We start from the raw sequence: 144,179 nt of genomic DNA, 5'->3' as shown, positions 1-144,179 counted from the left end.
TCATTGCTAGATGACAAGAGCTAAATAAGTAATAAAAATCTAACTAACATCACAACCAATTAGCAAGTAAGGAAAGTCAAACATAATATACGAGATTCTTTATTTTCCAACATGGTTTCAGAGCTAAGGTGCAAGAAGGATATTGAAGATCACATCCTAGTTAGCACATGGCAAGGGTTATGAAGAAGGGTTTCAAGTTTCTTGGAAATCTTGCTATATCCATAAAAGGTTGCATATTAAAGATCATCTCCAATCTAACAAAAAAAGTGTGGATGGAAGTCTATTCTCTAGTTTATCTGGCACTTTCAAGGACAAGAATGTATGGGTTATTGATAGTGGTGCTTCTAGACATATGATAGGAGAATGCAGTCAAATCCAAACTTTGTCAAAAGGAACCTCCTCTTATTCGATCGAACTTGGAGACAAGAAGAGTTATCCGGTGAAAGGGATTGAATCTACTTCGTTGGAGATTGATTATGGTGGAAGAACTCACCTCCACAACATTTTATATGTTCCAGGTTTGAAGAAGAACTTATTTTCTATTTCTTGTCTAGAGGATAAGGGTGATAGAATTTCTTTTGTTCATGGCAAGGTTTTGGTTTGGGGTAAGGACTCTAGTATTAATATTGCTAGGGTAATTGGGAATTGTGAGGGGACATTATATAGACTTTTTACAACTCTATCTCAAGCCCTACTTCACTTAGATGTGAATCCTTCCGAACCATGTCATAGAAGGTATGGACACCTTCATTATAGGATTTTTCCATCTCTAAATCAAATGGTTGATGGAATCCCTAAATTGAACATGAAGGGACCTATAAGGGTTGTTCTCTAGGCAAGAACATGAGGAAGCCATTTGCAAGAAGTGAAACCATATCTAAGGAAGTTTTAGATCTCATACTCTCACATATGTGGTCCTATGGCAATGAATCTCTTAGTGGGCATCAATATTATGTAACCTTCATTAATGATTTCTAAAGGAAAACATGGTTATACCGCCTCAAGAACAAATATGAGGTATCCAAGAAGTTTCAAGAATTCAAGAATTCAAGAATGAAGTGGAGAATCTGACTAAAAGAAATATCAAGACTCTAAGGTTTGACAATGGTGGACAATATACCTCCAAAGAACTAATAATGTTTTGCAAGGAAGCGGGGATTAAGAGGGAGCTAATTATTCCTTATAATCTTGAACAGAATGGTGTGGTTGAAAGGAAAAATAAAACAATTGAAAAATGTGTAAAACCCATGCTTCATGATCAAGATTTCTCTCAATTCCTATGGGGAGAAGCATGAGTAACTGATGTTTACTTGCAGAACCAAAGTCCTCACAAGATTCTCAACAACATGACTTTGGAAGAAACATTTATAGGAAAGAAGTCGAGTGTGGATCATCTTCGGATATTTGGATGTCCTGTTTATATACATATACCAAAGGACAAAAGAAGGAAGGACAATCTAAAGGGAATCTTTGTTGGATATAGTGCTTCATCAAAAGCTTACAAAATCTATATTATGGAGGGTCGTCGAATAAAAGTAAGTAGCAATGTCATATTTGATGAAAGTAGAGCTTAAATAAGTCAAAAGATGTTCCAATCGATTCTGATGAAGAAAAGATACCTATCTTTGAGGATATCTCGAGGGCAATGATGTTCAAGATACAACATCAAATCAAGGAGATGTTGAAGGTCCTAGTGAGTCTATACAGCAATTGTTCTTGAAAATCGAAAGAGGCTTACTTGGTTGATAACTACTCTACTAGAAGCATAAGGACACACAACAAAGGGGACCTTCAGAGAAAGTAAATGACCAAAATGTATTTTGGATATGCAGCATATATAATGAATTTCATTGAAGTTGAACCTTCCTCCTATGAAGATGCAGTTAAACATCAAAAGTGGAGGAATGTGATGCAGGAAGAATATCAATCAATTATGAATAATGATGTCTAGAAAATTGTTCCTAGACCAAGTGACAAATCTATAGTCATTTTAAATGGATATACAATAGAAAGCATGTTTTGGATGGGAGAATTGATAAGTACAAACCCATATCTGTAGCTAAAGGCTTCTCACAAAAAGAAGGTATTGATTATGAAGAAACATTTTCTCCTATAGCTAGATATACAATAATTAGATCGCTTGTCTCTTTGGTTGCGACTATGGGATGGAACATCCATCCAATAGATGTCAAGGCAACTTTTCTGAATGGGACTATTGATGAAGAGGCCTACATTGAGCAGCCTCAAGGATTTGAAATAAATTAGAAGAAGACTCATGTCTGTAGACTGAAGAAAGTTGTATATGGCTTAAAGCAAGCACCTAGAGCTTGGTATACAAGAATGGATGACTTGGTTTTGCTAAGGGTTTTGCAGATCCTAACCTATACATCAGAGTGGTCCAGAGTGAACCAGTCATCATATTATTTTATGTGGATGATCTACTTGTTACAGGTTTAGAGCATCATATTCAGGAATGCAAGAAGTATTTAGCAACCGACTTTGTTATGAAGGATCTTAGGATTATGCATTATTACTTGGGACTATAAGTTTGGTAGAATCCAAGTGAAATACATCTTAGTCAAGGAAAATATGTGATCAAGATTCTTTAGAAATTTGGCATGATGGATAGCAAGCCTATGATGACTCGTATGATTACCAATCTAAAGAAGTTAAGGAGTTCATATTCTAGTTCGATATATCCTACTTGCTATAGAAAGTTGATTGGGTCCTTGATGTATCTGGTAAACACTATACCTGACATTTGTTTTGCAGTAAATGTCCTTAGTTAGTTTTAAATGGAGCCAAAGCATGACCAGTGAATAGCAGTGAAACACATTCTAAGATATTTGCGTGGAACCATACATCATTGCCTCCAGTATAATGGTAATGAGATCCAACTCGTGGAATATACAGATTTTGATTGGGGTGGAAATGAGACAGATGGAAAAAGAAGAATAAATAAATGCTTCAGCTTAGGATCATCCATGGTCTCGTTAATGCGCAGAAAGTACGATAAGTTGCTTTGAGTAGTGTTGAAGTTGAGTATGTTGTTGTAAGTGAAGTTTGTCGAGAATTTTTTTGGCTCAGAAGGTTATTATCATATTTATTTGAAAGACCACTTAGCCCTACACACATACATTATGAAAATAAAAGTTGCATAAGCTTGATAGAAGACTCAGTATTTCATGCTAAGACGAAGCATATAAATAATAAGTATCACTACATCAGAATCCTCGTATGAGATGGGGTCATTGAGCTGCATTATCTACCTACAAATGAACAGCTAGCAGATATTCTAATTAAAGAGTTACCAAACAAGAAGCTTGAGTATTTGAGAGATAAGCTCGGTTTGGTAGACATATATTCCCTAATTGAGAGGGAGTGATGTTAGATAGCTCTTATATTTATGTGTCATGCACTAGACCAAGACTAATAGTCGTAAGTCTTAGTGAAGGCCATAAGGAAAGAATGAAGTTCGGAGGATTGGATAAGCATCTAAGATTGGATTTTCTTATGAATTGTATAATCCAAGAAAGAAGTTGAAGACTGATACTCTTTGAGCATGAGGTGGGGCATCCAAGATAAGAGTAGTCGAAGAGGACCAATATTCTTTGAGGATTCAGAATTGGAAATCCAAGATAAGAATAGTCCTAAAAGGACATACCTGGTGAACATTCGAATGGGGTATGTGCCTTAGAGGTAGTGTGGCAGCTCACATAAAGCCTCCCAACATAATGCTCTCGATTGAAGATGAGTTTGTCTAGTTAAGGCCTTCAATGACAGTGTTGGTTATGATATAGATGCTTGAGAGATGGCTTGTCAATCCAACTCTTCTTATGAGAATGCTTCAATATTGAGATTCCTTGTACTTCATGATGGTATTATGAATCCTCCCTAGTTAAGAGGGAGTACTAAAAATTGTAACTAGGTTCGATCTTCATAATGACCTTTTGTAAACATGACATTATATATTTTGTATAAAGAAAGAAAGAAAAAAATTGTGTTATTCAAAGCATGAGTTTCATGCTCAAGTTTGTTAAAGAATCTAGGGCAAGAAGGATTAATGTGTTTCTTCTAGACTTGATAACAATTTGTGAAGTGCTCTTTCGCTTTATCTTAGCTTGATCTTCTTCTTATAATTAGTGTGTGTGTGTGTTAGCTTCATCAAACTGCTACCAAAACAAAGAGACAAGAACACAATATGTTTGGCTTTCTGCCAGGGCCAAAACCTCTCCCTCTTGGAGAGGAAAACCCGCACAAAATTCTTCTTATGGAGATTCAATTGACGAACACCAAGACCATGACCCTTGACCTACTAGTCCACTCCAAGATCAAGACACCAATCCTCACTTCAATTTTGCACCAGAGGTAATCATTACTGCATCACTTCATTACTGTTGCAACATCTTTGTTGTTCCTTCACCAAAGTCTTCATCAAATAGATCTTCCATGTTGAGATATGTATTCGAGAACTGTCCTTGAATCCACCGAGATCATGATTTTCTTCTTGTAGCCTTTACCGAGTCATGACCATGTTAGGTTCATGACTGCACCTTGACTGAGAGTGTAGCTATGTATGTACAGATGTCTTCCTTATCCGCAACTGTGAGAGTATGTGAAAGTGTACAATAGTCATCCTTATCTGAAACTATGAGGGTATGTGAGAGCATACAACAGTCATCCTTACCTGAAATTGTGAGGGTATGTGAGAGTATATTGCAATCATCCTTATCCGAAACAATGAGGGTATATGAGAGTATACATCAGTCATCTATATCTGAAAAGCTAGAGGGATCCTTCCCTAACTAAAACATTGTCATGAACCTTTTCCGATACATCTGTAACCTTAACCTTGATCGATATTTCAGAGAGGAGTGCAAGGATCTTCTTATCCAAAAATGTGAGGGTGAGGGCTCCTATATATAGTGGTTTATCCCTATATTTGAGCCGACATATCCAACAAAAGTGTTGTGTCTCCTTTGTTAGCCGACTTGTCATTCATATTTATCTTGAGGCCAACATGGCTTCCTTTATTCATCATTTTTCTAGCAGACATCTTCGTGCTTGTCTTTGGAGGATTGTGCTGGTCTTAGAGGGCCTTTTAGACTAGTATATATATTTACACATATGCTCAAGAAGAGCTCTTTACATGTCTTTGACTCTTTGAATTTCCTAGACTTATGGAATGAGCAAGAAACGCATTCATATAATTTGCAAAAAATAATATTTCTTTTTCTTGACAAGTACAAAGGTTAAAGTTACATTTGTAAATACCAAACCTAGTTACACTTTCTTCAACGCTCCCTCTTAACTAGGGAGGTATTCATAATGGTACTTGGTTATTCTCAATTTGAAGAATTTCTCATAAGAAGAATCGGATTGGTAATCCCATCTGTATAGCATCATATCAATCAGCATTGTTTTAGTGCAAGGCCTTGACTAACAGCTCCATCTCTCTATGAGACCATGAGCTACAATGTTGGCAAGACGAATGATTTATAGACAGCTTCATCATTGTTTCTCAAGGTACATACTCACCCGGGTGTTCACTGAGTATGACCTTCTAGGACTATTCTTATCTTGGGTTCCCATCCCTCAAAGAATATCGGTCCTCTTGCCTACTCTTGTCTTGGATGCCCTACACATCCTCAAAGAGTATCGGATGCCAAATGATTACCCAATCCTCCCATTCTTTCTTCCCACGTGAAGACAAGAATGTTGTGTTTATCATATGTCTACATTTCCATTCATGGCCTTCATCTAGACTTACGGTTGTTATTCCTGGTCTAGTGCATGACATATGACATGGAAAAACACACTGGTCACTCCTTTGTAATCAGGGGTGATCTTAATTCAAACTCCCTCTTGATTAGGGACCTATCAGAGCTCCCTCTTAGCTAGGGACTCTTCTATACATCAGCAGCTTCTTCTTTGTGGGTTCTCCAGCTGCTTGATTGATAATTTTAGGTATGTTCCATGCTAGAGAAATTTATTTAAATTTTCACAGTTAGCAATCACATCAACATTAAAGTAAATTGTAGATAGAACATAAATATAAATCGCAGAAGACAAGCTAAGACAAGAGGACACAAGATGTGGCGCTAGCCAGGGACAAACCCCACAATGTGGGGAAACCAATGTTGTTAAAAGCGCGATCGGGATTTAATCGGCGCCGGAAAAAAAGTGGAAAAAAGCGTTTGGCACAAAAATATTCATTTTTTTTCATTTTTTTTCAATTTTTTTAATATCTAAACCATCTACAACATAAAATAAATACATTGACACATAAATATGATAAAAAAACTAATATATAAGATGTTTAATATCATTTCTAGCGCTAAAATCACACATAACATTGAATCATGTCCTGAATAGTAAGTCTTGAGTCCCAACTCAGCCTCAAAATATCAACAAAAAATATGATAATGTATCTCATCATGTCATAATGTCATATACAATAAAATGAAAGTCTAATCCTATTGATTTCCTCTGCCCCTCTTGCGAGAAAATGGCACAACTTTCTCTTTCCCTCTAGATGTAGAAGCTGGTGCCTGTGCTGGTGGAAATGGCAGTGGAGTCTGACGTGCTCTAGAAGCTGAAGAACTAGTAGTAGCAGCTACAGGAGGCTGAGGTGGACGGAGACCACGTCCTCTACTGGTGGTAGTGGTAGCCCGGGTAGGCGGTGTCACCTCCTCCTCCTGCTCCTCCTCCTCCACCTGCTCCTGCTCCTGCTCCTCTTGCTCCTCCTCCTCCCCCTCCTCCTCCCCCTCATCCTGCACTAACCAATCATCAGTGGGATCCATGAGAGGCCTCTCGGTCTCAACCCTCCATTCAGCAGTGGTGTCAATCCCATCCAATGAGATGGCTTCCGTATCAGGTGTCTTCTCTAGTTGTCTCACCCACAATCGAAGATTGTAGTAGACATAGACCATGTCATTAAGTCTATGGGACTCCAACCTGTACAAAGTTCATGAAATAATAATTAATAATTAATATTATAAAAAAAAATATTGTTTAAAACTTTAATGAATTCAAAAATTTATTTGGAAATTTGCAATATTTTAAATGTTTAAGTGTTAACCTATTGCGCTTCTTGTTGTGTATTTTTTCAAATACACTCCAATTGTGCTCACATCCCGAGGAGCTGCATGTTTGGCTGAGGATGCGTACGGCAAGCTTTTGCAAAAGGGGTACTCTGACACCATACATCTTCCACCATGCGTCTACAACAAAATTACAAATAAAATTTTAAATAAACATAAGAAAAAAATGGAATTTGAAGAGACAATGAAATTTGAAACAAAGTTACAAAGTACAAACTAAAAAATACCTGGCATTTTAATCGTCCTATCAGTGACAGCCATCTCAAAGCCAAATGTGCCACTTGACATCTTATATGTCTCAATTTGTCTAGAGATCTCTATACGTTCTTCTGGAGATCTCACCATCTTCTGGACACGGGTTAATAATCCTTCCACGACCTCAACATCAAAATCAAACCCACATGCATAAGAAAATGCAGGGTTCAGGAAAAGCCCAGCAGCATGAATGGGATGATGGAGTGTGTTGTTCCATCGCTCATCAATGACTTCCCATAGAAGGAGTTGTCTTTGAAACCCATCATCTCCCTTATCATCATAGTAGGACCGAATGGCTTCTTTGGCCCTGTCCATGGCTTCATACAAATAGCCCATTGTGGGCTTCTCACCATCAACCAACCGAAGAACCTTTACCAAAGGTTCAGTAACAGCGCACACCTCCTGCACTCCCGCCCAGAAGTCTTCCTGGTATGAAACTAGTTTGCACACGGCCTCTCCTTCTGGTTTGCGGCTCATTGACGAAGCACGCCACTCCTCTGAAAGAAACATTCTCTTCAAATCCCACATAGAATTCAAGAGGGATTGAAGAGATATGAAACTCATCGCAAACCGTGTAATGGCGGGGCGCACCAACTCTTTGTTGTTGGTGCATTTTCTCATCAAGCTAAGCACAGATGTGTGATTGTAAATAAATTTTGTGATGCTTTTTTATGAGTCAACAATCTCTTTGACAAAGGGAATTTTCCCTATGTCCTCTAACATCAAATCAATACAATGGGCAGCACAAGGTGTCCAAAATAAAGTAGGATGCCTGTCCATAAGCATTCTACCAGCAGCAACATAATTTGCAGCATTGTCCATTATGACTTGGACAACATTTTCTGCACCCACCTCCAAAATAAACACATCCAGCAAATCACATAAAGTTCTTGCATCTTTGATTTGATGAGTTGCATCAATAGATTTGATAAACATAGTCCCCTTGGGACAACTAACCAAGAAGTTTATAAGGGTTCTCCCCTTTTGGTCAGTCCAAACATCTGACATAACAGTGCATCATGTTTGTGCCCATGATGCCCTAAAATCCTCCAATCTTTGGGTGCAGTCACGCTTTTCATCTTGAAGAAGCCGGCCTCTGAAATCATGAAGAGAAGGGATTTTGTACCCCGGGCCAACACTGGCAATAGCATCAACAATAGGTTGGAAAAATGGATTATTCCTTATAATGCTGAAAGGAATATCACTCCAGAGGAGAAATTTTGTCATCAACCTGTCAGCTTGTTCTTTTTCAGTTCTTTTTAGCATTGAACCGATAGTTGGTTGTGAACCAGGTGTGGTTCGAGGAACAAAATATGATGATGCAGCTACCGGATTGACTGACGCTGCAGTAGAACCAGTGCCACTTGGCCCACTTCCTTCAGCTCACCTTTTTAGTTGCCTTTTGAGTTCTTCTTTGGCCTCTCTAGTGTGCTCTAATTCTCCCAATGCTCTCATGGCTCTTTGGATAATTTCAGCAGTTGTATTTAGACAGGGCCCCACATCATGTCCAGGGATTTGTGCAAGGTGGAACTTCAACCTGTACACCCCCCCGAATATCTCCTTTCCACACAACTTGCAATACAAGTTTTGTCTATCATTCGGAGTTTTAGGTTCACCATATTCCCAGAAAGGATCCAATTTCCTTGGCATGTTTGTTTTTGAATTTTGAATTTGCAAACCTATGGAAAAATAAGGATTAGGAAATAGGAATTTAGGATTACATAATACAAATTACAATTTAGCATTTACAAAATTACAAGTTAATTATTTCCAAAATCCCAATTTCCAAACCCAAGTTACCCAACCAAATGCCAATGGCAAATGGCAAAAAACAATGAAAATTCAAAAAAAATAAACAATGTTTAAAAAAAATGAGAAAATAAAAATAAAAAATTGGTTCTCATAGTCATAACAAATTACCCATCCCAAATCAATGAAAAATTACAAAAAATTCTTTAAAAACAATGAAAAACAAAGTTTTTATAGAAGCAAAACAAAAAAAAATTAATCTACATACCTTTTTTATGGACAAATTGGTGATCTTGTCTTGGATTTCTCCTAAAACCACTTGGATTCGCTCCCAAATTCGACAGAAACCCTTCAGCTCCTCTCCCTCACCTCTTCTCCTCCTCCTCCGCGCGCAGACAGCACAATGACATAAAAAAAATCGTTTTTTGCCTATTAAAAGCCCGCTACCTCGACCATCTGCGATTTTTTCCATAAAAATCGCGATTTTTTCCAAAAAAATCGGTATAAAAAAAAAGCCGCGATTTTTTGGTACAAAAATCGCGATTTAAGCGGGTAGGGGAAAAAATCGCGATTTTCTGATAAAATCGTGATTTTATCGCGATTTTAACAACACTGGGGGAAACCCTTGATCAAGTCTTCTTTTATGTTCTTCAAAGTTCAACAGAGAAAGTGAGAGAGATAATACATTTACAACAGAAGTCAACACTTTGACTTATCTAGATCTGAGCATAGATCGTTTCCTATAATGATGAGATCAGTTGAAGACATTCTGCTTCAACTGATTCTCCAAGGTGATGGCTTCACCTATCGTAGTGTTACCTCTCATTCATCATCTTCATGTTGCTCATCATGCTGCATCTTCCATGGTCTTATTCATCATCAAGATGCCCATGCTCATGATTTCATTCATCATCATGTTGCCCATGCTCATATCATTATGTTGTGCAACACCCAAATATCATTGAGTTGTTCTCAACTTCATGGATCTGCACACATCAGATGTATACTCAATGACTATTATGCTGCTCTCATCATACAGCATCACATTGCTACCCCAAATCAACAAGTATGCTGAGAATGACAGATCTGGTCTTCTCATTGTAATATACTTCTATGTCAATTTAGTACTATTGTAATGTTTCATAGATCTTCTTTGCCACAGGAATACATTGTCATTGATCCCATTCATGGAGATGAATACCACCAAGGAGGTCTATGTTCATCACCAAAGCTTTGGGTAGTCTGAGGTATTGTTGTCTACTACAAGGATAGCATTGTTGAGACCAACGTGATTTATGTGTCCTCATATGAAGATTGTCTTGATTCATCTATACGAGATAGATATGAAATGCCCAGATCACATACATCCCTTTTCTGCTTTCTTCATACAAGAATACCACCTTCAGATCTTAGATATGAGGTTTTTAACTTACTGCATCATACAGGGTTTCATTCACTACTCCATGTTGTGACTGCACCTAAAACGCAAACCAGGTGCAGACAAACCTTACTACGGCTTGCCCTAACATGGGAAGATCTCAGAGGTATTTGCAAGTTCTGTCCCTTCTTGCTTGCGGATCTTTGCACCCATATTCACATGAAATTACAAGGATGAAACCTGAGTTTTGTTCCTCTCTTTATAGCGTATACATGTGCCCATATTTCAGAGAGGAATGCGAAGTTTTGTGTCTGGTTTTGACAGCGAGAACAGGTCTCCTAGCTGTGCTTAGATGTCTCCATTGACTGCGTTGTAGGAGTCTCCATTGACTGCATTGAAGGAGTCTTCATTGACTGCGTTGAAGGAGTCTTCATTAACTGCGTAGATTAGGGCCTGTGTACCTATGTATAGGACTTCTGGACAGCGTATTAGGTCTCTGTCTATTGCATGTATCATCCTCATATGCTTGTGGTTTCCTGTGATTATGGCATCACCCTTGGGCCAGCGTATCTTTAGTTCTCTCCATCTCCAAAAACCCAAGACGTGGAGAGGAGATCACCTCAAGAATACATGTCTAAAATGGCTTCAAGTGCTCACCAATTTATACTAAAACGTGGATGATGAATAGACACATCTATTGGGCTTCTGAGCCTACTCAAGTTGTTGGCCGACTTGACAATTTGATTTATAACATAAATAAATTCATAACTTCATAAATACTTATCGGAATAGGATGATCTTTAGATCAATCCTACACCTCTCGATGAGAGGGATCCAATAAAAATATCAGATGCCATAAATAAGATGACCTACATGGAGTTTGGCCCTAGTTGCCAATTTTAACACTCCCTCTCAACTAGGGAGAACTCCATCCGCTGATCCATATGTCCAATTGTACTATCTCTACCATCAGTGCCCTGCACTGCTCTGCTCAGCTCTGCTTAGCTCTTGCTGGCTCTGCTTAGCTCTGCTCTACTCTGCTCAGCTCTGTTGGCTCTGCTCTGCTCAGCTCTTGTGGCTCTGCTCAGCTCTTACTGGCTCTGCTCAGCCCTGCTCAGCTCTGTTGGCTTTGCTCTGCTCTGCTTAGCTCTGCTGGACTATGAAGAAGAAGAATTGATCGAGAATGTCTCATACCATTCTCCACTGACCCGAATTCAGTCTCAGAGTGTGTACCACTGGTCCCAGACCAGTGTCAACCGACCCAAAGTCAGCATCATAGTGGGTACCACTCCTACTACTAGTCCCAGACCAGTGTCAACCGACCCAAAGTCAGCATCATAGTGGGTACCACTCCTACTACTAGTCCCAGACCAATATTATCAGTCTCAGAGAGTGTACCATTGGTCCCAGACCAGTCTCAACCAACTCGAAGCCAGCGTCATAGTATGTACCACTCTCACTGGTCCCATACTAGTCCTCCACTAACCCAAAGTCAGTCTCAGAGTATGTATCATTGGTCCTAGACCAGTCTCAACCGACCCGAAGTCAGCATCATAGTAGGTACAACTCCTACAACTGGTCCCCTACCAGTATCATTGATCCCAGATCAATGAAGGTCATCCTAGCATAGGGAGTACGGTAGATACATCGATGCATCCATCGATACTACTATGGTCCCTATCCTCATTTCCCTTCTCATTGATCTAATGAGAGGTACTTCCCATGAGTCCCAGACTGCATGGGTAGGATGCCTTGATAGGAGAACTAATCAATCATGTCCTCACAGGAGAAATAATCATCCTGCTACACAATCGTCATGGACAACACATCATCTAGACCTCACAGGAGAACTAATCATCCTGCTACACAGGAGAGCGAATCATCCTGTCCCACAAGAGAGCGAATCATATTTTCCCACAAGAGAGCGAATCATCTTGTTCACAAGAGAGCGAATCATCTTGTCCACAGGAGAGTGAATCATCCTGTCCCACAAGAGAGCGAATCATCTTGTCCCAGTGCGCACCACCATGGGAGGGTGAGTCACCTTGTGGTCGTATGTTGCTCCAGTAAGAACCACAAGCCCCCAAAGCTCCCAGAGCTCAATGTATGCAACATGTAGGACCCTTTTACAAGGATCTCTCGACGACTCCAAGTCGTACGGGAAAATCACAAATTTGATCTTTCCCCTGGGCTCTGACCTGGACATCATCTCAGTGTAGTGACCTGGACATCATCTCAGTGCGATGGAGCCTCCTTGCTCATCCACTTACCATATCACAGATAAGGTAATATCTTATGTCTATCTACTGGAGCAATCATTGAATATGGGATTCCTCAATAATCGAATCCCACCTCTGGTTGTCATAGAGAATCACAATGGTATTCATCATCTGCACTCACTGAAGAGTTTCCACAACCAGGCAACTTCATACGAGGTCATACTCGTAGTTATGTATCCGGTCTCGGTGGTACTTATAACAACCGACTTTTACTTCCTGCTCATCCATGATATCAAAGCAGAATCCAAAAAGAACCAACACTGGAAAGTGCTCTACTGATCCTCCACACTGCCTTCCCAGTCAGCATTCGAATAATCATGCAGTTTTCATATTTCCGACAGTGTATCTCAATCCATGAGAGATTGTACCCCGAAGATATCTCAGAATATTCTTGATACCAATCCAGTGAGGCTCAACCAAATATGAGCTCACCATGCTAACTGCAAAACATATGTCCGGAATCCAACTCCCTCTTACTTCTGCAAATGAGAGGGTCTGCACCTGTCAGAAATAGATCGTCTGCATAAGGTGCCGGTATGAGAGGTCTATCATCCACAACCTTCAGGTAATGGTTTGGATTGGTTTCACTCCTAGTGAATCTCAGCTTCATCAAACAGCTATCAATCCTCTTACGCCCGAGGTGTTTTGCTTCAAGCCATAGAGGGCTTTCTTCCACCTGTATACATGAGATTCTTGTTCATGAATCTCAAACTCCACAAGTTGTTCCAAACCTGTCGACCTGCTACATGAGGGGAATGCTCCCCTTGTAAGATTTTCCTTTGATACATCTCAGACATGTACCTTCATGCTCTTTTTGAATTCAAGCATCTCGATCACCATCTGACTCACAGACCTCCAGTGTTGAGTCAATGGACATGGTCCCCAGTGGACTTGATACAACCCTGAACTCTAAAACATCTCTGAAAAATCTATTTTCAAACACGTACCTTTCCATCAATGAGTGCCACCCTGAAACATTTGACTTCCATTTCCGATATGGACACCAAGTTCTTCTTGCGATTAGGTACATAAAAGAGATTATGAGGTTCCTTGCTTTCTTCATTGATGACTTGTATTACTTATCATTCCTCTAATCATTGAAAATGTCCCTGGAATGATTATTATCTTCATCAAGAGATGTGTCCTTGTCCTTCGGACACTCCTTCGCATGATGGCTGAACTTATTGCAACCAAAGCATCTCCCTTTCCTTCCACCCTTTGATCCGAACTTCCCAATGAAGTGATCTTTAAGTAGGCCATCAGAAACTCCCGTTGCGCCATTTTGATAATATTCTCTACTTCAACTTCACACTAGGTGAATTAGAAAAGGGATGAGGAACCCATTGATCCTTTTGTCCTGTCCCAACTGTCTTCGGTGATTGCTCTTTCATTCTTGCTTGGGCATTGTCTTCACCTCAGCTCCGATACCATGTTAATTTAGGTATGTTCTATGCTAGAGCAATTTATTTAAATTTTCACAGTTAGCAATCACATCAGCATTAAAGTAAACTGCAGATAGAACATAAATATAAATTGCAGAAGACAAGCCAAGACAAGAGGACACAAGATGTGGCGCTAGCCAGGGAAAAACCCCACAATGTGGGGAAACCCTTGATCAATTCTTCTTTTATGTTCTTTAAAGTTCAGCAGAGAAAGTAAGAGAGATAGTACATTTACAAAAAAAGTAAACACTTTGACTTATCTAGATCTAAGCATAGACCATTTCCTATAATGATGAGATCAGTTGAAGACATTCTGCTTCAACTAATTCTCCAAGGTGACAGCTTCACCTATCGTAGTGTTGCCTCTCGTTCATCATCTTCATGCTGCTCATCATGCTGCATCTTCCATGATCTTATTCATCATCAAGCTGCCCATGCTCATGATCTCATTCATCATCATGTTGCCCATGCTCATATCATAATGTTGTGTTGCACCCAAATATCACTGAGTTGTTCTCAACATCATGGATTTGCACACATCAGATGTATACTCAATGACTGTTATGCTACTCTCATCATACAGCATCACATTGCTACCCCAAATCCACAAGTATGCTGAGAATGACAGATCTAGTCTTCTCTTTGTAATATACTTCTATGTCGATTTAGTACTGTTGTAGGGTTTCATAGATCTTCTTTGCCATAGGAATACGTTGTCATTGATCCCATTCATGGAGATGAATACCACCAAGGAGGTCTGTGTTCATCACCGAAGCTTTGTGTAGTCTGAGGTACTGTTGTCTGCTACAGGGATAGCATTCTTGAGACCAATGTGATTTCTGTGTCCTCATATGAAGATTGTCTTGATTTATCTATCTGAGAAAGATATGAAATGCCCAGATCACATACATCCCTTTTTTGCTTTCTTCATATAGGAATACCACCTTCAGATCTTAGATATGAGTTTTTTAACTTAATGCATCACACAGGGTTTCATTCGCTGCTCCATGTTGTGACTGCACCTAAAACCCAAACCAGGTGCAGTCATACCTTACTGCGGCTTGCCCTAACATGGGAAGATCTTAGAGGTATTTGCAAGTTCTGTCCCTTCTTGCTTGCGGATCTTTGCACCCATATTCACATGAAATTACAAGGATAAAACCCGAGTTTTGTTCCTCTCTTTATAGCGTATACATGTGCCCATATTTCAGAGAGGAATGTGCAGTTCTGTGTCTGGTTTTGACAGCGAGAACAGGTTTCCTCGCTGTGCTTAGATGTCTCCAATGACTGTGTTGTAGGAGTCTCCATTGACTGCGTTGAAGGAGTCTTCATTGACTGCGTTGAAGCAGTCTTCATTAACTGCGTAGATTAGGGCCCGTGTACCTGTGTATAGGACTTTTGGACAGCATATTAGGTCTCTGTTTGTTGCATGTATCATCCTCATATGCGTGTGGCTTCCTGTAGTTAGGGCATCACCCTTGGGCCAACGTATCTTTAGTTTTCTCCTTCTCCAAAAACCCAAGACGTGGAGAGGAGATCACCTCAAGAATGCATGTCTAAAATGGCTTCAAGTCCTCACCAATTTATACTAAAATGTGGATGATGAATAGACACGTCTATTGGGCTTCTGAGCCTACTCAAGTTGCTGGCCGACTTGACAATTTGATTTATAACATAAATAAATTCATAACTTCATAAATATTTATCGGAATCGGATGATCTTTAGATCAATCCTACACCTCTCAATGAGAGGAATCCAATAAAAATATCAGCCGCGATAAATAAGATGACCCACATGGAGTTTGGCCCTAGTTGCCAATTTTAACATTGATCAACTTCTCTCCTTGATGTCATGAAATTTAGTTGAGTTTATTTCTTGTAGGGAAACAACCATCGATCACTTTCCTTCTTATTTCGTCATGTCATTCCTTTCTTCATGGAAAGTGGCCTTCTTGGAATACATCTGGAACTTTATTCATATGGCTACTTCTTTTATCTCCCTGCTTCTTTCAGGAATTTCTATCCATCGCATGAATGTTAGTTGTACTTGTACTTACAACTTTTGTGTCAGTAGCCCTGCATGAATTCATCCTTATATTATTCAAGAAATAAAAACATTAAATCAAATTGTAACTTTCGAGATGGCTCTTAATCATGACATCTTCTTGTAGGTATCAACATTTTGCATACATGTTGACACATCTCCTAAAGATATCTATTGTCAAGGGTCTTCATCTTTTTCATATTTTTCATCAGATTCTTCATATCTTTCCAAGAGATTTTCTAGTCAAATCTTCTTAGTCTTTTGGATGTTGATTTCCTTCATCATGGTTACATATCGATCTCTTCCTCACATATTCCATTCCTAGGATATCTCAATCAAAGTTTCTTACTTGTAGTCAACCACCCCATACTTCATATGAGGACATATTATGTTGATTTCATCTAGTGTGACTTATGCCTTTCTGCATCTTCTCAGAGGAGGAGATCCCTTTCTCTTGATCATGCTTTTTAGGATAGAAGTGATGATCTATATTCCCTGCAACCATACGACATGACATTATAGAATTGCATACATATCTCATTTTACCTTTAGGTCATCTAGGCTTCTTTTAGCAGCTTCCTTGATTGAAGATACCTTCAATCCCTTGATCTGCTTCATCACATTATTATTTCATGGATACCATAAGTTGGAGTTCATGTTGAAACACTTGCTTCCACTCTAGATTAGTGAACCCTACAATGAGGATTCTGTCAGAGAATTTTTTAGGATCTTGTATATCCCCAATTGGTAGATGTTTCCTTTTTGACTTGATGTGTGATGAGGCTTAGGTGACTCCTTTCTTTTTCTTCAATGTCCACTGAGATTCCCAAGAGCTATATATCCTACATGTTTGTCTTCCATGGATTTTGTCCTTCATGATTCCCATGGTGATGTCATGATCTCTTGTTTCTAATTCTTCCATGATGCCATGATGCAACTTATTATCATTGTCATATCTTAGAACATAAGATTTGGGAGCTTATGATAGGACCCATTTGGGAGGGATACTATCTTATTCATAAGATAGATTTGATACTCCTCTTTCCTTGGCCCTTTTCTTTAACTTCCTCCATCTTTCAGTGATATGAGCTTCCAAAAATTTTCTATAGCTTTGAATCTTTACTATACTTATTTCGCCTTTGCCTGAGGACCAACCTTGTTTTTCCTTTCTGCACATGGTTGAATTCTTTTATCCTTTAATACTTTTGTCTGTGACTTGCCTTTCTCTATCTAGCATAGATGCCATAAATTGTTAGATGAGGTAACCTTCTTGTTCACCGACATTAGTTACCTTGCTTATCAATGATGACTACCGTCATATCATCTTTCCTAGATCTCTCAATTGAGATCTCATGAAGATATTCCTTCAATTTATACTACCTTCAATCAGGTCTAAGTGATATGATCTCCATTAGACATCAATGATTTCACTTTTCTATGAGGATTATAACAGTCCTCCTTATTCTATGCAAGGACTTTCGATTATCTAATCGATTTATAAATCCCCTTGAAATCATGAAATCATTTAACAAAATCTGATTATAAAATTGAAAGATACTTACTTGGTGTGTGAAGAGGAGATCTTCACCTTGATGCTTCTTTTGCTTGAGCTTCCCATCATTAGTATCCTTTCAGCACTACTTCCTGGGAGGTCTTCTAGTACCATGACATCAGTGGTCTTGACATCACCGAGACTGCTTCACGACCTTCCCAATTCATTTTGAGGTATTTTTGACTTCAACATATTGTTGATATGTTAGTGATACTACGATCTGATCCAAGCACGATGCTATTGAGATCATAAATAGAATTCAGGATTGTGATAGGTATATTGGTATGGCACTGCATAGTGGTGTTTGTGCATGTGTAAAGAGGCAATGTACTGAGAGCCCAAACTTGTCAATGAATAACATAACTGAACTGTGGGTGGCATTGTATAGATAGACACTCTCATCACTGAAACTATCTTGATGTAATAACTATACTGAGACAGTGAAGTAATCATGGATTGTAAGAGGTACTCTTTGGATTACTTCTGATATATATATATATATATACACCTAAGACTATCTTTTATGGCATGGACAAATTTCAGTGATCAAGAAGTGATGCTCACTCACATACTTCATCAAACTAGGCAAGTGGATGACTGTAATTATGACTGTTGTTGACCTGCTTGTTGTATACTTTCTCCTTTAATTCTTTCAACCTATTTTGAAATCCTTGAAGACAGATCCTTGCGTGTCTCTTTTGTTGCCCTTCATCCGACTTTAGCACATAGCTTTGATACCATGTTGAAGAATCTAGGGCAAGAGGGATTAATGTGTTTCTTCTAGACTTGGTAACAATTAGTGAAGTGATATTTCGCTTTATCTTAGCTTGATCTTCTTCTTATTATTAGTGTGTGTGTTAACGCTTCATCAAACTGCTACCAAAGCAAAGAGACAAGAACACAAGATGTTTGGATTTTTTCCAGGGCCAAAACCTCTCCCTCTTGGAGAGGAAAACCTGCACAAAATTCTTCTTATGGAGATTCAATTGATGAACACCAAGACCATGACCCTTGACCTACTAGGCCACTCCAAGATCAAGACACCAATCCTCACTTCATTGTTGCACCAGAGGTCATCACTACTGCATCACTTCATTACTGTTGCAACATCTTTGTTGTCCCTTCACCGAAGTCTTCATCAAATAGATCTTCCATGTTGAGATATGTATTGGAGAACTTTCCCTTGATCCACCGAGATCATGATTGTCTTCTTGTAGCCTTTACCGAGATCATGACCATGTTAGGGTCATGACTACACCTTGACTGAGAGTGTAGCTATGTATGTACAGCAATCTTCCTTATCTGCAACTGTGAGGGTATGTAAGAGTATATAGCAGTAATCCTTATCTGAAATTGTGAGGGTATGTGAGAGTATACATCAATCATCCTCATCCAAAACAGCGAGGGTATATGAAATTATACAGTAGTCATCCTTATCCGAAAATCCAGAGGGATCCTTCCCTAACCAAAACATTGTCCTGCACCTTTTCCGAGACATCTGTAACCTTAACCTTGACCAAGATTTCAGAGAGGAGTATGGGGATCTTCTTATCCAAAAATTCGAGTGCGCAAGCTCCTATATATGGTGGTTTATCCATGTATTTGAGCCGACATGTCCAATAAAAGTGTTGTGTCTCCTTTGTGAGCCGACTTGTCATTTATATTTATCTTGAGGCCGACATGGCTTTCTTTCTTCATCATTTTGTTGGCAAACATCTTCGTGCCTGTATTTGGAGGATTGTGCTTGTCTTGGAGGGCCTTTTAGACCAGTATATATATTTACACATATGCTCAAGAAGAGCTCTTTACATGTCTTTGACTCTTTGACTTTCCTAGACTTATGGAATGAACAAGAAACTCATTCTTATAATTTACAAAAAATAATATTTATTTTTCTTGACAAGTACAAAGATCAAAGTTGCATTTGTAAATATCAAACCTAGTTACACTTTCTTCAACAAATTTTAGGTCAAAAACATGTTTTTCATGCTTCTAGGTCTTCCTAGGTATTTCTAGGAAAAAAAAGAATTTATGTGATGTATTATAGTCCCATTTGAACTCATTATAGCAAAGAAAAATATTTATTTTGAGTCAAGAAAAGCCATTTATTCCTCCAAGACCAAGTCGGCCCCAGTCAAGGTGAAGTCGACCTAAAGGAGGGTTATTTGACCCCTCAAGAAGGTTATAAATAGAAGGAGCTTGACTCATTTGTAGCACCAACCAATCACAAGTTCAATCTGCAATAGCGAAGGAGGAGAAAGAGCTAGAAGGATGAAGAAAGGAAGGGGAAGTCAAAGTCTCTTGGGTTTATCTCTTTCTATCTACACGTGTGAAGTTGCTAGGGTTTTCTGTGTAGCTACCAATTGCAGGAGGTCGAAATTGTAGGGCCAAAATTCTGAAGTGACGCTGAAGGGCCAAAATTCTAGAGTGACGTTGCAGAAGGTCGAATTTTTGAAGCTACCTTGATGAGATCTTGTTGGGGGTTTGAATTGGTGCTTGGGAGGATTTTGGGCTTTGGTCTTTGGGTCTTGGAAGTCTCATTGTAAGAATATTCTATAAGAATATAAGCCTTCTTTCTAGGTTTTTCCCTATCATGGAGCCTATATCTTGTGTACTTTGTCTCTTTGTGATCTTCATTGTTTTGGTAATTGCTTGATGAACAAGAACTAAAGAAGTAATAAAATACCAACTAACATCACAAGTAATTATCAAGGAAATTCAAACATAATATACAAGATTCTTGATTTTCCAACATAAACCAATGCCTTTAACTAGACAACTTCAAGCATCTCACTCCCAAGATTTACAAAATAGAGAGGCTAGGGTGCTTTCTCATCTCTCGAGAAACGAAGTCTCCTCAAGTAGAGAAGGACTTCCAATACTTCTCATTTGAAGCAAGGGGAGCAATCCTAACTACTTAAATCCACCATTAGTCTCGCAAGCACCATCCTCATTACAACATTCTTAAAGAGCCTTGACAATTCCTACCAATTCCTACAAGTTTCACTTCACCATTATAATATACACATGAAATAGTTAATAAATGCAACCATTGCAAACAAGGCCAACCTCTTAATTCATGAACATATAGCACATGATGGTCACAAATATCATATGTGAAGGCTTCAATTGCATACAAAATTCATTCATGAAAGGGGCACTAAAAAGCATTCAAGCATATTAAACACTACACTAAATTCACTTCTTGTACATATTCAATAATACATTACAACAGCTTTTAGTGTGATGTTTCGTAGATTCACGATGAACTAGCATGGCAATCAACGTGAAACATTGAACAACATTAACATTTCATTTTCAAAGAAGGACTACACCTATATGTTTCACTTAGGCTTGTCAAAAACTGAAGAAGGGACAGCCAACCTCCACCAAAACATAGGCAAAGCTAAGCTACAGGTTTCTTGCAGTTGCCCATCCCTAAACCAAATCCAATGTTTAAAGGGTGTTTCACAAAGGGAAATTCAACAACATTCAAATATGGGTACAGAGCATGAAGGCCATTCTCGTTCACTTGCAAGAAACAAGGATGCTACATCTCAAGCACTAAGTCTAGGTTGATCACACAACAAAGATATGGCCATTGAAGGCACGCAACACAAAAGGAAATATATTCACCACTTCATATAATCCCTCTTTAGTTCTTTACATGCACAAATAACCAAATTGTTGAATTCCTCCCAGTCTACCTTACTAAGCCTAAGGGCCTCCTCACTGGTTTCCTTAGCTTAACACAATTCAAGCATGGACTCTGCAGTGCCATTTTCAAATGTACATTTATGAGTTTCCTACACACAACAAGTTCAGGGTTCGCCTATGGTGCACGCTCTTCTCTTCTTGTCCCAAATTACCACTATGGAACGACCCCGTCCCAAGTGTTTCCTCGTATATGAGAGCTTTGGGGTCCATCCTCAAGTTGCAAAGTCAAATGAGACTTTTCCATATGGTACATAGCTCATGCTTGGGCAGCCTAGTACCTCCTTCCCATTCCTCTCATAATTGCTTGGTAGTAGATAGATCAACTAGAATATCAAGGGTCAAAATCATCAATTTCAAGAAAGATAAGAAGCTTCCCAATCCCCCTTACAAGCTTCCCCAAGCAAGCTACCCTTTCAAACTTTGGGATCTATATAAGTTGGTCCTCATCTTTAGTTTTAGCAATTTATAATATAATTAATAAAATAATCATATCAAATGGGTCTAGCATGATATCCATGTTGGCCCTCCAACATTATCATCCTTTACTTACATTTACAAAAATTTGGGGATTAGAAAAAGGGATACTACAACAACAACCATTAGTAAAAGTGGTTGATATACTTCAATCAACATCATTAATTTTAAAACGGTAAAATGACAAGGTTAGCTGATATCAACAACATTTACTCATGGTTAAGCTACGATACTAAATTGTTATGTGTGAATACTAACTACATCAAAACTATTGTGTTAAATTTAATTCTTCATAATTTCATCCCAATACATATTTTATCTCTTCATACTTTCATCCCAATATATTTTTTTGTCATTTAGGTAAGAGGACTTCAATTTTCATTTGACATAGAGAAATTATTAAGTTTATTAAAAGGATGATCTTTTCAAAAGATTTGGGCGGGGGGGGAGGCAGGGGGTTGGAATTAAATCGTTCTCTTTTAATCTTTATCATGTGCAAAAAAATGATTTTCTCAATGATGACTAAAAAAAAAATCCTTTACCATAAATAGTTGTTTCTCTTTGCTTTTGTTGCTACCTTTAAATAAATCGTTTACCACTCTCTTTTGACTTTATGGCCACATTTATTTTCTTTAAGTCACAAGGAATCTATCAATACTTCAATGTTTTTAGATACATTGATCCTATTGTCTTTCTTATGTTTTCCTTTCCCATTATATTAACAACTTTCCAAGGTAGTATAATAAATTTTCACTGATGGAAACAAACTTATTCCAATGTATAGTAATGTATTATTTTTATTTGTAGAGTTTTCTTATTATTCCTTGCCCTTCAGGTTATAGGAATTATATAGCCAATTTCATTTTTCTTATTAATTTCTGCATTAGCTCATTAACATTCTATGTTATGATGTTTTTTCATATCTCATTCTTCAATAATAGCATAGTACGCTTCCTATGTCACTTCCTAGGTCAAGTAGATCATTATTTGCCCTTTCCACATACCATTGCCATGCTTCAAGCTTTTGCATGTCCCTTCCATATGCCCTACTTTCCATCTCATCCTATATTCCTATGGCTTGGACAACAGAATCCACCTATGTATCTACCATTTAGAGAATTGAATCAATTGTTGCAACTTGCTTAGAATGTTCGAAGAACAAACTCAATGATGTTAGAAAAAGACTTAGAGCATACAGGTAACAATATTGTTATTTCTTGTAAAGCTATGCAAAAGACTAAACTATTTGTTTGAAATATGTTTGTTTGACTAGATTGCTTACTCCATTTACACTAGACCCTCCCATTGATAGTTGGACATAACTAGAAATCTAGTGGCTTGTTGTTACTATTGAATATAGCTGGAATATGCATGATTCTTGGGGCTAGACCTTTTGACCAATAGCTTTTGAGATATTTAATTTATCTAAAGAATTCACCTTTAAACATTAAAGTGTTTTTATGAACCCACTATTCCAATAAAAGTTTACACCCAAATTTTTAAACTTGGATAATAGAATATTTTCCAAATTTGATTTTATGAACAATTGTACATTGAATTCACTAACTGCAAAATGCAACAAAAATAGAAATCATTTACACAATAAATTTGACACAATGATTTACCTTGGAAACCCCAATGGGAAAACCAACTAACAACTATTTTTTATATTTCATACCATAGAGAAAATCAACCTAGAAATTACTAAAGCAATTTATGAACCTATACTTGGCCCAAAAATCTAAGAAATTCAACCACAAAAATCTTCCTTGAATTGTGTGTCAAAACAGCTCTACACAACACAGAGTTTGGGCTTGTACGGCCTTTCTTTAAGAATATGTTGAATGTATGGAATTTGAATGGTACAGATTCGTAGGGTAAAATACAAGAAGTTGTTGTTGTCTCACTACTTGAAAATTGCTTCTCTATTGCTTGGAACTTCATGCCTAAATTTGTGTATGGGCTTCCTTCAAATGTGTGCCCTAGCTCGCCCTCCTTGTTGCCCCTATAATTTTATCCTACTACAATATTTTTTCCTCTTCCCCTACGCCACAAACCTTCATGTATTCATCCAATGTGTCTCTTCCTCTCCTTAGATTTTCTTTTATAATTTTCTAATGACTAAAACCATATCTCCAAAGTGATTAACGGTCAAGATCTAATCTTGATCACATGAGATCAACAATTGTGACTTAATCTCTCATTAACACAACTTAAGTCACATTTAATCATTATAAAGTAAAAGTCACTTTAGCTTTATATAATAAAGTTGATATCTAGAGACTACATTTTCAGCAACTTCAACATGTTAAACACAAAGCCAATGTAGAAGTACATGTTTGACCTACAAATTTCAACACTCCCTCTTAGTGATGAAGGTACTTCTAGAAGAAACTCCTCCACCTAGATCTGTCTCTAATCCAACCACATCATTCGATATTGTAGCTACTCCCTTTGAACTAAAAGAATTCCCTGCTACATGCTTTGGAATCTTCACTACAGACTTGTTTCTCCAACCATAATCTTTGGAGTCTTAACTTACTACTGAGCATCCATCAATGTTAGCTCATATAAATTGATTCTAACAAATTTGGACGAGGCTTCCTGCTCATCTTCCAGATTAAAAAACTGAGTGCCCCGTCTCAACTCAATCTTTAAAGCCTCCTATGCATTCTCTATCACTAACACTAATCCTTGGTCCAAGATCCCCTTGGATTGACCTCTAGGATAGCCCTGCAAGCTATATAACTTACCCTTCCTGATATCAAGCCTTACTGTTGTGTCTTGGGTAGCTCTGTTTGAATGTATGAATACTTGTCCTTTCTAGAAAACAGCGTCATACCCTTCGTCCTTCGACATTGGGATTGAAAGCAATTTCATCTTCAACTCTGTGGCATTAACACCTTTTCCACCTCCAGAGATCCTCCTTATTCTAGCTAGAATAACATTGTTTTGACCCCTTTCACTACACGTATGGTATTCATACCAACTTTCACACGCATGTTTGAATCTGTCTCTAAAACACAAAGGAACACTTCCCTCATTCTTGTCATATGGTGACATGCTCCACTATACATAAAACATAAATCACTGTCCACAAATTGAGCACTTCTAGCACTAGTGCCAGAAAGACAGACAACCACCAATGAGAACTCTTCTTCAAATTTTGTTGAAAACCCATCAATCTATGTTGATGCTACTTGTGTTTCCCGTTTTCCTTTCTTCTTGTTTGGACACTAGTTCACCTAATGTCCTGGCTAGTGATATGCAAAGTACTTGACTTTGCTATGTCCTTTTTGCATCATGAGGGGATCCTTCCACTCCCTCGTTCAGTTTGGTATTCCCCCTTCCCATTCTTCCATGGCCTAAAAGAGAAACATTCTCTTCATCCCCTTCACCTTTTCCCTAGCTACCACATAAAGCATCCTCACAAGTATCCTCTTGGGTGGAGTCATCCCACAACCTATCCCAAGCTAGGTTACAAGTTTTGAGTCCTACATTGTCTCCCCTACTACAGCAAGCTCATCTCATACTTTGAGATATCCAAGTGTGATAAGAAGAAATTTTCTTTGTTTTAGATACCTTCGTGCTCATGAGTTTCTACGCACCACTCTCTAGTTCTAGTTGTCACTTTGGTACAACTTGGTCAACACCTCCCACATTTCTCTAATGGTTTTCCTTCTAGACACATGATGAACAATGTGACCCTTCACTTCATCCAGGATAATCCTCTTGGCTTTCACGTCCTTCGTATGGATAGCCAGAAGTGTCCCATCGATAGAAGTGTGAGTTTGATCTACAAACTCCCAAATCTCATTCTCCTCTAACACCAACACAATTCTCTCCTTCCAGATACTGTAGTTAGACAACCCATCCAAACAATCTTCAAACTTGAGATTGGTGGCCATCTCTGTACAACTGATCAAACCTTGCCAAAAACAACTTTTCTTTGATAAAGAAGAAAATTTCTCTCGTAGCAATCCACACCTATAAACCCTTGTGTCAAAAAACTTGGTTTCCCTTTCAACGAAGAAGCTTGACCTATAATCTCCCATGGATATTCCACTCGACAGTTTGTCACAATAGATCTTATAATATTATATTTAAAATATGAAATTCTAAACTATTAGAGTTTTATTAGATTTCTAGATCTATAGATTTATTGTTAATAATGCATGCATGTGAATGAAATTTATGCAACAAAAAAGTGAATGGAAAAATAAAAAATCTCACACATTACCCTTTCGGGAGAAAAACCCAGCTGGAAGGTGACGTTGCTCCACTCTCTTTCTCTGAATGGAAATATGGCTACAAGTACAAAGAAGTATGTTTTGTGGCTCATGGGTTGCTACAATGCACAAATCCTCTTTGTGTGATCTACCTCCTATCCCTCTTGGCTATTTTTGCTCAACTATGGAACAAATGCACTCGAAAGAATGGAATATCTTTTCCTCTTAGTGGCCCGATTATAACACAGCTTGATAGCCTATTAGTGGTTAGATTTGACTACCACAACTCTTAACCAAAGTTACAATATTGACTCTTCTCGAGTCTTCTACATCATAATAAACTGGCTAACCCCTTTGCCATGAAGAATGGGGAATGACATGGCATTCTTTCAAATTATGGTGGTAAAAACAAGAAAGTCAACTTTTGAGTGGCATAACATTCGCTTACGAACGATGATTGATGTGATTCTTGCATCGTTGGAAAGGTCTATTTGTATAATAGCACGAGAATGTGTGGCGCTAAAGCGAATAAGTTTTACCCCCAAAAAACATTGTTTGATGCCTCAAACGCTCCCAAAAGGTTTTAGACCTTGTTTTCCAAACTGGGTCCCACCGGTAAAAATGGTCCCGTGAGCTAATTCCTCCACTTTTTCCACTCCAAAAGCATCGAGATGGATGACAAACAGTATAATGATCCAATCTAATTCAAAGCTCTGTTACCATGTTAGGTTTTTTTTTTCTTCTTTTTAACCCAAAATTGATATACTATTTCAATAAAAATTTATACCCAGATGTTTAACCTCAAAAAATAAATATTTTCCATATCTAATTTTATGAACAGCGATACACTAACGTCACTACCTTTAAAATGCAGCAGAACTAGAAATCCCTTGCACAAAAAATTAACAAGTAATTTACCCTTGAAACCCCAATGTGCAAACCAGCAAACAAGTGATTCTTTAATTTCATCCAACGGAGAAAATAAATCTAGAAATTATAATAGCAATTTATGAACCAGTCCTTGGCCCAAAAATCTAAGAAATTCACCCACAAAACTCTACCTCGAACTATGAGCTAAAACAGCTCTGCACAACACGGGTTTTGAGGCCTGTATAGCCTATCCATACAGTTGTACAAACTGTACACAATTCCTACAGTACGATACACCAAGTTGTTGTCCCACTGCCTGAAAACTGCTGCTCTATTGCCTAGAACTTCAGACCAAATTCTATCTATGGGTTTCCTTGAAATGTGTGCCCTATCTCGCCCTCCTCACTGCCCCTATAATTTTCTCATGCTGTAATTTGTTTCCCTCTTCCTCTTCAGCTCAAATGCTCACTTGTTCATACAATGTGTGTATCTTCCTAGATCTGCTTTTATAACTTTCCAATGACTAAAACCCTATCTCCAAGGTGATTGACAATCAAGATCCAATCTTGATCACTTGAGATCAACCGTTGTGACTTAATCTCATTGACATGACTTAAATCACTTTTTAATCGTTATAAAGTAAAATTTAGTTAAACTTTATAAAATAAAGTTAATATCTGGAGAGTACCTTTTCAGACACTTCTACATGCTAGACACAAAGCCAATGTAGAACTACTTGTCTGAGCTACAACTTTCAACATATTAGTGTATATGGCTATTTTTTTAGCATACATGCATATACCACAGCTTTGGAGATATCTGATAAATACAAAGAATTCACTCTTTAAAGTGCATATCGCTAAGATTGTAAGGAAAATGCTCAACCATCTATGGAATCAAGTTATCTCTTAAATACATCCACAAAAAAATGGATTCACATCTACAAAAAATAAATAAAATTGAGAAAACAAGCCATACGAGCCTTGGAAATCACTATACTTGTGCACTCCCTTTGCCATCATCTGTTGGAAAATTTTCTGAACAACAAAAAGACACTGAACTTACAAGGGTCGCTAGGTTTACAGAGTGTCAAGTCAGCGAACCTTGTAATTGGCTTAACAAGGTGGTGATCTCTCTCTTTTGCTTCGTTTCGATGACTGAGTTACATAACCCACCCAAGCATTGATAAGAGATTCTATTTCGCAGTTCACGAATCTACAACACTAATTAATCTCTAGCTAAGTTGCAGGAAACGCTAGAGAAGGGTCCGTTTTCGGCCGAAAACAAGGAAACTCGTACCATACGGCCTGGAAACGTGTTTCTAGTCGTACTGGCCTGATTCTCGAGGAAGAAACGTGGCCAGTACAGCCGGAAACGCATTTCGAGGCCGTACGACGGAGTTTCCTCTTCTAATTTAACTTTTTCTTGTATTTTTTTTATTTTTTCGCTTCTAATTTTTTATTGAGCAACTAAAATATCTTCTGGATGCCTCTCAAGTTACAAAAAAGGAGGATTTTTTTAAGTGGGGCAACCTAATGTTCAAGCCTATGGCCCTAGTGTTGATATGCGGTTCATGGTAATATTAAATTCTTAAAGTAAAAGGATGAAAATGAAAAATAAAGGAGAATGTCACTTTTACTTAAATTTTTAACATTACCATGAAATGACTCAGGATGTTTGAGAATGGTTTCGCCCTCATTGGATTTCATACGGAGAAAGTAGAATTTTAGATCTCACTCAAAATCTAGCAGACTTATCTGTTTTTCAGGATTTCAGGATTGGGGGGATTGAAATGTTTCCATTGGATTTTGTCATGTACTAGGGTATGGAACTTGTATTTAATCAAAAGAACCGTGCCCTATATGCATGGGAGACTCCCAATAATCAAGAGCACGTAGGATACTAGGGTATGGAACTTGTATTTAATCAAGATCACTAAGGTCGTTCGACTATGTAGGAGGAGACTCCCAATCAAGCACGAGACAAGAAATTCAAAATTTCTCGTCGCTGATTTTGGATATTGCTATTTTCATTATCTGATCATTCATGAGTAAATGTGATGTAAATTTAGAGACTTATAGTTTATGCATTGACAATTGTCAATTCAGTCATAATATAATGAATTAGAATGTATCATATATGCTTTATGATTGCACATCTTTCTTAAATGTCTTTATATATATATATATATATATATATATATATATATATATATATATATATATATATATATATATATATATATATTGTGTTTCCCCGTTTCCAAAATTTGGGGGGGTCATGTTTCGTACCCGTGCCCGTTTCAGAAATTCGTACCCGTTTTCCCGTTTCGTGCAACATAGTCTAGTTATAGCCAATCACCTAGTTGAAATCAAATGTGTTCTTGAACACATCGTGGCGACAGAGAAAGCAAACATACCTCGATATGTATATTGTAAATGCAATATGGAACCTGCATTCATAAATTGCATCAGGTTTCAGTGTAAACTCCTTCAAAACTAAGCTTTATAATATATATTGTTCCTTTCTACATATATATAATGAGATTACTATATAAAGGAGTTGGAATCAAATGAGAGGATGAGAAAGGGCTAGAAGGCACTGAAAATATAAAAAAACAGGACTCAAAACACAAATTATGAACTAAATGTTGAACGCGAGCTCAAAAAAAAATGATTGTTGAATGACAGATTGTTAATTTTGATATGTTCTATGCTTAAGAGCAATTTACTTCAATTTCTTATTAGCACAATATCAATTTCCAGTTTAGCAATCACATCAACATGATATTAAAATGCAGATAGAACATAAACATAAATTGTAGAAGACAAGCCAAGACAAGAGGACACAAGATGTGGGACCAGCCAGGGACAAACCCCAATGTGGGAAAAACCTTGATCAATTCTTCTTATAATCTTCAATAGTTCAGCAAAGAGAGATATAGTACAAATATACAAATCTGATATTTTATTACAACGACAGCAAACCCGAACCAGCAAAATCAAAATTGATCAAACAGATCAAATTTGACCTCCCATCAAGCTTGGTCAAAGCTCAATCAACTTGGCCTCCAACAGCAAGAAGTATCAGCCCAAAACACTCTGAAAATCTCAGTCAAACATTGGTCAACTGCATTCAAGCATGTGGCCAGCCCTAGCACATTCAACAGTGGTCAACGCAGGGTCAAAGTGGCTATCCAGAACTGCGGCCTGCCAAGGAGAGGCAACATAACCCAATCCACACTCAAAGAAGAGTCAATGTTGTCCAAATAGCCAACCTGCAGCTTCGGTCAACACAACCCTAAATAGAAAACAGTCTCCTTCCTTTCGCGCGTGTGAGAGAAGTTGCTCTAAATATGTGTACCCAAACAAGAGAGGAGAGAGAAGGATGTGAGGATGAGATGGTGAAATAATGCCTTGAGGTCTCCTTCTTTTATATACAACGTTGAGGTTAAGTTGGAGGTGAAAATGATTGTTTTGCTTGTTGGCCAACCTTGACAAAATTGTCAACAATATAAATAAATTCATATGTCCATATATACATGTATTCATATCTTAGAAGAACATTAATTCATATCATATCACCAAGAACATCAATGCTCATATGAGTTGATGATACATAGAAGCATTTTCCAATTCAGGTCCAGCAACACTACCTCATAACTTCTTAAAGTTAAGCTCCATTGGGGTAGTCACGGGTTTACAGTCCACCATCCCAAATCTTTCCAATATCTTCACAACATATTTTCCTTGAGATAGGAAGAATTCTCCTGGGTTTTGCCAAAACTCCAACCCTAGGAATTAGTGCATCAATGCTAGGTCCTTCATCTCAAATTCGGAAGCCAACTCCCTCTTACATTTGTGAATGAGAGGGTTTGCACCATTCAGAAAGAGGTCATCCACATAAAGCACCAGTATGAGAGGTCTATCATCTTCAACTTTAAAGTAAAGGTTCAGATCAGTTTCACTCCTAGTGAATCCCAGCTTCATCAGATGGCTATCAATCCTCTCATACCAAGCCCGGGGTGCTTGCTTCAACCCATAGAGAGATTTCTCCAACCTGCATACATGAGATTCCTGATCATGAATCTCAAACCCCTCGAGTTGTTCCACATAGACTTCCTCTTTAATCGAACCATGCAAGAAAGCAGTCTTGACATCCATCTGATGTAGGTTCCATCCTTGCGAAGCAACAAGGGCTATGATCGAGCGGATGGTGGTGTATCGAGCAACAGGTGCAAATATCTTATCATAATCTACACCTTCCTTTTGAGAGAAGCCTTGAGCAACAAAGCGACCCTTGTACTTTTCTGTACTCCCATCAGCGCCATGCTTGACTTTGTAAATCCATTTAGAGGTGACAACCAATTTGTCCTGGGGTCTAGGGACTACATCCCAGACACCATTCTTCATAATGGACTCGTATTCTTCATTCATAGCGTCCTTCCATACTTGATGCTTCATGGCTTCTTCGAATGATGTAGGCTCATTTTGAATGATAGTGCTCACAATGGTTAAGTATCCCTGATACCTAGTCGTCTTCTTGCCTTCACAAAAGGTCCCTCTTCATGCAATATGTCTCTCGGCATCTTCGAGAGTCTCCCTAAGCCATGAGGGCCTCCTCTTGGAGAAGTAGAGCTCTTAAGGAGGAGGATCAATAAGATCCATAGGTCCATCAACATCCGACATCGTTTCATCTTCCTTTTCATCCTGCTTTCTGGTGTCAGCTTCTTTATCCTTCCTTGGTATAGGAAGGTTGTCAACCTTGCTAAGAGCCATATCTTCGTCAAAGGTGACATCATGACTTATCTCAACTTCCCTTTGACCAGCCACATAAATTCTATAGCCCTTAGAATTTTCGCAATATCCCACAAAGATTCCTTTCTTTCCAAATGCAGCCAATTTGTTTTTTCTCTTTTGGCACATGAAAGTATACAGGACTTCCAAAAATTCTAAAATGAGAGACATCGGGTTTCTTACCAGTGAACATTTCTTCAGGAGTCTTGGAGTCCAATGCTTGATGAGGGCAAAGGTTTTGAACATATATGGTGGTATTCGCAGCTTCGGCTCATAGAAACTTCGGAAGCCTTTGATCATGGAGCATGGCATGAACAACTTCCATAATCGTACGATTCGTCCTTTCAGCCACACCATTCTGCTCAGGAGTGTATGGCGTTGTGGTCTCCCTCTTAATGCCATCTTCTCTGCAATAGTCATGGAATTCATTGGATTCATACTTGGTCCCATTATCAATCCTCAATATCTTGATTCTCTTCTCGGATTGATTCTCGATCATGGCTTTGAAGTGACGGAACTAGGTGAACACTTCATCCTTCTTTTTCAAGAAGTAGATCCAAGTCTTGTGAGAATAATCATCCGTAAAAGTGAGATAATATAAGTATTCTCCCAAAGAGTTTACGGGCATCATACCAGATATGTCGGAGTGGATCAACTGCAATATATCGGTGGTCTTGCTATTACTTGAGGGGAATGGTCCCCTTGTAAGTTTTCCCTTGGCACATTCCAGACATATACCTTCATGCTCTACTTTGAACTCGAGCATACCTATCACCATCTGCCTCACATCGGGAAGAGCCTTATAATGAAGATGGGCAAACCTTCGATGCCATAGTTCAGATTGTAGAGATGTGTCACAAGACATGGCTCCCGATGGACTTCCTCCAACTTGATACAAAGTGTCAACCCGGAACCCGAGAGTAAAAGTGTCTTTAAAATTCCTTTTCCAAACACGTACCTTTCCATCGATGAATGCCACCTTGTAACCTTTGCCTTCCATTGCCGAAATGGACACTAGGTTCTTCTTGAGATCAGGTACATATAAAACTTCTTGTAAATGAATCATGTTACCCTTATTTAATTAAAAGGTGACATTCCCTATGCCCTTTACAAGATAGGTAGCATTGTCTCCAAGAATAATCTCCAAGTTTGTCTCTTTCTCTATCAGATTAGAAAGTGCTTCCTTATACTCGGTGAAGTGCCTTGAGGCACCACTATCAATTAGCTAATTCCCCAAAGTGTCTGGAGGAGAGGTAGTGGAGAGGGCCAATATAAGATAGTATTCCTTTTGCTTATTGTTAACAACATTTGATTCTTCATACCTGGAGTTCCTTGCTTTCTTGGAGGGTTGACCTTTTCCTTGATGTCCCACGTTCCTTTTTTCTTTGCCATTGAACCTGCCATTCCTTTGACTGTGGTTGTTGAAGTTGCCCCTGGAGTGATTGTGATCATCATCATGTGATGTGTCCTTTCTATTTGGACACTCCCTCGCATAGTGGCCAAACTTATTGCAAACAAATCACCTTCCCTTCCTTCCACCCTTTGATCCGATCTTTCCAATGAAATGACCTTTAGACCCTGCATTATTTCTCCTTTTGGCATGAGCGGAGAAAGCAGTGGGGTTGCCTCTATTTGAAGGCATTTCTTGCTCCACCGTTCTTGTCTCTTCTTGAACGCATCTCGACATCAATTCTTCAAATCTTGGAATTCAATCGTTGTTGAGAATAGTGGTTCTACATATATACCACTTGGGTGGGAGTCCTCCAAGGGTAGTGATAGTAAGTACCCGGTCAGGAATGACCTCTCTAATCGAAAGTAGATTATTCTTGATCTCAATGATCCTTAAGAAGTAGGATTGAATATCCTCATCCTTGCCCTTCTTAATATCTTTCAACTTGTTGTTGAGGAACAAATATTGATTTGCATCACTAACCTTGAACATGCTTACCAATCTGTTGTAGATATCCTTGGAGGTGTTCAAATCGAAGATGTAGGCCACCAAACGTTTATCAATGGGTCTCTCATAATCTTATTTGCTTTAACTTCAGCCTTGGTGTACTTGTTCTTTGTAGCATCCAGTGCATTTGATGGAGGCTCAGGGATTTTACCCTTCACATAATCCAACACTACTTGTTCTTCCAATGTCAGATCAAGAGACATCTTCCATCCGTTATAGTCAGACTTTTCACGGAGCTTGTCTTCAACCAGGAAGTGGATTGAGAAACCCATTGAGCCTTTTGTCCTTTCCAACTTTCTTCGATGATTGCTCTTTCACTCTTGCTTGGGTTTTTTCTTCACCTCAACTCTGATACCATGTTAATTTTGGTATGTTCTATGCTTAAGAGCAATTTACTTCAATTTCTTATTAGCCCAATATCAATTTCCAGTTTAGCAATCACATCAGCATAATAGTAAAATGCAGATAGAACATAAACATAAACAGTAGAAGACAAGCCAAGACAAGAGGACACAAGATGTGGCACCAGCTAGGAACAAACCCTAATGTGGGGAATCCCTTGATCAATTCTTCTTATAATCTTCAATAGTTCAGCACAGAGAGGGAAATAGTACAAATATACAAATATGATATTTTATGAAAGCAACAGCGAACCATAACTAGCAAAGTCAAAACTAGTCAAACAGGTCAGATTTGACCTCCCATCAAGCTTGGTCAAATCTCAGTCAACTCAGCCTCCAACAGCAAGAAGTACTAGCCCAAAACAGTCTGAAAATCTCAGTCAAACATTGATCAACTACAATCAAGCCTACGACCAGCCCTAGCACAATCAACATTGGTTAACGCATGGTCAAAGAAGGGTCAAAGTGGTTGTCTAGAACTGCGGCCTACCTATCAATGCTGGTCAATGTTGGTCAACATTGTCCAAATAGCCTTCCTGCAACTTCGGTCAAACTCGGTCAACACAACCCTAAACAGAAAACAGTCTCCTTCCTTTCGCATGTGTGAGAGACACTGCTCCAGATATGCATACCCAAACAAGAGAGGAGAAAGAAGGATGTGAGGATGAGATGGTGAAATAATGCCTTGAGGTCTCCTTTTATATGCAACGTTGAGTTTAAGTTGGAGATGAAAATGATTGTTTTGCTTGCTCGCCAACCTTGACAAAATTGTCAATAATATAAATAAATTCATATCTCCATATATACATGTCGGAATCGGAGGATCTTTAGATCAATCCTACACCTCTTGGAGAGAGGAATCCAAGAAAAATATCAGCTGTCATAAATAAGGTGACCCATATGGAGTTTGGCCCTAGTTGCCAATTTTAACACAAATAGATTGGAAAGTATGAAACACATACAATATTTGCTCCAGTGAAAAAAGAAAAGAAAAAAACACATGTAGAATTGAGCAAGGCTCTCACCCATGTGTCAGTCAAATCACATTGAGAAATGAGTAGTTTCACTTACTTGCCCATGATGGAGAGTAAAAGTCGCTGACTTGCCCCTGGTGAAACATAGAGAACCAACCTTGCTTATCAATCGAGGATGCCCCCACACTTCATAATGACATAATGATGTAGAAGTTAGACATAATTATTGAAGAAGAACTTTACCGCAACACCAACAAACAAAATGGATCACCATTCCATCCCAATAGCAGAAACAATAACCACAAGAACAGTGAGGCTAGTCAAATGTGGACTTGAATGTGGAGTAATAGCAATAACAACTTTCTATTTAACATAACAACTAAAACCCAATTTCAATACTTTGAAAAAATCTACAGATTGGAAACTAAATTGTTTGGACCTTATTTAAGTCCCTAAAGAAAATGATCAGAAACTAAAAAATTAGGATGAATTTATCTATATATAAATCTATAAAACCACTTTTAAAATTCAAGGTATGGCTCATTGGGAAGTTCAATAGTCCTCTTGATTGCAAAGACTTTGGCATGTAAAAAAGGCAATATAGCACAATTCAAAGCACTGATGAGGCAAACGATACCTTACTCATATTTGTCCTTGTTATTCTTTCATAAGGATTTTAATGAAAAGTGAAAAAGAAGATGCCATGCTCTACTTGCAATGAGTAGCATATTAGTAATCAACATAGATCTATATTAAGCCCAGATCTATCAATTGTCAAGAGGGATCAAATCTCTTGAAGTACAATAAAATGTTTTAACCATAAGAAAAAATTAATTGTTTTATATGATATTTTACTCAACATGGCGATTGAAATATTTTATCTATGATACGTATTGTCTACATTAAAATGCTTTTTTGTTATTAGTATAATTTTAAATACACATCCCCTCATATTATAAGAGGTAAAAAGCATATATCCATGGGATAGTCTCTCTCTATTAGTGCATATAATTTTTTTAAATGTTAGAAGTCGTCTCTCTATATATATGATATTGAAATAATTTACCAATCATGTACATTGAAATATTTTATTTATACTCCAGTTACCTGTGTAAAAAATAAAAAATTAAGAACAATGGTATTAAACTAATACCAATTAACTAAATCCTGAAGACAAAACAAATGCAGGTATACAAGAATAATTGTTCCGCTGACTAACCAGCTTACTATTACTTTGAGGTCGAAGCATTCCCAGAGGAAATCTTATAGTGTACCTCCTATACTCTAGAATAGCTAACAAACATATGGTAACTATAGAATCTAGATCATAGGCTAATTAAATAAATAGATATAGGCACATAATCTAAACAAATTTTATTTATGAGTAATCGGCCCCTATTGACAAATATGAAATATGTATAAATGGACACTGTATCACCATCACTTCTCAATTATGTCAAATACATTTGATACCTTTAAGTAAGAATCTGTGTCTGGTATACTTCACTTATAACCCTGATGCTGCCAGAGTGCATGGGCAAGTTAGAGGGAATAGCATACCAGGAGAAGTGTGTAATAACCACTTCACTGATGATTCTTTCCTCTCAATCGCCTGAGTCTGTTCAATCTGCCTTGGGTTGTGTGGATACGTTTTGTACTGCAGCAGGCATGGTCATTAGTAATCAGAAGTCTGATTTCTGGTTGATCAGAATAGATATTGCGCCCACTTGGTTCAAGTGCCCTTGCCAGTGGGTTCATGATTGGCAGATTCTCCGGTATTTGGGTGCTCCCTTTAGTACCAACATTTCTTTAACCAACTTGTGGGAATGCTGTATTAAAATACTTCAAGGCAAGCTTCAATGTTGGTATGTTCAGAATTTGCCACTTGAAGGTAGTCTTTCTGTGGTCAGCAAAATTCTTCGGGCAAGCCACATATATTATGTCTACTGTTGGTTGCATTCATTACACAATCTGCCAAACTGAGAAAACTGTTAACAAATTTATTGTGGTCCAAGTTTGGGGATGAAAGAGGTCTCTTGATATGTCTACTGTTGGTTGCATTCATTACACAATCTGCCAAACTGAGAAAACTGTTAACAAATTTATTGTGGTCCAAGTTTGGGGATGAAAGAGGTCTCTTGATAGGTCTAGGTCCATCATGGTTTTCCATGATGTTCAGGCAAAATGGAGGATTGGGCCTGATCGTCACTGGTCAATAGGGTACAATCTCGTCTGCTAAGTGGGTAGTTTGATGCCTTTTCAGTGTCGAACTGTGGAAGCAGCTCCCCAGATTGAAAATTGTTCACAACGAACATATCATAAGAATGAAGGGGCCATTTCAGCTCTGTGGATTGCTCAGTCTATCATTCTTAAGAGAATCTGGGAAGCTTGGAGGAGGGTTGCACTTTGTCTTTCATGTAAAGGGCCTGGGAATTTGATTTGACTATTGGTTCTAGAGGGTTCAGGATATTACTCTTTCTTGTATTCAGAGGCTACTGCTTAAACGATTCACTAAAAATGGGTTTTTGGGTAGAGGGACCTTTGGGATCAGTCCAAGAGAAAGTGGAGGTCTTGGACATTGATCTCTCAAGAAAAGGGATTTCTCAGATCAGATTATGTTGCAAAATAAGAATCGCAAAGCCTCATGCCCACACAAGACACTTCTACACTGAACTGGCTGGTCTGGATCTATAAGCCTTCACAAGGCTCTTCATGTGTCCCATCCATTCACAGAGATACTCAACAGGTGGCGGAATACAGGAATTGCAAAGCCTTGTACCTGCAAAAGACACACATGAATTGAATAGCAAAAGGGATTGGATTTGTTGCTATAGAAGGCTGGTTTGGATCTTTAAGGCATGCCAGCTTTATCAGACTCTCCCTGTGTCACATCCATTCAAAGAGATACTCAGCAGGTGGGATACAAGATGCAAAACCTTATTTCTGAAGAAGACACTTAATGGCAGTACCCCCAGCCCCATCTGAAAGGATTGGCTTTGGTGCTATACCAAGCCAGTTTGGATATTTAAGGCATGTCAACTTTACCAGGCTCTTCATTTGTCACATCCATTCACAGAGATACTCAACAGAAAGTGGGATACTGAGGACAAAATGGAAGCGGATAGTGCACCTTAACACAATTTGGAAGCACAATGTTTCAGTGGATGGTCTTTCCATGGCCAGTAGTTTATCAGGAATTACCCTCTAAGACCAGGCTTGTGAAGTCTGGCTTCATGGATGCACAATTTCTGCACTGTCGGATCACTGAGATCATTCAACATATTTTTAATTTTTGTGGTAGTGCAGACGTTCAAAAGATCTGATTTGGACCTCCTGGAAGCATATTTTCTACAAACATTTTCTGTGGAGGGATGCACTGCATGGGATTGTGATGCAGTTGCTCCACCTCACTTTCAAGGTGTCTGGCACTGCATCAGAATAGTCTGCCTACACTCCATCTGATAGATGCACCGCAGGGGATTGTGATGCAATTGCTCCAGGTCACTTTCAAGGTGTCTGGCACTGCATCAGAATAGATTTCCTACACCCATCTGAAGGATGCACTGCAATGCAGCTTCCAATGGGGCTCAATTTTCTTTACCAGGCTCTGCATTTGTCACATCTATTCACAGAGATACTCAACACAAAGTGGGATATTGAGGACAAAATGGAAGTGGATAGTGCACCTTAACACAATTTGGAAGCACAATCTTTCAGTGGATGGTCTTTCCATGGCCAGTGGTTTATCAGGAATTACCCTCTAAGACCAGGCTTGTGAAGTCTGGCTTCATGGATGCACAATTTCTGCACTGTCGGATCACTGAGATCATTCAACATATTTTTTATTTTTTTGGAAGTGCAGACATTCAAAAGATCTGATTTGGAACTCCTGGAAGCATATTTTCTACAAACATTTTCTGTGGAGGGATGCACTGCAGGGGATTGTGATGCAGTTGCTCCACCTCACTTTCAAGGTGTCTGGCACTGCATCAGAATAGTCTGCCTACACTCCATCTGATGGATGCACTGCAGGGGATTGTGATGCAATTGCTCCAGGTCACTTTCAAGGTGTCTGGCACTGCATCAGAATAGATTTCCTACACCCATCTGACAGATGCACTGCAATGCAGCTTCCAATGGGGCTCAATTTTCTTTAGAAGCCTTTCATGATATGTTTTATGCTGATTTTAAACCTGGGATTATAGCCAAGGATGTTCTTAAAAAGGATGCTAAATGTTATAATTCTAAGGCTCTATCCTTCCTAAGGACCTTTTCATTGTCCTTTAGATAGTTGTATGCCGTGCCGTAATATGTGTTAATATAAGCAGCATTTATTTGAAAAAAGAAGATGACCCTGCTTTTATCTAGCATCCATGTTCTAAAATGGCTTTGAGGACACATATCGATTGCATAAGCTCCTTAACAGTCCCGAGGAATTCTCCGTCGTTTCTTTTAATTTAAGCACAAGACAGTAATTTCCTTAGATTGAATGAACATTTCACTTTATTATAAAAAATTTAAAATCATCTCTTATTCTTTCTTAAACAATTTTTCTTTCCAGGACCCAAGAATGTGCCATGATTCATATTTTGGTATATAAGGTATGATCTAACCACATCGTGATAGCTTGATAAGTATTCCTCTCATTATGGGTACATAACAACTGCTACACAAACTCAACAATTTATTAAATGATTTAAACAAGAAAAGGGTTCAAATAGAGGATGAGACATCTCATCCAGCTGACCAAGGTTCAGCAAACCATCCAGATCATATCTTCTTCTTGAATCTGCAAACTAGTTGAGAGTCGAGACCTACAGCCAACAAGAATATTGCAGAAAATTGATTCCAAAAGATATTACATAAAATTACTGAGTGAATCAAGCAGTGGTACGACTGCAGAATCAAGCTTGATGGAGACTGAACCAACACAAACATTACATTTGTGGGGTCAAGCTGTGGAAATTTCACCGATTTGATCAACATTTAGCATCCATGGAAAACTACCTGACCATTCCAAAGGGACTGCGAAGGTCACTGATAATTCCAAGGCAGTGCACAAGATCAGTACCCTGTGGCTTACCCTATAGAATGCAATCCGCTAATTGTGTGGTGAAATTGAGGAAATGTGAAACTGAAATGGAAGAAAGGTCCTTTGGACAGCAGCTAGGCATGGCACCCTTAGATAAATATGATTTGTCTTGAGTCAGCACTCAGGTATCAAATCCAGATCTCATTAAGACTGAGTTTCAATTTCATAATGGCAATTCCTCATTTAACGGTGAAGACTCAATGGGATGCATAGCTGCAATGCACAAGAAATGAGGAAGAAAGAAATAAATGGTGAGAAATACAAGTACTCCAAGGTCAGCTTCTTCACCAACAGCTGGTTGACGTGGACTTCGCCAGTAGATCTGACTGGCACACCATAAGCAATAAAGGCTTGCAATTACTCCAATAAGTTGTAGAGATTTGCCTGATTGACTTCCAACTTTACCTGGTTTTGTCCTGCATAAGCAAAGAAAGAAGAAACGACTCACATGGATATAACTGCAGTCCCAGAAGAACATCAAATCTAAGCATCTTACAAAGAAATTGTCGTGACATGCTAATAAGCCCAAAAGAATATAGTGAATAGCTTGGTAGAAAAAAACAAAATTGTAAAACTTGGCCTGGAAAACAATTCAGTGATGCTAGAGTGTGAGTGAGTTGGACTCAGCAAAAACTTAGCAGCGGAATCATTTAAAATGAGAGTTGATGCTGGTGCATTTGACTCACAGTGAAAGAAACAAGTTTAACTTGGCTCTGACATAGGAACAAGCAGAGTTTGACTTAGGAATAATTCGAAGACAACGATTTTTCAATGATGGATAAAGGAAACAAATTAGCCTGACATAGATCAGAGTTAAGAAAGGTAAAATAAAGAAAGAAAAAATAGAAACGAGGGAATGAGAAAATTTAATTTAAAAGGGAGTTTACATGAACCCAATTATGAAGGAACATAATTTCATTTGCAGTGGAGTTTACATGAACCCAATTATAAAGGAACATAATTTCATTTGCAGTAAGAGTGCTTAGGTTTACAAAGTGTAGACTTCATAAAGAATACAATTAACTGCTCTGACTCTGTGCCTGACCCTGGTAGCAAAGATTCTAACACTACAAATAGCTTATTCGAATTTCTAATTCTTTAGCAACACAAAGAAAGGACAAGCTCGACACATAAGCCAATCAGAAAGGGCTCTAGACCTAGATTTAATTTTAAAAATGAAAGGCTGGCAAGAAATCCGTGTGCACTACTAAATGTACTCCTTATCCATTAAATATGCACATTACCCACACATTAACAAACGAAAATGAAAGTAGTCCAAACATGTCATTCAGATATACATAGATAATGAAGTACCTGTTAATGTAAATAAAACCCCCAAGTAAACAGGTGCACAAAATACCAACCACTATAACAGCTTCCTTATTGACTGGAGCTCTCCCCTCCCACCATCCTGTACTGATTATCCAAGTGAATGTAGTAGAATGTCCATTTTCCTGTTGAAGATCAAAATCATTCAGAATAATCAAACATATATATGAAGATATTTCGATGACAACAGCAAAATACAAATTACTTTCCAACAATACAATTTTGAAACAGAAGACATAAAAGCCATCCACAAAAATCAAAAGAAAAGTTGCTTAGCTTTTATTCTCTCAATGGTTGATGAGTGGCTGTGGTCTGAGAGATTGTGGTTTATCAGTTCCATCGTAATGTTACTGCCCAGACCTATCACACTGAATTTGGTGTGGCTGACCTGTCAGGCCATGGCCTTTTGGTCATATGGTGTGTATGGGGCCTGGGCACCATGGGGTTCCCATCTCCAAAAAAACAATCGTTTTGCTTGGAACTGCAACCAGTCTGAAGAGCAGAAATAGTGCCAATGACTCCTTTAAATTTTGTTCCCAAGGTGTAGCACAAGGTAAAGACTACAGGTCTGATATTGAATTTTCTGATTCTGAATATATAGTTTACGCAATCAGCTTCATAACCAAAGGCTTATTTCTGTTCTAGTTTATTGACTCGACCCACAGTCGCAGCATAACCAAAGGCTTATTTCTATTCTAGTTTAATGACTCGACCCATGTGGTGTGGATCTTGAGAAGAGGCGCTTGGGTCTGAACAAATACCTTTGTGTTCTCTTCTTGGTACAGTGATTTCTCAATTAAAAAAGCCATTCAACTATCCCATCTTGTTTGGGTCGACTTCATTGGTTTACCAATGCAGTTCTATAGAGCCCTAGAATGCATCTCTGCCCCAATGGGCAGTCTTATTTGTCATAAACTAAACAGGTTCTTCAACGTTAGAACTCAGAACCAGTTCTGGGTTAAGGCTAAGAAACTGGATTCGCTGAAAAGGGGCCATGTGTCTGAATGCCGCGATTTGGACACGATTCGCTGGGGATTCGAATCCCAGAAGGGGACACGTATGAACCCCGTACGTGTCCCGTTAGGACACAACTTGTCCCGATTTTGAGATTCAAATCCCCAAAAATGAAACCCGCGGGCATAAAAAAGGCGTTGTTCTTTATGTTTTTCACCATTTCTCTCTTTCACTTTTGCATACTTTGAGCTGTGGGCAAGGAGCTAAGGGTTTGGAGCAAGGAGCTAAGGGTGTGGAGAGTTCGGCAAGGAGATTCAAGCACCAGGTAAGTGCATTTCATCTCTATTTTTTTGCATTTCTATTACAGCGGTTTGTATATGATTTTTTTTTACAAATTTGTGTTTTGTTTTTTTTTTTTTACAGTATTCATGGCTCAATCAAAGGCAGCAGTTAGGGGGCAAAGGAAAAGGAAAAATGTCTCCATTGAAGATGCCCCTCCTCCCCCAATATCATCAGAGTCTGCTGCAAGTAATGTTGAGGGAAGAGGAGGACCTAAAGACAGCATTGAGAAATATCCCTTGTGGAAATATGTCACAAGAGAGGACGGGACAAGCACCAAGGGGAAGGGAGGAGGCAATGTGCAATGGAGATGCAACTTTTGCCACATTTCTTTCAAAAGCACATATTACCGTGTAAAAGGCCATTTGTTGGCTTTACTAAGTTGTGAAATTGGAGCTTGTGAAGTTGTTCCTTTACAAAAGAGGAAAGAAATGGAAAAGGAATTCATTATTGGTATGGAAAATGTGGCTGAAGAAAAACCAAGAATGAAAACCCCTTCCATTTTTTAGGAAAGGCACCACCAAATTTCCATTTGAGAGTTCTATTGGGGGACAAGTAGCAAAAAGAAGAGCAATTACACTTGGTCTAATGGACAAGATTTTTCAAAAAGAGAAATGGAAAGAGCTTGATCTCACGATTACCTTCTTTTTCTATCAAAGCTTCATATCATTTGATGTTGCACGCTCACCTCTATTTATTGAGATGTGTCAAGATCTAACTCACGGGTCTCCATCATGATATGTGCCTCCTAGTTCGGAGAAGCTTAGAACCACATTGTTGATGAAGGCAAAAAAAAAGGTGCAAAAAATGCTTGAGCCTATTATAGCATCATGGCCAACATCTGGGGTTAGCATTGTTTTTTATGGATGGACAGATCCAGCACAACACCCAATCATCAACTTCATGGTGTCTTCCTTGAATGGTCCAGTTTTCTTGAAAGCAGTGGATACACTTGGAGAATACAAGGATGCACAATTTATGGGTGAGTTATTATTAAAGTTATTGAAGATGTAGGTGTTGATTCTTGTGTGCAAATCATTACAGATAATGCACCTGTTTGCAAGGCTGCTGGCATGATTGTGGAAGCTAAATATCCACAAGTATTTTGGACACCTTGCATTGTCCATTCATTGAACTTAGTACTGAAATCCATTGCTTCTGATGTGCTTTGGATTGGTAACATTATTGAGGATGCACGACATATCCGTAACTTTGTGCAAAATCATACAAATACCCTCACTATCTACAATATATCATTGTTGAAGATTGTTGATACACAGTTTGCCTCTTCATTCATGATGTTGAAGAGGTTGAGGGAGGTCAAGACCGCTCTTGGGGCCATGGTTATTTTTGGGTTTTGGTCTTTTTGGAAAAAGACAAATCAAGTAGCCTCTAAAAGAGTGAAGGACACAATGCTAGATGATGCTTGGTGGGAGAAGGTAGATCTAATAATTCAAATCATGGACCCTATCATTTCTTTGCTTCGATTTGCAGATACAGACAAACCCATCCTAGAAGAGGTTTATGAGGGATGGGATTTCCATGATTGAGTCTGTGAAGAGCATTATTCTACAGAGTGAGTGCCCCGAGAATGAGACATCACCAGAGGCCTTCTGTGGTATTATACAGGATATTCTTGTCAGCAGATGGGACAAGAATTGCACACCTTTACATTGTTTGGCTCACTCATTGAACCCAAAATAATACAGCCATGAGTGGCTGAATGGTGGACCTTCCCGCAGATTCCCTCCTCACATGGATGGTGAAATCTCACAGGGGAGGAAAGATGCATTCAAGCAGGTTTTCCAGGACAGAGCATCCCTTGATGAGGTGGAGGATGCCTTTGCAGAGTTTTCCACTGGCACTAGTCGATTTGCAGGATATGATGTGATTAGAGACAGGGGGGCTAAGAAGCCCTATTCTTGGTGGGCAAATCATGGGGCAACAAGCTCTCCTCTTCAGTAGTTAGCCATGAGGCTCCTCTCTCGGATGACTTCATCCTCTTGTTGCGAGAGGAATTGGAGCACATATGGGAATTTGTATAGTGTGAAGAAAAGCAGGATTGAGTAGTCCAGGGCAGAGACAATGGTGTATGTGCACACCAACCTTCGTCTTATTTACAGGTAGAGGGAAGAGTGGTTGAGGGGAAAGACAAAGATGTGGGATGTCTTTCTTGATGATATGGGTCTGGACAGCAGTGTTGAGTTGGCATTGGCCAACATGGATCTCAATGATCCAGTGCTAGAGCCTGTTAGATTTGATGACGGTGATATTTTCGAGGGGTCATCCTCCACACCAGCAGATGCAGAGACGACTATGGATACAGGGGAGGAGGACGATGCAGAGGAGAGCAGTGGTGACCATGATGATGAGGACATTAATGTTGATTTTGATGATGACTATGAGGATTGTTAACTCATGAGTCATGGGCTCCGGCTACCTATTGCCTTGAGGCTTGTATACCTGTAGTTGTTTTATATTTTCTATTTCTATTTGCCATTGCACTACCTATGTAACACATTTTGATTTGATGACTTAATGAGAAAACTACAGTTGTCAGTGTATTTATCTTACTATCTTGTAACTGTAAGTTGTCTTTCATTTATGAATCATGATTTATCATTTTATGTGACATGTTGATGTATTTGAATTTGGTATGTACTATGCATGCTAATTGCTATAATGTTACTATTACTAACTTACTTTGTAAAACACTAAAACTATCATCTAGATGATCTATGTTTGAAATCAATGAATTTGTATCATTAATGAGAATTTCTGCAAGAAATATCTAGCTTTTAATATATTAATATATATATATATATATAACGAATCCTACGTGTCCTGTTCCGAGGGGTCAACCGTGTTCGAATCCGACTCTCGAATCCCAGTATCCTACGAATCGCGAATCCTCGTGTCAGGTGACTTAGGGTTAAGGTTAACCTATTAAAGGAATTTGTGCTAATTCAGGTGGGGGATCCACTTGTTTTCAGTGTCAAACCCTGGATCATTGTATCTATGATTATCTACTCATGTCTCAAGCCATCCCCATTAAGGGCCCATCCCATGTTTAGACTCCCCTGGCCCCCAACGCCATTAATCCCATGTCTCTCTTAATTAAGGGCCCATCCCATGTCTCTCTTGATTTTATCTTAAGTGCATTAATCAATTGATCCTTCATATTTGTTTGATCTTGAAAATCATGAAGCCAATTATGCAATTCATTCTATAATCTTTTAATTCCTTGATTTCTTGAAACGTGTTTTGTAAATGCTTTCTTGTTTTACCCATTTGTTATTTTTCACTTGACACACTCGCTTGTACTCGCTTCCACATGGTTCTTTTATTAAAGTGTCAAGTGCTACAAATCATGCACCCTAATGACTTGAGTTTTGGCCTCCTTTGAAAAACACATTGTTTCCTTGCAAGGGTTTACAACTTTACCCTTTTTACAATTGAACACTCAAATTCAATGATTTATCCAGCAATTTATATAGTCCAAGGATCAACATAATGCTTCAAAAGACTATTGTCTTTGATTTTTCCAATGCTCCAAGTAACTTTCTATCCTCTTGTTACATGTGAATAATCAATTTGAATTTAATGTCTTATTGCTCCATGTGCTAGACACTAAATAGAGTATCACACATCCAAAAGTTATACAGAATGACAGTCCTTAGACCCCTTTGTTCTATTTCAGGACAAGCCTAGAACATTGAACCAAAAAAAAATGATTTTTTTAATTGACAGGGTACGCTTTCAATTATTTTGCTTTTGAACACAGAATATTGTGATAATGCACTCCATGTCATTTATGTCACAACCATAAAAATTATTCAATAATTGGATCACTACATCACCACCACTTTGATCCTTATTCCTGCCTCACTTTGTGGATGGCTTTGATCCTTACTATCCCACTTTGCGAATGGCATTTGCAAATTACACTAATCAGGGATAATGGCCCATATACAAGTATACACAAGCACTCAACTAGGCCTACTCCAATTCACTTGTTAATAATTAAGGTGGACAATTTTGAATATAAAAAAAGTGGACTTTTTAACCATGGACTGCATATGGAAGAAACTTATCCATTGTTGAATGGTGTTGCCATTGATGCCAATGTCGGTCTTCGAATGCTCTTAATATTCGTCTGTGGATTGTATTGATTGGAAGCTCCAATGGTCATGATACCCTAAAAAGATGAGAAGCTCCAACTATGTGGTTTTGATGCCCCGCATTTGATAAGGAAATCGAATGAAAAGATCAATGATTTTGCAAGTGAAACCATTGCCATAATGTTGTCCTCGTCATGCCGAATCCAACCATATGTGCCACACCACATAACTCCTCACAGTTGAGGAGATATGCTCCTTCAAAGATGAAGCCCCAAATCTGTGGTTAGGATGCCCCAATTAAATGGCAAAAGGTAGCCTTATGATTGGTCAATTTGGAATTAATAATTCAAGAATCTCTTGATTAATTTATAGAGGTCTTGAGCTATCCAAATCGGCCCTCCAATAGTAAAGAAATTCATTATAAAATCGGCCTCAAAGAAGGTTTAAGGTCCACTTATTTAAAGGCTGAGTTATCCTTGTTTGAAAGTCAAGTCGGCCCTCAAAATTTGTACTGGTTTCAGGTCAGCTCCATCTATGTGTGTGTATATATATATATATATATATAATGTTTTCATTAGCAGGTTGGCCCCAGGTTTCAAGGGCATGTCAGCCCCTCTATTGACCCCCTCGTTCAGTATTTATAGGAGCTTGGTTCTCCTCCAAAAGTGTATCAAATTGACCCACAATCTTTGAAAAACTTCGCTCTCCTCTGAGGCCTAGGCAGAACGTGATATCAAGTGTGATAGGTCGAGTTTTGAGGATGTTCTTTGGCTTATCTCTCAGTGGTAACTTCGTTGGTTAGGGGTTGATCCTGAGGCCTTGTTCTGAGCTATTTAAGCCTCCTTGAAGATCAGTCTGAGGTTTATGGTTTGGCTTATCCTGAGGCAACATCTGAGCTTATTTTGATCAAATCTGAAAGCAACATCTAAGGTACAGATCCGAATTCCCAGGGGTCTTTTTTCTTGAGTTTGTTGGTGATTTCCCGGCCTCTATGTCAACTGTTTCAGCCTCCCTGAGGCTCTGTTTCAGACATATCCGAACCCTAGTGGAGTCATGTATGAGACTCTATTCTGAAAGAAATTTGGGCTTACTGTGGCAGAGCAGAAGATGTCTCTTGGATGAATTTTTGGGGTCTTTGTGACAAGGGCAGAGCTGAGGCTCTTGGGCCCTATTAAAGAAGTTTCCTGAGGGCCGGAACTGTATTCCTGAGGCTCACTCCGGGTGGCATGAGGTTGGCTTTTAAGGCTACTATTGAGGACTTTGGACCTATTTTTGGATGCTTTTCAGGAGAGAAACCTGAGGCATATTGTGACAATACTTAAGCCTTCTTCCAGATTAATTAAGCTGTATTTTTTCTGAGGTATATTGTAGACTTATCTAAGGCCTAATTCAAGACTGATTCTAAGACTACTTCCATATTTGTTTAAGGTTTGATCAAAGGTTTTTAGTCTGCCTTCAAGAAGATGAATAAAACGTTTTCCAGTAGCAGAGATTGAAGGTAGTCATAAGGCGTAGTGTGAAGTGTGTGCAATCAGTGTTGTGTACATTGTCATTGATGTCAAGTAACAGGTGCAGCAGGAGCAGTAAGTACAAGATGAGATGCAGTTGCAGCAGCAGATGCACATGATGGTTGCAGGATGAAACCTTAGTTCTAGGGTTTGGATCCCTTATGCAGGTTCAAGTGATGTTTTGAGGTCATGAATATTGTTGATGTTGCAGTTGGATGATGGTGCCGTAGAAACCCTAATTGTCGGATGAAACCCTAGATTTAGGGTTTGGGTTGCTTGGATAATGAAGACACCCTGCAATAATTGGTTTATGACGAAGCAGTTCAATGAATTTGTCCTAGAAACTTCTGCCATCGTCGTGCTGATTCCATTGATGTGTGGACTGTCTCGTGGGCCTTCACAGTTTGTGAGATCTGCCTAGTTGAAGTTGAAGCCCCAACTTCAGTCCAAAAAACCCCAGAGGATTGCTGATGTGGCAGTCTAATTATGTTTAAAATATAATAATAGTAATCATATAAAATAAAAATAAAAATTTAATAAGGTGGTGTTGGTAGAAGGGTTTCTAATTTATTAATAAGAAATCATTTGCTCCAAAGTTATAAAATTTTAAATTTGGGTTTTCCCACCAAAACCCTAGAGCTGCTGACCTTTCTAGACATCCATCAAAATCTATATAAAGACTCCATCGTCCTCATCATTTGTGTGTGCTATTCGCTCATTTCCTAAAATGATCTATAGGTCAAAAGTCTTTTATTAACGTATGGAACAGTAAGGGTTTATAGTGTATATTTATGGGTTTCTTTGTCTCTGAAATTATCTGAACAGGTGGACCCCCGATCATCAGCATATGCGGCCAGGAAGGGGTTACTTAGAATTTTTTTTTTGTAAAGGATTTTCGCTGGGATTTAGTTCTGCTTTGCAGGTGTCCGCATCCTTTTTGAGGATAAAATTATGAGGTGTTGTCACTGGTAATAACTAATGGTGTAAAGCAAACCTATGATGCGAATTTCTTTGGCAATAAAAAAGAAGATCATGAGGAGAGATTAGCATTCTGAATTATTGAGTTCAGTTGATCCTTGAAGGTGCAGATGCTACTGTGCAAACCTCCAAAAATACTTTGTTCAAGCCTGTGTGTTGATGGAATGATTAAGCAGGCCTCATTTGTGATCTCCGTAAATGTTTGTACACTGAAAGAACTGACAGTCATTGCGTGTGTTGACCCTGAACTGTAATCCGAGGAACAATTAATATATGTGCATGGATTGTACATGAACGCATAGATCAAGTGTGAATTGCTCAAAGTTGTTTACATTTGGATTCTATCATGGAGTTGTTCTATTACCATGTATGGGTATAGAATATAAGTTCATATTTCTGATGCAACTGTGATCTAGAGCATGTGATGGGTGCTAACAATGAGCAGAGGACAAATCGATCTCAGAAAACTTTTATGGACATAAGCTGATCCTAATCTATGTGGTCAAACTGAGCCATATTAAAGCATTTGAACAGCATGTAACAGCACCATCAATTAAGTGCATATAGACAATGATACGTTGCTGCCTACAGTCTTGTTAAGTTCTTAAGGAACGCTATCATAGCCTTATGCCCTAAATTTGACTAGTAATATTTCAGCGTGACCTTACGACCTCTGCAGCCTCAAATAGATCTTGTACAGAGGTCAAAGTCTGGTTTGGCCTATGGAATTCTTGATTTGTTGATGTAATTTATAAGTCTCGGATTTATAGCTTTGTGAAAGAAAGTCTTTTTAGTTTGTTTTGAATGTTTCTCTCTTGTTGAACATTAAAAGGAAAGCTACTGTTAGCGAGCTATACATTGATGTGTTCTGAACATTTGAATAGGCTCCAAGGCCAGCAAATGACAACATTATTGTGAGAACTTTTCTGAAGGACTTGTTGAGCTCTAAGAAAGTGGTCTCCTAAAGTGAATTGTGGCCAATAGGTCTGTGTCAACAACGAAGCATTCGGCCTTGCTCTCTGAAGTATCCCCTGCGGCTTGATCATCTAAGACCTATCTCCAAGTATTGATGCATGCTTGGAATCTCGTGGAATTTGTTAATTTGTTTTCTATTACTGTAGCTAAATTATTATTACCAGCACCTGCAGTAGTTTAGGTTGACAAATGCCTATTAAAGCATTGCGAGCATCAAGGGTTGACAATGATACTTACTCTCTTGTGCTAGATAGTGATCCTTCTGAAATTATTTAAAGGCAAATCTAAAGGTTAAGAACAAATTCACTCAGGCAAACCATGGAGCAGCAGAAATAACCCTCATTTTTTCAGGCGAATAATTCCTATAGATCTACATCCATCACTAGAAGATGATGGGTTTTGACCTAAGTTGCACGAAACAGGTAAACGGGTACGAGTTTCCGAAATGGGCACGGGTACGAAACGTTACCACCCCAAATTTTGGAAACGGGGAACACAATATATATATATATATATATTAGGACATTTAAGAAATATGCACAATCATAAAGCATATATGATACATTCTAATTTATTACATTACGATTAAATTGTCAATGCATAAACTATAAGTCTCTAAATTTACATCACATTTACTCATGAATGATCACATAATGAAAATAGCAATATCCAAAATCAGCCACGAGAAATTTCTAATTTCTTGTCTCATGCTTGATTGGGAGTCCCCCCCTACATAGTCGAACGACCTTGGTGCTCTTGATTAAATACAAGTTCCATACCCTAGTAGCCTACGTGCTCTTGATTATTGGGAGTCTCCCCTACATAGAGGGCTTGGTTCTCTTGATTAAATACAAGTTCCATACCCTAGTACATGACAAAACCCAATAAAAACATTGCAATCCCCCCAACCCTGAAATCCTGAAAAACAGATAAGTTTGTTGGATTTTGAGTGAGATCTAAAATTCTACTTTCTCCATATGAAATCCAATGAGGGCAAAACCACTCTCAAGCATCCTAAGTCATTTCATAGTAATGTTAAAAATTTAAGTAAAAGGATGAAAATGAAAAATAAAGGAGAATGTCACTTTTATTCTCCTTTATTTTTCATTTTCATCCTTCTACTTTAAGAATTTAGCATTACCATGAACTGCATATCAACACTAGGGCCACAGGCTTGAATATTAGATTGCCCCACTCAAAAAATCATATTTTTAATAACTTGAGAGGCATCCAAAAGATATCTTAGTCACCCAATAAAAAATTAGAAGCGAAAAAATAAATAAAAAAATACAAGAAAAAGTCAATTTAGAAGAGGAAACTCCATCGTACGACCTGGAAACATGTTTCCGGCCAGCCACGTTTCTTCCTCGAGAAACGGGCCAGTACGGCTGGAAACACGTTTCCAGGCCGTATGGTACGAGTTTCCTCGTTTCCATTTCGTTTACAGCCGGATACAGGCCCTTCTCCAACATTTCCTGCAACTTAGGTTTTCACGTTTATCTTGAGTTTAATGCTTGTGAATTTTTGTACCTATACAACTTTCATATGTAATATTACTAATTAGCAACAGATAGCATTTGAGGTGTTGCTTTCCATAGAGCATAGCAGTTGTTTAAGAAGTGGCAGTGATGAGTGCAAAGGTGTGAGTAGAGCAGAAGAACAGAGCATGGCAGAAGACAGTGTGAAGCAGCATGTACATAAAGTGAGTTGAAGTTGCAGACAGTGAGTATTTGTAGCAGAAAGGCAGCATGAACAGAGGCACGCTTAGTGACCTTGATTGACATAGCAGCTGCAGCATTGGCAAGAGTGGAAGAAGTGGTAGTAGGTTTGGAGCAGTATATGTGACAATAGCAGCAGCAGTAATCAGTGACAGAAGTATGAAGTAGTATAATAGAAGTAGACAGTAGCAACAGTGGATGACCAATATGAAAAGCAGTGGTCAGTGGCAGTAGCAGCAGTGCTGGATAGCAGCCGCGGTGGTAGTGGGAGTGACTTGAGTGTAACTCATTGTAACTGGGCCACTATCCCTGGTACAGGAGCACAACCTTCAGGGAGCATTTGCTTCCTTCCAGCTTCCTGGTAAAACCCCTTGGAGATTTTTATACTTCCTTCCAGTTCAACTGGCAAATGTTGTATGTACATCACTCATAACATAACACTTATTTTTGGATGACATATATTGGTGTACTATGTAATATGATGTTGTTTTGTTTCCACTCTGAATGTTTAATCAAAATCTAACTAGTTGTGTAAAAGAAAAGGAAATATTGATTCACCCCCCTCTCAATAATTCCAACAATCAGAAGCAGAGGAGAATTGCACTCAGAGGTACAGCCTTGACGGAAGGACAGAATAAAGGATCCTCATGGAAGAACACTTGGCAAAATCTGAAGCAAATCTGTGGCTCTTCTCTCATCAAACTTAGCAAAGGTATGAATCAAGTTTTTGTGAACTGATTAATATATGATTGAATTTCTGATGAGGCAAGAGTTGGATAGAAGACTTTATGCAGTATATACAAAGTAGTTCTGAAGTTTGACAAAGTTGGCACACCATTGTATACCTGAAGCATACATCAGCTATAAGGGTCAGTTGGGAAGACTGTTGAATCATGTATCTATGATAATGTTGCATTGTGTAAGGTTTATATCACCGTATGTTGATGCAAGATGCCATATGAATATATTGCATATGTTGTTGAGGGAAGAGCTCAATATGACTGAGTAAGGTTGTGTGTGGCTGAAGTTTTGTGTATTGTTGAGCTAGAGTCTGCAATAACAGAGTATGCCTTTGAGGTCATATCTTTGGGTCTGCTGATCTGTGAGAAGTATTACGCTCACATTGATCAAGTTCATATCTGCTGAGGTAGGGTTGCCAAGCACTGTTACTCATCTTTATTAAAGACCTGAGCACAAAGGCTTATCAGTGCTGTTTTCAAGGACATATATCCAAAAGGAACAAGTTGTTAAGCTAAGGTTTCCGAGGAGAGAGGCTCTTGTACTGGCCAGAGTATTGTTGAGATACTGTTAGAGATTTGCCAGCAAGAAGCATTATATAACAAAATATGTTGCTCGCTGAGGAGTCAGAGCTCATTGTTGCTAATGCATCGATTATTCAGACTGTGTATGGTTGTGCATATTACAAATTGCATTGCAGAGAGGTAACTGTCTTGCCACCTTATGAACTTGTGTTTCCTAAGGCAGAAGCTGAGAAAACTTAAGGATGGGCACTGGACAGACTTGTGGCGCATCATATTGTGTCAAGTATTATGATAGCAAGAATCGGCTATTGGAGAGAAGCAGAGGCAGTGCAATGACAGTAGAATACCATGAGTTCTTGTACCAGATTGTACAGCTGGGGTTTGATCTTTTGATGAGCAGTTGTTGATAAACTTGTGCCAATGTTACAAATAACATAATCAGCAGACTGTTTTTGACATTTTTATGATTAATATTGAGCACAGGTAGATCCAGTTTGAAAATATATGAAACGTGGTCCATTGTAGTGAATTGAAGGTCAAAACCGGCGAGTGGTGGCTTGTTGAGTAGGCTGGCAAGGTGGTGCAAGGTGCAGAGTGGAGTCTCCTTCAAGTCGGAGCTTGAGAATGCTTCACGGTGGCAGGGTGGTGCTAGGGAAAGTTGGAGTTTGTAGAGCGTTGGAGCGTTCTTCCAGTTGGTGCTGGTAAACCAACGTGTTGGAGCATCTGTTGATTTGGGGTAGCATCGGATGTGCTCTAGCCACGAAATTTGGTGGAGAGGTTGGGGCACATGAGATCTCCAATACCCAAAAAGGGTTTGGGCAGATTCTAAACAGATCAGGAGATATTAAAATAATCAATATTTTTAATGGAGTCCCTAAGTCTAAACTTAGGTAAAATAAAATATTAATGTGTATTAATATGAATCTGTGTTAGAGTGGTACAAAAGACATGGATCAAGCCAGATCTAATCTTAACAATAAATTAGGGAATTAATCTCAGATGTTGATATGTCAACAGGAAAAGTATAAGAAGAGGCTTGAGGGTCACGTGGAGAATACACCAAAGTGATCAGTCATTCTATTCTCTAGAGCGGGGTTTGCTAAGAGAGATAGAATCAGTGATCGGAGAGCAGCTTAAGGGCATTGAGTACAAAGAGACAGAGAGGCAGAGATAGTGTCGGGAGAGCTACAAAGCAGCCAAAGAGAGAGACGCAGGAGCAGCCAATGATCACGCAGGGCCACGTGGAGGCAGCTAAGTGCTGCGCAGAGCACCAGACAAGCCAGCATAGCTGACGCAAGGCCTCCTGGTGCTGACGCAGGCCAAGATAGGCTAATTCGGGGCCGGCACTGGGCTAGGAGAGGCTAACGCAATCCAAAATGGGCAGACGCTGGGGTTTCTAGAGCAAATTGTTGCTGAGTAGCTGCTGGAAAGATTATCCGGGGTTTCAGCCAGTAGATTTGTCAGAAACTGAGAGGTATTACTGCAAAGAAAATTCTCTGTTGGGTAGGCCAATTTCGGCACCCAGATTGTACTTTGATATTGCTTAATAAGAAAACCCTCAGATAGCTACACTGATTTTCCCACATTAGGTTTTTCCGGGGACATTAGTCCAAAAATAATGGTGTCATATGATGTGTTTGTTCTTGTTCCTTTTCGTTGTTGATCTGTAATATGTTGAGCATGCACTAGTGTTTATTTTCAGTATTTACATTGTAAATAACTTGTTAAGGAAAATAACAAGTAGGTAGGAATAAATCAGATAAAGTGCATGGAGGGTTTCTAACAAAGTAAACTTAGAAACTTCAACATGGTATCAGAGGGTGATTGCAGATCATAGGAGAACTAAAAGACATCAACCGAGCTGAGCAATAGCAGTAGAAAACAGTTGTCCCAAGGTGACAGAAGTTGTTTCTAGGAGTCCAGAAGCCAAGGAGTGTGATGCAGAGCCAACCAGGGCCACGCAAAGGAAGCTGGGAGCTACGCAAAGCCTCAATGAGGCCAGGGTTGTTGACGCAAAGGGCTAGAGGGCTGACGCAGACCCATCTGGGGTGACGCAGGGCTAGCGTGAGGCAGAGAGGGGCTGATGCAGTTCACAGAGGGGAAGTTGTTGGGGTCTAGAAGGATGCAAGAATATTGCAGAGTGGAGCTAGTGAGGTATTGTAATAAAAACAGTACCTGACAGAGCAGGGCCAGAGGAGTTGTTACCGAGGTTTCGAGCCGATGAACTCGAATCAGTGGTGCAATTGCACAAAGACGATCAGAGTAGGGGGCATCTCAACAAGCGGCAGAAGGATTTCTAGGAGGGAATCAAGACTTAGAGGGAGTCCAAAAGAGAACTTCCAGACGGGAAGTAGAGACTCAAAGAAGTCGAACAGAGAACTTCCAGGAGGGAAGTAGAGGAGCATCATGGCACTACATGGAGTAAGAGACCAAGATAGACTGGACGGAACATCGAACTTCGCAGTCTGGAAGGCCAGAATCTTATCCGTGCTTGACAGGAATCGTGTCAAAAACTTCGCCTTAGAGGTAATAGCTGTCCCAGTCGACCCCAATGATAATGACAAGTACAAGGAGGCTATAGCGAGGGCCAAGTGCATTATCCTTGACGGGGTCAAGGATCGTGTAGTACCACACATAGCCGAGAAGGAAACGGCATTTGAGATGTGGGAGGCTCTCAAGAAGCTATACCAGCATACTTCTGTGAAGAGAATAATGCTGCTTGAGAATCAGATGAGGTCGTATCAGATGAAGAAGGGACAATTGATTGACACCTTCCTCTGAGGACTGAATGAGTTCTGAGATCAGTTAATTGCTATAGGGGCGACATCGGATCAGGAGCTAATGGTGAGGGCAGCCCTGAATGTTGTCTCAGAAGACTGGGAGGTATTTTTCCAGAGTATATTCCACCTTGGGACGAGAGGTGGGCAGCTCTTCGCTAGGAAGAGATCAGACAACAGTCGCAGATGGGTAGTAGTAGTAGCAAGGGGATCAAGGTCAAGCAGGAGGAGGAAGACGTAGCCCTAGCATCTGAGGGAAAGCAGGAAAAGTGGAAGAAGAAGGATCTCTCCAAGATCAAGTGCTTCCACTGTGGGGAGCTGGGTCATTATGCGACCTAGTGTCCAAGGAAGAAGAGTAAGGCAGAGTCTTCCGAGACTAAGGCAATGCCAGCACGAGCAGAGAAGGAAGTTTCGACAGACGATGACCATGCCATGAGTGCACACGCACCACTTGAGCGGAAGTGGGGAGACATCGAACCGTAGTCAGGTGGACTACAAGCGATGAGGGGCAGGATCCTCGAGGTACCCAGCCTCTTGGATTAGACCTTGCTACGAGTGCTCCAAAGAGGAGTAGCAGGACTCGCTGAGTGGGTAGAGATGGATGCAAATCAATGTTTTAAAACTCCGACTCCGACTCCAACTCGGCCAAGGGTCGACTCTGACTCCGACTCGGTATCGACTCCACCGGCTCGATTTCAATGACTCGGTCGTTGTAAAAAATACATTAAATATTTATTTTTTATAAAACACATAATTCTAAAGATTTTCATTCATGTTTCCAAACACACAACATTAGAATATAGATAGAAGACAACATATGATCAAAGTAGGCTCATGAATATATCCATTATATCAAAATGGCACCCAGTGCACTATCCAATACATACACAATGATGATATAGAGATCAAAACAAAAACACATAACCAAGGAGGCTATAAATGGCCTCTACAACAAAAGTCTGTGACCAGTACTACTGGCTATTGCTAGAGTTGCCAACATCATCTGGCTCAGTGTTACTTGCGAGTGGGAGCAAAAGCGGGGAGCGAGAGCGAAAACGGGAGTGGGAGCGACATTTTCAGAAGCTCCCGGTTTGGGAGCGAATCCTGGAGGAGTTCGACAACCAATGTCACTAACATCAAGGTACATAGGGATTGGTGCTCTTGATTAAATACGAGTTCCATGCCCTAATACATGACAAAATTCAATGGAAACATTGCAATCCCCCAATCCTGAAATCCTGAAAAACTGATAAGTCTGCTAGATTTTGAATGAAATCTAAAATTCTACTTTCTCCATATGAAATCCAATGAGGCCAGAACCACTCTCAAACATCCTGAGTCATTTCATGGTAATGTTAAAAATTTAAGTAAGAATTTAACATTACCATGAAATTTGAATAACATATCAATACTAGGAGAGGGGAATGGACCCCAAAGACCACTTAACCAATTTTTAAAACAACTTGGAGTCCCCAACACTCGGCAAATTTTAAAAATTTAAAATACACATATAAAAAACATTGTTTTTGGGGTTTACTAGCCGCATGAACTGACCCGGCCAAGTAGTTACGGATCCAGTCGAGTCAGCCGAGTTATGACTGACTCGGGCGAGTCATGCTATAACTCGGTCGGGTCAGTCATAACTCGGCCAACCGAACCGAATCTTTTGCCGAGTTGAAATTTTTTTTTCCCGGCTCGAACCAACTCGGCCGAGTCGGTTCCAAGTCGGCCGAATTTTAAAACAATGATGCAGATGGAGCGACAAAGAGAGCTACAGTGCAGGAGTCCTGAGACAGCGCAAGGCTAGCAGGTTGCAGCAATGCGAGAGGCACAGGAGTGTTGCACCAGTGCAGGATGGCACAGAGAGGTGTGCGATGGTGCAAGATGCAAGGAGTTGTTGCAACAGCGCAGAGGTTAGAGAGGGAGCACTTGTCAGCGGCAGAGGGAGCTTCAGCATCAATGGGTGTCTCTAGCCCAACAAGGAGGTCATATTGGGAGATAAGTTACTTACTTCTCAGTAACTGAGTTGCAGTGCAGCAGTGGACAGCACGATGCAACATGATGAGAGAAGGTGCAATGCGGATGCAGTGCTGGGAGAAAGGACCAGTAGCAACACGGATGAAGAGGGAGTTGTCGTACAAATGCAACAGTGGTAGTAGCAAAACCATGGGTAACAGTACAAGATGCAGCAGTGCAGAGGATGTTGGGCAAGAAGGCCTAGCAATAGCACAGGTACCGATGCCGAATGATCAAAGTAATACTCAGTGAGGAGTATTGTTAGAGCACAGTCCTCGCTAAGAGGGAGTGTTGATTTGGGGTAGCATCAGATGTGCTCTAGCCACGAAATTTGGTGGAGAGGTTGGGGCACATGAGATCTCCAATACCCAAAAAGGGTTTGGGAAGATTCTAAACAGATCAGGAGATATTAAAATAACTAATATTTTTAATGGAGTCCCTAAGTGTAAACTTAGGGAAAATAAAATATTAATGTGTATTAATATGAACCTCTGTTAGAGTGGTCCAAAAGACATGGATCAAGCCAGATCTAATCTTAGTCATTGATTAGGGACTTAATCTCGGTCGTTCAAATGTCAACAGGAAAAGTATAAGAGGAGGCTTGAGGGTCACTTGGAGAATACACCAAAGTGATCAGTCATTCTATTATCTAGAGTGCGGTTTACTAAGAGAGATAGAATCAGTGATCGGAGAGCAGCTGAAGGGCATTGAGTACAAAGAGACAGAGACGTAGAGATAGTATTGGGAGAGCAACAGAGCAGCCAGAAAGAGAGACGCAGGAGCAGCCAGTGCTCACGCAGGGCCATGCAAAGGCAGCTAAGTGTTGTGCAGAGCACCAGAGACGCTCAGAAAGTTGATGCAGGGCCTCCTGGGGCTGACGCAGGGCCAGCGCTAGGCTAGGAGAGGCTGACGTAGTCCAAATTGGGCAGACACTAGGCTTTCTAGAGCAAATTGGTGCTAAGTAGCTGCCGGAAAGATTATTCGAGGTTTTAGCCAGTAGATTTGTCAGAAACTGAGAGGTATTACTGCCAAGGAAATTCTCTGTTAGGTAGGCCAATTTCGGCACCCAGACTATACTCTAATATTGCTTAATAAGAAAACCCTCAAATAGTTGCACTTGTTTTCCCACATTGGGTTTTTCTGAGGACATTAGTCCAAAAATAATGGTGTCATATGGTGTGTTTGTTCCTGTTTCTTTTAGTTGTTGATCTGTAATATGTTGAGCATGCACTAGTGTTTAGGGTTTCTAACTAAGTAAACATAGAAACTTCAACAACATATTTTCAATTAGAGCTAATAAAACCAAGGGGTTAGAGCCTCCTTCTAGTTGGAGCTAGTAAACCAGGTGTTGGAGCATCCTTTCAGTTGGAAATGATAAAACCGTGGGGTTGGAGCCCCCTTCTAGTTGAAGTTGGTAAATCATTGTGTCAGAGCATCCTTTCAGTTAGAGTTGACAAAACAAAGGCACTGGAGCATCCTTCAAGTTGGATTTGGTAAACTAGGGTGTCAGAGCATCCTTCCAGTTGGAGTTGGTAAACTAGGGTGTCAGAAAATCCTTTCAATTGGAGCTGATAAATTAGGGGGTTGGATCCTCCTACTTATTGTTGGAAAATCTTGGAAGTTGGAGTTGCCTGTTGATGTAATCATTAAACACCCATATGAAAAGCGTTCAATGGTTTTTTTCCCGAAAAGGTTTCCACCTAAAAATCTCGTGTTAGAAAATCAAAAAGGGAGAAAGATTTTCTTATATAGATAATTACATGTGCTTCTTTTATTTTTATGTTCTTTATTATCTTTTAGATCATCAAGAAATTAACAAAACAATAACACAAGGACTACAGATATAGGTGGACAGCCAAGGCAAAACCTCTATCTAGGGGAAAACTCAGTCAACAATTCTTCCTTCAATAATTTCTCGAGATAATCCAAGACTCTAGACCCAGAAAGAGACTCCCTCCACACCAAGTCAAACCTCAATCTTTCTTGCAAATGACAACCCTTCACAAGCAACTTCGACTTGGCAGTAGTAGCAGCAGCTTCGACCAAACTTGGAGAACTCCGATCTCCATTAATATACCTCAGAACTGAGTGAAAGTTGTCCCAAAATTTCGATCTTGAGGTCTTCTATCCTTCTCCAGAAACTTGCACTCCTTTCCATCCCTTCTTCTAGTCCTTCCTCAACTTCGCCTTTTCCAGCTTCCAACTTCAGAAATCAAACTATGTGAGAGAGAATGAGATGCTCCAATTGAATTCGAACTACCTTGTATTTATAGCCTTCTAGGCAAGGAAAATTTTAAGGATTAAAATTTATCTTAAAGTTTAGAAACCTTGGCGAATCTTATGAGTCCCTAATATGGAGACTGTATAATGTTTGGTGATATTTTTTTAAAAGATATCTAAATTTCTAATAACTTTATATAATATCTATAAACTTTTGACAATTTTTAAGATAACAAAAACTTTATACTATAAAATTTGGGCGAATCACTTTAGAAAAAAACGGAAATTGGAGAATCTTTTTTTTGAAAAACCATGGAAAATTAGCCCACCTGTGAATATTAGCCCCTAAAATTTTCCTTGCTTCTAGGGAGGTTGAATTACTTGTCTTGAGGCCGACTTGATCTTCTTGAGACCGACTTGGTGTGGAGGAGACCAAATTCATTTTTAACTCAAAAATAATTATTTTTGCATGATTTGAAAGCCCAAGAAGGATCTTTTTTAATGTATAATGACTCTATTGACTCAGAATAATCCTAGAAGTCCTCAATGGGGACTTTGACCTAAAACATGATGACCCAAGCATGAAACCCATTCTTTAATAAGCCATAGAAATAATAATAATAATAAAATTCTTCATTCTTTTGATAAGTACATCTCAAATACATTTATGAAGACCGAACCTAGTTACATATTTCAACACTCCCTCTTAACTAGCGAGGTATTCATCAATACAAGTACATGGAAGATTTCAAAACACATGAACCATGAAGAATTTTTGGCACCGCAATGCCATGAACTAGATTCCTGACCAAGGAAATCTATCCAGGTGGGACTAAGATGGACTAAAACTTTCAACCTCTCTAGTTACCATCAGGCTTACGAACCATCAACTCAGGGATCTAGGTGCGCATCCCAAGTTAGATCTCCATGACCAACGCTACCCTCCCTACTTCGGGAACTAGACATCAACACAAAGTGTCAGCCAGATGTTCTCCCAAGCAATGTCTTACACACAAAGCCTTAACTTCCCGATTAATTCAATCGGTGGCAACAAATCTCTCCAATCAAACTAATCAACAACATTGAGCATGTAAAAACATGCTATCAAACTTTTGAGATATTTACTTGTACAAACACAACCCCAATTAGTAACAAACTTTCAAATGTACATAAATAGATACAAACCTCTGGGGTCTTTCAGACAACTTGATCTTGCTTCTTATAGGACTTGGAGCTTTCCTAATCAATCTTGACAAAATTGAAAAGATTCCTCAACCATACAACTTCCTTTCCTACTTCACATGCAACAACATATTCTACAAATCGATCTAATTCTTCTTATCTCAATAGCCCTTCAAAATACATTCTCCAATTTCTTCTATCAAGGTGTCCATCATAACTATGATATGACCTCCCTCTCAATTAGGGAGATTTCTTTCATCCAAGCTCCCTCTTAATTTAGGAAGATTTCTTTCATTCAAGCTCCCTCTCAACTTCTTTTCTACGACATCGGAGAATCTATCATGGCTTCCATCCTTCTCATTAGAGTTATCATGATCATCATCATTCACATTATGCTTATCATATCATCTTACTTTACGAACAACTTCACCATCTTGAAGATTATGTACCTGCACAACTTAGATAGCAAGTACAACCAAATCTATAGAAGCATAAAGTTAACCATATCAAAATCACAGAAGCATTCAACTTTAGACATCAAATACTCAAACTTAGTTACAAACATGAGATATATACACTTCAATTTCTTGCTAGGCTTTTTGTCATAAACCCTAGGCTACTCCGTCAAGATCTTGAGCATTTCATTACAACTTTTACTACATCTAGGGTTTCAATGTTTCTTTTAGAGGTATGACATACCCTACTACATAATATAGAAAACCCTAGAAACCATTCAAACAAAATATGTATCTAACAATTTTCAGAATTCATATGTTAGACTTCTCACCACGATTTAGTGCGAGATCCTAGATTTCATACATGAGCTTTTAACAACCAAAACCAATCACAGCTCAATTCAAAGAAACAACATGACTAGCTTCCACCAGGGTTTGTTGCAAACCCTAGATTTTCTTAATCAAACATCAATCATAACTAAAACTCACATTTCAACAATCTTACACAAATCTCAAAATATCACATAGTCATCATATATCAGAGATTTTCACTTCTACTAAGGTTTGTTTACAAAACCCTAGAAATCACAAATATTATCATCCTAGAGAATCAAACTTCAACTAGGGCTTAGTTCCAAACCCTAGGACTCATGACCATCAACAATTAGGCCAACTCATACATCTAGGATTCCATCATCATGCACATGCATATCATAACATGTGTTAGTCAAACCCATTGACACAAGCATCAATATATTAAAGTTAGACATATCACAAACTTGATCGGACAAACACACACATGCCAAGGATTTCATTTCTAGTACATTATAAGAGCCTTGCTTATACACCCTACCAAACCCAAATGATCTACGGTTTCAATACAAAACATAACAAACCCTAAATTACCAATACTTCAAAGGTTCGAGATTTCAAACATTACCATTCAACCCTATAAAGTTAGAGTTTCCATAACCATACCAGAACCCCAAATATAACTTTATCAAAACATCAAACATTTTCTTTCAACAATAACCCTAAGTAGGTTAGGGTTTCATACAAAATCATCGACATAGCCTTAAGTTAGGGCTTTTCACAATGAACCTTCCTAGGGTTCCACAAGAGTAATCAAAGATATGACGAGGGTAGATTTATCTAATGATGAATCACCTAATCAAGAACCTTTGAGATTCAAGAAAGCTAGACAAAAAGTTAGTAATAGTTTATCAAGAATGAATACGGAGAGAGCATTGTAATTCAAAACATAACTCTTGTTTCTTAACAAACCTTATAATTCCAATGCTTTGTTTTTTAGGCATTCTTCCTTGAGTCTTCAACAAGTTTTCCTAAACAAGGAAATATAAGAGTAGAAATGTGATTAGTATTTAATGCAAGCAAAATTGGATAAGTAAGACAAACCAGGAATGAAACTAGTAATGAGATATGTATCTTTGGAGGTTGGTGAGGGCTCCCTCCAAGCTTGAGGGATACCTATAACCTTAAGAACAAATAAAAAAGTTTTTTCAAAATATGTTAAACCTAAAAACTAGAAATCAAAGTGAAAAAACAAAAGCTTAGATCAAAGGACTTTAGTAGTGTAAGTCCCTTAAATCCAGTTCTTTGGGCTTAGTCTTCTTTGGAGATCCTTCTTCAGCTACATTGACTTGATCCCTGCTTCTCTTCTTATTCTTCGGATTGTTAGTACAATCACTTCTATAGTGACCCATCTTGTGGCATTGGTAGCATTCTATTTTGGACATATCAACCTTCTTTATTAGCCTTCTTGACTTCTTGGAGTGCCCTTTCTTGTGAGAGCCGGAATATGCATTTGAAACATTTTCTTCTTCGTTGTTGGATACTAATGAAATTCTCATCTCTTCTTGAGTGCAAGCATTCCATAATTGTTCAAAGGTAGGAGCTTCTTTCCAACTACTGAGACCTGAAGCAAAAGAACTCCAAGTAGGTGGTACTCCCAATAGTGCAATGATTACTAGCTCCTACTCTGGTACTATTTCATCTATGGCTTGAAATTCATCTCTAATCCTTGTTATCATTACAAAGAAGGAAGCCAAAGTATCAACCTTTGTCATCTTTGTAATCCTTAACTCATTCTTCAAGCTTGCTACTTGACCAATATTTTTGATAGTGAATAATTTTGTCCATGCTTCATACATTTCTTGAGCATGGTCTATATTGGAAATGTATGGGACAAGATTGTCCTTTATGCCTTCTACCATTAGAGTCATAGCCAATATCTCCAATTCTCTATACTTCACCTTGTCTACATCACTGGATTCTTCGGTAGTTTTCTTCACCTTTCCTCTGACCACATCCAAGACCTTGTTCTTTTCAAGAATGAGGTCAATTCTCTTCTTCCAAGGTTTGTAGTTTGATACTCCTTCCAATTTGTTCTCACTCATTAATATGTTAGACATTGTCCTTGAAGATAGTGAGCTTCTTCTCTTATAAGCTAAGAGCTCCTTATCTGATCCCTAGATCAATCCTTTAGGTCCCTTCTAGTAGATACTCAAGACTACCTTTTTCCTCCTTCACCTTAGCTTTGATACCATGTTAGAAAATCAGAAAGGTAGAAAGATTTTCTTGTACAGATAATTACTTGTGATTCTTTTATTTTTATGTTCTTCTTTTATCTTTTAGTTCATCAAGCAATTACCAAAACAATAACACAAAGATAACAGATGTAGGCAGACAGCCAGGAAAAACCCAGTCAACAATTCTTCCTTCAATAATTTCTCGAGATAATCCAAGACTCTAGACCCAAACAAAGACTCCCTCCACACCAAGTCAGCCCTCATTCTTTCTTGCAAATGACAACCCTTCACAAGCAACTTCGACCTGCCAGTAGTAGCAGCAATGTCAACCCAGTAGCAGCAGCTTCAACCAGACTTGAGAACTTCGATCTCCCTTGATATACCTAAAAACTGAGAGAGAGTTGTCCCAAAATTTCGATATTGAGGTCTTTTATCCTTCTCCAGAAAATCGCACTCATTTCTAGCCCTTCTCTTAGCCCTTCCTCAACTTCGTACTTTTCCAGCATCCAGCTTCAGAAATCGAACTATGTGAGAGAATGAGATGCTCCCAGTGAATTCAAGCTACCTTGTATTTATAGCCTTCTAGGGAGGTCGAATTACTTGTCTTGAGGCCGACTTGATCTTCTTAAGGCCGACTTGGTGTGGAGGAGACTAAATTCATTTTTGCCTCAAAAATAATTCTTTTTACATGATTCAAAAGCCCAGGAAGGGTCTCTTTTAATGTACAATGACCCGATTGACTTAGAATAAATCCTAGAAGTCCTCAATGGGGACTTTGACCCAAGCATGAAACTCATGCTTTAATAAGTCGTAGAAATAATAATAAAAATATTTTTTTCATTCTTTTGATAAGTACATCCCAAATACATTTATGAAGACCAAACCTAGTTATACATATTTCAACATTATGTACTACCTTGATGTTGTGCATTGTTGAATGGTGTTGTTGAATTATGTTTTGATCTAATGCTAATGATAATTAATGCTCTATGAAGTTAAAATTAACTAATTGAAGTGAAATATTGATTCACCCCTCTCAATTTTTCCAACATCCATGCCAAACAGCGACTTTTCTTTCGACATGTGCACAAGGTGGTTGTGGCATTGGTTCTACACAGCAATGGTGTGAGCTTCTCCTTTTCTACCAGATTCACCATTGGAATTTTCTATTAGTCTACACAAACATTAATGAAGTCATATTCAAAATCATATCCTCCCCCAACAACTTGTTTTACACTATTAAAGTTTCCTCAAATTCAAGCACAAGATTGTGGATCGATATGATGGTTGCAAATCGCTAACCCGAGATGTGATACTGCATTTGAGAATCTAATTCTTCAACAAATATTAATGGATCTAGGACAACGTTGAGGTCGTTGGTTATTGTTTACATTGGGAACTCCTGTTGATGTTTCTGTAGTCTGCAACATCAAGCAGACATTCTCCCACAAGGTCATGCTGATTTGACTAGGGGGGAATAATACATTCACCCATGGGAGCCATGTTGATTTGGCTAGGGGTGAATGTCCCAGAGCAATCTTTCTCCCATTAGCTCTAGTGTCTAGCTCGAGGAGATTGGCCCTTTAGTATAATAGGCCTTTTGGGTATTCATTCAAATTCAACACCCCCGCATCTTCTTTACATGTCTTTGGCCCCTCTCGACGTTGAATGTCAGAGTGAGTGCACATTGCCTACTCCAAGATGAAGTGATCTATCTTTTATAGAGCAAGTTTGATTTGTTTATTTAATGGGGGTTTTCACCCACCAGTGGAATATACAATTTCAGTCTAATGTTGAGTTGTAATATATGCTCAATAAGTGAAGGGGCTTCTTGTGATGAAGAGCTTCTTAATGGGCTTGTTACCGCTCAAACTAGCAGGGGACCTAAGGGGAATCCCTAAAGGGCAAACGCTAGGCCAGGGAAACTGATCCAGGTGGATATTGGTGGCCACCTGCCAAGTCCACCTGGACCCCCACCATTGTCTTTCTCAGCATTTTCAGTTTCCTTAATTGTAGCACAACTTACTATTTTTAGCAGCTTTTCGGGTCTTGAACTTCCGGAGCCGTTTTGAGGCCCTAAACGACGTTTTTTGGGGAATCCAAGGGCAACATGGGTCCATGGAATGGACCGATGTTGCCCGTTCCAACAATGATAGTGCTCGGATAGATCTTTCTAATGAGCTATTGTACGCGTCAAACGGAGATCATATGCCAAAGTTACGACCCCGGGAAGTTGATGTACCAATTTACCCCCAAACGGGGCCCACAGTTTGGCATTTCATCTCCTAGGGTTAGGTTTTGGAATGTTAAGGGTTTTCCATTGTTTCTCAACAATAAATAGGCCTTCGAGCCTCATTGTAACACAGTTCAGAGGCATGTAGCCATCACATCTCTTCTCAGAGATAAGCTACCATCGCCCTAGCTGGTTTATTTCCATTTCTGGTTGTAAGCATATTTCAGTATTTTCCATTAATGAAATGAAGTATTATTTCCGCTGCATCTTTGTGTATATGGTTATCTCTGTGATTTGTTGCGTTCTTGTTTAAATCCGGATCAGTGGTATCAGAGGGGTCTGCTTTTTCTCTGTTTTTCTTTGCATGTCCCCAACAAGGTCGGGATATAAGGAGTTAGGGCTTGAACTGGTTGAACCTTTGCAAGACCAGCCTCGCAAATCCCGACGGCCTCCCATGGCGGACGAGAAGAAAGACGAGGGGGCAGGAGATCCCATCAAAATCTTGCTCGAAGAAGCCCTCGAGCGACAACGGAACGCGATGATGGACAGCTTTGCCCAGATCCTTCAGCGGCTACCTAGAAGCAACGCATCGGCTTCCAGCAGCTACTCTGGAAACGCCACACCCTTTAAGGTACAAGTTAATTTTGAAATCCCCATATTCGAGGGTCAGATAAACGCAGATGCCGTAGATAAATGGTTAAATCTGCTAGAGGGTTATTTTTTTGTTCATGAATTTTCGAGTCGGGAAAAGATTGTTTTTGCTCTTCTCAAAGCAGCCCCCCACGTGAAGGACTGGTGGGAAACCTACTGCGAGCAGAAGGATGAAAGTACTGGCTCACTATTTTCAGCCGCACCCACCTGGGATTCGTTCCGGGATGCCATCAAGGAGCAGTACTACCCTGTCGGAAGCTATGAGGATGAATACATAAAGTGGACCACGCTGCGGCAGGGAAGGGACCAAGACGTGTCGGAGTTCACCAATCTTTTCCATACCCTTCGCACAAAGCTGGGTATCAAGGATTCGGAGCAACATTTGATACTCAAATACCGTGGCTGCCTGCACAAGTACATCCAGGAAGAAATACAATTCCTAAACATCCCCTCGCTCGGCGCAGCATACCGATATGCCGTCAAGGTCGAGCAGAAGTTTAAACAAAAGAAGCGAGACTTTGGATCTGCGAATCCAAAGCAGGGGAAAGGTGCCCCTAAACCACAGAACAAAGGACAAAGCCAAGGCGGGACAGCCCAAGACAACCAGCCGAAGCCGCAAGCAAAGAACAGCGCCGCGAAGCCGAGAAAGGACACTGGAAAATGGTGCGAGTTCCATAAGAGCTCCACTCACAACACAAGTGAGTGTCGGGCCAAGCAGTCACTGGTGGCTGAGCTAAAGGTTTCAGAATCAGATGCATGTTCCGACTCTGAGTCAGAACCCGATAAGGGGTATGAAAAAGGGAAGCAGATCATTGATGCGGATCCCAGCGCCACTGTTGCTACCGCAAAGATCCAGAAAAATGAACCCGAAGATCCAGAGGAGGAGGAGCGTCTCTTCCACTCCCAGATGTGGGTAAAGGGCTCCCCGATACAGTTCATTGTTGATAGCGGGAGTCAAAAGAACCTCATTTCGGCAGAGATCGTGAAGCGGTTGGGCTTACCGACCACAGCACATCCACAACCATACACCATTGGGTGGCTTCACCAAGGACGAGATCTTCGCATGAGCCAGCAGTGTCGCCTTCCATACAACATCAAGCCCTTCACGGATGAGGTATTATGTGACATTGCTCCCCTTGAAGTTTGTGATGTATTACTAGGACAACCATACTTGTGGAAGCAACATGCTGTGTATGAATCAAGGCCCCGTGCTGTTATTATTACATTGGGAAATAAGTTGTTCAGGATACCAGAGGTAGCACCACCTGTCGCCATCTCTTTGATTACTGCAAAACAATGCAGTAAGATCATTTCCAAAACCAGGAAATTTGTTTTCCTGATAATACGCCCTCAAGGAAAGAAGAAGACAGTGGTCGCGGCCTCCAAACGGGGTCCCTCTGCACGACAACTACAGATGGACAAGGTTGTGGAGGAGTACGAGGACATATTCACCTCCCCGGCAGGGGTTCCTCTGCACTGTCAGGTCAAGCACTCCATCGATCTAACCCCAGGTGCGCCGCTACCCAATGGACCAATTTATCGGCGCTCCGTTCTGGAGAACAATGAAATCAAGAGGCAGATTCAGGAGCTCCTACAGAAAGGTCACATCCGTCCGAGTTCATCGCCCTGTGGGAGCCCGATCGTGTTGGTACAGAAGAAGGATGGGACGTGGAGACTCTGTATTGACTATCGGGCACTGAACAAGATCATTGTCCGTAATAGGTACCCGATCCCGCGGATTGATGACCTCCTAGACCAACTAAAGGGGGCGAAATATTTCAGCAAGATCGATCTGAAGTCAGGATATCACCAGGTACCAATCGAACCCTCCGATGTGTGGAAGACTGCCTTCAAATCCAAGGAGGGCCTCTTCGAATGGTTGGTCATGCCTTTCGGATTGACGAATGCTCCTGCAACCTTTATGAGGCTAATGGATGACATCTTGCGGCCATTCACCAACTCCTTTGTAGTAGTATACTTGGATGACATTCTGATCTTCAGCCAGAGTTGGGAAGAGCACCTCCACCACATCCGACAGGTTCTCCAAACACTGCGGCAACACAAGCTATGTGCCAATTTGGAGAAATGCACTTTTGGCATGACCCAGGTTCAGTATCTGGGATACATCATTGATGAACAGGGGGTGCATGTCGATCCGGCCAAGATCCAAGTCATTCGGGATTGGTCCTCTCCAACCACTCTAACAGAGCTCCGCAGCTTTCTAGGTCTTGCCAACTTCTACCGCAGGTTTGTGTTGGGGTTTTCTCATATTTCTTGGCCCTTGAGTCAAGTCACCAAGGGTGGGGCAAAAGCAAAATTCTTTTGGTCTGAATCTCAACAGAAGGCATTCAGGGAATTGAAGGATCGCCTCTGCACGGCACCAGTGCTCGCGTTACCAGATTTACAACAACCATTTGAGGTCGAGACAGATGCCTCTGACTATGCTATTGGGGCAGTCCTTACTCAACATGGACATCCAGTGGCATATCACAGTGAAACACTTTCAGACACAGTCCGGAAGTACCCCACTTATGATAAAGAGATGTATTCCATTGTACAGGCCTGCCGACAATGGAAGCATTACATTTTGGGGAAGGAAACGGTCATCCACACAGACCACCGACCTCTACAGTTCATACAGACCCAAGGGAAATTGCAGAATGATCGCCATCAGAAGTGGTCTACATACCTGCAACAGTTTCACTTGAATATCAAGTATAAAAAGGGCAGCACCAATAATGTTGCAGATTGCCTCAGTCGGCCACCGATCATGGCAGTAACCACCGTGCTCAACTCTTGTGGGCACGAGACTGCTGATTGGCCACTTCTCTACAAAAGCGACCCAGAATTCGGCCACACATACCAGACACTCTTGGAGGGTCGGCATGTTGCAGATTTTCACCTCCAGGACGCCCTATTATGCCACCTCGGTCACCTTTGTGTTCCTTCAAGCGAGTGTGCCAAGATGATTTGGGAAGCACACTACAGTCGGGCTGCTGGGCATTTCGGGGTTGAGAAAACAGTGGCAGTACTGCAAAATTATTTCTATTGGCCGAATCTTCGACAGGATGTTGGGAAGTACATCCGATCATGTACGGCCTGTGCCATTGCCAAACCGACCATTAAGGAGCACGGCCTCTATACCCCGTTGCCTACCCCTAGTCGACCTTGGGAATCCATCTCCATGGATTACATGTCAGGCCTTCCTTCCACTAAGCATGGAAATGACTGTGTTTTTGTGGTCGTCGACAGGTTCTCGAAGATGGCCATTATGATGGCCTGCAAGAAGAATATCACAGCAGAAGCCACTGCTAAACTCTTCTTTGAACGAGTGTGGGTGCACTTTGGGATCCCACAGTCTATCATCTCAGATCGGGACAGTCGGTTTCTCAGCACATTTTGGTCCAGTCTCTGGTCAATGCAGGACACCAAACTCACGAAGTCCACAGCCTTCCATCCTCAAACTGATGGCCAGACAGAGGTTGTCAACAGGATGATTGTGCACATTCTGCGCATGTATAACTCAAAGCATCCACGCACATGGGACGAGAGCCTCCCCTATGTTCAGCACAGCTACAACCGAGCTCTTCACAGCTCCACTGGCCATAGCCCTTTTCAGGTGGGTTTGGGATTCCAGCCACTATGCCCCATTGATGTGGCCATGCCCCTTGCAGCTACTCACATGAATTCAGCTCATGTCCAGTCCGAAACAGATAAGGCCACCAGCTTCATTGAGCGCATCCAACATATTCGCCAGCAGGTCCATGACATTCTTGAGAAATCAAATGCCAAGTACAAGCAGCGACATGATCAACACCGGGTGCCACACAAGTTTCAGGTGGGCGACAAAGTCTGGTTGCATTTGCAAAAGGAACGCCTTACTGGAGCCTATCGGAAATTGAGACCACTCTGATATGGTCCTTACACCATTACTAAGGCTATGGGAGACAATGCATTTGCATTCCCCCATTCCTTGGCCTGCATCCAGTGTTCTATGTGGACCGCCTTCGGCCATACTTTCCACCATTGCTAGACACATCCGACATTGCAGAACAGCTCAAACCCACAGAATTAAATCCAGATTGCATGGAACAAGCTGCAACTAATCGGATCATGGACACACAGATCAAGAACACTCGCCAACAGAATATCCAACTGTATCGAGTTGTCAAAGCAGGCCAACTCCTTCAGCAGGGCAAGTGGCTCACCAGGGAACAAGTTCATGGAGGAGCTCACCGCAATGGGGACCATTGCTTCCTAAGGGGGGAGGAATGATCCAGGTGGATATTGGTGGCCACCTGCCAAGTCCACCTGGACCCCCACCATTGTCTTTCTCAGCATTTTCAGTTTCCTTAATTGTAGCACAACTTACTATTTTTAGCAGCTTTTCGGGTCTTGAACTTCCGGAGCCATTTTGAGGCCCTAAACGACGTTTTTTGGGGAATCCAGGGGCAACATGGGTCCACCAATGTTGCCCGTTCCAACAATGATAGTGCTCGGATAGATCTTTCTAATGAGCTATTGTACGCGTCAAACGGAGATCATATGCCAAAGTTACGACCCCGGGAAGTTGATGTACCAATTTACCCCCAAACGGGGCCCACAGTTTGGCGTTTCATCTCCTAGGGTTAGGTTTTGGAATGTTAAGGGTTTTCCATTGTTTCTCAACAATAAATAGGCCTTCGAGCCTCATTGTAACACAGTTCAGAGGCATGTAGCCATCACATCTCTTCTCAGAGATAAGCTACCATCGCCCTCGCTGGTTTATTTCCATTTCTGGTTGTAAGCATATTTCAGTATTTTCCATTAATGAAATGAAGTATTATTTCCGCTGCATCTTTGTGTATATGGTTATCTCTGTGATTTTTTGCGTTCTTGTTTAAATCCAAATCAGAAACAAATGGAGTCTTAGCCCACTGTCAACTCAACTAAGGCTCTCTTCTATTTACGGACATTCACTGATGGGAGGAGACCTGGTATGTGTGGAGTCACTAATAAAGGATAAGTCAATGGATATAAGCGACCCGAACAATCCTTTCCCAGAATTTGAAGGATGAATATTGTTTGCTTTGTAAGCAAGGTACTAGGTAATCTAGGGAAAGGAAGAGAGGGTTTGAGAGTTAGGTTTATGGGATAAGACTTGTGAATGAGTTTCCCAATCCCTGAAATCCTTGTTAGACTTGGTACCCTGGATGCTTCTTGAAAAAAGGTCTTTGAAAGGAGTGGGACCACACGGGGCCAAGTGGACCTAGTCTAGGGTATGAGGAAGGAATGGAGCAACCAATGATATTCTTACCCTAGACAAGGTGGAGAAAGGATCAAAGAAAATATGATTACTCGAAGATGTTGGTTTGACCCTAAGAAGTGTTAGGCTTGGGGATGGCAGGGCAAGTTTTGGTCTCAGAGCTAGGGCTTAGCTTTTCTCCCAATTCCACTATCGAAATGTCTTCAAACTTGGAGAAGGGCTAGACGAAAGTTCAGCGAAAGAAACCCTAGGAAATAGAATTTTTTTAGTGGCTAGCTTGGCAGGAAATTGATGCCCTAGGCACCCCAATGTGGCTAGACTTGAGAGAAGGTGGAAGAGTAGGAATTTGGTGACCACCCTTGGTAGATCAATGCCAAAGAGTAGGAGTTTTGGTGACCACCCTTGGTAGATCAGTGCCAATACTTGGGAGAATGGAATCTTTGTTGATTTTGTGTAATATTTCTTGGTTCCCAATCAAGGAGGCCTCAAAATTACTTCACAAACCCTCTAGGTCAAGTGAAAGCAATCTTGCAGCTTTTATACTCCGAATGCACAAGAGGAATAGCTTTGTCAAGGTCAAATTTTACCACTAGGAGATTTCGCTCACACTACATGGCCCATAAAATGGAGAGGACGTTATAATAGAAGAATTCCACAATATTAAGCAATAATTTGCATGCAGCAATTAGCCCTAAAACAACGAAAATACCAATCCAGCATATATGACAAAAGTAACAAGAATAACGTCAAAATTTTATACTTACATGTCGTAGAGTATATCCAACCATTCAGAAATGACAATAAATAAGCTCCAAGAGAAGATAGACCAATAACCATACATCAAAATTCATCCATAAATGCTCCAATTCATCCTCCAACAAAAAGTGCGAAATTCTCTAAAGAAAAGAGAGATCCAATCCAAAGTGATGATGAGAAATGATCTCACCTCACTTGTATTTATACACATCTAAGGAGTTCGAATTAGCCTCCTTGGCCTACATAAGCCCCAAAAATAAAATAATGTGCTAACAATACAACCTTTTGGTGACAAGCCCACCAAACTAGCTCACAAATGAAAAGTAAGCCTCTCAAGAGGTCAAATAATAATCTATGCATGTCATAAGGCCCTTTAAGAGGTCTAATGAGGTCCATGGGTGCCAAAGTGAAGAATAGGACCTTCAAAAGCAGTGGACAAGGGGTTGACCCCTTGTAATAACCTATGGTGCTCCAAATGACTGTGCGGGCACACAAATGTCCTCATGGGTCTCCAGACAAATCGAAGATGCCTGTAGGTTTCCCTCAAGGGCTAGGATGATAATGAAGGTGATGCCACATCATCGTACATGTCGTGGATCATTTGCCGAGTGTATGGAGTAGATCTGGGGCAAACTGGGCATGATGGATCAGGTGCATCCTCCTCGTCCAATAAGTAAACCACAAGCAATTTCTGAATGGCTATGGGGATCCATGAAGTGCAATCTGCTACTGTGGAGGCCCATGGCTCTCAACGCTCACCATATATGTGCCAATGTAGCCCTCTGAAGGATTAAGACCTTGGATAGAGAGACCAAACCCAAAATGGAAACCCTCTGCAATCCTGCATAAGATCCAATGTGTCCCCTGGCCTTCCAGTACAACAACTCATTGAAGAAAACTAGTAATGAGCTTACCTAATCATGGACCACAGGTGGGGACTTCATAACAGCTTGCCCATCCATAATAGGCTTTGGGATGTCATAATGTCTCCTAAACTCTTAATGGGTTTAACCAAGTATCCTATTAGGTGGTTTTTACCTCTAAAGGAGATAATATAGTCAAGGTACATCCTTTAAAAGGTGGTGGCATATGACAGATAGGTGAATGGAGTAGGGGATGAGAAGGGGTAGCCCTGGGTCACATGCTGGGGTACAAATGTAGATAATATGAGGGAAGCCCACACTTGGGTTTATAATGTGTAGGAGGGAGCAATCGTGACATGAGGTGCCCTGGCCTTGATTTTTCCACCCTTCTTTATATGCCTTTTTCCTTTTTATGATTTTCTTTGATTAACAACTCAAGGCTCAAGGGGTTAGAGCATGATGTCTAAGATATAGCAGTGAATTCCCCCTTTAAGATGGGGTGGTTCATCACCCACCAGGGGTTGGGACAATCATGGGTTCCTATATGATGAAGAAAGCCCATAGAACCTAGAAAAACCAGGGAGATGGCCATGATGATGGGGTAGAGCTCATGTATTGGCCTTTGCCCATGTGCTAAATGTTTTTGTCCCAACCATCTTTTGCATTTTGTGGTACTTTTCATGTTGAACCCATATATGCTTTTAACTTTCTTTTTAGTTGCATCATCCTTCAGGCTTAATTCTAGGGCATGACCCAAGGTGTGGGCAAGGGTAAGGGGCGAGCTAACCCTATGTGGACCCGATGGAGGAATGTGGACCCAGGTGGGAGAAATGATGGATGGGTAATAATGAATGGAAGGAGGGTGATATGAACAGAGAAGGGAGCGGGACCACGCAACCAAAATCGGGGGTTCCCTTGAAATACCATCCCTGAAACCAAATGGTCAGTAGAAAAGATCCCATGGGACTAGAATCCAAGGTTAATTCCTAAAAGAGGTCTACAGGACAAAAACACAGACCTAGCCCATTCTTTCCGCCAAATCCCCCCATTAATCCATACCCAGAAGTGTCCATGATAAGCAAACTACAATACTCAATGTCCAAATGACAAGGCATACCTTTACATTCGGGAGGCGCACCTTGAAACATACGATCATGGCAGATGGGCGAGGGACCACCTAGCTGGCTCAAGTGGTGGAGAAATGGCACAATGAGCTAGTTGATGGCTGCAAATGGCGTTGTTGGCTGCCCACTGAGGAGATCGTGGAGAAAAATAAAAAATCTCCTAGGGATATTACCCACAAAATGGTGAGTAACAGGGCCTCTACTCAACATTAGAGCTCTACATAAATAGACATGCATGTGAGGAGACACTACATCAACATAGAAAGCTCAATCATATCTTTTCTACTGGAGGAGAAATTTCAGCTAAAGAGAAATCTAGATTCTGGGTTCATCTTTCATTTTTCTTCATCATTTCATCTCTGCTAGTAGAGGTCACACGTGTGAGAGTTTGACCACAGTTTGACCAGTGTTTTTGACTTATTTGTATAGTTGCACGTGTGTGGGTTTGACCAATGTTTTGATTGATATGTACGTGTAAGAGTTTGACAGTAGTTGACCAGTGTTGACCACAAAAATTTGACCACAGCTAGCCACAGATTTTCGAGTTGCCTTTTGATTGGTTTAACTATCATTGACCAATAGCAATTTGACCAAGTTTGACTGGGTATTTGACTTGTAATGTTAGCACAAATTTCTAAACAAATTCTAATTTGTTAACCTTGCTGAAAACACAATATCTCCTTAAGAAAAGCTGTTGGGTTTTCTCCTGGGTTGGGTTTCCCAGGGTAAAAATAGTGTCTATTGTGCAAGACTATCATTCTATGATCCTTATTGTTTTTGCTGCATTTAAAGTTGAGATTTTCTAGTTGTAATTATTCAATGATAACAGTGGCATGAAAAATACCACTTGAAAATTCATTAGGAAGTAATTATCTGATAGGAAAATTTTATTCTACTACAAATGATATAGAATTTCAACATGATATCAAAGCTTTATTGAAGATCAGCCATTATTTCAACCTCAGATTTCAGTATTCAACAGCTTGTACAGATTTCAGATCTCTTGTCAAGATGGTGCCCAATCTTAGAATAGAAGTCATGTTTGATGGTGCTACAAATTTCAGATCTTTGAAGACCAGGATACTCTTTATCTTTGGATGAAAATGAGATTTTGAACCATGTGAAGGAAAATGTCTCAAAACTAAAAGGTGTTGAGGAGAAAGCCAGGCATAAGAATGAAGCAAAGGCTAAGAAGATCTTGATAGATTCCATAAAGGACCATTTGATTCCACATGTTGCTGAGTTGAAGACTGCCAAAGAAATGTATGATGTCTTCATGGGATTATTCGAGACTAAGAACACTAGCACGAAATTAGCCTTGATGCATCAGCTCCGTTGTATTATGATGTCCAAATCAGATTTAGACTTTTAGTTGCCACTTATCTCATGAGAGTCTCCTTGAGAGATCAAATTAAAGCCATTAGAGATGCCATTGATGATGCAGAGCTTGATACAGTGACTCTTAATGTATTTCCTTCTTCAAGGGATCCATTTGTACAAGGTATTTGTGCATGAGCTGAGCTGCCTAAGTCTGATCAACTTTGGATTGATTGTGTCCAAGAGGAGGCCAAATTGTTGTCCAAGAACAACTAGGATGACGAAACTCAAGCCCTTAATAGTCATGCAAGGAAAGGAAAAGGAAGAAGAAACGTTGATAAGAAAAACACAAGTGGAAGATCAGCTCCAGTTCAAGATCAATAGAAGAAGGATCTTTCAAAGATCATATGCTTCAAGTGTCATACATTTGGTCACTATGATTTATAGAGACCTTGGAAGAAAAGGAAGGGAAAACAAAAGAAGACAAAATAATCCAAACTTAATGAGATTGCAAATGATCTTCGAAAATAATATTTCTATCTCTAATCTTAAAGACATTATTACAGAAAGTAGTGATTTTTGGTCGTTGGACAGTGATGCTTCTAGACACATGACAGGTTCAGGAGATTCTCTCACAGATTTGATAGAGAAGGATTCAACATTGCAAGCAGAACTTGGAGATAATTCCAAGTATGCAGTGAAAGGAGTTGGGACAGCATCATTTCAGCTAGAGTTCGGAGATTCTCTACACATGAGAGATGTATTGTTTGTACCAAGATTAAAGAAGAACCTACTCTCTATTTCAGCATTGGAGGATAGAGGTTACAGAGTTGCATTTGTATATGGTCTGAATGATGTGGGTACAGACCCCTCTAATCCAGTTGTTCATCCTTCAGACTATCAAGAGGAGTCAATATAGCTAGCTAAGCAAATGGACCTGCCTCGAGATGTCGCAGAGACCAGGAAGAGGTCGGCATCGCTTCATGACAATTTGCAGGATGCAAAGAGGCATGCAACTCCTAGTGGTACCTTTAGGGAGAGTAGACAACCACAGAGGTTGTCGAGCTATATGGGATTGATGAGCCACATCATTGATTCCAAACCTTCTAGTTATGAGGAGGCAATAGGCCAGCAAGTTTGGAGGCAGCAGGACAGCAAGTTGGGACAGCGTTTCTAGGTTGCTTTGTCTCTTACAGGTCTGAGCTTGAGCAGAGAAAGAGGCCACATCAATTAAGGGAGGTTGCATGGTGTTTTGGGCATATTTTTGTGTGGATTCCCTCCTAAAAGAAGGTCGCTGCCCTGGCTGTAGTTCCCAGGTAGGTCGCAGGCCTATTTTCACTTGGGAAGGAGGGTCGTATGGCTGTTAGGAGCCATAGATAGGGCCGCAGTTCAGAACAGGGAGCCCAGAATCTGAGTTTGGGGTGAGGATTGACCTGAAACAACAACTTAGAGAAGGAAAAACTTGTTGGAGGGAAGTCGCAGCTAGAAAGAGGTCTGTAAGGTGGAGAAAAGGAGTTGTAACAGCATGCTAGTAGCCCTAACCAGATATACCAGACTTGATGTAGATGACACCAACCCTTAATGTTGCCAGGTATGTGATGTATTTGTGTTGAACACTAGTTGGATGGGTTTCCAAGGCTTGGACAGTTGAGGACATCCAAGGAGCAAATTATAAAAGCAGTTGTTTGGGTGTCACATCAAGAGGAGCAGCAGAAGGTTGCAGGTGGATGGGTGTCCTAGGAGAAGTTTGTTGGCAGCCAAGAGGAAGGGCTTCATAGGTGTAGGATGACGTAACTAGGAGCAAATGCTACAACAAGGATTGGTCACTCATGGTCTGTTGAAGGGCAATGTGAGAGTGGACAAAGTGTGGACATTGGATTGGGCATTTATGGTCTGTTGAAGGTCAGCGTGATATTGCCCAAGTTGAAGCCCGATGTGCACCATCTTCATGGATTTAGATGGTTGCTAGAGTGGCAGAATGTTATGAATATAATTCATAACAAGTAAATAAATAAAATAAATGTAAATATTAAATAATCAAATATTGATTATGTTAAATAGTCATTAAGTTAAGTGAAAAGGCATGTCTTTTAGACATGCCTAGTCACGAAAGGACACCTGCTTAGATATATATATGTGGGTCCTCATTGTAACAATCATCACTTGTACAAATTTTATATATTAATAGATTATTATTACAAAATACTTCTATGTTATTTTACATTTAAGTCAACAAGCTATCAGTTTTTATGCTTCAGTGGTATCAGAGCCATGACGCACAATACAATCATACGGGTCTTTGAACGTTGTTCGCCGCACAATGTGTCATTACGTTCACGTCCTGATTGCATTGAGCAGTTTAGTAAATTTCAAGAAGCATTTCAGCGTTTAGAAAAATCAATTGCAGAGGTTAAAGCATGTCGAAAGGAAATCGATAATAAGGGAGATAATAGTTACAATGAAGAAACGAAACTAGGTGAAGCAAGAAAAAAGATTTTGATCAAATTGATGATAATGAAAATGAAGCTGACCTTAATGTCAAAAAGGATGAAGTTATTGAAAAAACAACACATCTAAAGAAAGTGCGGGAGGAAGTGCCACCTCTGACCATCCTTGAAGCTTCATGTGAGAGTGGACAAGGGCGATATGAGATATGTAGAGCTAATAAGTCAAGTGAACAACAGCAAACAAAAGCTCTTCTTAGAAGTGTTGGTACTGCAATATGCCCAGACTACACTAAGTGGTTTGGCAGTGGAGTTGTTGATGCAACGACTAAAGCTTCAGACAAATCTTTGGTGTTGAAGTTTATGCAATCACATCTTGCAAACTATATGACTTCAAAGTTACAGGAAATGATACGGTTGATGAGACATAAAAAAATTCCAGCTAATTTTAAATGTCGTTACAACTTTCATTATCTACCTAGGACTCCGAATGAAAAACCCAGAACTCCAGCAACTCCAAAACTCCAGGGAAATATGCTTTGCCCCAATATTTTTGTTAATGTTGCAAAAGAACCTAAAGAAGAAAGTGATCATGGTGGGGAAGAACAAAGAAGGAACAAGAGGAGGAGATTGGATGAAAGTGAGGAAGAGAAGAAACGAGAGAAGGAGATGGTTAAGACCATGAAAGCTCTGAAGAAATTAAAATCAGAATATTACAAATTGGGTACTTACCATGGCAAGCCCTCGGGGAAGTTAATGCTTGACATGACCTATGCAAATCACATGAACACTAATGAGTTGCTTGGGTTAGCATGCGCTTCTCTAGATGATCAATTCGTCCATGAGAGAACCACAACTAAGAGATATCTTGCAGCTATCATGGAGCTTGAACAACTAGTGAACAGTGCAGGGCACTTGGAGATGGTGACCTTTGAAGGATGGGACGAAGGTCAGAACCCTTGATCACTGCAGAATATCATATGGGGAGGTTGATATGCCAAATCCAATACAAAATACAAAAACTAGTAAGATTGAGGATCATGCTGATATTGAAACCGCTAACCAAAAGAATATTGGGCAACTAGAACAAATATCAGATTTGATTAGGGTTGAAATCGGTCAGTGTAATGCAAAGAAGCATGCTCAAAATATTTCTTGCAAGAGAAATATGTTAGTAGAAGAGAAAGGAATTCCAAATTCCTCATTGGAGGAAGGTAATAAACATGGTGAAGGGAAACATTTCATTGAGGCATCACCTGAGAATCTTTCACAGACCTGTGATGATAAGCAAGCAAGAAATGGAGGTGTGGAAAGCATGCAGGACAGGGATAAAAATCTACAACAAACTAGTATTTCTTTACAAGGAAGGATTCATGCGTAGAAAGAAAATGGGCCAAAGACTGAAGGAAAGTGTTCACTGAGAATTTAATTATAACTTGTATTAGAAGGCATTATATCCAAGCAAAAAGGAGAGTAATAAATTCTGCCAAGCGTGCTAGCGAGAAGAAAATGAGGAAAAAGGAGGAAAACAGCAAGCCAGTGTTTGAAAACCCAAGACGACCAGTTGGCCATCAGGCCCTACGGGCCTCCCATCAACGGGCTCAACGACATGTCTGTTGTGTCACTGCTACAAGGCTGACAGGCGGCGTCTACGGTTCCCTGGCTCAGTAGCGCGATGGAATAGTCATTCCGAGACACTGTCGACACATGCGGGTTTCCCTGGCTCCGTGGCATAGAAGATCAGCACTCCGTGACGAACGTTGTGGGTTGACGTCGTTGGAGCTACGAGGTCACGGTTTTGAAGTAGCAGGGGCACAGGAGAGGCCACGGTGTGTGACGTCGGGAAAAGCACGGGAAGGGTCACGGTCAACGGACGTGACTCAAAACGGATCCGTTGGCTGCTACAAGTTTTCAAACAAAAAAAATCGATTTTATGTGAACACTTTAAACTATAAAGTATAGCACTATAGTTTAATTAATTAATTAATTATATATATATATATATATATATATATATATTAAAAAAATATAGTTATCAAAATATATATATAGAGAGAGAGAGAGAGAGAGTTATTTTAGAAGGAAAAAAAAATTGAGTTATAAAAAAAATTATTTAAAGATATATAGGAATAAAAAAATAAAATAAAAAATTGATAACCTGGGATTTAGACAGTGTTCCAGCGAACTACATATGTCGAGATGACAAACACAAGATGAAGAACAGCGAATTACACATGTTGGGATGACAAACACAAGATGAAGAAATTGTTAGCAATACAGCTCTGAGGACAAAGCTTCTGAAGGAAGGGGCTATGTTATGAATATAATTCATCAAGTAAATAAATAAAATAAATGTAAATATTAAATAATTAAATATTGATTATGTTAAATAGTCATTAAGTTGTGAAAAGGCATGTCTAAAAGACATGCCTAGTCACGAAATGACACCTTCTTAGGTATATATATGCGGGTCCTCATTGTAACAATCATCACTTGTACAAATTTTATATATTAATAAATTATTATTACAAAATACTTTTGTGTTCTCCTACTGGGCACGGCCCCCTTATGTAACCGACAGTCCCTTTGACCTACTTTGTGGTCATTCGTTGGACATTAATAAAATTATCCTTATCCTTATCAACAAGCTATCAATTTTTATGCTTCACAAAAGAAGAGCTCAAGGGTCTAATCAACCAGGAGCAATTTGAGCATCCCTAGACTTGTCATGTGGAGGACATCTACAGCAAAAGATGGGTAGTCCTCCTAGCCCGTGTTCATTATGGGAGATGGACGTCTTGCAGTGATAGGTGACAATCCTCTGTGCCCTATGTTAGCCTTCATTGGTGTAGCGCAAGAAGACTATAGTGGGTTGAAGTCCCTGAGTAGCTAAGGAGCAGCAGTGAGCAGTTGTGATTTGTTCACAAACGGAGTTTAGTGGCACAACTAGTGAGCAAATTGGGTAGTCGAGGTTCAGTGACCAGATGGACTTGGAGCATTGATAGAGGCTAGAGCTGCAGATCAGGAGCCGAAGGACCAGGCAGGTACAGGGCACGACCAAGAGGAGCTAAGAGAGCATGTGACAGCGAGATGGTCAGAATATCTTGTTGAAGGTAGATTGGTTGTCGATGGATTGACACCAAGCCCCAGTTTTGTATATCTTGTATCAATGGATGTATGAGGGCCATTATCCTCGGTACGAGATCTCTAGATTGTGTTGTATTATTTAAGTGGATTAATATAACGGATATTGGGTTATTGTACATAATTTTGTAAAATATTGTGTATTTTGTGCACTAGTAGATTTGTTGTTTATATTCCGTTGTGCAAAGTGGCTTCATTGTGATTCTTGGTTTGGTAGCGTCAGTGATTTAAGATTCTATCCCAAACACCGGGATCATGGAAAAACAACAGCTCTTTGCCTTCAACCTAGTTTCTTCAATCTTACATAATGACCAAAGTTCACAAAATGGAGCGGCTTCCTTCTTTCCATAAATACTTGATACAAAATTGCCCCATTCATTAGGTAGTGCATTGAGCACAACGATTGTCATCTCTTTATCAAACATTATTTCTCCTAGTTCTTGTAGTTGACCTCTTATTTGTGACACCCTCATAAGATATGAGGTTATCCCTTCTTCTTTTGATACCTTCATTTTGTATAATTCGGTTCTCAACGATACAACTTCTCCTGCAGTGCTTATAGAAAACAATTCTACCAACTTCTCATAGATATCCTTTGATTTCTCCAACTTTGCTACATAAGGGATGAGGGAATCCTTGATTGATTCTATGAGGATTCTTTGGGCCCTTATTTCCCCTTTCATATACTTCAATAGTGCTTGAGCTTGCTCTTGAGATGGTTTGGAGATTGAACCCTTAACATATTCAATAACTTCATTCTCTATGAGGATGAAGTCTATCATCTTCTTCCATGCAAGGAAATTTGATGACCCAGCCAATTTATCACTTTCCTTGCAAAATGAAGTCATTTTGATAGTAGATTCAGACATAAATCTAAAGATATTTACTTGCCAAGTGAAAATGTTCCTGGATGATGATATCTTCAACTTGATGCCTTCTTGATGATGTTGCTTCCTTGATGATCTTCTTAAAAGATGTTTGAGATGATATCTTTGCTTTAATGTGAGGGAGATCACCTTTATTTCTTTGATGATGATGGCAATGCTTCTTCTTGCTTCCTTTGGATGTCGAAATGTAGAATATCGAGACTTCAAGATGCTTCAAATGTGTAGTCCTTCTTTCTTTGAGTGGAGGTAGGGTCCTTGAGGTCTTCTTCTCCTTGTGATGATTGATATGAGTACTCCTCCTTGGCACTTCTTAGTCCTCATTAATGATTTCCTTGTGCTCAGTCCTTACTATCCTTTTTCAATAATGTGATCTTCAAGTTGCCTCTTCTTGACTTGTCACCTTAGCTCTGAAACCATGTTGAGAAATCTGGGGGCAGCAAAATTAGGTGATTTCTCTTACTTTGATAACTGCTTGTGATGTCCATTTACTTAACTTGATTAGCTTCTCCTTTAACTTGATTATTATTATGTTTTCTATGATAAAACAACTACCAAACAATGAAGATCAAAAGAGACAAGAGGACACAAAATGTAGGCTGCTAGCTAGGGCCAAAACCTCTCCTCTTGAGAGGAAAACCCACAAGAATTCTTCTCTTCTTATAGAATCTTCAAATTACGAATTCCAAAACCTAAAACCCTTGACAAAGACCCCTCCAAGACCAAGTTAACTTTCCTTCTTGATGATCTTTCCTTACACAGCTTATAGCAACAAACCTTGACATCCCAAGCAGCAACTTCGACCCAGCAACTTCGACTTCCAGCAATTTCGTCCTCCAGCAACTTTCTAGCAACTCTTACCTAGCAACTTCAGAATTTCATTGCACTTGAGAGAGAGAGACCCAAAAACTTCGACTCTAGCTTCCTTCTTGAACTTCGCTTGCCTTAGGACTTCTTCCTTTTTAAGATCAAACTCTTTTTCTTGCTTCTTCGTATGTGTTGGATGTGTGTTCCAAATGAGGTCGAATGCCTCTTATATATAGGCTTTCCAGGGGTACGAATTGCCTCCATGAGGCCAACTTGATCTTTCATGTAGGCCAACTTGTTGCAGCTCGTTGACAAGGTCTTGGAGGGTCTTTTATGACTCAAATAAATTTCTTTTACATAATACAAGATGCCCAAAGGGGTCTTACATGTATGACAATGACTCTTTTGACTTCATAATTCTATGACAAACCTAGAAGCACTCAATGGGTGCTTGACCTACAAATAAATTTACCTTGAGCATGAAACCCATGCATCAAGAATGAAAATAATATTTTATTTCTCTTTTCATTAAATACATGCTTACAATAGATATTATGAAGACTAAACCTAGTTACTCATTTCAACAAGAGGCGCAATCAAAGATCATGCACCTAGGTTGTATTTAATCTAGAGCCTTCCACCATTGTAAGGCATCTTTCAATCATCAATTTATTAATAAAAATATACATTTCTCTTGTCAATTATTGAGCGTATCTACTCTATTTGGTATCAAAGCCAGTGGTTGTTTCAGCACCTGTTCACTATTTAGCATCCCATCCACCTCCATCCATCCAAGCATCGTTGTTTCGTTCCACACCGAGTTGTGTAAAACACCGCTTTCCCCCCTTGTGCAACCCCGTGCTCCACCCTGGTTCCATACCTAGCCTTCGTCGCCTTCAACGCATGTTCCTACTCTTTCTTGATCTGTCTGCATTGTTTCTGTCCGCCTTGACCAAGCTCCTCAACGCCCTATCTATGTTTATAGTCGTCCACCATTTTTCGTCGCCATGCTCCCTTGTTCCTTATCGGCTGTCTTAGTCCTGAAACATTCACCTGCCTGTCCCGTGTCCAGCCATCATCCGTCGTGGCTGTTGACCCTCCTGTCGTGGTCATGTCAACCCGCCAACATCACTCTGTGCACATTCGATTCACTTATAACTTTATGATTATATATTGTGATATATAATTTTATTATATAGTTGTTATATAAATTTAATTGATATTTATATAACTATATCATATAGTTTAATTATATATTTATATAACTAAATATATATATTGTTAAAATTGGCAACTAGGACCAAATTCCACCTTGGGACAGCTCATATGACGGAGATGATTATTGCATTGGACTCCTCTTTTCAAGAGGTCCAATATTGATATAAAGATCATCTCATTCGGACAAGCAGAGTGTGTTTTTGAATTTATTCTCTCTCATGTACAAATTGTTCAGGTCAGCCTCAACTTAATGTAGGCTCAAGAAGTCCAATAGATGTGTATTTTCACACACAACTAAGTGTATAAATAGAAGAGACCTCACACCTCATTTGGACATCAATCACTCACACATTCTTCTCTCTCTTCATTAGATTGGTTCGTACAGCTTGGGCATCTTCTCTCTCTCACACACGTGCGGCTAGGAGGACTGTTTTTTTGGGCTAAAACAGAACCGAAAATTGCAGACTGTTGACCAGCATTGAACATTGTTGTTTTGACCGAATTTGACTACGTTTTTTGAGGCAGAATTTCGCTCTCTTGAGGCAGCATTGATTGACACAAAAATCGAGGTGTTTGGGGTTGTTTGACCTGCGTTGACCGCAAAGTTGTTTGACAGCAGGGATGAGTGTTGTTTGACTGAGTTTGATCAGAGTTTGTGGGACTGTTTTGGGTTGACTTTGACCCTTGCTGGAGGCCAAATTGGGCTGCCTTTGACCGAGCTTCAAAGGAGGTGTTTCGTTGTTGATTTTACTAGCGTTGATTTTATGGTTAGGGCTGAAGTTTGACTGCAATTGACTGCAGAATTTGTCAAGACTGATTTGACTTTGTATTCGGCTAGTCTATTTGACTTTTGTACTCTCCCTCTTTGTTGAACTATTGAATAATAATAAGAAAATTCGATCGAAGGGTTTTCCCCACATTGGGGTTTTTCCCTGGCATCCACCACATCTAGTGTCCTCTTGTCTTGGCTTGTCTTCTGCATTTGTTTTTATGTTCTATCTACATTTACTATCAATGTGATTAATGGTTATGTCATTGCTACCAGAAATAATTGGAAATTGTTATTGGGCTATTAAGAAACATTGAAGTAAATTGTGTTAAGCATAGAACATACCATTGTTATCTAAAATTAACATGGTATCAAAGCTCACTTGAAGACAAAACCCAAGCAAGCATGAGAAAAGCAATCACTAAGGGAAGTTGTTGAACAAGAATTTGGAGCTAGCCTCAATGATGACTACATCTTACTTCAAATCTGAGGACAAGCTTAAGGACAAAACCGACTATCATGCATGGAAGATGTCTCTAGATTTACTTTGGAAGAAAATGATGGTATGTCAAAGGAAGAGTGGAGGAGCCTCCTTCAAATGCACCCACTAGTGCAAAAACAAAGTACAAGAAAGGTGAGGTCAAAGCTAAGAAAATTATTGTTGATTCTATTCACAAGCTTTTGGTTGCCTATGTTTTTTATTTGGAAACATCTGAGGAAATGTATGACAAGCTGGTTGGGATGTTCAAAGTAAATAATGAAAATCAAGTTCTCTTTCTCAAGAACAAGTTGAAAAACATCAAGATGGATAGAGGAGAGTCCATTCAATCCTACTTAATGAGGATTACTGAAATCAAGAATGATCTCCTATCTATTGGAGAAGTTGTTGGTGACAGAGAGCTCACCCTTATTGCACTTGGAGACCTTATGAGAGAATGGGATGTGTTTAACACTACTATCCTCAATAATGACAGGATTTCGAGATTTGATGAATTATTGGCTAGATGCACTCAAGAAGAAATAAGGATGATGGAAAGAGATAAGCCCTCAAATGGAAATAATCCTACTGCTTTCACCGCTCATGCTAAAAGGAAGAACAATGTTGGTCCGAGAAGACAAGGTTAAGGGTTTAAGTTGGGATTCAAAGAGGGAAGAAAAGGGAACTGCTTCAATTGCAACAAGCTTGGCCACTTTGCTAAAGAGGATCCTCACAAGAAGGATACTCCAAGGGATGATGACAACAACAACAACAACCACAACAACTACAAAGGCAATGGCAATCAAAGGAACAACAGGTTCAACAACAAAGGAAAGAGGAATGCTCCCACTGCTCGATATGGAAATGGTCATCCTCCCAAGAAGTCAAGAAACTCCAGGTATGAAGAAACTAATGTTGTAGATAAGCAAAAAGAATTTTATCTTATTTCTGCCCTCACCACCGCCTCTCCTCCGGATACATTAGATCATTAGTTGATTGATAGTGGTGCCTCAAGGCACTTCACTGGGTACAAGGAAGCCCTCTCAAACTTGGTTGAAAAGAAGACAAATATGGAGATCAGACTTGGGGACAATGCTAACTACCCCGTGAAATGGATTAGGACTATCACTCTTCACTTAATCAAGGTCAAACCCTTCATTTACAAGAAGTGTTGTATGTACCTAATCTGAAAAAGAACCTAGTATCTATTTCTGCAATTGAAGACAAAGGATTCAAAGTGACATTCATTGATGGGAAGGTTCGTGTTTGGCAAAGGAACCCAAGAGATGCATTCACTCTTGGATTCAGGGTTGAAGGCCTCTATTTGGTTGGAGGAAGTCCGTTGGGAGCAATGACTTGTGATACTTCTCTTCAATCCGAATTATGGCACCAAAGGTTTTCTCACCTTCATTTCAAAGCCTTACCTAATGTAAGGAAGATGGTCACAGGTATGCCCGAATTCAACTTAAATCATGAAGGAGTTTGTCAAGGTTGTGCAACTAGAAAACATACAAGGGGACCATTCCCCTCAAGTGAAAGTCAAACTACCGATATTCTTCAATTGGTCCATTCTGATCTATCAAGTATGTTGCCCGTAACATCTTTAAGAGAATACTTGTACTATGCAATTTTTGTGGATGACTTCTTTCGCGAAACATTGATCTATTTCTTGAAGAAGAACGAAGTGTTCAAATGGTTCCATTCTTTCAAAGCCTTGGTCGAAAATCAAACAGGGAAGAAGCTCTAAACATTGAGGACCGATAATGGAACTGAATATGAATCAAATGAATTCAATGACTATTGTAGAGAAGTTGGCATTAAGAGGGAGACCACTACTACATATACTCCTAAGCAAAATGGAGTTGTTGAAAGGACGAATCGAACTATCATAGAAGCCACCCGTGCCATGCTTCGTGACCAAGGCCTACCAAAGTTCTCATGGGGAGAAATATCCAACACTGATGTGTATGTTCAAAATAGATGCTCACATCAAGCATTGGACTTCAAGACACCCGAAGAAGTTTTCACTGATAAGAAACCAAATGTTTCTCATTTTAGAATTTTTGGTTGTCCCGTATATTTTCATGTGCTGAAGGAGAAAAGAAACAAGCTAGATTCATCTAGGAAGAAAGGAATGTTTGTGGGCTACAGTGAAAATTTGAAGGCATATAGAGTCTATGTATTTGGTCAAAGAGAAGTGGAAATAAGTCATGATGTCACTTTCGATGAAGACTCTGCCCTTGGGAAAGTCTGAGACCTTCCTGTCCCTAGGAAGGACAATGATGAAAATGCAGAAAAGCAGGATGAATCTCTGATAGATGATCTGATGTCCAATGTTGAAGGTCTGATGGCTCCAATTGATCCACCTCCTAGCGAGCCCTCTACTTCAAGAAAAAGAGCTTTGTGGCTCAAAGATACTCTTGAAGATGCTGAGAGACATGTAGCATCAAGGGGGACATTTCGTGAAAGCAAGAAGTAGAATAGTTACCAAGGGTACTTAGCTGCTATGAGTACCATAGTTCAATCTAAGCCATGTACATTCAAAGAAGCCATGAAGCACCAAGTTTGGAAGGATGCGATGAACAAGGAATATGAGTCGATCATGAAAAATGATGTATGGGATGTGGTTCTTAGACCTAAGGACAAGTATGTGGTCACTTCAAAATGGCTTTACAAAATCAAACATGGAGCTAATGGGAGTGTTGAAAAGTTCAAGGCCAAGTTTGTTGCTCGAGGATTCTCTCAAAAGGAAGGAGTAGACTATGATGAGATATTTGCACCAATTGCCCGATGTACCACTATCCGTTCAATCATAGCCCTTGCTACCTATCAAGGATGGAGCCTACACCAAATGTATGTCAAAATTCCTTTCTTGCATGGCTCGCTTAAGGAGGAAGTCTATGTAGAAAAAACCTGAGGGGTTCGAAGTTCAAGATCGTAAGACACATATATACAGGTTGAAGAAAGCCCTCTATGGGTTTAAACAAGCCCCTAGGGCTTGGTATAAGAGGATTGATACCTATCTTATGAAGCTGCGATTTACAAGGAGTGATTCTGACCCGAACCTATACTTCAATGTTGAAAAGGACATGCCTCTCATTCTAGTCCTTTATGTGGATGATCTCTTTCTGACAGGTGATGACCCTCTCATTTATCAATGCAAGAGGGAGTTGGCTTCTGAATTCGAGATGAAGGACCTAGGACTGATGCACTACTTCCTAGGGCTGGAGGTCTGGCAAAAGCCAAGTGAGATTTTCCTTTCTCAAGGAAAATACATTGTGAAGCTACTTGAGAGATGTGGGATGGTGGATTGCAAATCTGTGTCTACTCCGATGGAACTCAACTTCAAGAAGCTATGTGGAAGTGTTGTTGGGCCCGGATTAGCGAACCCTTCTGAGTATCAACAACTTATGGGGGCCCTAATGTTCTTGGTAAACTCCCATCCTGACATATGCTTCGTTTTGAACACATTGAGTCAATTTATGGTCGAGCCTCATCACATTCATTGGATTGCTGCTAAGAATCTCTTGAGATATCTCCGGGGCACAATCCACTATGGACTGAGATACACTGCCAAGAATTTGAGGTTGCATGTATATACAGATGTTGACTAGGTTGGCAGTGTGGTGGATCGTAAAAGCACGTCTGGGTGTTGCTTCTCTTTGGGGTCTGCTTCAATATCTTTGATGAGCCAGAAGCAAAAATCAGTTGCTTTAAGCACCGCCGAGGCCAAATACATTGCTACAAGTATGGCCTGTTGTGAAGTTGTTTGGTTGAGGAAGCTCTTCCGTGAGCTATTCGAGCACGTGCTAGATACCACTGTGATCTTCTGCAACAACTAGAGTGGGATTCGCCTTTCAGAGAATCTCGTGTTCCACAATCGCTCCAAGCACATTGATATCAGGTACCACTTTATCCGTGATATGGTACAAAGGGGAGCAATAAGGCTCCAGCACATTAAGACGAATGAGCAGGTCGTAGACATTGTCATGAAGCCTTTATGGAAGGTCAATTCTTAACCTTCCAAGAGAGACTTGGGGTCGTGGAAAGACCCTCCTATGAGGGTCCCGCATGAGTTGGACACTGAAATCTAGGAGCTCCTGGGGGCTTGGGGTGCTTCTTGGAGCAATGAACGACCATAGGGTGAGTGGTTCACCTTCCCCTAGTGGTGCACTATGTACAGGGTGAGTGGTTCACCTTCCCAAGTGATACCCCATGATGATTGACATGTGTGTAGGGTGAGTGGTTCAACTTCCCCTATAATTGTGAACACATGTATGTAGGGTGAGTGATTCACCTTCCCCTACGATTGACATATGCATAGGATGAGTGGCTCACCTTCTCCTATGGCATATGAGCAGGATGAGTGGTTCATTTTCTCTATCAATGCCCCAGCACACATCCTACCCCATGGAGTCCGGGACTCATAGGAAGTACCTCTCATCTGGCCAATGAGCTGGAAAAAGTGGTTAGGGTCCATAGCACTACCAATGGACGCATCGTTTACAGTCGTACTCCCTATGACTAGGATGCATGGTGTTCAACAACTTGTTCTAAGATCATGGACTGACTTTTGTCAGTGGCGAGTGGTAAGGTCATGTAACTCACTATCTATAACTTCTTCTTCATTATTCCTTCATGGTTCAGCAGAGCAAAGATGACAGATGACAGCAAGATGGCATAATGATGACAGATGGATTGGCAGGTGGAATTCTCCCTAGTTGAGAGGGAGTGTTAAAATTGGCAACTAAGGCCAAATTCCACCTTGGGACAGCTCATATGATGGAGATGAAAATTGCATTGGATTCCTCTTTTTTAGAGGTCCAAGATTGATATAAAGATCATCTCATTCAGACAAGCAAAAGTGTGTTTTTGAATTTATTCTCTCTCATGTACAAATTGTTCAGGTCAGCCTCAGCTTAATGTAGGCTCAAAAGGCCCAATAGATGTGTCTCTTCACCCACAACAAAGCGTATAAATAAAAGAGACCTCACACCTCATTTGGACATCAATCACTCACACATTCTTCTATCTCTTCATCAGATTGGTTTGTACAGATTGGGCATCTTCTCTCTCCCTTTCACACGTGCTGCTAGGAGGATTGTTTTTCTGGGCTAAAACAGACTGTTGACGAACGTTGACCACTGTTGTTTTGACCAAATTTGACTGCATTTTTGGAGGCAGAATTTCACTCTCTTGAGGCTGCATCGATTGGCATGAAAATCGAAGTGTTTGGGTTTGTTTGACCTGCGTTGACCACAAAGTTGTTTGACCGCAGGCTCACTGTTGTTTGACCGAGTTTGACCAGCATTTGTGGGACTATTTTTGGTCGAGTTTGACCCTTGCTGGAGGCCAAATTGGACTGCCTTTGACTGAGCATCAAAGGAGGTGTTTTTTGTTGATTTGACCAGCTCTGACTTTATGGTTAGGGCTGAAGTTTCACTGCAGTTGACTGCAGAATTTGTCAGGGCTGATTTGACTTGGTATTGGGCTAGTCTATTTGACTTTTGTACTCTCTCTCTGCTGAACTATTGAATAATAATAAGAAAAATTGATCAAAGGGTTTTCCCCACATTGGGGTTGTTCCCTGGCATCCACCACATCTGGTGTCCTCTTGTCTTCAGCATTTGTTTTTATGTTCTATCTGATTAATTGGAAATTTTTATTGGGCTGCTAAGGAACATTGAAGTAAATTGTTTTAAGCATAGAACATACTATTGTTATCTAAAATTAACATATATATATATAGATAGATAGATAGATATTATTGTTATATTATAAATATATATATATAAATATATATTTCTTCTGTCAACTGCTGAACGTATTTGCTCCAGGCATGCTGATATAAAAAAATTCATGTGTTCATTGGAAACATTAGAGAGTGCTTCTACTATCTAATTTTGCACTACTGATATTAAAGACAAATAACAAGCACACACAATTTTAACACTATGATTTTGTAGGAATTTACAGGGTAAGTTCCACAGAAAGAATACCAAAAGGACACCGCTCACAACCAGATCTCAAATCAATACACCAGTATTTTTGACGTGGTTAAAACCCTCAAAGTGCAAGGAGGGAAACAGTCCACGGCCTGTCCCAACGTGGGTACTACAGGCAATTTATTAATCAAAGAATGAAAATTTACATAAGCTTCTCTCATGCACGGATTACCCGAACAATGACCCTCCATGCGCTTTAAATAGAACTCATGGACCAATCGGGTGTCAAGCCACGGATCAAGTGTCGGTAATACCGAGGTGAGAGTGAACCGTCGGATCACTACATATCGTGACCGTCGGATTGTAAGTTACAAAATGTACAACGGTAAAGAAACACACTTTACCTAACTCTAACCTAACTCTATGCTAGACCAAGTTGAACTTAACTATATCCTATGTGTCGGAATATCCTAACATCCCCCCTTAAGAACAACTTGGGATAGGATTGAAGGATTTACAAATATGACACAATAGGAGAAGGAAGGAGGCACTAGAGCCTATCCCCCCTTAGTGACAACTTCCTGAACTCCAAGCATATATCGAAGTTTAGTGAACTTCGCCTCTGTGAGAGCCTTTGTGAAGATGTCTGCAACCTGATCATCCGTTGGACAATATTGCACTTCAAGAACATGGTCATGAATGAGCTTTCTGATGAAGTGCATGTGTAGTTCAATGTGTTTGCTGCGCTGATGCTGGACTGGATCTTTGCATAGCTGAATGGCACTTTGATTATCACACCAAAGTGTGGTTGGATGCTGCTGCTCAAAGCCAAACTCTGATAGGATCTGACGAAGCCACAAGGATTCCTTACTAGCTTCCACGGCACCACGATACTCTGCTTCTGCTGACGAAAGAGAAATGGCAGCCTGTTTCTTACAAGCCCATGTAATAGGTCCTGAACCAAGAGTGAAGACATAACCGGCAGTAGACTTCCGATCATCAAGGTCACCAGCCCAATCAGAATCAGTGAAACCAACTAACAGAGGAGCTGCTTTGGCACTGTAATGAATCCTAAACTGTACTGTACCTCGAACATAACGAAGTATTCTTTTAGCTGCTTTCCAATGACTTTCACGGGGGTTTTGCATAAAACGAGCAACAAGGCCAACAACAAAGGAAAGATCAGGACGAGTATGGGTTAAATACAAGAGTTTTCCGACAAGTTGACGGTATAAGGTAGCATCAACTTCAGGAGAAGTACAAGAGACTGAAAGTTTGACTCCAGACTGAAAGGGAGAAGGGGCTGGCTTACAGTCTTCCATGTGAAAATGACGAAGAATATCACAAGCATACTTGGACTGGGAAAGGAAAATACCTTCTTGGGATTGCAAGACTTGAAGACCGAGAAAATAGTGTAAGTGTCCTAAGTCTGTCATTTCAAATTTCTTTTTAAGGCTGGACTTCACATGGTTTATAAGGTTGGGATCACTACCAGTAAGAATAAGATCATCAACATAAAGAACAAGGATGATAAGAGAGTTGCCCACTTTCTTGGTGTAGACAGTATTGTCAGAATGACACCTAGAAAAGCCAGATTCTAAAAGAAAGCTATCCATTTTGGCATACCAAGCCCGAGGAGCTTGCTTGAGGCCATAAAGGGATTTCTTAAGTCGACAAACGAGGCTGGAGTCTGTTTGTATGAAGCCAATGGGTTGTTCCATATAGATTTCTTCCTGCAAGTCCCCATGCAAGAAGGCAGATTTAACATCCATTTGATGGACTTCCCATTTTAAAGAGGCAGCAAGGGAAAGAACAAGGCGGATGGAGTTCATTTTGGCAACTGGAGAGAAGGTTTCAGTGTAGTCAATGCCTTCAACCTGTGAAAAGCCCTTAGCAACTAGACGAGCTTTATGTTTATCAACTTTCCCATCTGGTCCATACTTGGTTCTGTAAACCCATTTGCATCTAACAAGTTTGCGTCCCTTTGGTAGAGGAACAAGATCCCATGTATCATTTGTCATCAATGAATGATATTCTTCATTCATAGCTGCTTCCCAATGTGGATGGCCTGAAGCTTCTGCAAAAGTGTCAGGATCATGATTTACTGGAGCTTGAGCCAGTAAAGAAGAGGCTCTTTCAAACTGAGAACGTGTACGTCGCTGATCTGTAGGATCACCGGCAAGATCACCTGCTGCATCCCGAGTAGCACGGACCCATCTTGGAAGTTGAGGATCCTGAGAAGGTGGGGGAGGATTATCATCCTCGCTTTCATCATCAGAAGAAGAAATGTTTTCAAAGATAGAAGAGATAGGAAGAGGTGGCACATCCGCCGGACTAGGCTCGCAGGCCGATTTATTTTCATCAAATTTTACATCTCTTCTAATGATAACATTTTTGGACTTAAATGGAATAAGTCTATAACCTTTTACATCTTCAGAATATCCAACAAAAGTACATTTCTCACTCTTAGGTTCTAAAGCTTTATGCTTTTCATCTGGAATATGGGCCCACACTTCACTTCCAAACACACGAAAGTGACTTACATCTGGTTTAATGGAACTCCAAGCTTCTTCTGGAGTGATATTCTCTAGAACCTTAGTAGGAGTGCGATTGATTATATAATTTGCACAATTAATTGCTTCGGCCCAAAAACTAAGACTGAGTCCTTTAGATTGCAGCATACAATTAGCCATTTCCTTTAAGGTGCGATTTTTCCTTTCAGCTACACCATTTTGTTGTGGAGTGTATGGAACAGTATGTTGCATTTGAATTCCGTTTTCGGTGCAAAAGTTGATGAATGCGTTTTTAACATATTCTCCACCATTATCAGTTCTTAGCTTAAGAATTTGATGTCCAGATTGTTTTTCAACAAATGCTTTGAAGGCCAAAAAAGTGCTAAATACTTCGCTCTTGAGTTTTAAGAAGTATACCCAAGTGCGTCTAGAGAAATCATCAATGAAAGTTAAGAAGTACTTGCAGCCAGAGAATGAAGCAACAGGAAGAGGACCACATAAATCACTGTGCACAAGCTGTAAAGGGGCTGAGGCGTGCCAAGAGGCACGTTTGTCAAAACTGTCCCGATGATGTTTTCCGAGTACACATCCGGAACAAACACCATCTTTGCAAGATACCATAGGAAGACCTGTCACCATATTTTCTTTACATAGATGCTGAAGGGAGCGATAGTTTAAGTGACCAAACCGCTCATGCCAAAGTTTGCTCACTTCATCATTATGAGCAACAAACACTGAGGGAAGATGGGATGACCCAAAGTTGTGAAACTTATACAACCTTTTGGAATCATCAGCAAGACCAGTAGCTAGAATCTGTTTAGGATCTTTTAGATCCTTGATTACAACATCATGAGGTGAAAATTCAACAATTTTACCTTCACCTGAATGAGTTATCTGATAGACAGATAGAAGGTTGCAGGATAAGTTTGGAACACATAATACATCATTGAACTGACCATTGTCTAGATGAACAGTTCCAGTCCCTACAACATTAAGAGATCTATCATCACCAACATATATATTTTTGGTGTTACAATCATTTAAAGAAGAAAACATGGCTTGGTTTTTGGCCATGTGACAAGAGGCTCCAGAATCAATGAGCCACTCATGAGAATGAGAAGAAGAAGAAGATACATTTAATGCATAACCAGACTGAGATGATTGACGATGACATGCAGAAAATGCCGTTCCGGAAGTTGAAGTTGAAGTAGGCTCCAGATGGATGTTATGTTTCTTCATTGCGGCTTCCAAGGCTTCCATCTTCTTAAAGCATTTAGATTCTAAGTGGCCATCTCGATTACAAAAGTTACAATGTCTATCAGTCTTCTTCCATTTGTTTTTATTGGGCTTATCATTTTGCTGAAATGATCTTTCATTTTGAGGCTGAGATGGTTTAGGACCATTCTTTTGAGGATATGACTTCTTAGGATTCTTTGAATTTGGGTGCTGCTGGGCGGCTAAAGCTTTTGTGGAAGAGTTTCCAAGATTAAGAAGACCAAGGTGTAAGAGTTTTTCTTGTTCTCTTATTAAGGAATCACAAAAGGAGTCAAAGGAAGGGGCCTTGTATTCTTGTCCTTGACAAATGAAAGCTTCTCTTGTAGAATGGAAAGTGGAAACAAATACAGAGTAGGCTGGTCCTAACTTAGTAAGGATGGAATAAATAAGGTTACCATCATCTTTCTTAACTTTAACACCTTCCAAGAGATATCTAAGGGTCTTGAATTTTGACAAGAAATCTTCAATGCAAGAAAAATTATTGGGATCCAAAGTAAGCAGCTCATTTTCAAGTTGATGGGATCTAATTTCATTTTTAATCCCAAAAACTTTAGCAAGTTTTTCTAATGCTTCATGAGGAGTCTCAAGTCCTGCAATGTGGAATCTAAGATCAGGAGAAATAGACATCCCTATCAAACCACGTGCTTGATCTTGTCTATTTTCCCATTTTGCCGCCTTGTCTTCATCTTTGGGTTTCTTCTCTTGGTTTGTGGCTATTCTGAAGAGACCTTTACTTCTAAGTAAATCTTCCATGTATTCTACCCATTGGAAGTAGTTAGTGCTGTCAAGAATGACTTGGCATGGACTTTCCATTTTTTTTAAAACAACTGAAGCTGAAGATGCTGAAAGTAAGTGTACCAACGGATAGATCTCGAAAAAATAGGCGGTTTTAAAAAAAACGGCTCTGAAAAAGGCTTCCGGATGAAGAAGTTATGGCTTTTTGAAAAAAAACTTGTTGACGTTGCCGGCAAAGTGCGCGAATGTGCGGGAATGAAAAAATCCGCCCCCACAAAATGGAGACTTGAACCCAAGACCTCTACTCTCTAAAAATAGCTTTGAACCAATTGATCTATACAAAAAATTTGAGAGAGAGAGAGAGAGAGAGAGGGGGGGGCCTCGATTTGCGTGCTTGCCTTGAGAAAGCTCTTTTTCCCTACAAAACACAAAACACAAAACCCAACACGAATATGCAAAGAAAAACGAACCTTGCGGCTCGAAGTTAGCTTTAGCCAAAAAACTAGAAATTTAAAAAAAAAAAAAAAAAAAAAATCTCAAGGTTAGCTTTAGCCGAAAAACTAAATATTTTTCTCAATGTTTCTGATTTTCCGAGATCACACTAAGGTGCAGGGAAAAGAGCATACGCATGAGAAAAATCCTTCCTTTCTGTTTCTGATTTGCCCAGATCGCACAGAGTCGCAGGGCAAAGAGCATACGCAGAAATGAAAGGTATAGATCCGGTTAAAAAAAAAACTAAATAAACTGAGACCGAAATAAGCAGAGAAAAATTAACAGTAAACTGCAAAAAAAACACTGTATACCTCCCGATCTAAAAAATGACGCAGCTAGGGCTACCGGAAACCTTTTCGCATGAAACGAAAGGGGTTCCTTACTGGAACAGATGCTCCGAACGCAACAGAGCAGTCCTCTCGGCCCGAAAGCAGTCAGAAACAACAGATCTAGGAAACGACAGCCGCATGCAGTTCTACCGGCTTCAGATTTGGATCACCAACGGACGCGGCCCTCAAATAGCTCCGATACCATGTAGGAATTTACAGGGTAAGTTCCACAGAAAGAATACCAAAAGGACACCGCTCACAACCAGATCTCAAATCAATACACCAGTATTTTTGACGTGGTTAAAACCCTCAGAGTGCAAGGAGGGAAACAGTCCACGGCCTGTCCCAACGTGGGTACTACAGGCAATTTATTAATCAAAGAATGAAAATTTACATAAGCTTCTCTCATGCACGGATTACCCGAACAATGACCCTCCATGCGCTTTAAATAGAACTCATGGACCAATCGGGTGTCAAGCCACGGATCAAGTGTCGGTAATACCGAGGTGAGAGTGAACCGTCGGATCACTACATATCGTGACCGTCGGATTGTAAGTTACAAAATGTACAACGGTAAAGAAACACACTTTACCTAACTCTAACCTAACTCTATGCTAGACCAAGTTGAACTTAACTATATCCTATGTGTCGGAATATCCTAACAGATTTTTGGTCAAGATAGCCCTGGAAAAACCCCACTGTTTCTTGGGGAAAAACAGTTCTGGAGAAGGTATTTTATTTGCGTCTTTGGAGAAATTTTTACAACTTTAAAAATACAAGAGAAATTCTAATTATCTCTCCCTTGAAGAAGCATTTTGAAGTCCCTTTTATACTGGAATTTTTGGGCTGATTTGTCTTCACACAGTACTCTCCTTCCAGCAAAGCACTCGACCTCCTAGGCTGCTCCTTCAACTCAGAAAATCAAAACTCTGTCACTGTCAACAGCTACGTTACAACTCAGGTTTACATCACTGTATTTATACAGGCTGAATCTGGCTGTTATTTCCCAAAGAATCATGTTGATGCACACTCAGAAATTATGCTTAAGAGTCACGAGTTCTCTCTCCCAAACTGTCCTAAGATTTTTGCTGAGATAACCCGAGAATCTCACTGTAGAATGCAGGGATACGAGCAGAGTATTCCAGAAATGAAGCCGTGGTTCTAGAGCTCTGGCTCACACTGGGAAATGACAGAAAATTCTTCCAGACCTTGACCCATGAGATGACAGAGGATGCTACCTTGAAATTTATGCTCCCTACTCAGCATTAACTCAGCTTCCTTGGGATTCGATTTGTTGTAGCTCCTTTCTCTGTTGTATGATTTCCCCAAGCTTCTTCCTCCTTTCTCTTTGCTCCTCTTCCCAATGTTCTCATGAGAATAATGAGCTTCAAAACTCCTTTTCTCCGTTTTTGTCTCTTGAGAAAAGATTGTAACCCATCCCTAAAATTTAATGGTTGAGATTTATTCTCAAACCATTAGATCAGGGTGGAGATGAGTCCCCTTCTTGACCCCTCCTCATGTGGTCCCCTTTTCTATTAATTAGCTTCCCCAGTACCTTCTGATGTTTTAGTACCTTGGTCACTTTTTCTCATGAAGTGACTTTTAAAACATAAGTCACTTTAATAAAATAAAGTGTACTTTAGTACTTTACACATAAAGTCATTTTTAAAACACATGTGACTTTAATAATTAAAAGTACATAGTACTCCTCCACATACAAAGTACATTAGCCCCTTTGATATTAAGAAACTCATAATGGCACTTAGACAAAAGGTGATTTATGTGTCTCCCTAGGCCAAAAGGAGAAAAGGCTAGGAAACACCTCCTTGATCCATTCTCAACAGTCAATTCTGATCACATATTTTGGTTCCTCACTAAAAATGAGTATAATTTTGTGGAAATACAGAGACTTTCTATTTTTAGTAGTGGCCATGCATGGGTGACATCTAGCAAGCTTTGGTAATGAAATGTGGGAAGGAGTGAGTTGGCACCCTTTGGGAGTTAACTGGGATAAATGGATGCACGGAGGAGTTAACAAAGCACTATATTTGAGTTAACTAAGCACATGCAGCCTCTTTATCCGCTTCACATCAGCTTGTTGTCACTTGGACTCAATTCATCTCCACTTATCTAGTGCACATAATCCTCTCTCTCTTTACCTCAATTCAACTCAAGCGTGTGGACACCTCATCCTAGCTTACCTTTGGTCCAACTCAAAACACAACTAAAGAGGACAACTGCTTATTAATTCCTCTCTCTAGTTTACGATCACTTAAGTCAAAGATTCTCTCATTGCACTAATGCACATGGCTATTTAATATTTATTATCTCCACTTCACTTTAGTTCACTCAAGTGACACTCAACATTACCAATGCGCATAAGGTAGTTACACTCCACGTTTCCACTAGTCAACTCAAAGCTCTTGGTTTTCTCTCCAATTTGTTGTCACTTAACTAAATAAGACTCCTAATTGGACTAAAGTGCATTAACACAATCCTCCATCTTGTCTCCACTCAAATCAAGACCACTCCATTCTGATTACACTCAAGGGCACTTCATCTTGTGACAGCTCAAAGCATGTTCCATAGTTTTGGGAGTTGGAATGTGGGTTACCTTAAATCAACTAACTAATGTTCATGGCTTACTCCAGAAAGCTAATTCGACCTCTTATTTTCTTAATACACATTGGAAAAATTATTAAAAGGGAACGTTATTTGACTATTGGATCCTCTTCAACAGCAACAGGAAGTTCTCTCATTTTCTCTCTTTCTTCTAGCTTCTACATTCTTGTGCCGGAAACATCAATGTACCAGATCTATATCTGTCTCTTTGGTGCAATCAACCTCCTGGTATATGCATAATAGAGCTTTGTTATGCTATTATCTAGCTCTCAAAGTTTGTTAGTATTTTGATGGTTCCTCGTGGAATATTTTACAAGTTTTTAGGCCTTAATTTTGGTAACAAATCTACCATCTAAAACGCTCCTTCCTAATTTTGTTTCACCATTTAAAGCTAATGTTGAACAAAATTCCACCACTATTTACAAACATTTTTTATAACCCTTTTGGCAGCTTGGTCGCATGCCAATGAAGTTTTTGTGCTCTGTTATGTGTTTATTCTGCAAATCTAGAAGGAAAATAGCACATGCAAATTTAGGGACACCCCCTAAGGTTGGAAAGCACCAACCCAAATGGAGAGAAGAATTTGCATGTGACAATATCACACAGATTCTTTAAATGTTACACTGAAATTTCCACTACACATTCACAAATTACTTACCTTTCTAGGGAGTAGATTTCTATGCTAATAAGACAAAAGGCTTTCCCTAATAAATCTTTAAGAAAGGACTCATGATGGTGCTCTAGCAGCACACATCCTTCATAGACACGAATGGGTGGTTCAACTTTTGGAAGGTCGTTCACCATCCATAGACAATTCATATTACAAGGTCCCAAAGTTGGTACAACCCAAACATTGATACCATACTTTGTTGACTACATTCAACTTTTGGAAGGTCGTTCACCATCCATAGACAATTCATATTACAAGGTCCCAAAGTTGGTACAACCCAAACATTGATACCATACTTTGTTGGTGTAGTCAGTGATTGATCCAGGTGGATCTTCAAAAAGTACCAGTGGCATGGTAAAAGGCTCAAAAATTTAAAGTGGCAAAATTTGGACAACTTAGATCGGATCGAAATGCTCGTCATCCTAATTCCAACGGTGCGAACAGCACTCAAACCCGAGTTCATATGAAGAAGTTAAAGCAAGTCAAAGTTTATGTTTGACTTGGACAGGTGGCAGGAGGAGACGACGTGGCAAACACTCTTAATGAATGGGGAAGCGCCAAGTGGCAGACTGTCATTGGTCCCGCATATTGTAGATTGCAGAAGGAAGAGGTCGCAGCTTAAAGAAAATCGGCCCCAAGCAAGCCATGGTTGCGATGCGATCAAATCGCAATCGCCCATAGCAAAAGGAAAAGGTGAAAGAATCGGCCCCCGAAGCAAGTGTTGTGATTTACAATATCGCAATCGCGTTTCGCAAAGGGGAAGCAGTTGCATGTTCTACTAATTTTGGTTTCCACCAATTGCGATTTGCGATATGGACTCTCCGGCCCGATATATTATATATCGCGGTTAATAGTTCGTCGGGTCCGTGGTTATCACAGGGTGCCTAATGTATGGGCCTTTGGTCTATCTGCCAATTGGAAACACCAATGTTGAAAAGGCCATCAAGTTAAATGTGCGTTAAAGAGTTTTTGCCATATTTGAAAGGTTGTTGCCGCATATTATGTGGGACCCGAGAATCTTTGTATTAAAACAAACCCGCCTACTAAACTTGTCGTTGGTTTAGAACTACCGGGGAATTAAGGACTATCCGTGTTGGAGAAAAAAGGAGAGCAGCTACGGGATTTCTCAGAATACCATTGCAGAGCAACAGCACCTGCTCCTGGCAGGTGGCCAGAACCTTGCCTCAAGTATCTAAAGGTTCCGAGAGGTGCAGGAAGCTCGATTATCAGAATTGGGCGTTTGGACAGGCGTTTCTGCACGATTTTTCGCCAAGATTTCAGTGATGTTGTCTGTTTCTAGAGTTGGGCTCTCCATTTGTCAGCTATCTTCCAGATTGGAGGTATAAGGGTGTTTATGTAAAATCTACTTGTACTTCTTCTCTTTTCATGCCACTTAATAAATGAAGGCCTCCCCACTGTTGAGCCGGGCCCGGAGACGTAGTCCAAATTGGACGAACTCTGTAATCAAATCTTTGTATCTTGATCTCATGCGTGATTATGTCTCTTTATCTTCATTTATATGTGTATGTTTCTATGGTTTTTAATAAGCTCAGATAAACGTTACTTTGATGCATATATAAGCAAAAAAATCATGGATCAAGTGGTATCAGAGAAAGGCTTAGTTGATGTGAATTGCATGAGTACGCTAGCCAGAGATAAGCCTCAGAGGACGTGCATCACGAAGAGGAGACATGGCAGATGTTGAAGCTCGTTGGGAAGAGAAGCAGTCTTGTTGTTGTTAAGAGTTGCAAATGTGAATGACCGAGTGTGCAGCCATGGAGAATGATAAAGAAATGCACGAGACCTTCCTGCGAATGTCCAAAATGGTGGACATCATGTATGAAGCATATGAGAAAAGAAGAGAGGAGGAGACAGAGAGATCGGAGAGCGATGCATCATCCACATCTTCCGGTGCTTATGCATCTTATTCATCGCCTTCCTCAAATGGGGAGATTAACCAGAGACTTCAAGAAGAATGCGTTGAATTAAGAAGGCTATTGCGAGAAGAGAAAGAGGAGAAACAAAGGTTATTACGCCAGTTGCAAGCCAAGGACAAGGTCTTGGAAAAGCTGCAGCGTGACCCCTATGAGGTAAAAAGTAATTATTCGACTTCGTGTATTTTTCCTAATGTCAATTTCGCCGCTTTTGAAAATCATACCACAGGAATCAGCTCCAAACTGTTAAGGAGAATGGGGTATGAGGGGAAGGGCCTCGGCATTAATGGCGAGGGCATCATAAACCCATCAAAGTAGAAGAATTACCCCATCAGGCAGGACTTGTGTATGTCAGGAAGGAGGTTGGGGAATGCGCCAAAACAGTGAGCGAACCACCAATGACAAATGATGAGAAGCCCTCACCAATTCTTTCCAAATCGACCGTGGAGGTAAAAGATGTTGATTTATCTTCAATTTCATCTTCACATAATATAATTTCTGTTGGAAATGTGGAGATACCCATTACAGGGACAAGCATGAGACTCCTTACCAAGATGAGGTACAAAGGAGAAGGACTTGGTGTTAATGGCCAAGGCATAACTCAGCCATTGGAGGTTGAGAGAAAAACCTTGATTTGCAAGTTTGGGGTACACTGAAGGACAGTGCTCAAAGGTGTCAGAAGCTTCCACGACATTGTTGAACCCATCAAGGAAAGAGGATGATGGGAATACATCACCATCAACCTATGGCAGTATGCATTGCAGAAAAAGAGTTGAGGCAAGCTCTCGTTCCCATGATCGTACCAGAGACCAACAAGAAAGGTATAACAAGTCTCAGTATTCTAATGTTCATTTTGATTACAACCATATTGTTAATAATGAACGAAAATCATGGCATAGAAGAACTTGCAGTTTTTGCGGATTGCATAACCATGTGTTTGCTGAGTGCTGGAGGAGAATAGCAGCACGAAAGAGGATGAGGCGTGAAAGACCCTCTCCAAGGCAGGCAAAGAAGAAGAAGGTAAAGCAAATATAGAGGAAGAAGACTTATTGTAGTCATTGCGACAAAGGTGGTCATCAAAGAGCCACGTGTTGGAGGCTCCATCCAGAGCAGTGTCGCAAGGACAAAGCATCCGTGCACGAACCAGGTGAAACAATTGTTCGACCAGCAAATGTACCACAGGGAGACGACCCATTCACTTTGAAGGTGAAAGATGGTTTTTCTAGGTGTGGTAGAATGTCATGGCCTTGTTTTTAAAATCATGTGTTGCGTGTTAAACTGTAAAAGTGATGATGTGTTTTCCATCACTTGTTGTAGCAGCAATGATGTTTGGCCTTATTTTTGTAAATCATATGTTGCAGTGATGATGTGTTTTCCATCACTTGTTAAAGCAGCAATGGTGTTTGGCCTTATTTTGTAAATCATGTGTTGCAGTGATGATGTGATTTCCATCACTTCTTGAAGCAACCATGATGTTTGGCCTTGTATTGATAGCTAGGGTATTGTTTCCATTTTTATGTAAACTTGACCACAGAGTATGTGTTATAAACTCGTGGCAAGTATGGGATGCTTGGCTCGTTATTGGTCATAGAATTAAGCATGTAATTTGCAAGAGTATTGTACTACAGGTTTGCAGGGGATGCAAGTGTCGGCTCATCACTTATGGCTCCAAAGGACAAAGGTGAAGGAGAAGGAAGGATGGACCTATTAGGACACTTGTGGTGCAAACAATGTACACAGCAGCTGCAGATTATTTTAATGCTTTTGGAGGACCAAAAGCTTTTCAATGGGGAGGATTGATCCAGGTGGATCTTCAAGAAGTACCAGTGGCATGGTAAAAGGCTCAGGTGGCAGGAGGAGATGACATGGCAGACACTCTCAGTGAATGGGGAAGCGCCAAGTGGCAGCCTACCATTGGTCCCGCATATCACAGATCACAAAGGAAAAAGTCATGGCTTAAAGAAAATCGGCCCCAAGCAAGCCATGGTTGCGATGCGATCAAATCGCAATCGCCCATCGCAAAAGGAGAAGGTGAAAGAATCGGCCCCCAAAGCAAGTCCTGGTTGCGATGCGATATATCACAATCGCGTTTCGCAAAGGGAAAGCAGTTGCATGTTGTACTAGGTTTTCATTGATTGGGATTTGCGATATGGACTCCTGGGCCCGATATATTATATATCGCAGTTAATATTTCGTCGAGTCCGCGGATATCGCAGGATGCCTGATGTATGGGCTTTTGGTCTGTCCGCCGATTGGAAATGCCGATGTTGAAAAGGCCGCCAAGTTAAATGTGCGGTTAAAGAGTTTTTCCCATATTTGAAAGGTTGTTGCCGCAAACCCGAGAATCTTTGTATTAAAACAAACCCACCTGCTAAACTTGTCGTTGGCTTAGAACTGCCCTAGAATTGAGAGATTTACCACCAGCATATATAAAGGACTATCCGCATCAAAGAAAGAGGGAGAGCAGCTGCGGGATTTCTCATAATACCATTGCAGAGCAGCGGCACCTGCTCCTGGCAAGTGGCCGAAACCTTGCCTCAAGTATCTAAAGGTTCCAAGAGGTGCAAAAAGCCCGATTATCAGAATTGGGCATTCAGACAAGTGTTTCTGCATGGATTTTCACCAGGATTTCAGTGAAGCCTCCATACATATGACAAGGGAATGTGGAAAACTTCAAACTATATCGAGAGGAATCTCTTCCCATTCAGTTGATCTTGGAGGCTAGAAGAGTTACCCTATCAAAGGAATTGGATCTACTTCTTTGAAGCTAGAAACCAGAGACAACATTCATCTCAACAATATACTCTTTGTTCCAGGTTTGAAGAAAAATGTGCTTTCTATTTCTTATTTAGAAGATACAGGTGAGAGGGTTGCTTTTGTTGATGGCAAAGTCATTGCATGGAGTAAAGGATCTCGTATTGAAGATGCTAAGACTATTGAGATTCATGAGGGGAGATTGTATAGGCTTCTAACACCTCTTCATCAAGCTCCAGTACATATATAAATAAGTCCTTGTGAGCTTTGGCACAAAAGGTTTGTTCATATTCATTATAATATTTTTCCATCTCTAAATCATATGGTTAATGGCATCCTTGAACTAAAAGAAGAGAATGAAGGTGTCTGCAAGGGATGTGCTCTCAGCAAGAATATAAAGAAACCATTTGCAAGCAGTGACACTAGATCCAATGAAATTTTGGATCTTATTCATTCCAATGTTTGTGGACCCATGGCAGAAAAGTCTCTTGGAGATCATCAATATTATGTGGCATTCATTGATGATCACTCTAGGAAAACATAGATATATCTACTCAAGACAAAGGATGAAGTGTTTGAAAAGTTTCAAGAGTTCAAGGCAGAAGTGGAAAATTTGACAGAAAGAAAGATAAAGATCCTGAGATTTGATAATGGTGGAGAGTACACTTCCAAAGATCTTGTGGCTTTTTGTAAGGAAGCAGGAATTAAGAGGGAGCTAATAGTTCCCTACAATCCTCAACAAAATGGTGTGACTGAAAGGAAGAATCGATCGATTGAAGAATGTATCAAAGCCATGCTTCATGATCAAGACCTACCGAAGTTCTTATGGGGAGAAGCAATAGTGACAACAATATATATTCAAAATCAAAGTCCTCACAAAATTCTCAATGACAAGACTCCAGAAGAAGCATTCTCAGGAAAGAAGCCCAATGTTGACCATCTTCGAATATTTGGATACCTTGCATACATTCATATTTCAAAAGACAAAAGAAAGAAATTGGACCCTGCTGGTATGAAAGGCATCTTTGTTGGTTACAGTACATCATCCAAAACCTATAGAGTCTACATTAAGAAAGAACAAAGAAATGAAGTAAGCAAAGATGTCATCTTTGACGAGAGTATTGCATATAAGAAATCCAAGGACAATCCTATCGATTATGATGAAGAAGAAGCACCAATCTTTGAAAAAACCCTGGAACATGACAATAATCAAGAACCTGCAACAAATCGTGAAGATGTTGAAGGACCAAGTAAACCTTTGTAGCAAGTTATCATTCTAGAAACTCGTAAGAGGCCAACGTAGTTAGAAAAACTCTTCAGGAAGTCAAAGGACATGCAGCTGCAAGAGGAACTTTCAGAGAAACCAAGAACCCGAAGAGATATTCTAGATATGCAGCTTACATAACTAAGCTCATTGAAGCAAAACCATCTACTTATGAGGAAGAAGCAAAACATCAAGAATGGAGAAAAGCTATGTAGGAAGAATATCTATCTATTATGAAAAATGATGTATGGGAAATTGTTCCTAGACCAAGTGACAAATCTATTGTCACTTCCAAATGGATATACAAAATTAAACATGCAGTTGATGGGAGCATTGATAAATACAAAGCAAAGTTTGTTGGAAGAGGCTTCTCTCAAGAGGAAGGAGTCGATTATGAGGAAACCTTTGCTCCTACAGCTAGATATACTACCGTCAAATCATTAATCTCTCTGGCAGCCACCATGGGACAAAACATCCACCAGATGGATGCCAAGACAACTTTTTTGAATGGAATGATAGATGAAGTTTACATTGAGCAAACCCAAGGATTTCAAGTCCATAATAAGGAATCACATGTCTGCAAATTAAAGAAAGCTCTTTATGGCTTAAAACAAGCCACTAGAACTTGGTACGCAAGAATGGATGAATATCTTCTAAGACTTGGCTTTGTCAAGAGTTCTACAGATCCAAACCTCTACATCAAAGTGGGCAAGAATGAAACTGTAATCATATTATTATATGTGGATGACTTATTTGTTACGGGTGTAGAGCATCGTATTCAAGAATGTAAGAAGCAGTTGCCAACAGAAATTCACATGAAGGGTCTTGGGCTTATGCACTACTATTTGGGATTGGAGGTCTGGAAGAAATCAAGTGAAATCTATCTTGGTCAAGGGAAATATGTGATCAAGATATTATAGAAGTTTGGCATGATGGACAATAAACCGTTAACAACCCCAATGATTACCAATTTGAAGAAGTTAAGACGTTCCGAATAAAGCCCTATTGATCCTACATGTTACCAACAATTAATTGGATCCTTGATGTATCTTGTGAACACTCATGCTGATATATGCTTTGTAGCAAATGTTCTTAGTCAATTTCAGATGGAGCCAAGACATCATCATTGGATAGCAACTAAACACATTTTGAGGTATCTTCGTGGAACGATACATCACTTCTTGAGATATGTTGGTAAAGAAATATAGCTAGTAGGCTATACAAATTTGCATTGGAGTGGTAGTGCCAATTGATGCTTTAGTTTGGGATCCTCTATGATCTCATGGATGAGCCAAAAATAAGATTTAGTTGCATTAAGTAGTGTTGAAGCAGAATACATTCCAGTGTGTGAAGCTGGAAGAGAAGTTGTTTAGCTGAAAAAGTTGTTATCTAATTTGCTCGAAAGACTGTTGGACCCTACCATTATATGTTGCAATAACCAAAGGAGTATAAGATTGACTAAGGACCCGGTTTTTCATGCTAGTGTTAGTTTTTGTAGCATAGGATGTGTTCTAGCAACAAAATTTGGTGGAGAGGCTAGAATACATCAGATCTCCAAAACCCAAAAATTGTTTCTCGAAATTCCACCTAGAAATTACTTAATTATATTATTAACCAATTTATAAATATTTCCTAAGTCTAAACTTAGGGAATATGGTTAATTAATCAATATTAATGAAGTCAAGTCGAGAATCATCTAGAAACTCACACGGATCGATCCAGAGATGGTCCTAGCAATCGATTATGTGTTAATCTTGGTCATTAGTGCTCCAACAATTGATTATAAGAGGAGGTCGATGTGGTGATGGAGAACACACCAGTGCAGATACTCAGTTGCCCAGGCAATTCGATTTTCTCAGTAGCAATAGCTCAGTAGAGAAGATAGAGACAAAGGGTGAGTAGCAGGTGGAAGAGGAGGGCAACAACATTCCAAGAGGAAGGTTTCTAGTCTCCAGAAGACACAAAGGAAGGAAAGTTGAAATTCTCATAGGACCAGTATAAGCTCTACGCAAAGGGTGATGCAAGAGGCTCAACGCAAAGGCTAGGGAGGTGATTTCAGTGACAGAAATTAGATGTGAGGTGAGAAGAAATTCTCACAATAATTTTGCCAGTATTTTCCTTAGATTGGATTGACAGTTGGGCATCTAAATTATTGCATTCAAAGTTGTTGTTGAAGAATAATAATAAAACCCTCATCTGTTGCACCGGTTTTCCCGCATTGGGCTTTTCCAGGGACAATAGTCCAAAAATAAATTTGTCAAAATTCTTGTTCTAGTATTTCTCAGTTTTCAACATTTTATTTTCTACAGTATTTTTATGGTGAGAATTGCAGTTGTGATTTTATTCGTTGTTTGTCGTAGTAAATAAACTGCATAATTAATTTTTCAGTTAGAAGAATAATTTCCAGTTGCTGCAATAGATAAAAATTTCACATGGTATCTGATCCAAGTTAATCAGCCAAAGAGCTCTGCAAAACGAAGGAAAAGAATTTCCCTTCTCAGCAAGGGCAGCAAGCCGAAATTCCCAAGGGCAACGCAGTATTTTGCCAGGAGGCCGAGTTGCTTGAGGAAAGTTCGATTTTTCTGAGAGGGGCAGAAAAATTCGATCCTTCCAAATCAAGTGATTCCAGAGGCAAAGGGAGTAGCTCAACTTTTTCGTTGAGCAGATCTCTAGCTGGCCATAGAGGTTTATTCAGCAGTTTGCTAGAAGCAGAACCAGCGTTGGGGTGGAAAAGAGGAACAACACACTATAAATTCTTCAACATAACCATGGACAGAAGTAACATTCAGGAGACTTCAGATTTGTCTTCCAAATTGGAAGACGAATTTGCTTGCTTATTAGGATCAGCTTCACAGGGTGTCTAGTATATAGGCAGTGGAGCGTCAGCTCACATGACAGGCGTTAGAGAATATTTCTCTAGCTACAAGGAGGAGCAAATGGACTTCCAGATTACTATGGGAAACAGAACAAAATGTACTACAATATGGAGAGGTACCATATATTTTCATAGGGATTCAAGGCAAGCACCAACGCTACAGATGTATTGCATGTGCCAGGATTGGGTATGAACCTGATTTCAGTATCTCAGTTACAAGATAAGGGGTATGATATTCGCTTCGTAGGGAAGAAAGTGTATGTCAAACACTCAAGCTGGAAAAGGGTAAGACAGATTGAAATTCAAAGTAACAAATTGTATTGATTCTCCAATGGCACTAATAGGCAATGATAGTAGCAATGGGAAGGAGATGAATGAGTTATGGCATAGGAGAATGGGACATCTACACCATGGAGCACTCAAGATGTTCAGAGAAATTGTAACAGGGGTTCCAAAACATGGCACAGAACACGATGATGCATGCAAATGATGCGTACTTGGGAAGTATGCGAAGGTAGCATTTCCAAGAAGTGACACGAGCGCTGATGGTGTGTTAGGACTCATACATTCAAATATTTGCGGCTCAATGTCCACTAGAGCTCTCAGCGATGTCGAATACTTCGTCACCTTTATTGATGACCATTCCAAGAAAACTTGGATCTACTTCTTGAAGACCAAAGATGAGGTCTTCAATCGTTTCAGTTAAAGCTCTCATGGAGAATGCGACAGGGAATAAGATCAAGGTGCTTCGCTCAGATAATGGTGGAGAATATATTGATAAAGACTTCACAGATTTATGTACGAAGGAAGGCATCAAGAGAGAATGGACAGCTCCATATACTCCACAGCAGAATGGTGTAGTGGAGCAAAAAAACAAAACCATTGTTGGAGCTGCAAAGGCTATGTTATATGACCATGATCTAGCCAGATTTTTATGGGCAGAGGCATGTAACACGGCAATATATATTCAGAACAACACTCTTCAAAGAGCATTGGGGAAGAAAACGCCAGGAGGAGTATTCACAGGGAAGAAGCCAAAAGTTAACCACTTCAAAATGTTTGGCAGCGTTGCTTATTGCCGCATGCCAGATGATAAACGTACCAAACTAGATCAGACTGCAAAGAAGGGGTTCTTCATTGGGTACAGCGAAACCTCAAAGGCATACAAAATCTACATTCCTAGCAATATGAAGATTGTAGTAAAGCGAGACATGAAGTTCATGGAGGACTGAGAATTCAAGAGATCTCGTGTGATGCCTGCAGGTGATCAGAATCAGTTATCAGAAGCTCCTTTGGTCCAGCAGCAGGGGCAGTTAGTGGGACCGGTAGGAGGACCGTCACAAGGATCGAGTACTGTGACCAGTACCAATGTTTCCTCAGGTGCAGGAATTCTCAGCAAATGGAGCAGCAGAGACAAGATGAGGAGGAGCTAGTTGAACCTCCCACGACCAGTGGTCGAGCTAGCAGAGAAGTTCAATAGACATTGAGAGATGCAGAGGAGTTTATTGGAACTCCTAAGATGAACAAAAGACATTGCAGACAGCCTGACAGGTAACAAGCGTTGGTGACTCAGGTTGTAGAACCTTCCAGCTTTCAAGAGGCCACATAGCATCAAGTGTGGGTAGATGCCATGGTATAAGAGTATAGCTCTATCATGACGAATGATGTTTGGGAGATAGTGCCAAGGCTGGAAGACAAATCAGTTGTAGGTTCTAGATGGATCTACAAGATCAAATATGTTGCAGACGACAGTGTGGAAAAGTACAAGGCTAGGTTCGTGGCAAAGGGGTATGCACCTAAAGAAGGGATAGATTATGAGACCTTCGCCCCAATTGCCAGATACGCTTCTATCCGATTAGTTATATCCTTGGCAGCTCAAATGGGTGGCAGATTCACCAAATGGACGTCAAGGCAGCCTTCTTGAACGGGGTGATAGAGGAAGAAGTGTACATAGAACAACTAGAGGGCTTTGAGACTCATGAGAGGCACACTCATGTGTGCAGACTGAAGAAAGCTCTATATGGACTCAAGCAAGCTCCCAGGGCATGGTGTGGTAGGATTGGCAGCTACTTGCAGTAGATGGGTTTCATCAAGAGTAACGCAGATCCCAACCTTTACTATTTAATGGTAAAGGTTGAGCCACTCATTCTAGTTTTGTATGTGGATGATCTTTTTTTGACAAGATCATCAGGGCTCATAGAGGACTGCAAGAGTAACCTAGCAGCAGAGTTCGACATGAAGGATTTGGGGTTGATGCACTATTTCCTAAGATTGGAAGTGTGGCAGAAGGATGGGGAGATCTTCCTTGGGCAAGGAAGATGCGCTACAAATATTCTGAAGAGGTTCAAAATGCACGATTGTAGACCCATGATCACCAATTGGAAGAAGATAGATGCATCGAATGACAAGGATGTCGATCCCACCTTGTATAGATAGCTTATTGGGTCTCTCATATATTTGGTAAACACTAGGTCAGATATCGGCTTAGCAATCAAATACCATAAGTCAATTCATGGTAGAGCCAAATAGGGTACATTGGGCAGCAGCGAGCCATATTTTGGATATGTTCGCAGTACAGTCGAGTATGGGTTGAGATATACTCAAGGGGATGACGTCACACTTTGTGGGTACACAAATGCAAATTGGGTAGGCAGTCCAGTGGATAAGGAAAAGTACCTCCATGTACTGATTCAGTGTTGGATCAGGGATGGTTTCTTGGTGTACCAGGAAGCAAAAATCAATAGCACTGAGCTCTGCAAAAGCAAAGTATATGGCAGCCAGCATAGCTACGTGCGAAGCTATATGGCTTTGGAAGCTGCTAGTAAGCTTATTCAGGCAGAGGACGAAGGCGCCCAGTGTCTACTGTGATAATCAGAGTTGCATAAAGCTCTCTGAAAAACCAGTGTTTCATGACTGGTCGAAGCACATCGATATTCGATGTCATTTCATCAGAGATTGTGTACAACATGGAGCAGTCCAGCTACACTATGTTCCCACAGAAGAGCAGATTGCAAATATACTCACAAAAGCTCTAGGCAGAGCTAAGTTCTTATATTTCAGGGAACATATGGGCATGGTGGAAAACCCGTTTCAGTAGCAAGGACAGGTTACTTTGGATGATTCTCAGTTGCAGCAGCAATAGATGAGAGGAAGTTGCAGTGTTGGCAGCAGTATGGCAAGGTCAGCAACAGCACAGATGCAATGTATATCAGAGGTGCGCAGTGGTTGGTGGAAAGTAAGACTAGACATCAGCAGCGTGACAGGAGACGATGCAGAGACAAGGTGTTGCTACAAGGGGTGCAGTAGCACTAGAACACATTCCTCGCAAGAGGAAGTGTTAGTTTTTGTAGCATCAAATGTGTTCTAGCCACAAAATTTGGTGGACAAGCTAGAATACATGAGATCTCCAAAACCCAAAAATCATTTCTGGAAATTCCGCCTAGAAATTACTTAATTAGATTATTAACCAGTTTTTAAATATTTCCTAAGTCTAAACTTAGGGAATATGGTTAATTAATCAATATTAATGAAGTCAAGGCAACAATCATCTAGAAACTCACATGGATCGATCCAGAGATGATCCTAGCCAATTTTAATCTTGGTCGTTGGTGCTCCAACAATTGATTATAAGAGGTGATCGACGTGGTGATGGAGAACACACCAGTGCAGATACTCAGTTGCCCAGGCAGTTCGATTTTCTCAGTAGCAGTAGCTCAGCAGAGAAGATAAAGCCAGAGGGTGAGTAGCAGGTGGAAGAGGAGGGCAATAACATTCCGAAGGAAGTTTTCCAATCCCTAGAAGAGGCAAAGGAAGGAAGGCTGAAATTCTCATAGGGCCAACGTAAGCTCTATGCAGAGGGTGATGCAAGAGACTCAGCGTAGAGGCTAGGGAGGTGATTTCAGTGGAAGAAATTAGCTGTGGGGTGAGAGAAAATTCTCACAATAATTTTTCCAGTATTTTCCTCAGATTAGATTTCCAGTTGGGCATCTAAATTATTGTACTTAGAATTGTTGTTGAAGAATAATAATAAAACCCTCATCTGCTACACCAGTTTTCCCGCATTAGGCTTTTTCGAGGACAATTGTCCAAAAATAACTATGTCAAAATTCTTGTGCTAGAATTTCTCAGTTTTTAGTATTTTATTTTCTGCAGTATTTTTATGGTGAGAATTGCAGTTGCGATTTTATTCATCGTTTGCCACAACAAATAAACTGCAAAATTAATTTTTCAGTTAGAAGAATAATTTCCAGTTGCTGCAATAGATAAAAAATTCACAGCTAGGACGAAGCATATCAATAATAAGTATCATTACATTCGAAGCTTGGTGCGGGATGGGGTCATGAAGCTACACTACATCTCCACCGATGAACAAGTAGCTCATATTTTGACGAAGTCTGTTAATATTTATGGTATGTTCTATGCTTGCAACAATAACTTCAATGTCTTATTAGCCCAATAACAATTTCACTTCAGATTCCAATAGCAATCACAATAAACTTCAAAAATCACTTAGCATATACTTTAGATCATCAATGAGAGTAATTGTAGATAGAACATCATCAATAATATGCGTAGGAAGACAAGCCCAGACAATGAACATGGACATTTAGGCTAACATTAGGGAAAACCCCACAAGGGGAAAACCCAACCAATCCTCCTTATTGATAAATATCAAATGTCCAACAGAGACAGAAAATCCAATTTTGTACAATGATGACAAAGTCAAAGTCAAAACTTTGACTATCCAAAGAAAGATGACCAACCAGAATCAATGCCAAAACAAGAAGCCCAATCTAATCCAAATCTGTCTCTGTCAAATCTGCAATTTTGAAGTCTGTCAACACTAGTCAACTTGCCCTAACCAGTCCAGTCAACAGTGGTCAAACATAGTCAAACAGCCTCCAATCAATTCGATCAAACCAACAAGGAACTCAACCTCTTCATCAAGTCAAAGTCAACCCAAAGAAGAGATGGAAAAACTAGTCAAACAAAATCAACGCTCTGTGATCAAATCCTATAATTATGCCTACAGTCAATGTTGATCAACCTATCCAAAATTCCTCGTTTTGTGTGCCAATGGATGTGGCCTGCCTAAATAGAATTTTTCCAAGTCAAATCGCAGTAAAACAGTCTCTCAAAGTCCTCTATCAACACTTGTCAAAGTCAGCTGCAAAAACTCAACACAGGGAAAAACAGAGCTGCCAAGGAACCCTTCGCACTCGTGGAAAGAAGATGTTGCCTTAGGTTGTGCGAACCAATCTGAACATGAGGGAGAAGATGTGTAACCGAGATGATGCCAAAATGAGGTGAACTTGACTTATATTTATAATGGACAACATGGGGTCAAGGGTCACATCTCTTAACCAAGGGGGCCAACTTGAAGAAATGCCATTTGTAGGAGTGCAAAAATTCTAACTTTCGAGATCAAGGAAGATGCCATCAAGGGTGATCAAAATGTGTGAATAAGCCATCAAGAAGGGGCTTCCAAGTAGAGAATTAGCCCCTAGTTACACTCTTTAACAAAGTCTCTTCCGAATAAGAAGCTTGAGTACTTGAGAGACAAGCTTGGACTTGTTAACATCTCCTTTCTAATTGAGAGGGAGTGATTTGGGACACTATATTCTCCATAGTTGTCATGCACTAAGTCAGGACCAACCACCGTACATCTAGTGTATCACACTAGGATGGAGAATGGAGAATCGATAAGCATCTAGGACTTGTACTCCTTGAGGATTGGGAATCCAAGAAAGGAAGTAGTCCTGTGGACCGATACTCTTTGAGGATGTGGCAGTGTATCCAAGATAAGAGTAGTCAAAGAGGACCGATATTCTTTGAGGATTGGGAATCCAAGATAGAAATAGTCCTAGAAGGACATACCTTGTGAACATTTGGATGGGGTATGTGCCTTGAGAGGTCGGTGTCCATATGTATGCCTCCCAGCATTGTGCTCTAATCTAGTGGAGAGTTAGAGCTTGTCATTCTAAGGACTTGCTATCCTTGACATTAACAATGTTGGTTGTGATGCTTGCTAGATGGCTTATCAATCTAACTCTTCTTATGAGAACTTTTCAATTTGAGAATTCATGTACCTTGTTGTAAAATTATGAATACCTCCGTAGTTACGAGGGAATGTTAGAAAATGTAACTAGGTTCGGTCTTCATAATTGTACTTGTACTTGTAGCAATGTAAATTTTGTGAAAAAGAAAAGAGAAAAAGAAAAATTATTATTATTATTCTAGATAAGCATGTTCTTCATGCTTCTAGGGCTTCTAGAATCAATAAGAAAGTTTGTCATGAGTCAAAGTCTCATTCGAGAAATTTGTAATAGAAAGAAATTATTATTTTTAAGTCTAGAAGAGTCTATTTGACCCCCAAGACCACAAGAAAGGCTATAAAAGGAAAAGACTTCGACCTCATTTGGACAGATTCACTCACAAGTTTGATCTCCAAGCAAGAGAAGCGGAATCAACAGCAAAGGCCAAGGAGAAGAAGAGCAAGGCAAGCACGAAGAAGAATCTTTCTATTTTTTGGCATCTTTTGTTCACATGTGAGAGATTCTAGGGCATCCATACAAGTTGCAGGGCCGAAATTCTCTGAAGCTGCAAGGCCGAAATTTTTGTGAAGCTAGAGGAACAAAATTCTGTGAAGTTGGGCCGAAATTTTGGTTTTGAAGTTGTTGACCTTATGAAGTTTGACTTGTTTGAGGAAGATTTCTTTGGAGGGTTGACTTGGTGCTTGACGAGGTCCTGAGAATAATTTTTCTGGGTTTTCCCGGAACTTGGAGCTTATATCTTGTGTTCCTGTGTTCTTGTGATCTTCATGTACTTTATGGTTTTGACAATTGCTTGATGAAGAAGATATAATAAAGTAATTAAACACCAACAATCTGACAAGTAATTATCAAGTTAAGAGGAATCAACCCTAATTTGCAGCACCCTTGACTTCTCAACAATTTCGACCTGCACATGTGGGCTATTAGTGGCTTATTTTATTATATTTAGCTATTGGGTTGGCTTGTAACCCATTTTCTTCATGTAGAAATGAAATTGAACTTGCCATATGGATTTTGGACAAATTAATTTTAGCGATTGACCTCATATAAATATAGGATCACTCCATTCTCTTTTTTCATCATCAGTCTTGGATTTTGGCCTTCTTCAAAGAGCTCAACTTAGCCTAGTGTAACTCACTACCTGTGGAGATGTAATATTTTTGGAGCTATTGCTATTGGAGAATGATTTTTGTCATGGAAATGTCTTTTGGGATTGAAAAAAGACCATTTCTTGGAAGAATTGTAAATTTAATTGCAGATTTTTATTGCTTTTCATGTGATAAATTTTTCCATGTCTGATTGCATTTAATTTATGCAAAATCTTGCTTGATTATTGCATGTTAAATTTATCTTCCTTGAAATCCATAAGGGGGCTCCTAGAAAGCGTCCCTTAACTGAATTCTCCCCTCACAAAAAAGAAAGCTAGGGTTTATCAAGTGACAGGTAAGGTTTTCCCCCTTCATCCAAGCATTTTTCACTCTCTTAAATTTAGCACTAAAGACTCCATCACCCAAGTAGGAATAGACACTAGGAATCTTTGTGTTGGTAAAAATTCACAAAAACTGCAATATTTTCTTTCCTTTTATTTTTCTAATTCCTTTTAAGGCAAGCTGCTAGGGCTTGTTGGTAGGGCTGAATTCAATTAGGGCAAATACTTGGATGGATGTTGAAGCTGAATTGGCTTGAATTTTACTTTGTTGATCCTTATCACTTAAAATCTAGCACTTTACATGGTTAAAATTTCCCCAATAGGGATGATACCATCCTCCCTAAGCAATTTGAGCCCTCGAACATCCCCAACCTTATCTAGGGCTTCAATTTAGGGCTTAATATGAAGGTTTGCCTTCTCTCTTTGTTGATTAAATCATTTGCAAACCTTTTCTTGGTGCTTGTATGCCTATGCATTTCTTTGTTGATCTATATCTTAAAAACCCTTGGCCACATGTGCCTCTTTTAAGGCTTAGTATATGATTCACAGCTCGTTGTCCATTGAAGAAGTATCCATATTTAGCCTCTCATTTACAACACCATGAGCCATCTAACTTCGAATATCCTTTAGGTGATTTCCGGGAAAACTCCCTTGTGGTACAATTCCACTAAAGTGCAGGAGGATTGTAGAGGTGACAATGGCAATCCACTTCATTATTGCAACAAGGTTTGGCTTTTGCTTTGTGAGGCCTCTCACAAGTCCTACTAGATTTTGAGGCAAGAGTCACCATTGGCAGCCAGCACAATAAATCCCTTTTGTATTGAGGAGATAAAGTTCTCCCAGACTTATGTGTATGATCAGATTCATCACAATACATAACCCATCGCTCTGACCAAAACTGCACCTTTTTGTTGGTGTGAGTAACATGGTTCATAGAAAGTAGTTTTGGGCCTAGAACATCAAGAACTTCTCCAAATTTGGTGTTCCTAATAAGGTCATTATCACATGTAGAAACTACTAGGGGTGATTCATTGTCAATGACAACTTCCTCTCCATTATGTTTTCATTGGTAGTTGGAGAGTAAGTGAGGCATTTTGTCATATGCCTAAGGAAGTTGGCAACCCATTCTTGTGAAGAGGACCAGCATGCACTGTGAGAGTCCATAAGACTCTGCTGCCTTTATCAACTCTGATAGCAAATCATGGTACCAGCGTTGCTCTGAAAAAATTACAATAATTTAGGCAGAAAAGAGAGAAAAGGGAGTGCATTGCCATAGGAAAAGGGTACATGTTTCCGTAAAAATCCTTAAATCTGCTGAAAAGACCAAAAACTGCACAAAAAGGGAGGGTGCTAGTAAAAGAAAAGTGCTGAAAACTTTTGCTGAAACAATTTTTTCTTTCTAAAAAAACAAGATAGCACAAGAGGTGATCACACTAGCTCCAATACCATGTTGAGATCATATGAAGACAGTATATCTAAGGTGATATCTCCAACAAACCCTAATCCAACCATCGAACTGGCAGATATAACAACACTTACTATGGCTCACAAGAATGAAATTCACATATCATATCTTCATCCAAAAGAGATCAACCATAACCAAGAACAATCAACCACAAAAATAGAGCGGAACCCCACAAGTAGAGTGAATTCTTTAGAAGTACCCTTGGGCAAAGAATGAACGAATGGCATGATACAATTTTTTCACGGCTAGGTTTTAGATCTGAGGCTAGATCTAGGCGGCTAATTTCTGCGGTCAGATCTAGATCTAATCTTATCTTCTGTCTTATTTGTCTGCGGCTGGGTTCTACAAGCAAGTAAAATATGGCTCCGAGCTTCGCAAAAATAACTGGTGGCTCATCCGCCTCTGGAGGGCAATCCCCTGCCCATATCGTGAGTGAAGCCCCAGCTCCCACTATCCAAGTGGTCCAGGACTCACTCGATGAAGCTTTGAAGTTCTCCGAAAGTGCCCTAATTTGCCAGTTCAATGGTTTTTTGCCGCGGCTGATAGCACTCCACAATTGGATCTCGGAGGTATGGAAGCCTATCATTTCTGATGAAATTAATATCTACCCCTGTGCTAGAGGTTTCTTTATAGTAGATTTCGAAAATCCTGAAAGCAGACAATGTATTCTAGATTCCGGCCCTTGGTTTTGGGAAAAATCAGGCCTATTCATGAATCCATGGAACCCATCATTCGATCCCTCTACAGCAGTGATAACCTCAGCACCAGTTTGGGTGAGATTGCCAAGCCTACCCTTGCATCTATGGAATCTCTCCTCGCTAAAAGCCATCGGAAATGCAATTGGGAAATTTTACTGCAGGTGCCCAGAAACAGAGGAATATGCCAGAACCACCTATGCACGCATCTGTGTGGAAATGGATTTCAGCGCCGGATTCCCAGCTGAAATAAACCTAACAAGTAAAGACTATGTGTGGAACCAGAAGCTTGATTATGAAAGTGTCCTCTTCAGATGTCGATCATGCTTTGAGACGGGGCATCTAGCCAAAAATTGCCCAAAAGCCTCTGAGAAAAATTTTGCTAGAAAAAACCACCACAGATCTACATGGTGGGAAGGAGCACAAAAAGAACACTGCACTGTCATCAAACAAGAAGAATATTCTAGAGAAAATGAGTCACAAGAAATCAAGGAAGAAGGAAACAACTCTCAAAACAAGCAAGGAGAAAGCCCGCCCCAACAAATCAACAGTTATGAGGATTTGAATACCGCGGAAAATAAATCTTCATTTAACAGCAAAGCAGATCTCCTAAACCAAACTTCTTCTCCGACTATAGATCGCGAAGCTAAGACACCAATGTCCCAAGAACCAGAAGAGATGAAGGAGATGCAAGACAAAGGAAGTTGGAAGACCGTAGAGAAAAGAAAGAAAGCTACAACACCAATCTCGCCAAGAAAGACGAGGAGCCAGACAAGTAAAAATTAAGAAAATTGTAGGTCCGATAGACCAATTTGGTCTCAGTGGACGTTAACCATCATCATCATCATCACAAATGAGTGTAACCTTGCATTTATGCACATCCTTTAGTGGTAAGGTGCTAGGCGCAAGAGAGTGACTAAGCCGACCTAGTCAAATATAGAAAATTCCATAGATTGATTAGTTAGGTACCCATGTGTAAGCTCCATACAGCCATTTGATCAATAGAATGGATTGACACATGGCCTCAAGTGAAAATCAACCACACGATCTCAACAAGTACTAGATTTTTTTTATATATGTATTTTTATCATACCATATCATATTTTCGGTACCTTGCAACAAAGTTCAAACCATTACTCCTTTTGTAATGAACCTTGCTTTAGCTGATAATTATGTCCAACAGATAACTCAAATGCACTGAAAAACCAAAAAAAAAAAAGTACGGAAAACTTCTTGAAACACTTACCTCGAAAAGGTGATCTAAGAAAAAATGTGACAATGAGCCAGCAGAAATCAGTAACAAGCATTGCAACCTGCTTAGAGGTACCTGAAAGCATTTATGAGATCAAAATAAGAGAATATTGACAAAATTGCACCTCTACAATTAGAAGAAAACATCCTATTTTATCTTTATTTACTCTCCTTCAGATGTTTTATCTTTTTTCTTCTGACAGTAGGCAGTGAGACAACAAGGAAATCAAAAAACAAAAATATGTCACAAGTGAGGTGCACATCTTACATACCATATATTTATTCTATGTCACCTAAGCATGGAGTACCAGGGCTTACTTCTATGGTCAGCCACAAGAGAATATACGAGTTTGGACATATATCAATGGATGAATTCACCCAAATCCGCCCAATAAGCCACTACTGTACATATAAAATTAAATTGAAACTTAATAACGTAGCATCAAGGCGGGAATGGGAATGAGGACAGGAAAGTGAACAAAATGAAAGAAACGGGTCTCCTGGATAGGTTCTGGTAATAGGAAGTTATTTCCTGAAGTTATGTAATAGGACTACTTTACATAGTTGATACAATGAGCACCTCCAGTAGTTGCTCACTGCAATTGCAATATAGAACATACTTACACAATACATATATTCAGATAATATCTATATAGAAAGATAGATAGATATATTGCATACCTTCAAAAGATCTAAACCCTACTAGCAACATATTAACCTTCCTAAAGATGGCTTACTCACCCCAGATAGAGCGCTGAGGAAGCCCTTTTTCAGTGCAACTTTCGAGACCCAGCTGTAAAATACTGAAAGAGGAATACCAAGGATAAGAATATAATACAAGGGATCATGAACGATATCCATAATTCTTGATCCCAGGCTTTGGCCCATCGCAATAGTAGAAGTTAACCATTCCGAAAATGAACCGATATCAGGACCCAGAAAGGCATTGACGGCATAGATGAGGCAATGGTGAGGTGTGAATCTCCCTTTGGAGACACTCATGAGTCCTGTACCCACTGCAAGGGTGTACATCAGATGAGGCCCTGGACCTGGCATGTTTAACTCTTATGTCCCTCCCTTCCACTGTTAAAAGAAAAACCAATACAGCACAGTATCAAAATAATGAATAAACACACAAAATTTCAGCTGCTCCATATAAACTAAAATCCCAAATGCCTATGATAATGCCCACCTTATCAGATCTAATATACACCGATTTCACTTTAATTTAATAATAAAATTACAAGGAACTTGACACAATCTTAAACCCCAAAGGAATCCATAAGACAAGTAATATAACATTATGCTGCAAGGAAAAAACATTCGTTGCGATTGCATTACCTACCCAACAGTCTTTCCTCCTTCAGTTCTTTAAGGTAATTGTACAGGGATCGATACTCTGCAAGAGATTAACAAACAAAAACCCAAATATGAACTTAAAACCCAAATGCCTATGATACCCACCTCAATTGGATATTTACATTGATGTCAGTGTTTTTTTTTTTCAACAGTGATAGAAGAACGACCCAGGTGTTGTGACCAAAATTGTGTGAGGCTAGATCAACTCATCGAGTTTGATGGAAGAATGACTTGGATGTTATCAGTAAGAAAAATGACTTGGATATTGTCATTAAGATTGTGCAGGGCTTATTGACCTGAATACAGAGCTTATCGAACCTAAATACCCTGCGAGACATATTTTTGTCCTCCATATTCTCACTTTCTACCCAATCCGGCTCCTCTCATAAAATTTAAATTTAAATTATTAGAAAAGCTAAATCCGCACAACCTGCACTTCATAATTCCAATGCAATTTCAATTGAGAAATAAAGAACTATGCAATAAAACAGTTACTAGGAACTCGGCACAATCTTAACCGGAAGTATAAGGCAGTGCGGTAAGAATAAAGAAATCGTTGGGATTGCAGCACCTACCCAACAGCCTTCAATATCTTATTTGGATCGAAACCGTAAAATTCAAAAGAAAAATGAAAAAAAAAAAACCAGACTTCATTAATTACGGGATCGATGCCGCAAATGATGACTTGGGAATTTTGGATTGATATTCAGTTCCATTTTCTTAATTTATGAGTCGTTTTATGTTGAGAGGTTTTTTAAAGTTGGGAAATATTTTATTTATGATATTGTTGTAGCGGGTGCAATATTTTCCAAAATTTTGGTCTTCGTGTTTTTTTTTTGTTTTTTCTCGATGATTGTAAACACTCAAGCTCATCTCATGAGCTCTTGTTAAGTTTTTACATTTTTTTTGTTTAACCATTCATTAGTCATATTTTTAGCATGTTGGTTGTAATGTCATGCTTGTGGTCTTGTTTGGGCTATGTTGAAGGTCTATTTTCGTGTGTACAAGTTGTGTTCGCTATGTAAACATTTGTTGCATTCACACACGAAGTTGTATGCAATGTCGCACAAGTGTTGTCACAATCGTTCAACAATCTATCTCAAGCATTGCACTTGTCACTTACACCCTTTGGTTCGTCACACTAAGCATATGTTGTCTTGTTGGTTTGAGATGTCTTATCGTCAAGTCATGTTGAGTGTGTGTCCTCGAGGTCATGTATACATGAGTTCACTCGCTTACACACTTAACCATTTTGCCAAAGATTTGTCGATCAGACCACTCTCCACCAACCAGACCTCCACTGAGCTGCACTGTGCAGTCTCAGCCCTTAGTGACCAAGTACTGCTACCCAGAATTGCACAGAGCTTGAGTCTGCCTCCCAAACAGTATGCATTGCGCAATTCTAGAATCAACTTGGCTGACTGTAAATTTTGATTGTAAGAGAAAAAAATATGCACGTCAGATTCTACTTTTTCTTTTATTGATAAAGGTGTTTTATGCAGAATTTTTACTTTAACTTTTATAGGCAAATCCAAAAGATGATGTGAATTTCTACCAATTGTCTCTGTTTACAATTGCAATGATTTTTTAACAAAGTTCCTTCACACATTCGAAGATTATGATTATGAATATGTATGTAACGAACTTGAAAATCAACGCCAATTTGAAAATGAATTTACAATAGATTTCACCATTAGATTTAAACTGAAATGTTTAAAAATTTAAATATCAAGATAAACCTTCAGATATTGAATTAACATAATAACTTCAATATATACTTTAAGTTCCTAGCATTCCAACTAATTGCCAAAAATGAGAAGATGATTTGCATTCCAACTAATTGCCAAAAATGAGAAGATGATTTTTTTTTAATGTTTATTGCCTATTTCTAAAGAAATTGTTCCTCAAAATGGAATCACTATTCTATTCAAACAAAAAATGTACAAATTGCCAATGAACAATTTAAAAAAATATGTAAGTGCATCCTGCCAAAATAATATTAATCCTGGCATTGTTCTAATTCATGTTGTTGCTGATGAACTTTTCATAAATATAACAAAATTGTTTCTATAATCAAGAGCGAGATTTGGAATCAAGAATGCAAAATGAAACAAGCAAGAGGACCTTTCTAATAGTGTTCTCCCGACAACAAATCCCTCTTAATATTGGATTTCAATAAATGAATTTCAACCATATGATTTCAGGGATTTAAATTTCCATTTGCCACAATATATAAATAATCAAATTCAACACGTTCCTAAAATTATTGCAAATTATGATGAATTTGATATTAGTGCTAAGAATAATCATAAATAAATAGCATAAAAAACTTAATAGCCAACTTGTAATTCTAATGTTCATTATGCAAGAAGATAAATTTTTATATTTGTATTCTTGAAAAATCTTTTGTCTCTTTATTTTATTCTTTTTTTCTCCTAAAATCCCTTTAACATTCACTTGCTGAGGACCCTCTCAACTCAAGACATCCATATAAATAATGACCCTCATATCCTCTTCCGGTAGGGATTTGTGCCTTAAAACAGGTTATCGTGGAATTTTCACTATATATATATATAGTTTTTGCGAAGCTTCAAACGCTGAAATTAAAACCCATTTGAGCCTAAATCTTGATGAACCTTGTGACCGAATTTCAAATCTTGGTTCGCTATATTTTCGGAGATATGATCCGAGGAAGTTAGGGTTTTTGTAGGCTCTAGAATTCCATGTCAAACAAGTGACGTTGGGAAAATCTTCATAACTTTCTCTCTGAGCATTGGATTCAAATTTCGTAAATATTCACAGAAAGAAGATGGACTGTAGTTAGTTGAGTACCGTTTTCAAGACCTAATGTCATGCCCCTACACATGTGGTAGTCTTTCAACCGCTTATAGCGAGGTGCAGCACTGCCAATCATTTTCTTTTCACCAATACTTACGATTGTAGACTACGCCTAACATTCCACTTATCTTACTTAGTTTGTGTTTCGCAACCAAGTATTATTAATGTGTTCCTTTATACAAGTGAAAGCCCATAACATTCACATAAACAGCTTTATACAATAGTATAAAGGGAGGGGCAACTCCCTGCAATATGAGTCTGCCCGAATCAATATATTATACAATCTTCACTTTTACAAAGTACAAGTTAGATCTTGGGAAACCCCAAATTTACACTTAGCCAATTTTCACAACTTCGACAAACTCGGTTGCCCAGCTCGTTGGTGCCTCCGCACGGTCGCCGCACGACTCACCAACCCTTTGTTCACATCGTCGCATGATTGTGTTGTTTGCCCAACTTGGGCGCACCTCGTCGTAACCAAGTCGCCACACACAGGTGCCTCCGTATGAGTCACACCTCCGTTCACAATCTCAACACTTCACCAAAAGTCACACCATGCACACTTGCACGACGGGCGGGTGCTCACCCGAGTCACCCAAGAACCCGTGCCAAGTCATCGTACAAACCGGGCGCCCACACCTTCGTTTCACCGTCAGGTGCTTCTTCGCACAACCGGGCGCCACACCCGTGCACGCCCTACTCTTCGACCAGCGGGTGCTCCTCTACCCGGGCCCTCACCTAAACCAAGACAATGCATTTCCTCGTGTAGCCTTGCCCAAGGTTGGGCGCATCACCGTGCTGCAACTTCCCTTTGTTGCGGCTACCTCTTATTCCACGCACTTCTCCTTTGTTGGATGAGCGAAGATGTGATGATCAAATGACTCCAACGCAATGCTAACTTATACCAACGGTAGGGCGAGTCGAGCTGCCCAAGTCGACTCATCCAATGCCCCTACTCCATCGCAAACTCGCCCATCATACATGTCGGCTTGCCCTTGTTTGTAGGTCGGCCCGTGGGTTGAGCCAACCGCCCCCCACACCATATAAACACCTCCTCGCTCTCTTCCTTGTGGGCATTATAACATATCACCGTCGCACATGAAGTCGTGAGCTCGCACATCCATTACTCCAACCATTCGTTCGCTGCCGAACACGGTCGCACCTCGGGTGGAACCGTAGGTCCTAACATCCTCCTCCACCTGAAGTTGTTGTCGTCCTCGACTACATGCCATCATGGTAGCCATCCACCAAGATCATCAATATCTGTCTCATCCATGATGTCAATTCCTCCACATACTGCAACCATCTCTGCAACATATGTAGAACCACCGTCTCCATCATGTCTCGTCCCGGCAACCATCTGTCACCAAGATCACCATACCAAGATATACACCCCATCGGTATTTCATACATCGGAAATCATCTCAATCCATGATCATCAACCATCTCGCCGCAATCTCCACATGCTACTCCCTATCGTGGAAGGCTAGTCCCTCCATCTCAAGCTACATGCTTCCTGCAACATCTCGTGTCAACCTCATCATGTGTCGTCCTTGTGTGAATTGCTGCCATGATACTCCAACATAATGCTAATACATCTCTGCACATTGAGCTCCCTTATGTTTGAACTAGTCGGATGATCAATCCAATTGTCATGCTCAAACCATGAGAATGCACATCCTCATGCCACCATCAGTTGTTTCTCAGAACATCTTGTCACATCCTCAACTCGATCAAGAATCCATCTCCATATAAGTAAGCCATGCTTAGGTCCATGAAGTAGTCCTCATCTTATTTGTAACATGTTGTCCATGATGTATGGTACTAATGTGCTGCATGAAATCAGCCACATCTATCCCAACATCATCATCCATCTGCAAAACATCCATCTCCTCAAAGTGAAGAGATCATCTCTCAACCCGACTCTTGATGTGCCACATCCAGGTCCATGAAGCTACCTCCATCACATCTGTATGTGCCATCCCTCAAGTCTACCATAGAAACAAGTATATACCTGTCTCATCTATCCATGTGTTGCCCATGATCATAGATCAATCAGCTCCCATGTGTCAAAAGTGGTTAAGTCTCAGCTCAACCCATGCCCAAGTGTTGCCACCAAGGCATCATCATCGTCGTAACTCCATCACTCCAAAGTGTCTCATATCGATCCTCCACATCAAGTCACTCTTCCAAGCCACACCCATACATGTACTTGAAAGTATGCACCCCATCCTGCATCAAAGTCTCTGACCTCAGCTCCTCAATGCATCAGATCCTCTAAGTCCACCATATATGAAGTCCATAAAAGTCACAACCTCATGTCATCATGAGCTCCATGAGTCATCTCCAACCAACATTTCAGCAAGCATACAAGTCTCGGCCCAAAGGTCTTTGCAAGATGCCTCAGCTCTCCATGTAGTAGGAATTCTCCATAGTCTGCTCACAACTCCATCCAAGTCCATGGCCTTGTTGTACAAGAGTGCTCAACCTCTCCATCGGCTCATAAATAAACCATCTCCATGTCACACCAGCAAATCTACCTGCACAACATCCTTGCCTTGGCACTCCTCATTGGATGCCCATAAGTGACACCTCTACAAGTGCTCCTGCATCATGTTCCTGCATAAGACTGCCATGCTCCATGTCTCCGACATGATGTCCATGACTAGGTTGCCCATGTAGTCCAACCAAGTAGACCCATCACAACAATCGGTCATCCCCATCCAAGCCTGCATACTTTGGTCTAGTGAACTCGGTCACCCAACCATATCATCATCACATGAGTCTCTCCATCATATCTACCCCTGCTAAAGGTTCAACCAAGACTATCTCTTGGTCTCGACCATGAGAAGTCCACCCAAGTAACATCATACCTCAAGTGTGTGCCCTCCAATCTGTCCATGAGTCATGCCGGGCACTTAGCCAATTCTCCATGTGGCTAAAGCATGACCCAATCCTCTGCAACGATCATCATGTTCCTCCCTTGTCACGGGTCCTTGTACCTTCTATCATAAGGTCACAAACAACCCCAACAAGTCCTGCAACAGTCAACAATCCTTGCTTCCCCATACAAGGTCTCATCATAGACATCCATGGTAAGATCCTCCCTAGCATCGGCAAACCGACTTTGCCCTTCCCTGCATACGGTTAATTTACCAAATGCTCAACTGAAACATAAGTATCAATAATACTTACATCATCATCATCATCATCATCATGAGGCTCCCCCATATGAGTCTCCCCATCCATCCATGTCTGCAAACTACATGATCCTGGTCCAACTTGATCAATCTCAAGTTCATCCTCCATCGTTGTCACGTCTGCAACATCCTCAATCATCATGGCTTCCTCTTCCTTGTCAGCACAATCTACAACTTCATCCTGCTCCATTGTCCAACCAAGTTGAAGAAGTTCGCCTTCAACATTCTTTTCCAAGACTTAAAGCTTATCTAGAATCCTGGGGTTCTCTTCTTTCATCCACTTCAACCTGTATAAGGTAAGCAAGAGCTTCCCTTCGCGTTCTTCCAAACCTGCCATGCCTTGTCGTTCAACTTGGTCCAAGCAATATGCTTCACCTCTGCTAAACCTGTTTCACCATTCACCTGAATCACCCTGATATTCCACTTGTCACCTGCAAAACTTGAACTTCCTGCCAAGTCTTCAGTCTTCGTAGAATCAGCTCTTTGATTCAGTTCACCAGCACCAGCTCCTTGGCACTAGCTCTGATACCACCAATCATGCCCCCAAGCCGGCCGTAGTCTTTCAACCGCTCTAGGCGAGGTGCGGCACCACCGAACACTTTCTTTTCACCAATACTTACGATTGTAGACTACGCCTAACATTCCACTTATCTTACTTAGTTTGTGTTTTGCAACCAAGTATTATTAATGTGTTCCTTTATACAAGTGAAAGCCCATAACATTCACATAAACAACTTTATATAATAGTATAAAGGGAGGGGCAACTCCCTGCAATATGAGTCTGCCTGAATCAATATATTATACAATCTTCACTTTTACAAAGTACAAGTTAAATCTTGGGAAACCCCAAATTTACAGTTACACTTAGCCAATTTTCACAACTTCGGAAAACTCGGTTGCCTAGCTCGTCGGCGCCTCCGCACGATTGCCGCACGACTCACCAACCCTTTGTTCACCTCGTCGCACGATCGTGTTGTTTGCCCAACTTGGGTGCGCCTCGTCGTAACCAAGTCGCCACACATGGGCGCCTCCACACGAGTCACACCTCCGTTCACAATCTCAACACTTCACCAAAAGTCACACCGTGCACACTTGCACGACGGGCGGGCACTCACCCGAGTCACCCAAGAACCCGTGCCAAGTCATCGCACAAACCGGGCGCCCACGCCTTTGTTTCACCGTCGAGCACTTCTTCGCACAACCGGGCGCCACACCTGTGCACGCCCTACTCTTCGACCGGCGGGCGCTCCTCTACCCGCGCCCTCACCCAAACCAAGACAATGCGTTTCCTCGTGTAGCCTCGCCCAAGGTTGGGCGCATCACCGTGCTGCGACTTCCCTTTGCTGCGGCTACCTCTTATTCCACGCACTTCTCCTTTGTTGGATGAGCGAAGATGTGAGGATCAAATGACTCCAACGCAATGCTAACTTATACCAACGGTAGGGCGAGTCGAGTTGCCCAAGTCGACTCGTCCAACGCCCCTACTCCATCGCAAACTCGCCCATGATACATGTCGGCTTGACCATGTTTGTAGGTTGGCCCATGGGTTGAGCCAACCACTCCCCACACCATATAAACACCTCCTTGCTCTCTTCCTTGTGCGCATTATAACATATCACCATCGCACATGAAGTCGTGAGCTCGCACATCCATTACTCCAACCGTTCGTTCGCTGCCGAACGCGGTCGCACCTCGGGTGGAACCGCAGGTCCTAACACCTAAGGTTGCAACAGTGACATGTGGCACTTCATACAAGTTCACTTTACTGAACCAGACTATAATTAGGTCATCGTGGAAGATTGGGCATAACTCTTTCTTGAAGAATCCAATCTTGATCAAACCTATGGGATTGGAAAGAGGACTCAGAGGGATATCAAGGGACGAAATTTCAGACCCTAGAGAGCCGAATTTACATAAATACAATAAATTCAATATCGAACTCCTAGAAGGAAAGAAAAAACATGCATTCAAGGATCATTGCAGTAAGGACCACATATCAACAGTCCAGGGTAAGTCTCCTACAACAATGTATGTATGATTAGTGTTTACATTTGAATTTTGAGTATCATCTCTGACATATGTTTTTGCTGGACAACGTAAGTATATATAGTGTCTCGGTTAAATCTCTATGTCTCTATATGTCACAAATTAGTTTTTTCAAATGTCCTATTCCTGATACTACACATTTTATGCTACATATTCTTGATGCTACACCAAGTTTGCTAAATCTATATGATGTTGTAAGTTCATGTTACTTGTCTTGTCATAGTTGATGGAATGGTCTCTGTTGTTGTACTTAGAACTTGGTCCATGGCAAGTCTAGGGTCTGTCACGAGTTTTTATTGTATATATCTTTAGGTCAATTTTGGATATAGTCTTGCAAAGAGTCTAGACATGTATCAAGAGTGGGAGTCTTTTTCTACTGTTGCAATAAGTCAACAACAAAAGTGACAAGCACACTTCATGTACGCATTGTAATTTTAATTTGTATTTATTCATTATTATGCACTTACATGTGTTTTGTAGGCAGAGGTAGGTTGAGGGTATTCTATTTTGTTTTGGGTTTGGTTTTGCCGGGAAAATTTTGCATGCAGGTAGAAGAAGATTCAAGTAAAATTTCAAGCAAGAATTCAAGAGTTGAAGTATCAAATCAAAGGAGGCATTGCAGCGGGACATCCTTTGAAGACATGACAACCATCTGCATGTTGTAAAGAAGTGTCAAGGCCAAGAGTCATCACTGTAAAGTTGTAAAAGAGTCATTTGTAAAAGTGTCATCATTGGAAGAGTCATTATTGTAAAAGAATCAATCTGCCTAGAGTCGAAAAGGCATTGTTGGGATGTATAGGAGTCTTTGTTGGGATGATTTCATGGTTAGGTTGCAAGTCATAGTGTGATTGGGTGTTCGGTCAAAATCATTGTAAATCACATTGTATCGTGGGTCATTGTCCCTAGTATGGGAATCCACACTCTTGTCTCATTTCAGTCATTATAGTGTGGCAGGGAGGTGCTAGGCAGGTGCATGAAGTCACTTAAAGGTTGGAGCCTGTGAACACTTCAGGGTGGTAGGTTGGTCTAGGGTGTTGGGGCATCCATTCAGTTAATTACTGAAGAAACTAGGGCATTGGGGCGTCCTTCCATTGGGAGCTGGAGAAGAATGCTTTTCTATAATTCTAGGAAGTTGTTGCTTTCATTTCAGTTGGGGCTGAAGATTAAAGAATTTATTAGAAAAGCATTCAGTGGTTTTTGACTCGGAGGGGGTTTTCCACCTAAAATTTTTGTGCCTCCTGCGTTCTTTTATTTACTGTTATTACTGCATAAACATTAATAATAATTGAAGATTAACTAATGCTATGAAAATATTTAAAACTACTAATTTCTAAGGAATATTGGTTCAACCCCCCCCAAGTATTTTCCAACAATTGGTATCAGAGCTTGGTTCCTTCAATAGCAGTCTAACAACTAGAAGGAGATCATGGAGTATACCAAGAATAGAGTTCATTTGTTGGCGCAAGGATATGAAGTATGGAAAATCGTTGACAAAGGCTTCACACCGACCTAGGATGAACAAGGTAAGAAAAATATGGTATATGATGCAAAGGCTAAAGATATTATTATCAGTGGGCTTATCGAATCTGTTTATCTTAAGGTATTGAGTTGCAAAACTGCTAAAGAGGTATGCGGCAAGCTTGAAAATATATATGCAGGTGACTTAAAGGTGAAAGAAGTAAAACTTCAAATTTTTAGGGCAAAATTTGAGCAACTCAAAAAGAGGGAAGATGAAGATATTGCGGCATACTTTCAGCGTGTTGATGAAACAATAAATAAATTGGAAGGTTTGGGAGAACTTGTTGAAACGAAAATTGTTGTCTAAAAGATCCTCAAAACATTGCTAGCAAGATTTAACCTAAGGTATTTGTCTTGGAAGATAGATCAAATCTAACCAATCTCAGCATAGATGAATTGCATGGAATTCTTACAGCATATGAAATGAGGATTGAAGAAAAGGATCACAAATCTCACTTAGAAACAACATTTGTTGCATCCGAGAAGAACAGTAAGAACAAGCAGACTTCGAAAGCAAAAACTTGCAATTGTAAGGATAAGGAAAAGGAAGAAGATGAATAAGAATTCTCAGATAGATAGTTTTCCTATTTCTCATGGAAAATGAGAACAGGTATGGGAAAATTTAAAGGTAAACTTCCATTAATATGTTTTGATTGTGGTGAGGTTGGGCATTTTGTAGCCAAATGTCCTCACAAAAATGAGGTTGTTATGAAAGGAAATAAAAGTCTCAGGAAGTTCAACAAGTAAGGCAAGAAGAAATGGTTTAAGAAAAGTTTTTTCTCCAAAGAAGATAGCTCCTCATCCGAAGAAGACAGTGATAATGGAGAAGAATTCAATGGAAGAGTATTGTTTATGGCCAAGCGCAATAAGCAAGAGGCACCTAACGAAGGAGATGAAGAAGAAGAAATGACTGAGGTTGAATTTCAAAACGAAGTGATCAGGGTTATCAAAGAGCTCAAGGCCGAGAAGAAGCACGTCAACACTCTTGAAGATGAATTAAAGACAAAGGGAACATGTCCTAAATATTAAAATCAAGGTTGAAGAATACAAACGAAATGAAGAATCGCTTAGGAAAGAATTAAAGGAAAGCAACAAGGAAAGAGAAGCATTGGAAGCTGAAATCGTTTCTTTATGAAAGGAAGTAAAAAATGGAAAAAATCTTCAAAACTATGCTAACAACTCAAAGACTTTGGACGAACTCATCAACAACTAGTGATCATGCAGTGAAAAGATTGGTCTTGGTTACAAAGAAAAAATCGAAAAGGAGTCAAGTCCTTTTATGACAACTAAAGAAGATGGATATGCAAAATCTACGAAGCAGGTAGATATCCCAGCTAGATCGAGAGATCAAGACTCGCAGAAAGAACCTTGGAAGACAATTCCTCGAAGAAGATTTCCTCCCAGGTATCAACCTATGTTTTATGGTCACGGTTATTCATGTGGAAGGTTTGGACATAGAGCTTCAAAATATCGCATGTATGTTTGGAATGAATATAATTCCAAGAGATCTCTCAGAAATGGATATTCCATAACTCAGCATAATATCCACAAATTTGATCATTTGAGAGATGATGTCGAATGTTACAAATGTAACAATTTTGGACATATGGCTAGGGATTGCGAAGTTCCAGACAGGTACAACTATTATCGACAAAACCCTAGAAGCAAATTTGCAAGATCACAAGATAAACACAAAACAGAATCTTCTATGAATAACATCGAATGTTACAAATGTCATAACTATGGACACATAGCTCATAACTGCAGGTACAAGATGGAATCAATCATGAATGAAAATCTTGGCGATGAGAATAAGAAGGTTTGGAAAGGAAAATAGGTACATGATGAACAAGTACAAGATGACCAAGAAAAGCAAGAAGGAAATAAGGTCCCAACGGTTATGCCTTCACGATTCATAACGGATTGTGAGGAATTAGTAGCTACTTCGGTTTATGACTCGAGTCAAGACGATCCATTAAATGACACATTATTCTGAACAAATCAACTTATCGACTCCCAGAAATTTGAAGATGAGGAGTCTATGCAACAATATATGACACAAGTCTACGATTGACAGACATGTAGTTTGGACAATATGGCAGTTTCATTACATGTTCAGGGGGAGAATAATAGTTGACGTATTATAGATTGAAGAAAGGAAGTGCTGACAAGCAATCTTTATGTGAAAGTGGATCAAGAAAATCTAACAATTATCAAGATATCTTAGCAGGATAAAGGAATATTCATATATCAAATCAAGTACATCAAGGAAATTCTCAATAAATTCAAGATGGAAGATTTCAAGCCTATCCTTACCCCCATGGTAACCGGTTACAAGAAGATTCGTCAACGGATGTGGACCAAGGTTGTATAGATCCATTATTGGTAGTCTCCTATATGTGATAGTCTCCCTATCAGATGTGATGCAGGAAGTTGGACAAGTAGCAACATTCCAAGTAGCACCAAAAGAATCTCATATTATTGTTGTCAAAAGAATTCTTCGATATATTAAGGGCACAATAGAATATGGTTTATGGTATCCCAAAGGAAATGATCTAGTTATCCAAGCTTACAGATACAGATTGGGCAGGAAGTATTGATGATCATAAGAGTACTAGTGGAGCAGCATTCTATCTAGGTGGTTGTCTTGTTTTATGGTTAAGTAAAAAGCAGTCTTCAATCTCGTTATCCAAAGTAGAAGCAGAATATATCATGGCAACAACTTTTTGTACACAATTTCTCTGGATGAAGAAAACTTTGCAAGATCTTCATGTCAAGTTTGATGAGCCTATTCCCATCTTTTGTGATAACACTAGTGCCATCAGTGTCTCCAAGAATCATGTGATCCATTCCAAAATGAAGCACATTCCGATTAAATATCATTTCGTTAGAGAGCAGGTCGCTGAAAAGAATATCAAGCTTGAATACGTTAGCACAAAGGAACAAATTACTGACATCTTTAACAAACCATTACCTCATGAAGCATTTGAGTATCTTCGCCAAAATCTTGGGATTCTCCCAAGTTTTCATTAGACTCTTTCTCTTATCTACTCGAGTAGAAAGGGGGAGTGGAGGTGTGCACAGGTCAGCAGGATGGTTGTTTGTCAAGGGGAGTTACCCTTTGCCATTGATGACAAAGGGGGAGAGAAGGAAGTAGGAAGAGGTGTCATGATCGCAGGGAAAGTACTTGTGTTGCCATCAATGCCAAAGGGGGAGAATGTTGATCAATGGTTGTCATTGATGTTAACCCAATCAACACTAGGGGCTACCCCGATATTGCAAGGGAATTTTTACTTGACAAATCATATTATTTTGCATCAAATATCTTCTTGATGGATTCTACTCGTCGATATGTTTTCGTTGATATATGGTACGTCTCAGTTCTTCACGGTTTGATAGTTATTTGCATTTGAAGTAAGTAACCCCAGATAGTGGGCTAAAACCCTATGGGGTTGTGGCATGGCACTCATAATTGGTTGTGGTCATTGAATAGTCAATAATTAATAATATTTTTTGATCCTAAAATCCCTCCAACATTCACTTGTTGAGGACCCTCTCAACTCAAGACATTCATATAAATAATGACCCTCATATCCTCCTCTGGTAGGGATTTTGTGGCTTAAAATAGGTCGTCGTGGAATTTTCGATATAACTTTTTTTTGCAAAGCTTCTGATCCAGGCGGATATTGGTGGCCACCTGCCAAGTCCACCTGGACCCCCACCATTGTCTTTCTCAGCATTTTCAGTTTCCTTAATTGTAGCACATTTTACTATTTTTAGCAGTTTTTCGGGTTCTGAACTTCCGGAGCCGTTTTGAGGCCCTAAACGACGTTTTTTTGGGAATCTGGGGCAACATAGGTCCATGGACAAATGTTGCCTCCCAAAGTGGTAGTACTCGGATAGATCTTTCTAACGAGCTATCGTGCACGTCAAACGAAGATCGTATGCCAAAGTTATGACCACAGGAAATTGATGTACCAATTTACCCAAAACGGGGCCCACAATTTGGCGTTTCATCTTCTAGGGTTAGGTTTTGGAATGTTAAGGGTTTTTCATTGTTTCTCAACAATAAATAGGCCTTGGAGCCTCATTGTAAGACAGTTCAGAGGCATGTAGCCATCACATCTCTTCTCAGAGATAAGCTACCATCGCCCTAGCTGGTTTATTTCCATTTCTGATTGTAAGCATATTTCAGTATTTGCCATTAATGAAATGAAGTATTATTTCCGCTGCATCTTTGTGTATATGGTTATCTCTGTAATCTCTTGCGTTCCTGTTTAAATCCGGATCAGTGGTATCAGAGCGGTCTGCTTTTTCTCTGTTTTTCTTTGCATGTCCCCAACAAGGTCGGGATATAAGGAGTTAGGGCTTGAACTGGTTGAACCTTTGCAAGACCAGCCTCGCAAATCCCGACGGCCTCCCATGGCGGACGAGAAGAAAGACGAGGGGGCAGGAGATCCCATCAAAATCTTGCTCGAAGAAGCCCTCGAGCGACAACGGAACGCGATGATGGACAACTTTGCCCAGATCCTTCAGCGGCTACCCAGAAGCGGCGCATCGGCTTCCAGCAGCTACTTTGGAAACGCCACACCCTTTAAGGTACAAGTTAATTTTGAAATCCCCATATTCGAGGGTCAGATAGACGCAGACGCCGTAGATAAATGGTTAAATCTGCTAGAGGGTTATTTTTCTGTTCATGAATTTTCGAGTCGGGAAAAGATTGTTTTTGTTCTTCTCAAAGCAGCCCCCCACGTCAAGGACTGGTGGGAAACCTACTGCGAGCAGAAGGATGAAAGTACTGGCTCACTATTTTCAGCCGCACCCACCTGGGATTCGTTCCGGGATGCCATCAAGGAGCAGTACTACCCTGTCGGAAGCTATGAGGATGAATACATAAAGTGGACCACGCTGCGGCAGGGAAGGGACCAAGACGTGCCGGAGTTCACCAATCTTTTCCATACCCTTCGCACAAAGTTGGGTATCAAGGATTCAGAGCAACATTTGATACTCAAATACCGTGGCTGTCTGCACAAGTACATCCAGGAAGAAATACAATTCCTAAATATCCCCTCGCTCGGCGCAGCATACCGATATGCCATCAAGGTCGAGCAGAAGTTTAAACAAAAGAAGCGAGACTTTGGATCTGCGAATCCAAAGCAGGGGAAAGGTGCCCCTAAACCACAGAACAAAGGACAAAGCCAAGGCGAGACAGCCCAAGACAACCAGCCGAAGCTGCAAGCAAAGAACAGTGCCGCGAAGCCGAGAAAGGACACTGGAAAATGGTGCGAGTTCCATAAGAGCTCCACTCACAACACAAGTGAGTGTCGGGCCAAGCAGTCACTGGTGGCTGAGCTAAAGGTTTCAGAATCAGATGCATGTTCCGACTCTGAGTCAGAACCCGATAAGGGGTATGAAAAAGGGAAGCAGATCATTGATGCGGATCCCAGCGCCACTGTTGCTACCGCAAAGATCCAGAAAAATGAACCCGAAGATCTAGAGGAGGAGGAGCGTCTCTTCCACTCCCAGATGTGGGTAAAGGGCTCCCCGATACAGTTCATTGTTGATAGCGGGAGTCAAAAGAACCTCATTTCGGCAGAGGTCGTGAAGCGGTTGGGCTTACCGACCACAGCACATCCACAACCATACACCATTGGGTGGCTTCACCAAGGACGAGATCTTCGCGTGAGCCAACAGTGTCGCCTTCCATACAACATCAAGCCCTTCACGGATGAGGTATTGTGTGACATTGCTCCCCTTGAAGTTTGTGATGTATTACTAGGACAACCATACTTGTGGAAGCGACATGCTGTGTATGAATCAAGGCCCCGTGCTGTTATTATTACATTGGGAAATAAGTTGTTCAGGATACCAGAGGTAGCACCACCTGCCACCATCTCGTTGATTACTACGAAACAATGCAGTAAGATCATTTCCAAAACCAGGAAATTTGTTTTCCTGATGATACGCCCTCAAGGAAAGAAGAAGACAGTGGCCGCGGCCTCCAAACGGGGTCCCTCTGCACGATAATTACAGATGGACAAGGTTGTGGAGGAATACGAGGACATCTTCACCTCCCTGGCAGGGGTTCCTCTGCATTGTCAAGTCAAGCACTCCATCGATCTGACCCCAGGTGCGCCGCTACCCAATGGACCAATTTATCGGCGCTCCGTTCTGGAGAACAATGAAATCAAGAGGCAGATTCAGGAGCTCCTGCAGAAAGGTCACATCCGTCCGAGTTCATCGCCCTGTGGGAGCCCGATTGTGTTGGTACAGAAGAAGGATGGGACGTGGAGACTCTGTATTGACTATCGGGCACTGAACAAGATCACTGTCCGTAATAGGTACTCGATCCCGCGGATTGATGATCTCCTAGACCAACTAAAGGGGGTGAAATATTTCAGCAAGATCGATCTGAAGTCAGGATATCACCAGGTACCAATCGAACCCTCCGATGTGTGGAAGACTGCCTTCAAATCCAAGGAGGGCCTCTTCGAATGGTTGGTCATGCCTTTCGGATTGACGAATGCTCCTGCAACCTTTATGAGGTTAATGGATGACATCTTGCGGCCATTCACCAACTCCTTTGTAGTAGTATACTTGGATGACATTCTGATCTTCAGCCAGAGTTGGGAAGAGCACCTCCACCACATCCGACAGGTTCTCCAAACACTGCGGCAACACAAGCTATGTGCCAATTTGGAGAAATGCACTTTTGGCATGACCCAGGTTCAGTATTTGGGATACATCATTGATGAACAGGGGGTGCATGTCGATCCAGCCAAGATCCAAGTCATTCGGGATTGGCCCTCTCCAACCACTCTAACAGAGCTCTGCAGCTTTCTTGGTCTTGCCAACTTCTACCGCAGGTTTGTGTTGGGGTTTTCTCATATTTCTTGGCCCTTGAGTCAAGTCACCAAGGGCGGGGCGAAAGCAAAATTCTTTTGGTCTGAATCTCAACAGAAGGCATCCAGGGAGTTGAAGGATCGCCTCTGCACGACACCAGTGCTCGCATTACGAGATTTACAACAACCATTTGAGGTCGAGACAGATGCCTCTGACTATGCTATTGGGGCAGTCCTTACTCAACATGGACATCCAGTGGCATATCACAGTGAAACACTTTCAGACAAAGTCCGGAAGTACCCCACTTATGATAAAGAGATGTATTCCATTGTACAGGCCTGCCGACAATGGAAGCATTACATTTTGGGGAAGGAAACGGTCATCCACACAGACCATCGACCTCTGCAGTTCATACAGACCCAAGGGAAATTGCGGAATGATCGCCATCAGAAGTGGTCTACATACCTGCAACAGTTTCACTTGAATACCAAGTATAAAAAGGGCAGCACCAATAATGTTGCAGATTGCCTCAGTTGACCACCGATCATGGCGCTAACCACCGTGCTAAACTCTTGTGGGCACGAGACTTCTGATTGGCCACTTCTCTACAAAAGCGACCCAGAATTCGGCCATACATACCAGACACTCTTGGAGGGTCGACACGTTGCAGATTTTCACCTCCAAGATGCCTTATTATGCCACCTCGGTCACCTTTGTGTTCCTTCAAGCGAGCGTGCCAAGATGATTTGGGAAGCACACTACAGTCAGGCTGCTGGGCATTTCGGGGTCGAGAAAACAGTGGCAGTACTACAAAATTATTTCTATTGGCCGAATCTTCGAGAGGATGTTGGGAAGTACATCCGATCATGTACTGCCTGTGCCATTGCCAAACCAACCATTAAGAAGCACGGCCTCTATACCCCGTTGCCTACCCCTAGTCGACCGTGGGAATCCATCTCCATGGATTACATGTCAGGCCTTCCTCCCACGAAGCATGGAAATGGCTGTGTTTTTGTGGTCGTCGACAGGTTCTCGAAGATGGCCATTATGGTGGCCTGCAAGAAGAATATCACAGCAGAAGCCACTGCTAAACTCTTCTTTGAACGAGTGTGGGTGCACTTTGGGATCCCACAGTCTATCATCTCAGATCGGGACAGTCGGTTTCTCAGCACATTTTGGTCCAGTCTCTGGTCAATGCTGGACACCAAACTCACGAAGTCCACAGCCTTCCATCCTCAAACTGATGGCCAGACATAGGTGGTCAATAGGATGATTGTGCACATTCTGCGCATGTATAACTCAAAGCATCCACGCACATGGGACGAGAGCCTCCCCTATGTTCAGCACAGCTACAACAGAGCTCTTCACAGCTCCACTGGCCATAGCCCTTTTCAGGTGGGTTTGGGATTCCAGCCACTATGCCCCATTGATGTGGCCATGCCACTTGCAGCTACTCACATGAATTCAGCTCATGTCCAGTCCGAAACAGATAAGGCCACCAGCTTCATTGAGCGCATCCAACATATTCGCCAGCAGGTCCATGACATTCTTGAGAAATCAAATGCCAAGTACAAGCAGCGACATGATCAACATCGGGTGCCACACAAGTTTCAGGAGGGCGACAAAGTCTGGTTGCATTTGCAAAAGGAACGCCTTACTGGAGCCTATCGGAAATTGAGACCACTCCGATATGGTCCTTACACCATTACTAAGGCGGTGGGAGACAATGCATTTGAGCTCAGCATTCCCCCATTCCTTGGCCTGCACCCAGTGTTCAATGTGGACCGCCTTCGGCCATACTTTCCACCATTGCTAGACACATCCGACATTGCAGAACAGCTCAAACCCACAGAATTAAATCCAGATTGCATGGAACAAGCTGCAACTGATCGGATCATGGACACACAGATCAAGAACACTCGCCAACAGAACATCCCACTGTATCGAGTTGTCAAAGCATGCCAACTCCTTCAGCAGGGCAAGTGGCTCACCAGGGAACAAGTTCAACAGAAGTTTCCTCATCTCATGGAGGAGCTCAACGCAATGGGGACCATTGCTTCCTAAGGGGGGAGGAATGATCCAGGTGGATATTGGTGGCCACTTGCCAAGTCTACCTGGACCCCCACCATTGTCTTTCTCAGCATTTTCAGTTTCCTTAATTGTAGCACAGTTTACTATTTTTAGCAGTTTTTCGGGTCCTGAACTTCCGGAGCCGTTTTGAGGCCCTAAAAGACGTTTTTTTGGGAATCTGGGGCAACATGGGTCCATGGACCGATGTTTCCTTCCAAAGTGGTAGTACTCGGATAGATCTTTCTAACTAGCTATCGTGCGCGTCAAACGGAGATCGTATGCCAAAGTTACGACCACGGGAAATTGATGTACCAATTTACCCAAAACGGGGCCCACAATTTGGCGTTTCATCTTCTAGGGTTAGGTTTTGGAATGTTAAGGGTTTTTCATTGTTTCTCAACAATAAATAGGCCTTGGAGCCTCATTGTAAGACAGTTCAGAGGCATGTAGCCATCACATCTCTTCTCAGAGATAAGCTACCATCGCCCTAGCTGGTTTATTTCCATTTCTGATTGTAAGCATATTTCAGTATTTTCCATTAATGAAATGAAGTATTATTTCCACTGCATCTTTGTGTATATGGTTATCTCTGTAATCAGCTTCAGAAGCTGAAATTAAAACCCATTTTAGATGAAATCTTGATTAACCTCATGACCAAATTTCAAATCTTGGTTCGTTATATTTTCGGAGATATGATCTGAGGACGTTAGGGTTTTTGCATGCTCATGAATTCCATGTCAAACAGGTGACATTGGGAAAATCATCATAAATTTCTCTCTAAGCATTGGATTCAAATTTCGTAAATATTCACAAAAAGAGGATGGATTGTAGTTTGTTGAGTGGCATTTTTAGGACCTAAGGTCGCAACAGTGACACGTAGCACTTCGTACAAGTTCGCTCTACTTAACCAGACTATAATCAGGTCATCGTGGGAGATTGGGCATAACTCTTTCTTGAAGAATCCAATCTTGATCAGACCTGTGGGGTTGGAAAGAGGACTCATAGGGCTACCGCAGGACAAAATTTCAGACCCTGGAGAGCTGAAATTACATAGATACAACATATTCAATATCAAGCTTCTAGAAGGCAAGAAAAACATGCATTCAAGGATCATTGAAGTAAGGACCACACATCAATAGTCAAGGGTAAGTCTCCTACAACAAGGTATGTAAGTCTTTGACATATGTTTTTGCAGGACAACGTAAGTATATATAATGTCTTGGTTATATCTCTATTTCTCTATATGTCACAAATTAGTTTCTCAGATGTCCTATTCTTGATACTACACATTTTATGCTACATATTCTTGATGCTACACCAAGTTTGCTAAATCTATATGATGTTGTAAGTTCATGTTACTTGTCTTGTCATAGTTGATGGAATGGTCTCTGTTAGCGCTGCTATATATTTCAACATTTGAGGGTTAAGGACAGCTTGGCTATGCTGTTTTGGGCTTAATAAAGGCTCACGTCAGTTGCATATTCCCTTTCACCGCACTGCCTCTGCTTTCTCCTTCTTCATTCCCCTTATACTCCTCTAGCCCCACTGTCTCTTTCCTTCCTAAACCTCACCTTTCCCCGTTCAAAACCCTCGAAATCCATCAGAGCCCCATTTCAATTTAGCCACAGGTGCTGATGGTGTTAAACCCATATAGCCGCGCGCCTTGCAAAAAGCACTACCCGCATGGTCTTTCCCCCGTCACATCAGTAAAAAACACGTGCTTTAACCCTCGTCGTCTGATCATTTCCCGCGAGATCCAACGTCGTTCGCTTCCCCTGCTTCCGAAACCTGCACAGGCGGGGAAAGCGGTTTCCCGCCGGTCCCATTTGCCACGCTTCGCTCCTTGAATATGCTCACACCCCCGCATATGGATACCGCCCACCCTCCCGAAGCGGTGCGGGGAAAACCACTTGCCGCCCATCCCGCCTGTTCCCGCTCGCTATCGTGCGCGCTTGTTAACCGCCCGTCAGCCGTTGGATCTGACCGCCCACGATCCGACGGCCCACGTTTGTCCGTCCACGTGTCCTCCCAATACTCCTAGCACCCTTCGCCATTGATCACTGCGATCCAATAGTTGATGTTCGTCCTCCGCCCACTTGTACACCCGCCATGAAGTCTTCGCCACCTTTGACTGAGCCATGCTTCCGAAGGACAATGGTGGCCATGTACCAGTACCCTGTGCATTTATCCTTCAACAACTGAATTCAAAAGCAGTATGGCCAAAGAAGGAAACAGGACAATATCGAGAAAATCAAGCATTTATCAGTAATGGAGCATGTTTGATACAACACTCCACCTGTTCAGGAAGGACAACCGAGCACCAGAGAATGTCAAATTCACTCATTTGAAGTAGCAGATTGTATCAGAGACCCATATTAGATAGTTAATGTGGTTGGTGGTCCATTATGACCCCTCCATGCATAGGATAGCAGATATTTTTGTAATCAACCTCTATATAGACTGAGAAACAAGAAGTAATGAGGGTTGATGGATATTGTTTTGATGTAAAGTTCAACTTCTGGAGACTGTAACTACTGTGATACATGCAGCATCTGGTCTTCATTTTCAGCTAATGCAAGCTTCTTTTGCTGCTAATTGCTCACTTTCCACTTCTTCTTTGTTCCAGGCTGTGCCTGTTATGCATTTTTCATGTGCTCTTGATGTTTAGCATTAGAGGGGCTGTCATCCCACCTCTGTGTTAGAATCTAGTATGTATTATTGAAGGTGTATGCAGGTTTCCGTTTTCTTGGTGCCAGAGAGCTGTCATCCTGTCTGTGCATTAGAAAATAGATTTACAGACCTTTCTACTGGTTGCAGTTGGCCATCACATGGTCTTGTGCATCTGCTGGTGTGGTCAGTATTCTCCATCATCACCTTATCCTCAAACTGTGAGTAATTGGTGGTCTAAAGCCTTGTAGTCTGGGGTGTTCACCCATGTCTGGGGTTAAGCATAATAGAAGTGGTTATTTGGCTTGAATATGCATCATTCCTTCCATTCATCCACCTATTTCCAACATTTTTGTTGAGTTTGTAATGTTCTCGATCATCTATGAGATACAACCTAGGAGAGTTTCTTAGGGTGATAACATTAATTGGCGTCGTTGCCGGGGAGAGGAGATTGAAGCTCAGCTTCCCTGGGAGAACGACACAGTTCCAAATTTTGATGATAGACAAGGTCTGGGCACATTTCTGGTTGTAATCATCTGTTTGGCGACTCCACTGGAGGAAGATCAACATTTGGCGACTCCACATTGAAGTTTCGGCTCAGTTTGTGAGACATACTCGAAGAAATCCTCAGAAATCACCAGCTGAACCAGTGCCTGACCCTGAAAGGACTGTAAAATCGAAGAAAGCATCACAGAAAGGGGCATCAAGA

At 40.3% G+C, this 144,179-nt stretch overlaps 1 protein-coding gene across 3 annotated transcripts; it reads right to left on the bottom strand.

Annotated features, from left to right (window-relative positions):
• Nucleotides 1-39,722: 39,722 nt before the first annotated feature.
• On the bottom strand, nt 39,723-123,020 carry LOC149243144 (uncharacterized). Of its 3 annotated transcripts, none has more exons than XM_089374431.1 (6): nt 122,864-123,020; nt 122,271-122,328; nt 121,671-122,012; nt 120,925-121,005; nt 41,627-41,766; nt 39,723-40,728 (listed from the first exon to the last, which is right to left on the bottom strand). In XM_089374431.1, exons 3-6 carry the CDS (start codon nt 121,983-121,985, stop codon nt 40,476-40,478), a joined length of 789 nt encoding a protein of 262 aa, XP_089230557.1. In that variant the 5' UTR covers nt 121,986-122,012; nt 122,271-122,328; nt 122,864-123,020; the 3' UTR covers nt 39,723-40,475. The 3 variants fall into 3 exon arrangements, with proteins under 3 accessions (XP_089230557.1, XP_089230556.1, XP_089230558.1); XM_089374430.1 differs by having other exon boundaries at nt 122,275-122,328; XM_089374432.1 differs by having other exon boundaries at nt 40,474-40,728; nt 41,677-41,766; nt 122,275-123,018.
• Nucleotides 123,021-144,179: the final 21,159 nt, after the last annotated feature.

The sequence above is a fragment of the Pinus tabuliformis genome, chromosome 8, assembly GCF_031772625.1.
Source record: "Pinus tabuliformis cultivar Carrire ecotype Pingquan chromosome 8, CPIR1, whole genome shotgun sequence".
Lineage (NCBI taxonomy): Eukaryota > Viridiplantae > Streptophyta > Pinopsida > Pinales > Pinaceae > Pinus > Pinus tabuliformis.
Note: the sequence above shows the minus strand (reverse complement) of the source record. Positions and strands in the feature narration are given on the sequence as shown.

Excerpts from the sequence above, each read along its gene's own strand:
- LOC149243144 (XM_089374431.1), bottom strand. The coding sequence starts at position 121,985 with ATGCCAGGTCCAGGGCCTCATCTGATGTACACCCTTGCAGTGGGTACA. Across the intron at positions 41,767-120,924 it reads TCTTAGATCACCTTTTCGAG|GAAAATGGACATTCTACTAC; the intron begins GTAAGTGTTTCA and ends GATCTTCAACAG. Across the intron at positions 40,729-41,626 it reads GGTTTTATTTACATTAACAG|GACAAAACCAGGTAAAGTTG; the intron begins GTACTTCATTAT and ends TTGCTTATGCAG.